This window comes from Salvelinus fontinalis, chromosome 38 (assembly GCF_029448725.1).
Source record: "Salvelinus fontinalis isolate EN_2023a chromosome 38, ASM2944872v1, whole genome shotgun sequence".
NCBI lineage: Eukaryota > Metazoa > Chordata > Actinopteri > Salmoniformes > Salmonidae > Salvelinus > Salvelinus fontinalis.
In genome coordinates, this window is record NC_074702.1 from 27,965,711 (window position 1) to 28,109,889 (window position 144,179).

Sequence of the window (144,179 nt, forward strand, 5' to 3'; positions counted from 1 at the left end):
CAATATGAGGTTGATTAATGCTATTGTTTTGCTGCTTGATAATTACAAACCACAACCATCCTGTTTATTTTCTCTTCACCAGCCAACAGAAGTGGTTTGTGTGTGAGTGTGCTGAAGTATTTTTTTGAGTGTGTTTAATGAGAGAGCGAGTGTATAGTACACATTAGTCTGATAAACTACATGGTGTTGTGTTGAATTGTAATCCTCTGAGTGCAATACTAGAAGGATCACAAACACAATGTACTTTTGCAGCCAATTTCTATTAAATGTTTTTTGCAGGCTAACTGTAGGCAAAAAACCTGTATTTCAGATGTAAACAAATTCACACTTACACAATAGCTTTTTGTCTGACAGATTTCAATTACCCCATTAAACAACGCAGCAAATTTTGATTCAGCCATCAAGTTACAGCAAATTGCATTCAAAATGAAATGGGAACACAGTTGGTCTACCTAGTTCAACGTCCTCATTCATAACAGATCTTCAATTTTTTTCTTACCAACTGAAAGCCCTTGGAAAATGTTCTGCAGTGTCATGATCTTTTTTGCCTTACACTCTTCCTCTCTCAAATAGGCATCTGCATTTCGTTAATACCCTTCAGTTCAGTTAGGAAAATGTGACCTATCAAATGCTGAAGAAGTCTTCAGGGGTTGCACCTCGGTCGCCTCAGGCAAGAAAGAGATAGGGAGAGCGATGTCTCACTTCAAGGAAGACAGTTTCCACTTAGTGCCATGGAGAGGCCTGGGGCAACTACTGTAAACAACTCCAGTCAGCTGAAACTAATGTCTCCTTGGTTACAGTTGCAGGTCGAGCTCCACTCCAGCAACGTCAACTACAGGACCACACAGTAGTGTCCATTGATCTATTCAGTTACCTTTACAGAGTGTGAAATGAAGAGGTGTCACTTTTACAACATTTTATAAGACCTAACATTATAAACTTCTTTGTGATGCGCTCTGTCTCTGAGGGAGTTGGTGTTATGGAAACAACATTTGAAGTGGCTTGTGAGAGGTGTTGTTTGTGAGAGGTGTCGTTTAAATTGGCAAACACTTCTAAATGTATGCCTACTTTGGCTCTGGAGTTGCTAGGGTGGTCTATTCTGGTGGTGCTGTCACAGTCCGTGCTCAGCCCAAAGCCATGCACAATACCCGCAAAGCTAAGCTAAATGCAATAGTCAACACTGAAGAATACTAATGAGCCTGGATGGAAAATAGACTTTGGATTATAAGAGGAAATGCAACATTTTACTGCAATATTAGTTGTTCTGGCACCACACAGCACTATCCGGCCAGGTCTCTGACCTCCTTCCTATAGGCTGTCTCGTCGTTGTCTGTGATCAGGCCTACCACTGTTGTGTCGTCTGCAAACTTAAGGATGGTGTTGGAGTCGTGCCTGGCCATGCAGTCGTGGGTGAACAGGGAGTACAGGAGGGGACTGAGCACGCACCCCTGTGGAGCTCCAGTGTTGAGGATCAGCGTGGCGGATGTGTTGCTACCTACCCTCACCACCTGGGGGCGGCCCGTCAGGAAGTCCAGGATCCAGTTGCAGAGGGAGGTGTTTAGTCCCAAGATCCTTAGCTTAGTGATGAGCTTTGAGGGCACTATGGTGTTGAATGCTGAGCTGTAATCAATGAATAGCATTCTCACATAAGTGTTCCTTTTGTCCAGGTGGGAAAGGCCAGTGTGGAGTGCAATAGAGATTGCAACATCTGTGGATCTGTTTGGGCGGTATGCAAATTGGAGTGGGTCTAGGGTTTCTGGGATAATGGTGTTGATGTGAGCCATTACCAGCCTTTTAAAGCACTTCAGGGCTACAGACGTGAGTTCTATGGGTTGGTAGTCATTTAGGCAGGTTGCCTTTGTGTTCTTGAGTACAGGGACTATGGTGGTCTGCTTGAAACGTGTTGGTATTACAGACTCAATCAGCATTTCACTGTAAGGTCTACACCTGTTGTATTCAGCGCATGTGACAAATAACATTTGATTTGATTGGATTTATCAGCCACTGTGAGGCCCAAGAGAGCCATTGGGGGCCTTAACAGAGAAAACCATAGACATACAAATATTGTTTATCCATCATTGGAGGAAACATGGCATGACTTCAGTGTTGAACTTGAAATATTCCAAAAGCCATTGTGTTCTTCCCACAGGTTTGACCACCGGCTAAAACCTAAACGGATCCACACCAGCGGATACTGGAGTGGTCTGGCCATCCTCCAGATGCTATTTCCAGTGCTGTGACTGACGCCAATGTTTAATTTCTGTGCATGCCCACCTCTAAATCCGATCCCATGACCTGGAAGAATGGGACCGGAGCGTGGCATAATCGGAACCAAACATCTTTTTAATTTAGCTGTTTCTCTGTCTCTCTTTCTCTTCTTGAAAATGAGATTCAGCCCTGGAGCATTCTAGAAGGGACTCACATTGTGGTTTCCGAAGAGCATTCCTCTCTGACCCTATGTCTCCTGGAGGGAGTGGCCATTTTGTTTTCTTCCAAAAGCCACACACTTTCGAGAGAGGAAAACCACTGAAGCAAGGTTTTGGATATCATAAAAGCTATTTCTCAATGCAGTAGGCATATATCAACCAGTGTATGTTTAATGCCAACGATTGTTAAACACAGCTGAATCTGATTTTTTGTTTTTGGAATATTTATTTCTCTGTGTTTTGGTTGTTTGTTTGTGAGCTTTGCTATTTTATTTGATCCTTTATTCTGTTTGTCTCCTGTTGTTAAGTGGTTTTAAGCGGTGTGACAGAACCCAGTGGTTAGCTGTATCGTCTTCATGAGACAAAGTTTCTTTACGGCTCTCTCCCCAGTTAACAACAAACGTTCCCACAACTTTAGAGAACGTTCCCTTAAGATTCTCATTAGGTCATTAACTAACATTTTCATAGGAATGTTCCTGTGATGTGCAGGGCATGTTTCCAAGAGACCATTCACTTAATGTCAAATAGAATTTACCCAGAGCGTGGTTACCATGTTCTCTGAATATAAGATATTAATGTTCTAGACACGTTTCATGGGAACATGGCAAAAACATTCATGTGTCCAGTTTTCCGTGAGTTAGGAGAATAGTCCATCAACGTCCCACCAAACATACACAGAACATGGTTGTCATGTTCTTAGAACATAAAATGTTCAAGACATGTTTCATTGGAACGTTGCAAGAACATTTATGTGTAAAAAATAACTTTACACATCATGTCTTGTTACTGTTGCCAAGCCAATAAAGGCCCTGATTGGTGAACGATTGATAGCTCTTTGTCTGTTGGCAACATTAGAAATACTCTCACACACAGTGATTTCAACTTACTTTACATATTTGACACACCTTGACTACATTGTGCATGTTCATTTATTCAGTCATTATTATTCAACATGTCTCCCCCTGGGATTTAAACTCACAACTTCTTAGTTCACGATACTCTGATATTCCTGCTATGCAACCATGTCCATGTCAGGTATTAGTTAATCTGACTATTGTCTCATCATTGATTTTATTGACCTTTTGCAACAATGTAAGGGCTATGTATAGTTGTCTAATGTTGGAAGTGACTCAACACTCTATGCAAGAGGTTTAATTGTCTTCTCAGGAATTCAGCCTCTCTCTGTGCTATTTCTGTTGTGATAACATCCTGTAGGTCTGATGTCTGATAGGAAGTTAACAGTAATGCTCTTGGTCAACAGCTCAGATCTAGAATCTAAACCTGGTCAAAAGGATATAAAAGGGTTGATTGTCTCTCTCTCTCTTTCACTTTCTTTCTCTCTCTCTCCCCCAAAAACAATGGCACAAGCCATGGATTATTTTTCTCTCTTTCCGTCTCTGATCATACATAAAATAATGCCTTGTAATGCGTGTTAATGCTTTGTAACCTAAGCTTTTGTCATGTTTTGTCATTTGATTATCATGTCTTGTCCCTGTGCTTCCCTTCCATTTGTCTCCCTCTGCTGGTCTTAGTAGGTTCTATCCCTCTCTCTTCCCCTCCCTCTCTTCCTCTCTCGCTCTCTCTCTATCGTTCCGTTCCTGCTCCCAGCTGTTCCTCATTCTCCTAACTACCTCATTTAATCTTTCACACCTGTCCCCTATTTTGCCCTCTGATTAGAGTTCCTATTTCTCCTTCTGTTTTCCGCTTCTGTCCTTGTCGGATCTTTGTTTGATGTTTGCTGTTCTGTGTCCTGGTTCCGCCCTGTCGTGGTTTTGCCTTCATCAGATGCTGCGTGTGAGCAGGTGTCATCTAAGATATATCCTGGAGTACCGTTTTGTTTAAGACTGGAATAAAGACTCTGTTTTTGTTAAGTCGCTTTTGGGTCCTCATTCACCAGCATAACAGAAAGATCCGACAAAACGGACCCAGCGACTACGGATTCTCGCAACACTGCCATCAAGACCCAGGGAGCAATGCTCGGCAGACACGAGCAGGAATTGTCTGCTGCTCGTCATGCCGTTGAGACCCTGGCCGCTCAGGTTTCCAACCTCTCAGGACAGTTTCAGAGTCTTCGTCTCGTGCCACCTGTTACTTCCTGGTCTTCCGAGTCTTCGGAACCTAGGGTTAATAACCCACCATGTTACTCTGGGCAACCCACTGAGTGCCGCTCCTTTCTCACCCAGTGTGAGATTGTGTTTTCTCTCCAGCCCAACACATACTCACGAGAGAGAGCTCGGATCGCCTACGTCATATCACTCCTTACTGGTCGGGCTCGGGAGTGGGGCACAGCTATCTGGGAGGCAAGGGCTGAGTGTACTAACGATTATCTGAGCTTTAAAGAGGAGATGATACGGGTTTTTGATCGTTCAGTTTTTGGGAAGGAGGCTTCCAGGGTCCTGGCTTCCCTATGTCAAGGTGATCGATCCATAACGGATTACTCTATAGAGTTTCGCACTCTTGCTGCATCCAGTGACTGGAACGAGCCGGCGTTGCTCGCTCGTTTTCTGGAGGGACTTCACGCTGAGGTTAAGGATGAGATTCTCTCCCGGGAGGTTCCTTCCAGCGTGGACTCTTTGATTGCACTCGCCATCCGCATAGAACGACGGGTAGATCTTCGTCACCGAGCTCGTGGAAGAGAGCTCGCGTTAACGGTGTTTCCCCTCTCCGCATCTCAACCATCTTCTCCCATCAGCTCAGAGACTGAGCCCATGCAGCTGGGAGGTATTCGCATCTCGACTAAGGAGAGGGAACGGAGAATCACCAACCGCCTTTGTTTCTATTGCGGTTCTGCTGGACATTTTGTCATGTCATGTCCAGTAAAAGCCAGAGCTCATCAGTAAGCGGAGGGCTACTGGTGAGCGCTACTACTCAGGTCTCTCCATCAAGATCCTGTACTACCTTGTCGGTCCATCTACGCTGGACCGGTTCGGCTGCTTCCTGCAGTGCCTTGATAGACTCTGGGGCTGAGGGTTGTTTTATGGACGAAGCATGGGCTCGGAAACATGACATTCCTCTCAGACAGTTAGGGAGGCCCACGCCCATGTTCGCCTTAGATGGTAGTTCTCTCCCCAGTATCAGATGTGAGACACTACCTTTAACCCTCACAGTATCTGGTAACCACAGTGAGACCATTTCCTTTTTGATTTTTCGTTCACCTTTTACACCTGTTGTTTTGGGTCATCCCTGGCTAGTATGTCATAATCCTTCTATTAATTGGTCTAGTAATTCTATCCTATCCTGGAACGTTTCTTGTCATGTGAAGTGTTTAATGTCTGCTATCCCTCCTGTTTCTTGTGTCCCCTCTACTCAGGAGGAACCTGGGGATTTGACAGGAGTGCCGGAGGAATATCATGATCTACGCACGGTCTTCAGTCGGTCCAGAGCCAACTCTCTTCCTCCTCACCGGTCGTATGATTGTTGTATTGATCTCCTTCCGGGGACCACTCCCCCTCGGGGTAGACTATACTCTCTGTCGGCTCCCGAACGTAAGGCTCTCGAGGATTATCTGTCTGTTTCTCTCGACGCCGGTACCGTGGTGCCTTCTTCCTCTCCCGCCGGAGCGGGGTTTTTCTTTGTTAAGAAGAAGGACGGTACTCTGCGCCCCTGCGTGGATTATCGAGGGCTGAATGACATAACGGTTAAGAATCGTTATCCGCTTCCCCTTATGTCGTCAGCCTTCGAGATGCTGCAGGGAGCCAGGTTCTTTACTAAGTTGGACCTTCGTAACGCTTACCATCTCGTACGCATCAGAGAGGGGGACGAGTGGAAAACGGCGTTTAACACTCCGTTAGGGCATTTTGAATACCGGGTTCTGCCGTTCGGTCTCTCTAATGCTCCAGCTGTCTTTCAGGCATTAGTTAATGATGTACTGAGAGACATGCTGAACATCTTTGTTTTCGTTTACCTTGACGATATCCTGATTTTTTCACCGTCACTCGAGATTCATGTTCAGCACGTTCGACGTGTACTCCAGCGCCTTTTAGAGAATTGTCTCTACGTGAAGGCTGAGAAGTGTGCCTTTCATGTCTCCTCTGTCACTTTTCTTGGTTCTGTTATTTCCGCTGAAGGCATTCAGATGGATCCCGCTAAGGTCCAGGCTGTCAGCGATTGGCCCGTTCCTAAGTCACGTGTCGAGTTGCAGCGTTTTCTCGGTTTCGCTAATTTCTATCGGCGTTTCATTCGTAATTTCGGTCAAGTGGCTGCTCCTCTCACAGCTCTGACTTCTGTCAAGACTTGCTTTAAGTGGTCCGGTTCCGCCCAGGGAGCTTTTGATCTCCTCAAGAAGCGTTTTACATCCGCTCCTATCCTTGTTACTCCTGACGTCACTAAACAATTTATTGTCGAGGTTGACGCTTCAGAGGTGGGCGTGGGAGCCATTCTGTCCCAGCGCTTCCAGTCTGACGATAAGGTTCATCCTTGCGCTTACTTTTCTCATCGCCTGTCGCCATCAGAACGCAACTATGATGTGGGTAACCGCGAACTGCTCGCTATCCGCTTAGCCATAGGCGAATGGCGACAGTGGTTGGAGGGGGCGACCGTTCCTTTTGTCGTTTGGACTGACCATAAGAACCTTGAGTACATCCGTTCTGCCAAACGACTTAATGCACGTCAAGCTCGTTGGGCGTTGTTTTTTGCTCGTTTCGAGTTCGTGATTTCCTATCGCCCGGGAAATAAGAACACCAAGCCTGATGCCTTATCCCGTCTCTTTAGTTCTTCTGTGGTTTCTACCGACCCCGAGGGGATTCTCCCTGAAGGGCGTGTTGTCGGGTTGACTGTCTGGGGAATTGAGAGACAGGTAAAGCAAGCGCTCACTCACACTGCGTCGCCGCGCGCTTGTCCTAGTAACCTTCTGTTTGTTCCTGTCTCTACTCGTCTGGCTGTTCTTCAGTGGGCTCATTCTGCCAAGTTAGCTGGCCACCCCGGTGTTCGGGGTACGCTTGCTTCTATTCGCCAGCGGTTTTGGTGGCCTACTCAGGAGCGGGACACGCGTCGTTTCGTGGCTGCTTGTTCGGACTGCGCGCAGACTAAGTCAGGTAACTCTCCTCCTGCCGGTCGTCTCAGACCGCTTCCCATTCCTTCTCGACCATGGTCTCACATCGCCTTAGACTTTATTACCGGTCTGCCTTCGTCTGCGGGGAAGACTGTGATTCTTACGGTTATCGATAGGTTCTCTAAGGCGGCACATTTCATTCCCCTCGCTAAGCTTCCTTCCGCTAAGGAGACGGCACAAATCATCATTGAGAATGTGTTCAGAATTCATGGCCTCCCGTTAGACGCCGTTTCAGACAGAGGTCCGCAATTCACGTCACAGTTTTGGAGGGAGTTCTGTCGTTTGATCGGTGCTTCCGTCAGTCTCTCTTCCGGGTTTCATCCCCAGTCTAACGGTCAAGCAGAAAGGGCCAATCAGTCGATTGGTCGCATTTTACGCAGCCTTTCGTTTCGAAACCCTGCGTCTTGGGCAGAACAGCTCCCCTGGGCTGAGTACGCTCACAACTCGCTTCCTTCGTCTGCTACCGGGCTATCTCCGTTTCAGAGTAGTCTTGGTTACCAGCCTCCTCTGTTCTCGTCCCAGCTCGCCGAGTCCAGCGTTCCCTCCGCTCAGGCTTTTGTCCAACGTTGTGAGCGCACTTGGAGGAGGGTCAGGTCTGCACTTTGCCGTTACAGGGCGCAGACTGTGAGAGCCGCCAATAAACGTAGGATTAAGAGTCCTAGGTATTGTCGCGGTCAGAGAGTGTGGCTTTCCACTCGTAACCTTCCCCTTACGACAGCTTCTCGCAAGTTGACTCCGCGGTTCATTGGTCCGTTCCGTGTCTCTCAGGTCGTCAATCCTGTCGCTGTGCGACTGCTTCTTCCGCGACATCTTCGTCGCGTCCACCCTGTCTTCCATGTCTCTTGTGTCAAGCCTTTTCTTCGCGCTCCCGTTCGTCTTCCCTCCCCCCCTCCCGTCCTTGTCGAGGGCGCACCTATTTACAAGGTACGGAAGATCATGGACATGCGTTCTCGGGGACGTGGTCACCAGTACTTAGTGGATTGGGAGGGTTACGGTCCTGAGGAGAGGAGTTGGGTTCCATCTCGGGACGTTCTGGACCGTTCGTTGATTGATGATTTCCTCCGTTGCCGCCAGGGTTCCTCCTCGAGTGCGCCAGGAGGCGCTCGGTGAGTGGGGGGGTACTGTCATGTTTTGTCATTTGATTATCATGTCTTGTCCCTGTGCTTCCCTTCCATTTGTCTCCCTCTGCTGGTCTTAGTAGGTTCTATCCCTCTCTCTTCCCCTCCCTCTCTTCCTCTCTCGCTCTCTCTCTATCGTTCCGTTCCTGCTCCCAGCTGTTCCTCATTCTCCTAACTACCTCATTTAATCTTTCACACCTGTCCCCTATTTTGCCCTCTGATTAGAGTTCCTATTTCTCCTTCTGTTTTCCGCTTCTGTCCTTGTCGGATCTTTGTTTGATGTTTGCTGTTCTGTGTCCTGGTTCCGCCCTGTCGTGGTTTTGCCTTCATCAGATGCTGCGTGTGAGCAGGTGTCATCTAAGATATATCCTGGAGTACCGTTTTGTTTAAGACTGGAATAAAGACTCTGTTTTTGTTAAGTCGCTTTTGGGTCCTCATTCACCAGCATAACAGCTTTATGTATTGTATGTGAATACATACATTTGATAATATTAATGAAATACACCTGCATTTAGAATTCCATTCTCAGACATTTCTTGACCTTCCAATTCCTGTAATACAACCATAGTCTCTTGCATATTGCTAAATTATCTTGATGGAGTCAGCTAAAGATGCTGGTGGCCTCAATGTGGTGGCCTGGGTGCAATACCTGCTAGGGGAGTCACCCTACTCACATTCATAGCAATATACACTGAGTGTACAAAACGTTAGGAACACTTTCATAATATTGAGTTTGCCCTCAGAACAGCCTCAATTTGTCGGGGAATGGACTGTGCAATGTGTCGAAAGCCTTCCACAGGGATGCTGGCCCATGTTGACTTCAGTACTTCCCACAGTTGTGTCAAGTTGGCTGGATCACCTTAAGGGTGGGGGACCATTCTTAATATGGGAAACTGTTAAGCGTGAAAACCCAGCAACCTTGCTGTTTTTGACACATTCAAACTGGTGCGCCTGGCACCTACTACCATACCCCGTTCAAAGGCACTTAAATATTTTGTCTTGCTCATTCGCCCTCTGAATGGCACACATACATTGACTATACCAACTATTAGGAACACCTTCCTAATACCAAGTTGCACACCCCCCCCCCCCTTTTGCCATCAGAACAACCTTAATTCATCGAGGCATAGACTCTACAAGGAGAGTTGAAAGTTGGGTGGTGGACTGTTCTTGATACACAGGGAAAACCGATGAGCATGAAAAACCCAGTCTTATAGTCTCAAGGCTTAAAATTCTTTAACCTGCCTCCTCCAATTCAACTACACTGATTGAAGTGGACGTAACAAGTGACATCAATAAGGGATCACACCTTTCACAGGTGTTCCTAATGTTTTGTACACTCAGAGCATGTGAATTATTGCCGTTTTTAATTACACTTGGAAATATTATTGATGCATCTCTGTTTGTTATCATAATGTGTATAGATTTCTCCTCTTTCATGCATTTGGCAACTAGCTTTGTGCCTTTGTGCACAACCTCCAGATTTGAGGTTTGATGTGGTGTTTCTGGACGAACAGATCAATGCTGCCTTTCCAGAGTTGGCATTTGACTAAAACGTTCTCTTTCTACTCGATTAACTCAAAATAATGGGACTATTTCCACAAGGAAAAGGTTAATCAGCCATATTTCTTACATTTTCGGATTTATGATAGCCTATTGGAAATGAGTTAGCCTACAGCATGAAATCCGTTAGCACAAGACAAGGGTGGCAGGTAGTCTAGCGGTTAAGAGCGTTGTGCTAGTAACTGCAACGTTGCTTGTTCAAGTCCACTAGGTGACAACATGTGCCAATGTTCCCTTGAGCAAGGCACTTAACCCTAGTCACTCTGGATAAGACTGCCTGCTAAATAACAAACATGGCATAGAAAAAATGATGTAACACACAGGTAGAGGATTTTGTTCCAGCAAAACAACAACTTATTACTGTAAGTAATTCCTCCGCACAGAATCTGGTTTGAGGAAAATGACACAGAGCCACTGATGTGGGCCCCCTCCGCTTATGAGGACAGCATGCTCCCGATCTCCATGGCGGGCGTGAATAAGACATTTAAGCTCGTTAACCCCCGCAAGGCTGCCGGCCCAGAAGCAAAGCAAGGTAACTGAACTAAATTACTAATCATAAAGTGCTTTGAGAGGCTATACCAATTCCCAGCTATACCATACCAACTCCATACCCTAGACAAGCTATTCCCAAACAGGGGTACGCGCAATTCCGTCGGAGGTACGCCAAATAAAAATGTGATTCACATTTTCAAACAGTCCATTTCGATTTTACAATGACGCTATACATGTGGGTGATGTTTTTTTCCTCACCTGAGTAGCCTCGTTTCACTGCCAAAAATAAAATGTAACCATCTAGTGTTCAGTGAAATAACAACATCCAACATTAACATCCAATCACATTAACCGTTACTCTCTTGCGGGAAACCTTCACTCTTGTGCAGACATTTATAAATAAAACATGCCAATTAGAAAAATAAGCGATGGGAGTTTTTGGAGCGAGAATTAAGACAACTTTCGAGTAGTAAGACATGTATAAAAGCAACAGATACCATTAATTAGAAGGGGCTAGAAGAGTCTTATACGGTGAGCTTAATTCTTCCTGCTGCCGCGGATATAACTGGGACAATGCTGGGGGAAAAGGCCCAAAAAACTATAGAGACAATGCCTTCATCAAACAACACTGTTTCACGACGCATCAGTAACATGGCAGGAGATGTTTTGAAACAATTACTGATTCGCATACAAGGAAGTGAATTCTATGCGTTACATCTGGATGAGTCAACAGACGTGGCGGGCCTGGCACAGCTCTTGGTATATGTCCGTTACGTTTACGGGGGGTCAATTAAAGAAGACATCCTCTTCTGCAAACCATTGGAAACCAGGACAACAGGAGAGGATATTTTTTAAGTACTTCACAGCTTTGTAACATCAAATGGACTTTGGTGGTCAAGATGTGTTGGTATCTGTACTGATGGTGCAAAAGCCATGACAGGGAGACATAGTGGAGAGGTAACGCGCATGTAAGCAGTTGCTCCCGGTAAACAGCAGCATCCACCAAGAGGCTCTTGCTGCCAAGGGAATGCCTGAGACCTTGAAAGACGGTTTGGACACTACAGTGAAATGGTTAACTTTGTTAAAGCAAGGCCCCTGAACTCACGTGTATTTTCTACATCACTGTATGCAATGATATGGGCAGCAACCATGTAACGCTTTTGCAAAATACAGAAGTGCGCTGGTTATCATGGGGCAAACTATTGCCAAGTTTTTTTAAATTGAGAGACGAGCGTAAAGTTTTCTTTACTGACCATAATTTTCACTTGTCTCACCGCTTGCATGATGACACGTTTCTCACACGACTGGCCTATCTGGGTGATGTTTTTTCTCGCCTGAATGAACTGAGTCTAGGATTACAGGGACTCTCCACAACTTTATTCAATGTGCCGGACAAAATTGAGGTTGTGATTAAGAAGTTGCAGCTCTTCTCTGTCTGCATTAACAAGGACATCACACAGGTCTTTCCATCATTGTATGATTTTTTTTGTGTGCAAATGAACTCAAGCTTACTGTCACGCCCTGACCATAGTTTGCTTTGTGTGTTTATATGTTTTGTTTGGTCAGGGTGTGATCTGAGTGGGCATTCTATGTTGTATTCCTAGTTTGTCTGTTTCTGTGTTTGGCCTGATATGGTTCTCAATCAGAGGCAGGTGTTAGTCATTGTCTCTGATTGGGAACCAAATTTAGGTAGCCTGTTTTGTCATTGTGGGTGTGGGTGATTGTCTATGTGTAGTGTTTGTGTCAGCACGATTGTTCATTAGCTTCACGGTTGTCACTTTGTTGTTTTGTAGTGTTCAGTTTTTCCATTAAAATGACGAACACTTACCATGCTGCGTATTGGTCCTCCGATCCTTCTCGCTTCTCCTCGTCAGACGAGGAGGAAGAAGACAGCCGTGACACTTACGGACAATGTCAAATGGGATATAGCGAAGCACCTGAGTGAGCTGGGTGCGCAATTACGCAGGTACTTTCCCGAAACGTATGACACAAACAACTGGATTCGTTATCCCTTTCATGGCCTGCCTCCAATCGACTTACCAATATCTGAACAAGAGAGCCTCATGGAAATTGCAAGAAGCGGTTCTGTGAAAATTTTATTTAATCAGAAGCCACTGCCAGATTTCTGGATTGGGCTGCGCTCAGAGTATCCTGCCTTGGAAAATTGTGTTGTTAAGACACTGATGCCCTTTGCAAACACTTACCGATGTGAGAGTGGATTCTCGGCCCTCACTAGCATGAAAACTAAATACAGGCACAGACTGTGTGTGGAAAATGATTTAAGACTGAGACTCTCTCCAATACAACTCAACATTGCAGAGTTATGTGCATCCTTTCAAACACACCCTCCTCATTAACCCGTGGTGAGTTATTCACAATTTTTGATGAACAAATAAGGTTTTATATGTAAGATGGTTAATTAAAGTAAAAGTATTATTCTATTATTATTTGTGCCCTGGTCCTATAAGAGCTCTTTGTCACTTCCCACGCGCCGGGTTGTGACAAAAATTCACACTCATTCTTATGTTTGAAAAATGTATTGTAAAAAAACAAAAGGACATTTGAGAGTGTGCTGACCCTGGTGCTAGAGGGGGTACGCAGCTGGAGGTTGAATGTTTGAAGGAGTACGGGACTATAAAACGTTTGGGAACCACTGCCCTAGACCAACTACAATTTGCATATAGCCCCAACAGATCCACAGACGACGCAATCGCCATTGCACTGCACACTGCCCTATCCCACCTGTGTAACCGATGTGAAATGGCTAGCTAGTTAGCGGTGGTGCGCGCTAATAGCGTTTCAATCGATGATGTCACTCGCTTTGAGACCTTGAAGTAGTGGTTCCCCTTGCTCTGTAAGGGCCGCGGCTTTTGTGGAGCGATGGGTAACGATGCTTCGTGGGTGACTGTTGTTGATGTGCAGAGGGTCCCTGGTTCGCGAGGGGGCGGACTAAAGTTAAAACTGTTACACCTGGACAAGAGGAATACCTATGTAAGAATGCTGTTCATCGTCTACAGCTCAGCCTTCAACACCATAGTGCTCTCCAAGCTCATCACTAAGCTCAGGGTCTGAACCCCTCCCTGTGCAACTGGGTCCTGTTATTCCTGACGGGCTGACCACAGGTGTTGAAGGTAGGCAACAACACCTCTGCCACTCTGATCCTCAACACGGGGGTGCTTCCTCAGCACCCTCCTGTACTCCCTGTTCAACCATGACTGTGTGGCCACGCACATCTCCAACAGACAGCCCACAGGGAGGACTTGAGTGCCTTGGCAGAGTGGTGCCAGGAAAATAACCTCTCCCTCAACGTCAACAAAACGAATGTATACAACCTCAGGAGGCTGAAGAAATTTGTCTTGGCACCTAAGACCCTAAGAACCTCACAAACTACAGATGCACCATGAGAGCATCCTGTTGGGCTGTATCACCGCCTGGTACGTCAATTGCACCATCCGCAAACCGAAAGACTGATAAACAGCTTCTATTCCCAGGGATTCAGACTGTTAAACAGCCACCACCAGATGGCCTCTGCCCAGTACCCTGCCAAGTTTAGTTTAGTTTAGTTTATTAGTACACATAAAACGTGCAAATACATGACAAAGTACAAAACAGTAATAGACAAGAACAACATAAGACATTTGTCACGTTCCTGACCTGGTTTCTGTTAGTTTTGTATGTGTTAGTTGGTCAGGACGTGAGTGTGGGTGGGCAGTCTATGTTTTCTGTTTCTATGTTGGTTTTGGGTGACCTGATATGGCTCTCAATTAGAGGCAGGTGTTTTTCATTTCCTCTGATTGAGAGTCATATTAAGGTAGGTGTGTTCACACTGTTTGTTTGTGGGTGATTTTCTTCCGTGTCTGTGTCTGTACACCACATGGGACTGTTTCGGTTTGTTTGTTCATCGTTCTTTTGTGTAGCCTATTTTCCTTGTTCGTGCGTTCATCAAGTTATATGTAAGTTTGTCGTCTAGGTCTGTCTTCATCGTTTATTATTTTGTAGGTTATCAAGTTTAGTTTGTTATAGTGTTTTCGTGTTTTTCCCCGTCTTGGTTAATAAATCATTATGTATTCAACACCCGTTGCGTTTTGGTCCTCCGATCCTTCTCTCCTCTCCTCGTCTGAGGAGGAGGATTACGACACCCGTTACAACATTACATTCAATTCAAAATAAAAAAAGAGTTCTATCTATATATATATAAGAACATAGTATTAGTATAAATAGTATAAATAGTATTTTTGTATATATATATATATATAAAAGATACAACAAAAATACTATTTACAGACTATTCATTTATACTTATAAATGTTCTTCAATACAGTACATGGTAGCAGCACAAAACATGTTACAAACATTATTGGGCACAGTCAACAGCACAAAGGTCAAGAAGGTGGAGACAACAATACATCACACAAAGCAGCCACAACTGTCAGTAAGAGTGTCCATGATTGAGTCTTTGAATGAAGAGATTGAGATAAAACTGTCCAGTTTGAGTGTTTGCAGCTTGTTCCAACCGCAAGCTGCCGCGAAATGAAAAGACGAGCGACCCAGGAATGTGTGTGCTTTGGGGACCTTTAACAGAATGTGACTGGCAGAACAGGTGTTGTATGTGGAGGATGAGGGCTGCAGTAGATATCTCAGATAGGGGGGAGTGAGGCCTAAGAGGGTTTTATAAATAAGCATCAACCAGTGGGTCTAAAATTCATGCTCGGCGCGTGTAGCGGAGTAAATCAGAATGTCATCGATGTACACCACTACACCCTGCCCATGCAGGTCCCTGAATCTTGTCTACAAAGGATTGGAAAACTGATGGAGCATTCATCAACCCGTACGGCATGACGAGGTACTCATAATGCCCTGAGGTCGTAATGAACGCCCTTTTCCACTCGTCTCCCCCCCGGATACGCACCAGGTTATACGCACTCCTGAGATCCAGTTTTGTGAAGAAGCGCGCCCGTGCATTGACTCAATCACCGTGGTGATAAGAGGTAAGAGGTAACTGTACCTCACCATGATTTGATAGAGACCTCTATAGTCAATGCACAGGCGTAAACCTCCATCCTTCTTCTTCACAAAAAAGAAACTCGAGGAGGCGGGTGAAGTAGAGGGCTGAATGTACCCCTGACGCAGGGATTCAGAAACATATGTATCCATAGCCACCGTCTCCGCTTGCGACAGGGGATACACATGACTCCTGGGAAGCGCAGCGTCTGCCAGGAGATTTATCGCACAATCCCCCCGTCGATGAGGTGGTAATTGAGTTGCCTTCTTCTTTTTACAGCCAAATCGGCATATTCTGGGGGGGGATGTGCACGAAGGAGACCTGGTCTGAACTTTCCACCGTGGTAGCACCAACGGCTACCCCTAAACACCTCCCTGAGCACTCTTGCGACCACCCCGTGAGAGCCCTCTGTTGCCAGGAAATAGTGGGGTTATGCAGAGCCAACCAGGGAAGGCCTAGTATCACAGGAAACGCAGGAGAGTCAATGAGGAAGAGACTGATTCTTTCCTCATGATCCCCCTGCATAACCATAGCCAAGGAGATTGTGGCATCCCTGATTAGCCCGGACCCTAATGGTCGACTATCTAGAGCGTGTACCGGGAAGGGTTTAACTATAGGAAAAATGGGGATCCCTAACCTAATGGTTAATGCTCTGTCGATAAAATTCCCAGCTGCGCCTGAATCGACGAGCACCTTATGCTGGGAATGTGGGGAAAACTCAGGGAAACAAACAGGCACAAACAGTTGATCAACAGAGGACTCTGGATGAGTGTGGTGCAAACTCACCTGGTGTGACGCCAGATTGCCCTGCCTGTTGCCTCGACTCCCAGAGGAACCAACACTGCAACGACCGGCAGTGTGTCCTCTGCGGCCACAGATGGTGCACGTGATGGCTCCTCCTCCAGTCTCCCTATGAGCAGCCCCTCCTAACTCCATGGGCACCGGAGCTGGGGTGCTGGAAGATGGAACCGACAGAGCCCCCTCTGGACACCGCGGGTGACCAGCAGGTTATCCAACCGGATGGACAAATCCACCAGTTTGTCAAAGGAAATGGTGGCATCCCTGCAAGCCAGCTCACGTCAGACGTCCTCTGTAGGCTGCTCCGGCCAAGGTCCGGAATTCCAGGGTGAAGTCCTGGGCGCTCCTCGTCCCCTGGCTCAAATGGAAGAGCCTTTCCTCCGCCGCTCTGCACTCGTTTGGATGGTTCGAGACGGCTCGGAAGCGACGGGTGAACTCCTCGAAGTGGTCCGACGCCGTGTCTCCTTCTCTCTACACGGTGTTTGCCCACTCCAGTGCTCTTCCTGTGAGGCAGGAGACGAGGGCAGCCACTCTCTCCCTTCCCGAGGGAGCTGGGTGCACAGTGGCCAGGTAGAGGTACAGTTGTAACAAGAATCCCTGGCACTGTGCTGTCGTTCCATCATACTCCCTGGGAAGGGAGACACGCATCCCACTGGAATTCTCCTGGACGCGCTCCTCGACTCCTCTAACCGGGGTACCTGCTCTTGCTGACTCCATTAGAGGTGTATAATTATGTTATGGTGTGTACTGGAGGGGAACTCAGGTGCAGGAGAGCAGAGTAATGTTGACAGGCGCACTTTTATTTTCGTTCCAAAAAACGAGAGCACTACATAAATCAAACCCGCTCAAAAACACAGAACATAACAAAAGTCAAGTGCGTAAATAAAACACCACATGACATGAAACAATTACACACAAATACATGATGGGAAACAGAGGGTTAAATTCAAGTAGATTGATTAGGGAAATGAAAGACAAGACAAATGGACATATGAAAAATGGAGCGGCGATGGCTAGAAAGCCGGTGACGTCGATCGCCGAATGCAGCCCAAACAAGGAGAAGGGTCGACTTCAGCGGAAGTTGTGACAGTTGTGGCTGCTTTGCGTGATGTATTGTTGTCTCTACCTTCTTGCCCTTTGTGCTGCCCAATAATGTTTTGTGTATGGTGTTTTGTGCTGCTACCATGGTGTGCTGCTACCATGTTGTGTTTCTACCATGTTGTTGTCATGTTGTGTTGCTGCAATGCTGTTTTTGTTTTAGGTCTCTTTTTATGTAGTGTTCTGTTGTCTCTCTTGTCATGATGAATGTTTTGTCCTATATTTTATTTTTGTTCTTTAAAAAGAACCTTCCTGCAGGAGGCCTTTTGCCTTTTGGTAGTCTGTCATTGTAAATAAGAATTTGTTCTTAAGTGACTTGCCTAGTTAAATAAAGGTAAAAAATAAATAAATTGGAGTCAACATGGGCCAGCATCCCTGTGGAACGCTTTCAACACCTTGTAGAGTCCATGCCCCAACGAATTGAGGCTTTTAATGTTTTGTGCAGTCAGTATATCTACTTCTGTACTAAAATATTGGATTATTATATGCTTGTTGACATTTACTGCATTGATTGATAGGAACTAGGAACATAAGCATTTCTCTTCACCTGCCATAACACCTACTAAACTGTGTACGCGACCAATACAATTTGATTTGAACACACCTGAACAATCTTGTCCAGGTTAAAATTGGCGTCGTTCCTTGGAGGATTGTGTACTTGTTCCTCACAAGTCCTATCACTCGCTCCGCATGTATTCTAACAGCAGCAAGACCCCTGGTGAATTCGACTTCTGCAGGAAACAGTTGTGACTTTAGATGGGCAGGTATCTTTAGATGGGCATTTACCAAACCCACTGACTCCCTCACAGTGAAGGCTTTTGTCTGCCAGCACAACATCTTCTGAAGACAGTTTGTCAATAAACCCAGAGTTCTCAGTTATTTGTTAGTCGCTGGTCCTTCCACTCCACCTCTGGAAACAAAAGAGATTACTCCCAGTGGGGTGATAGAGATGAGGTACTTTCCTGTACTGTGACGTTTGTAATTGGAGTAGTTCCTCGAGGTTTGGCGTTTTTCAACCTCTTCCTCCAAGCTCCCTGTGTACCCAAATCCATGGGCGTTGTTGTGACACCCGCCTCCACGTCGATCTCCTGTGACATCTGCCTCCTCCTCTGCCTCTAGTGGAGCCTTTACCCTTTTCGTTGTCCTCTTCAGCTCCTGTCTGGTTTCAAATGTGTTTAGGATGTAGTGACAGGTGTCTTTCTAATGGGATGTAAGGTGGGCGAAGACAGATGGCACGTAGTCTGGGCTCAGGGGACTATCACTTTTCCTTGTGAAAAGATTCAGAAGTTGGCATCAGCAAAATGTAATCTGCTTCCTGTTATTCTTATAGCAGTTAGTTCAGAGTAAGTTTAATAGTTGCAAGACTGCTGGTGCTAGCAAGCTAGCAGTGAAATCAAAAGTTCAACTCCAATTTCCACTCCTAAAATAGAGATAGATTAGCAGGTTATTTCATTAAAATGCAAATATATAGTAGATAAAAACATATGGATGGCCCTCATTTTGGCTGTAGCCAGTATGAAGCTTTTGTCGTCATTCCCTCAGGCTTTCCTCAGGTGTCAGTCGTCATGTAAAGATGGCTAGCTGGCTAATGTTAGGTAGGTAATCAGAAAGCAGTTGTGGCTAACTGATGACAGTAACAATGCTGAACAAGTTGAATTTAATGACGTTGATGATTTACAACAGAAAACAGAGCTAGGTAGCAAACTGTGACAAGACGTACCAGACATGAAATGTGCACTGCACAGCTGATAGTGCTTTGTGGGTGTCCATTCATCCATCCGTAAGGCAGCAAGCCACCATTGCTGATGGTCTAAATCGGTTGGGGTACGATGGAAGATAACCCTTTCCGTTACGGTGCAATTGTTACACTCGACAGCACGACATATTAGAGGCATGTTGGCTAATTCAGCGATTTAGGAAAATAGTGTGAATGCTAATGCTTCGCAACTGATTTTAATGGAATGATGCTAACGAGTTGGGCAACAGTATTGAGGCCACCACGGCACGCACCACTGTTTATGACGTCAGGTGCAAACCATTAATAGGGTTCCAGGTAGAACCATTTACAGAGGGTTCAAAAAAGGTTCCCCTATGGGGACAAACCAAAGAACCCTATATGGTTCTATTTAGCACCTTTTTTTCTAAGACTGCATATGTCAAAATGTGGTTGTCATATATTTGCTTGCTTCTTTAGACTGATCACATCTCCAAAGTGGGTCTGCTAGAGTAGCAGAGCAGCTAATGTCTTCACACACAGCAGAACATAGTTTGCTACCTAGCTATGTTTTCTGTTGTAAATCATCAACGTCATTAAATTCAACTTGTTCAGCATTGTTACTCTCATCAGTGAGCCACAATTGCTTTCTGATTACCTACCTAACATTAGCCAGCTAGCCATCTTTACATGACGACTGACACCTGAGGAAAGCCCGAGGGAATGACGACAAAAGCTTCATACTGGCTACAGCCAAAATGAGGGCCATCCATATGTTTTTATCTACAAATATTTGCATTTTAATGATATTTCTTATAAGGACTGAGTTTTTAGGTCCCTTTCAATGCCTTTGTAACGTTCAGTAACAGTGGTGCTTAATATGTGTTGTGTTTGATGCGTTTCACGGCAATTGAGCTGTTAGGTTATTCCTGTAGCTTTCCCTGAGATTGTGAGGCTCTGTCTATGTGCTGGTGTGGAGCTTGTCAGGCCATGACTAAGGACCTTGGGGCTAGGCCCTCAGCTCATAGAGACTGGCATAAATAAAGTACTGTATGTCAGCCAGTGATTGCTGCGATTAAGTTACGGCAAAGGAGATGGCCTTTCGAAAATATTCCGTCTAGTAAATGAGAGAGGGAAAAGACCAACAAATAAACAAGATTTATTGCATGCCCACCCTGCCGAATCAGTTTCACCGTTACAAGAAAAGAGCAGAATGTTTTCTGTTGAAAGAGAGAGAGAGAGAGAGAGAGAGAGAGAGAGAGAGAGAGAGAGAGAGAGAGAGAGAGAGAGAGAGAGAGAGAGAGAGAGAGAGAGAGAGAGAGAGAGAGAGAGAGAGAGAGAGATGGATTGGCTTCTGGGGGCACTTCTAAAGGGGAGAGGGGACCCGAAGAGAAAACAAATGACTTGGTGTGTGGGAGTAGATTCACAGACCAAATGATTATCAAACTAAGTTTAAATGAACTCCCCTTGAACCTCTTTCTGTGTGTGTTAGAAGTGCATTAGCAATGTGCTACATGATTCTCAAGCCTCCCAGACAAAAAAGCAAACTGGACTCTTGGGTGTCAGCAAAGGCCATATGACCGTTTTATGATGGAAACCGTAGGAGCGTTCACTGTCGCCCCCTCCCTCACCCACGATCTCCGGTTACCAGTGATACTCAGTAACGCTAACGGTAAGCGAGATCGTTAATAGCCTGCAATGTTGACAGACAGGCCTGGGAGATAGGGTGTCCGAGGTAGGGTAGGATTTGCGCGGGCACTCATTTTACCCACTTGTGCATGGGTGGTGGGGGGGTGGGGAATTAGGGTGCACCTTTGGTAAGGGTCTGTGTGGAGTGTTTGCGTGCGTGTGCATGTGTGCGTGCGCATGTGGAATGTGTAGGCAGATGGGGTTCCATCAGGGACGTGTTTGTGATGTTTCACCTCAAGCGAAGAGAAACCTGTTTACAGTGTCAGACCATAGAGCCTGCTTGTGTTCTTCTTTATTGAAATAACAGATCACATCCTTCCCACCATGGGATTGAGCCTATCGCTATGGAGCAAACGGTTCAGTTTGTTAACCCTCGTAGAATCAAGGTCTCAGCTGCCCCCCCGCCCAATTAAAATCTGCTCCTCTGGGCATCCCTCTGGCCTCGGGTCTCTGGCTCTTCCTAAGAGTTTGGGAAGGCAGCTGGTTTGTACTGTACCATGTTTTCAACATGCTTCCTTACCAACAAACACACACTCACGCACACATGTACACACAACCTGCCTAACTGGAGCACGGTGTCTTTTGTGTGGCTCCACCTGTATTGTTTACAACACGATCACCGTCCTCAGAGAAATCACCGTCCTCAGAGAAATCACCGTCCTCAGAGAAATCACCGTCCTCAGAGAAATCACCGTCCTCAGAGAAATCACCGTCCTCAGAGAAATCACCGTCCTCAGAGCTTCGCAAACGCACATTTGCATAACGCCGGCTCCATGCTGGTTGTGTGCGTTGTCCTCTTTTCTCTCTCCACACAAACTCTCCAGGACCAGCTCTAAACTGTTCAACAGGGACTTTAAGAAGCCGAAGCCTTATTGGTTGTGGAAGGAGGCTGTTGCAGAAGCATTCCGTCAATTACCGAAGTATGTCTAATCCCATTCCATTTAGTCTTATCTGCGTTTAATATGGATCAGCTGGGTTTTATATAAACCCCAGTGAACGCAATGAGGAAAATGTCTTTTATCAGCACATAGTAGATGGAAATGTCATGTGTCAGCTGCCACTTGTGCGATATCATGCTTCACATCTGTGCCACATTATCTGTTCCTTACATGGAAGAAGGCCCGGAACATGCCAAAGTGCTTCCTTGAATTTTGGGTCTGAAGATGAACATTCCAGTTGATCATGGGGTGACGCTACTCTGTCTGGTATCCTATGGTCGAGGATCTATCAAACTGGAGGAACTCCATTGCAAAGGCAATGAAAGGCAAGTTGGGCAACCTGACAGCAGGTTTTCATTTCACATCTCATTAATTACTTTGGGGAGAATCCACCACAAGAGGTGTCATGTGGCCTTGGACCCTTCTGAGTTCACTTTCTGAGCATGTATTGGTCATCGGTGGAGAGGTTTGAATGGCTTTGCCAGCTGCCGGTCCCTTTCCGTTGAGATGAGTTACGACTACAGCTACGGACAAAGCCATAAACAACATACATCTAATCATGTTAGGGCAGAATCCGCCTCCCGCTTGTTCCCCCCAACCCGCCCACAGGCCTTTCCACCCAGGGGGGGGTCATATAGGTCAAATATTTTGCCATTCAATTTTAGCTCAAGGCTTCCCTCTTAAGTCCCCCAGGTGGAAAATGGTTGTACCCCTCAATACCACCACTCCCCTCCTCCCCTGCTTGACGTAAAGACTCTGCTCTTTAGCAGTAACTCCAACTGACCCAGCTGCTGTGTGTGTGAGCCACACGCAGGGAGAGTTCCTATTTTATGAGTGCACCGCAGTGCATTATAACAGGGGAAGTCTATTTAGGTCTGGCCTCTTGGCAGTGACCTCTAAGTAGGGGCTTAAGAACCAAACTTAGATGAGGAAAGAGGCCTGGGCCAGGAGAGAGAGAAAGAGAATCTCCTCTGTTACTAAGCCTTCTCAAGACGTTGACTCTATGCACAAAAAGGCCTGATAACACTTTACCGAAACTTTCAAGTATATGTGCCATGTTACAGAGCTCTCTGATGCTGCCATCTAAAATATTGTTCTACATTCTGCAATAAAGAGCCATGATAGAGCCCATGTGAGGCCCCAGAGAAATTGGAGCAATGGGAGAAGTTAAGTCAAATTGGTCTCTAGAGTGTAAATATTTTGTTTGGATAATTCCACATTTTGTTGTGTTACAGGCTGAATTTAAAATGTAATAAATTGAGAGTTTTTTGTCACAGGCCTACACACAATACCCCATAATGTCAAAGTCGTATTATGTTTTCATTTTTTTCATTTTTTTTTTAACAAATTAATTACAAATTAAAAGCTGAAATGTCTTGAGTAAATAAGTATTCAACTCCTTTATTATGGCAAACCTAAATAAGTTTGTTAACAAGTCACATAATAAGTTGCATAGACAATAGTGTTTCACATGATTTTTGAATGACTTCCTCATCTCTGTACATCACACATACAAGTATCTTTAAGGTTCCTAAGTCAAGCAGTGAATTTCAAACACAGATTCAGCTACAAAGACCGGGGAGGTTTTTCAATGCCTCACAAAAAAGGGGATCTATTGGTAGATGGGTAAATAAAAAAGAAGCTGACATTGAATATCCCTTTCAGTATGGTGGAGTTCTTAACTACACTTTGGATGGTGTATCAATACAACCAGTCACTACAAAGATACAGTTTCCGGAGAGGAAGGAAAGTGATCAGAGATTTCACCACAAGGCAATGATGACGTTAAAACAGTTACAGAGTTTAATGGCTGTGATAGGAGACAACTGAGGATGGACCAACAACATTGTAGTTACTCCACAATATTAACCTAATTGACTTAAGGAAAAGAATGAAGCCTCTACATAATCAAAATATTCAACAACAGACATGCATCCTGTTTGTAACAAGGCTCTAAAGTAATACTGCAAAGAATGTGGCAAAGCAATTCACTTTTTGTCCTGATTACAAACTGTTATGTTTGGGACAAATACAATACACACATTACTGAGTACCACTCTCCATCTTTTCAAGCATAGTGGTGGCTGCATCATGTTACGGATATTGTTGTAATCGTTATGGACTGAATGTTCCGGAGTGGCCGAGTTACAGTCTTGACTAAAATCTACTTGAAGATGGTTTTCTAGCAATAATCAACAATGAATTTGACAGAGCTTGAAGATTTTTTAAAAGAATAATGGGCAAATGTTGCACAATTCAGGTGTGGAAAGCTCTTAAAAATGTACCCAGAAATACTCACAGCTGTAATCGCTGCCAAAGGTACATCTACACAAGTATTGACTCAGGGATGTGATTACTTTTGTAAATTTGATATGACATTTTCAATACATTTGCAAAATTGTCTAATAACATCTTTTCACTTTGTCATTATGGGGTATTGTGTGTAGATGGGTGAGAAAAAAAATGAATTTAATACACTTTGAATTCAGGCTGTAGCACAACAAAATGTGGAATAAGTCAAGGGGTATGAACACTTTCTGAAGGGACTGTAGCTCAGGTTCAACATGACAAAGTCTCTTTTCCAAGTCTGAAATCCAAACTGTGTGGGTCTAGTCTACAAAGGAAATGAAAAACTGTCTTATTATGCGTTGGCCGGTTCTCTTCAAAAACATTATTAGTTTTTCATTTTCTCCCAGGTGTTTCCAACGCAAATGGTATATTTTGGAAAACACATTAGCTTCCTTGTATGGACTTGTCCTTATTTTTCTAATGACGCTGTTTACTTAAAATGTATTAGCCCTATTCATCCCTGTCATAATACGACACAGAAACATCATTCATTTATATTTGTTCCACCAGAGTTCTAAAGACCAGAAATGCTTGGTATGTTGGTTAATTATTCTCATGAGGGAATAAATAGTGAAACCAGTGCTAATCCACAAACCTACTGATACTGTTTTCAACTGTATACACTGTCCTTGGCCCAGTTAAATACAGTAGTGTCCTTTGTTTCCTTTTCTGCTGACAGCTTCTATCACATTTGTCAAACCACTTGAGTTTTTTGTTGTTGTGTTACAGCCTGAATTTAAAATTGATTAATTTGAGTTTTTTGTCACAGGCCTACACACAATACCCTAAGATGTGAAAGTCGTATTATGTTTTTCCATTTATTTATTTTTTTACAAATTCATAAAAATTTAAAGCTGAAATGTCTTGAGTAAATAAGTATTCAACTCCTTTATTATGGCAAACCTAAATAAGTTTGTTAACAAGTCACATAATAAGTTGCATAGACAATAGTGTTTCACATGATTTTTGAATGACTTCCTCATCTCTGTACATCACACATACAATTATCTCTAAGGTTCCTAAGTCAAGCAGTGAATTTCAAACACAGATTCAGCTACAAAGACCGGGGAGGTTTTTCAATGCCTCACAAAAAAGCGGATCTATTGGTAGATGGGTAAATAAAAAAGAAGATGACATTGAATATCCCTTTCAGCATAGTGAAGTTCTTCATTACACTTTGGATGGTGAATCAATACAACCAGTCACTACAAAGATACCGTTTCCGGAGAGGAAGGAAAGTGATCAGAGATTTCACCACAAGGCAATGATGACGTTAAAACAGTTACAGAGTTCAATGACTGTAATAGGAGACAACTGAGGATGGACCAACAACATTGTAGTTACTCCACAATATTCACCTAATTGACTTAAGGAAAAGAATGAAGCCTCTACATAATCAAAATATTCAACAACAAAAATGCATCCTGTTTGTAACAAGGCTCTAAAGTAATACTGCAAAGAATGTGGCAAAGCAATTCACTTTTTGTCCTGATTACAAACTGTTACGTTTGGACAAATACAATACAACACATTACTGAGTACCACTCTCCATCTTTTCAAGCATAGTGGTGGCTGCATCATGTTATGGGTATTCTTGTAATCGTTTTGGACTGAATGTTCCGGAGTGGCCGAGTTACAGTTTTGACTAAAATCTACTTGAAGATGGTTTTCTAGCAATAATCAACAATGAATTTGACAGAGCTTGAAGATTTATTTAAAGAATAATGGGCAAATGTTGCACAGTTCAGGAGTGGAAAGCTCTTGAAAATGTACCCAGAAGAACTCACAGCTGTAATCGCTGCCAAAGGTACATCTACACAAGTATTGACTCAGGGATGTGAATACTTTTGTAAATTAAATATTACATTTTCAATACATTTGCAAAAATGTCTAAAAACATCTTTTCACTTTGTCATTATGGGGTATTGTGTGTATATGGGTGAGAAAAAAAATGAATTTAATACACTTTGAATTTAGGCTGTAGCACAACAAAATGTGGAATAAGTCAAGGAGTATGAATACTTTCTGAAGGCACTGTAGCTCAGGTTCAACATGACAAAGTCTCTTTTCCAAGTCTGAAATCCAAACTGTGTGGACCTAGTCTACAGAGGAAATGAAAAACTGTCCTATTATGCATTGGCCGGTTCTGTTCAAAAACAGTATTATTTAAATTTTGTATTATTTATTACAAAAAACACAAGGAAGGGGTAACATTAAAGTATTAGAACACGAAGGACAAACAGTACAGCATCAAGACACTCAAACATGTATCAGTCTTTCCGCAACAGAGCCATCCTTATGTGTGACGGTGCGTGTGCATGATAGTGATATAAAATATATGTCATAGTTTCCTTTTTCATGATCACAATCTTGTGAAACCCGAACCCTCCAAGACCCCTCCCACAGTTCCCCAATAGCTGTCCCTCAACCATTCCAGACCCCTCCCACAGTCCCCCCCCCCGAAGACAAAAAAAATTACAATTAATTCCATTCGCCACCCCCAAGAACCCCCCAATGCACCAACAACCAAGAGAATGAACTAAAGAGAAAAAAGGAAAAGACAGAAGAAAACAGCAAACATCAATGCAAAAAAATAAAATAATACATTTAAAACAAAGGACATCAAGGACAACTGAAATCATAACAGCAATGCCAACTGTATGTGTTTATGTGCATGTCTTGCAGTATTACATGTATGTGTGTGTTCTTGTATGTGTTTATTGGAATGAGAGTGTGTGTTTGTCCATGTGTACAAACACCTGCACGGCATCAGCCTCAGGCAAACCGGCATTAGTTGTAAAAACACTGCCACTTAGTGTCATTCAAATGTACTTTTATTATGTTTTATGTAGACTTTTTTTCCCCCTTTATCTTTTGACCATCATTCGCTCTCTCACACAGCAACTCCACTCCCACTTGTCTCCAATTCCACATACCAACCCTCAGCTTCCCTCAGCCCATCCCATCTATCTCTGCTGGCCACCCACTTCGTGTTTCTACGCAACACATACTGTATCTTTCAACTATGCTATGATGTTTAACGTACCATTTCAATCTATCTAATCGAATAGAATCTACAGATTGCGTGTTGAAGATAAATACTTTTACTAAGAGTATGAGTATATTAGTAATTGACTGACCCGGTCTCTCCAGATCTCAAATTTAGATCAATCCTATGCATTTTCAGCCATTCCTGAACCTGAGACCAGAAACAGGCTACCTGAGGGCAATACCAAAATAAATGGTCTATTGATTCTGTATCCTCACAACAAAATCTGCAGAGCTTCGAAGATTTTCTGCCCCAAATATTCAAAATTTTGTTGGTGGCAAGAATTCTATATAATCATTTTAGCTGAAAAGCACGAAGTCTTGAATCTTGCGTTGTTTTAAATATCAACTCATTGATGTACCATGGAATTGGTACATCAAAAATCTCTTCCCAACTATTTTGCAGTCTGTATGGCACAGCTGTCAACATCCTGGTCTTCAAATGAAACTGGTATACTTTCCTATTTATGCTACTTTTATTCCTCCGCCAGTTTTGATCCTTTATATTGGGCACACAGATAATGACCATATCATATAGCTGACAACGTCTTTACAGGAAAATAAACTCACAACAATATCATTATTTACAAGTTAATGGCGAGCTAATTTCAGAAAATAGCTTAAGCTTGTGAGTGAGACTAAATAAAAGCAGGGCTTTCTTCTTTTAGAACTTGGACACTAGTTGGCATAACGTTATATCCTAATTCGACTTTGGTGCAGGTCATGTTCTTCACATTACCATCTCTGGTAAACACTCCCTATATCAAATCAACGTTTATTTGTCACATGCACAGGATACAGAAGGTATCTAGCTAACAGTACACTTTAACTTGCAACGAAAACAACAATTAAAAAACTTATGTCTGAAAATGTAGCTAGTCTCTCTTACTCATATACATGGATGAACGCTTCTCTCTCTCTGTCACGGATGCCATTAGTTTGTTTTGAAGATGTCATCCAGTGTTTTATACAACAGCCTTCAGTGTTCTCTTTTCGACTCTCTCCGCATATTTGCAATCAAACGGCATCATTTTCTCCATCTACTTAGCTATCACACTCCCACTGATTTCAAAACTTGGTCCTCCAGAAAGTGGAGAGCAACACTTTTGCAGTTCTTCATGATATCGTAAAAAAAAGCCACGTTAGGATTACCTACACATACTGAGCAGCTCATGTTATAATGTTATAGACGGAAGTGCGCTACATGGCAGACCAATCCAAACTCATATCTCAGCATGTTCAGCCCATCCATTATCATGGCCCATGGTTCCTGACTTTTTCCATGGTGTTAAAAATAATGATTCTATTGCAACCTCTTTGCAATAAGGAGTTGAGACCAAAAGCTCAAGAGAAGTTCCAAGTGTTTAATACCAAGGATGTCGTCAGCTGAGTGCGTACATTTAGAACGTTCACAACACATCTTATACTCTTCCCTCCATTAGGTGTCACCTCCACAGCTATACATTTTATGACCCCAATGAGTTTGCCATATCTCCCCTGTGGAATGTCCATGGTCCTTTATTGTCCTGGGCCTGACCTTGCTGTCTGATCGTAGGCAATTTCCGCATCGGATTAGGTCAACCTTTCCAAATTAGCATGCACACAGTACAATTCTGATAACGCCATGAAGGACATAACTCTACCATTATAATTGACAATATCATTTAAGAACAATACACCCTTTTCAAATATCTTTCCCATAAATACGTGTTTCCAATGCAAATAGTTTATATTGTGGAGTAACTACAATGTTGTTGGTCCATCCTCAGTTGTCTCCTATCACAGTCATTAAACTCTGTAACTGTTTTAACGTCATCATTGGCCTTGTGGTGAAATCTCTGATCACTTTCCTTCCTCTCCGGAAACTGTATCTTTGTAGTGACTGGTCGTATTGATACACCATCCAAAATGTAGTTAAGAACTCCACCATACTGGGATATTCAATGTCAGCTTTTTTTTATTTTATCCATGCCATAACAAAATAGTTGAATACTTATTTACTCAAGACATTTCAGCTTTTCCTTTTTTTATGAATTTGTAAAAAAATAAATAAATGGAAAAACAATACGACTTTCACATCATAGGGTATTGTGTGTAGGCCAGTGACAAAAAACTCTCAATTTAATCCATTTTAAATTCAGGCTGTAACACAACAACAAAAAACTCAAGTGGTTTGACAAATGTGATAGAAGCTGTCAGCAGAAAAGGAAACAAAGGACACTACTGTATTTAACTGGGCCAAGGACAGTGTATACAGTTGAAAACAGTATCAGTAGGTTTGTGGATTAGCACTGGTTTCACTATTTATTCCCTCATGAGAATAATTAACCAACATACCAAGCATTTCTGGTCTTTAGAACTCTGGTGGAACAAATATAAATGAATGATGTTTCTGTGTCGTATTATGACAGGGATGAATAGGGTTAATACATTTTAAGTAAACAGCGTCATTAGAAAAATAAGGACAAGTCCATACAAGGAAGCTAATGTGTTTTCCAAAATATACCCTTCCGGTTACTGGTCCAATGCTCTAACCACTGTTGTTCTGCCCCTGAACAAGGCAGTTAACCCACTGTTCCCCGGTAGGCTGTCATTGTAAATGAGAATTTGTTCTTAATTGACTTGCCTAGTTACATAAAGAATAAATAAATAATGAATTACAAAAAAAAGTATCCTGTCTTGGAGCTGTAAGTTGTAGAAACACCTGAAAGATGATCAATGGAAACAGGAAGCACCTGAGCTCAATTTCGAGTCTCATAGCAAAGGGTTTGAATACTTATGTAAATAAGGTATTTCTGTTATTTGTTTTTAATATATTTGCAAACATTTCTAAGAACCTGTTTTCGCATATTTCAACCCTGCAGGCACGACACAAAACGCAGAAATAAAAATATAATTCATACCTTACCTTTGACGAGCTTCTGTTGTTGGCACTCCAATATGTCCCATAAACATCACAAATGGTCCTTTGGTTTGATTAATTCTGTCGATATATATCCAAAAGGTCAATTTATTTGGCGCGTTTGATCCAGAAAAACACCGGTTCCAACTTGCTCAAACGTGACTACAAAATATCTCAAAGGTTACCTGTAAACTTTGACAAAAAATGTCAAACTACTTTTGTAATACAACTTTAGGTATTTTTTAACGTTATTAATCGATAAAATTGAAGACGGGATGATCTGTGTTCAATACAGGATTAAAACCAACTATAGCTAGCTTCTATCTAACAGGACACTTCAAGTGACTCTCGTTCAAGATGGCCGTACTTCTTCATTACACAAAGGAATGACCTCAACCAATTTCTCAGGACTGTTGATATCCAGTGGAAGCGATAGGAACTGCAAACAGGTCCCTTAGAAATCTGATTTCCCAATGAAAACTCATTGAAAAGAGTGACCTAAAAAAATAAAAAAAATATGAATGGTTTGTCCTCGGGGTTTTGCCTGCTAAATAAATTCTGAGAGAGACATAGAGCCTGACTTGGTAAAGTGTGAGATGTCCAGACTGATTGTGGACTACGATAGGACTGGCCAAATGGTAGAGACATCGCATATCAATTTATTGGACTCATTATGAATACATATGACATCTAACTAATACTACCATCCTGAAATATAAAGATTGTTAAGACATCTGATGGCGGTCTGTGGCTTTAGGGATTTACAACTGCAATGGTGAAATGTACTTTCCTCCACACTGTCATTTATATTCTTGAAGTCGCTAATTCTAGCACAAAAAGAACCCATCCTTCAATGCATCGCAAACAACAACAGATTAGACAAGCATAATCAAATGCAGTTTGGGGGCTGAAGAGTAGTGACAGTCAACAGAGGGTAATGGACATTGAACTTTTGTTTCATTTATTTGTTTTCTCTTAATAATTTGTATGGAACATTGTGAAATCTATGTATTTCCCCACTCCTTCAAGTCGTTCTAACCTTGGTTAGAAAGGTTAAAGGCCTCTGTACTTAGATGAAAAAGTAGACCTTTATGGGTCCACAACTCAAATCCTTTAAATCCAATCTAAATTCACAGGCCTCTTCTTTGAAGATGACCTTTCTGGGATCCTTTGTAGCTGGGTAGTTGCAAGAGGCTCACATAAAAAAGGCCTGTAATTGAATAGCAGTGCTTTGTAGACCGAGGAACAGGTGCCATGGTTGTGTCAGCGTGGAGTAGGAAAGTGAGTAGAGGCTGGATTTGGGACTTGACGTGGGATTTGACGATAGCATGGCGTCTTGGCTCCAACCAACCCCGTCTCCCCACACCGCTGTTACCGGGCAGGAAACGTTGAAAGTGTGCACCAATACGTGCTCTATGTATCACTGCTCTGTGCATCACTTACATAGTCTGGGCTTTACAGAGATATTGATCTGAATCTTGAAAACGATGCTTAAATAAATTCAATGAGATCTAAATCTATAATGCCTTCATGTTATCACAATGATTCGTAGTTCAATAATCGAAACATGACCAGCTGTATTGCTAAACTGTAGATACCTCCACGCTGTGGTAACCATTAACAGATGGTCAAAAGGCTTTAAAACAATATCATGCAAAGTCACTGGCATGGAGACACAGGGAAAATAGTCAAGTTCAGAAGTGCTTCTGAGAAAACATGTCTGTTTCAGACTGCATTCCCATTTGTGATATTAGTGCTCACACAGCGATGTTGGGAAATCCCACAGCCTGCCAAACACGTCACTTTCTATTTAAAGTGTGTCCTTGATCCCTAGTAAGGTATTGGTTAATCATTGGTCTCAATCATTAGAGTTGAGATTTCTTTCTGCTTGAGATTCACATTAGGTGTTGGTTGAGTCTGTGCTTGTCGTCCATAAGCATCTCCTGCTTCAGCATCTTATGTTATTCTTTACTATGAAACTACACTGTCTGTGGACCCCTGCAGATGAGGGCAGTGTTCTGGAAGTTAGATTGGATATTGTAAAGACCTGTGTGTCTTGACCTGTCAGTTAGGGAGAAAACGGCTCCAACAGGTGGGCAGTATGTGCGGAGTGAGACCTCGTTTATCCAGGCACAGATGGAGAAAGTGGTGTCAGATGGGTCGCCCAAAAATAAACCTCCCTGCGGTCTGTACACTCGTGGGTTATACCAATTCTGTGGGTCACAGTCCAGGGCTAATAGGGTAGGTGGGGAAGTCCATGAGGGGTGTGACTCAGGGGGCAACTATTCAACTGTAAGTGTTGATGCAAAACCACTCTTTAGTTCACACACACACACACACACACACACACACACACACACACACACACACACACACACACACACACACACACACACACACACACACACACACACACACACACACACACACACACACACACACACACACACACACACACAGCAGATGAAGAGGGGAATGTGGCCTGTGTTAAGGATGGGCTATTCAGTCAAAGAGAACCCCAAATATCCTTGGAATTGATATATCACTGGATAACTATTAATTAATTCACAATAAAGACAAATCTTTCTCTATTTATGTCTTCAAGTGTGTTGAACTGCTCTGAACCATAGACTGTGCTCTGAACACATGCATATTCATTCTGTCAATTGGATAGTAGTAAATCATGTGGGATATTTGTTTAGATATGAGTGCACAAAACTCATGATGGTTAAACAGAAGTGTTAAACGACAGTTTAACACCTTAAAAACACCCCCCCAAAATAATATATTCTGACAGAGGTAAAGTGTATTCAATAAAAGTATTGCAGCTAAATTATTTCTGTGGATAAAGAGTACGATACTGAGGCCTTTTGGTGACCCCTTACAATGCGAACTTTTGAACCGTAAACACTGCAAAACAACCCGTGCTTGATGGAGAGACAACTCTCTTTGACACTTTAACCACTTTACGACCACTAACCCCTACTTTGCCTGCTCTCACATCTACTCATGAGGTGAACAATGTACTGTAGGCGTTTGCTTTTGGCTTCCTGCTTTAAATTAATCAAATAGGCTCTCAGATAGCACTATTTGTTTTGAGATTGATTTGTGCCACACATTTGGTTATAGAAATTTGTCTATACCAAAATAGGTTCATCATCGCTGTCCAAGTTTCTGGCAAAAGTGGCAGGCTGTTTCAAGGTTTAAACGTTCCAAGGCCTCTTCTTTTCTTCTATCTTACATGAGGATTTTTATCTTACATGATGATTTTGGGACCAGGGCCCATATTCACAAAGCATCTCAGAGTGCTGATGTACGATGAATTTTACCTTCAAAATCCTAATGAGTAACATTACATGGACAGGGGGATCTGAACCTAGATCTGCACTACTACTCTGAGAGGATTTATGAATACAGGCCCTACTCTTTAAATATTGATGATGACGAGCAACACATGCCAGTAACGCTACACTAAGCTTCACAAGGCGCTTAGTGTCATTTTGTCGTCAGATATGTTTTTCTCTTTCTCTCAATGGGGCTGTCCCACAATGAGTTTTCCAACAGGCAGAACAAGTATTACACAGTAGATAAAAGGACGTTATGACAAAAGCAAGAAGAGTATTTAGGTGATTTGCCAGCAGGCACGGTTATAGGCTGTGTTGTGTCTTGAGAACAAAGCTATTTCTATGAGTGGAAAAGTCTAACTTCCCTTTGCTAGTTACAGTGGTGTAAAGATTTGTATTTAATTTTATTAACCTTTATTTAACTAGGCAAGTCAGTTAAGAACAAATTATTATTTACAATGACGGCCTACCAAAAGGCCAAAGGCCTCCTAAATACAATATAAATATAGGACAAAACACACATCACAACAAGAGAGACAACACAACACTACATAGAGACCTAAGACAACAACATAGCAAGGCAGCAACACATGACAACACAGCATGGTAGCAACACAACATCACAACAACATGGTAGCACCACAACATGGTAGCAGCACAAAACATGGTACAACGCTATTGGGCACAGCAACAGCACAAAGGGCAAGAAGGTAGAGACAACAATACATCACACAAAGCAGCCACAACTGTCAGTAAGAGTGTCCATGATTGAGTCTTTGAATGAAGAGATTGAGATAAAACTGTCCAGTTTGAGTGTTTGCAGCTTGTTCCAACTGCAAGCTGCCGCGAACTGAAAAGAGGAGCGACCCAGGGATGTGTGTGCTTTGGGGACCTTTAACAGAATGTGACTGGCAGAACAGGTGTTGCATGTGGAGGATGAGGGCTGCAGTAGATATCTCAGATAGGGGGGAGTGAGGCCTAAGAGGGTTTTATAAATAAGCATCAACCAGTGGGTTTTTTGACGGGTATACAGAGATGACGAGTTTACAGAGGAGTATAGCATGCAGTGATGTGTCCTATAAGGAGCATTGGTGGAGAATCTGATGGCCGAATGGTTAAGAACATCTAGCCGCTCGAGAGCACCCTTACCTGCCGATCTATAAATTACGTCTCCGTAGTCTAGCATGGGTACGATGGTCATCTGGATCAGGGTTAGTTTGGCAGCTGGGGTGAAAGAGGAACGATTATGATAGAGGAAACCAAGTCTAGATTTAACTTTAGCCTGCAGCTTTGATATGTGCTTAGAGAAGGACAGTGCACCAACTAGCCATACTCCCAAGTACTTGTATGAGGTGACTACCTCAAGCTCTAAACCCTCATAGGTAGTAATAACACCTGTGGGTTCTTCTTACCAAACCACATGACCTTTGTTTTGGAGGTGTTCAGAACAAGGTTAAGGACAGAAAGCTTGTTGGACACTAAGAAAGCTTTTTGTAGAGCATTTAACACCAAATCCGGGGAGGGGATAGCTGAGTATAAGACTTTATCATCTGCATATAAATGGATGAGAGAGCTTCCTACTGCTTGAGCTATGTTGTTAATGTAAATTGAGAAGAGTATGGGGCCTAGGATCGATCCTTGGGGTACTCCCTTGGTGACAGGCAGTGGCTGAGACAGCAGATTTTCTGACTTTATACACTGCACTCTGAGAGAGGTGGTTAGCAAACCAGGCCAAAGACCCCTCAGAGACAACAAAACTCCATAGCAGGCCCACAAGTATGGAATGTTCCACTGTATCAAAAGCTTTGGCCAAGTCAATAAAAATAGCAGCACAATATTGCTTAGAATCAAGGGCAATGGTGACATCATTGAGGACATTTAAGGTTGCAGTGACACATCCATAACCTGAGCGGAAACCAGATTGCATACCCGAGAGAATACTATAGACATCAAGAAAGCCAGTCAGTTGATTATTGACAAGTTTTTCCAACACTTTTGATAAACAGGGCAAAATAGAAATTGACATCAGCTTGATCTCCCCCTTTAAATAAAGGACGAACTGTGGCTGCCTTCCAAGCAATGGGAACCTCCCAAGAAAGGAGAGACAGGTTAAAAAGGTTGTAGATAGGCTTGGCAATGATAGGGGGAAGCAAACTTAAAGAAGAAAGGGTCTAACCCATCTGACACAGATGGTTTTTTGGGGTCAAGTTTAAGGAGCTCCTTTAGTACCTCAGACTCAGTTACTGCCTGCAGGGAGAAACATTGTAACGGGGCGGTGGAAAAAGAGGGAGAAGCATCGGGGATAGTCGCATTAGAAGGAATGGGAGATGAGGAAATGTTGGACGGGCAAGGAGGCATGGCTGAGTCAAATAGGAATCCTGACTTAAAACTTCTTGCGACTATAGGGGGTGCTGTTTCAAATTAGCATAATTGTCTCTACAGATGAAACGGCTTCCTACTCAATTCTTGATCGTACAATATGCATATTATTGTTATTATTGGATAGAAAACACTATCTAGTTTCTATAGCCGTTTGAATTATGTCTCTGAGTGGAACAGAACTCTTTCTACAGCGAAATCCATGACAGGTTTTGCGAAGGTCTGAGAGCGAAGCTCTGATCTCAGTTCAGTTTAAAGGGGTGTGTATATCCTATGGAACGACACGAACTGCACCCGCCTTCCCCTGGATGTCAGTAACCAAGGAGAAGTGGAATGGGCTTCCTGCGTAGCTCTCAGAGGTTATAAAACACCAAGGAGTGAGGTACGCCATCTTTTCGACGTTGAACTTTACGCAGAGAGAGACCCCGGGATGTCATTTTCGAACGCTTAGTAATGAACTTTAGATATATCAGTCTGTAATTTAATTTGATATAGCTGTTAGAAACATCATAACGAAGCTATTTGAAACCGAGTTATATCAGATTATGCGAGTATATTGCTATTTTTCGGAATTTCCTCAGTATTGCGTAATGAGGATTTGGACACGTTAGCTAATGTTAGCAATTGTTAGCTATAGTTAGCTGCTATATCAGAAGTTGAATGCAACGTTTTACAACCAAGCAACGATTCTTTTGGACAAAAGTACCACTTGGCCAAGATTCCGATGGAAGCTCGTCGAAAAGTAAGAGCTATTTATGATGTTATTCCATTTTTATGTGGAAAAATGTAAACTCAATAACGGTAAATAGTGACGCCGTTATTGCGGCACTAGTCTGTCTGTAACGCACACTGTATGTCTAGTAACGTTAATTTTAAAAATCTAACTTAGCGGTTGCATTAATAACTAATGCATCTTTCATTTCATGGCCAACCTGTATTGTTTTTGTCAAGTTTATGAATAGTTTTCGATAAAAATAGTTGTATTATCATGATGCTGCCGGGCAGATTGCTTGAGTAGTTGGACAGTATTTCCATTGTGTAAGCACGATTTGTGCCGCTAAATATGCACATTTTCGATCAAACTGTATATGTATGTTGTAATGTGATGTTACAGGAGTGTCATCTGAAGAATTCTGAGAAGGTTAGTGAAAAAATTTATATATTTTGGCGATGTTTACGTTATCGCTCTCTTTGGCTAGAATCAATGCTGGTGTAACGTTTGCATATGTGGTATGCTAATATAACGATTTATTGTGTTTTCGCTGTAAGACACTTAGAAAATCTGAAATATTGTCTGTATTCACAGGATCTGTGTCTTTCGATTAGTGTATGCTGTGTATTTTTACGAAATGTTTGATGATTAGTAAGTAGGTAAACACGTTGCTCTATGTAGTTATTCTAGTCCATTTGTGACGGTGGGTGCAATTGTAACCTATGACATCTACCTGAAATATGCACATTTTTCTAACAAAACCTATCCTATACCATAAATATGTTATCAGACTGTCATCTGAGGAGGTTTTTTCTTGGTTAGTGGCTATCAATATCTTAGTTTAGCCGAATTGGTGATAGCTACTGGTGTTGAGAGAAAATGGTGGACAAGAAAAATGGTGATTTTTGCTAACGTGTATAGCTATTAGATTTACATATTGTGTCTTCCCTGTAAAACATTTAAAAAATCTGAAATTGTGGCTTTATTCACAGGATCTGTATCTTTCATTAGGTGTCTTGGACTTGTGATTTAATGATATTTAGATGCTACTATTTAATTGTGACGCTATGCTAGCGATGCTAATCAGTGTGGGGGGTGATGGGGGGGTGATCCCGGACCCGGGGTAGGTGCTCGGTAGAGGTTAATGAAGTGGTGATTAAAGAGCTCAGCCATGTGCTTCTTGTCAGTAACAACCACATCATCAACATTATTAAGGGACATGGGCAGCTGTGAGGAGTAGGGTTTATTCTCTAGGTATTTAACTATTTTCCAGAACTTCTTGGGCTTAGACCCAAAGAGAGAGAACTGCTCCTTAAAGTAACTAACTTTGGCCTTCCGGATAGCCTGAGTGCACTTATTTCTCATTTGCCTGAACAATAGCCACTCAGCCTGATTATGCGTGTGCCGAGCCTTTCGCCAAATGCAATTCTTGAGGTGGAGTAACTCTGCGAGATCATGGTCGAACCAGGGGCTGAACCTGTTGTTAATTCTCATTTTCTTTATTGGGGGCGTGTTTGTTAACAATATCACTGAAAATATTTTTTTTTAAAAGGTCCAAGCGTCTTCGACAGAGGGGATCCAGCTGATTCTATACCATTTTTAAAAAGTAACCCTTCCACAAGCTTCCCACTATGAGTTGGGTGAATTTTGGCCCATTTCTCTTGACAGAGCTGGTGCTGGTCAGAGCTTTATGATGGCCACTCAAATACCTTGACTTTGTTGTCCTGAAGCCATTTTGCCACAACTTTGGAAGCATGCTTGGGGTCATTGTCCATTTGGAAGACCCATTTGCGACCAAGCTTTCACTTCCTGACTGATGTCTTGAGATGTTGCTTCAATATATCCACATAATTTTCCTCTTCCCTCATGATGCCATCTATTTTGTGAAGTGCAACAGTCTCTCCTGCAGCAAAGCACCCCCACAACATGATGCTGCCACCCCCGTCCTTCACGGCTGGGATGGTGTTCTTCGGCTTGTAAGCCTCCCCCTTTTCCTTCCTAACATAACGATGGCCATTATTTCCAAACAGTTCCATTTTTGTTTCATCAGACCAGAGGACATTTCTCCAAAAAGTACAATCTTTGTCTCCATATGCTTTTTTATGGCAGTTTTGGAGCAGTGGCTTCTTCCTTGCTGAGCGGCCTGTCAGGTTATGTCGATATAGGACTCGTTTTACTGTGGATATAGATAATTTTGTATCTGTTTCCTCCAGCATCTTCACAAGGTCATTTGCTGTTGTTCTGGGATTGCTTTGCACTTTTCGCACCAAAGTACGTTCATCTCTAGGAGATAGAACTCATCTCCTTCCTGAGCGGTATGACGGCTTCGTGGTCCCATGGTGTTTATACTTGCGTACCATTGTTTGTACAGGTGAATGTGGTACCTTCAGGTGTTTGGAAATTGCTCCCAAGGATGTACCAGACTTGTGGAGGTTTAAAAAAAAATCTGAGGTCTTGGCTGATTTCTTTTGATTTTCCTTTGATGTCAAGCAAAGAGGCAGTGAGTTTGAAGGTAGGCCTTGAAATACATACACAGGTACACCTCCAATTGACTCAAATTATGTCAATTTGCCTATCAGAAGCTTCTAAAGCCATTACATAATTTTCTGGAATTTCTCAAGCTGTTTAAAGGCACAGTCAACTTAGTGTATGTAAACTTATGACCCACTGGAATTGTGATACAGTAAATTATAAGTGAAATAATCTGCCTGTAAACAATTGTTGGAAAAATTACTTCTGTCATGCACAAAGTAGATCTCTGAACCGACTTGCCAAAACTATAGTTTGTTAACAAGAAATTTGTGGAGTGGTTGAAAAATGTGTTTTAATGACTCCAAACTAAGTGCATGTAAACTTCCGACTTCAACTATAAATAACATTTCAAATATTTAGCAGGACAGGAAAATGGCCCAGTTCTCACACTTATCAAGAGTACATGTGTGACATGGTGAGGTTAGACCCAGGTTCAGAGAAGAGTCCAGACAAGGAATCAGCGGTTAAGGATAAACATAACACTTTACTGAGAAACGGTAACGGAAGGATCACAGTATCACTGGGAAAACAACAAATATGAAGTCTCGAAAACTCACTCAGTAGACAAACGCACACGGCACATAAATCAAGCTTCAGCAAAGGACAACCGAAAACACACTTCTTTTAACAGGGAAATAATAATAAGTAAATAGGACACACCTGAGTGTCGTTAATGTCTCTAGGACGGTCTCTGCCGCCCTCTGGTGACATGTGGAACTATGACAACATGTGTTCATCCCTACTGCCTCTGATCTGGCGGACTCAATAACACAAATACTTTGTTTGTAAATGATGTCTGAGTGTTGGAGTGTGCCCCTGGCTATCCGTCAATTTAAAAAACAAGAACACTGTGCCGTCTGGTTTGTTTAATATAGCATAAACTTTTGCTTTTGATACTTAAGTGTATTTGAGCAATTCAATGTAGTTTTTATACTTATCTTTAAAACCAAATATTGTTTTACTTTTACTCAAGTAGTATTTTACTGGGTGATTTTCACTTTTACTTGAGTCATTTTTTATTATTATTTACTTTTGCTCAGGTATGACAATTGGGTACTTATTCCACCACTAGCTAGTTACTATTGGGGTATTGTCTTCTAGTTGTGTCTACGCAAGGGGTACTTTAGGTTACTTGTGGGTCACTTGTAGGCTTACCACTGGAAAGCTGTAGGCCTACATGGCAAGGGAAAATGATCACTATGTACATTCTATCTGGTCTATGTCAAGATAAAAAGCAAAGTCAATATAAGTCAATATAAGTCAATAGTTGGGGTTGTGATTCTTGCAATTTGAATGGTCTCAATACCACTCAACAGAACTTTGCCTAAGGGTTTGTTTGTTCACTGTTTTTCCGAGACTACGTTAGTTTGATACATCCTAACATATGTGCCAATATTTGCATTGCAATTACACAGCTCAAGGCAATGTCACTGTAACCCCAGGACCTGAACTGCCAGTGCATCCAGTTGGTCCAAGCACTCAGGTCTGTTGATAAATAAATATGTCAAGCACCTATGGTAGATATTGAACAATTAGTGCAAGGTTCATGCCACCATCATCATTTCAGTCTCCATCACTCTGGTATATCTTAATCTAGACTAATGATCTTTCCTCCTGTCCAATTTATGCCAGGACAGAAATAACTTGCTGTAGTATAGCAACAAATTATGGAACATGTCTATAAGACCTCTCGCCTGCCTTATACTGTGTATGCAGCGTACATGACCAATGACATTTCTGCAGAAGCACTGTAGTGACTGCAAAAATGTAACAATTGTGGTGGACTTTGTTACAGTATAAGTAGGAAACATTTTGCTAGTGTAACTATACTGAACAAAAATACATGTAGCATATATATGTATATGTACATGTAGCAATTTCAAAGATTTTGCTGAGTTTTACAGTTCATGTAAGGAACTCAGTCAATTTAAATACTGTATATTCATTAGGCCCTAATCTATGGATTTCAAATGACTGGGAATACAGATATGCATCTTTTGGTCACATATATCTTTCAAAAAAGGTAGGGGCGTGGATCAGAAAACCAGTCAGTATCTGGTGTGACCACCATTTACCTCATGCAGCACAACACATCTCCTTCGCATAGAGTTGATCAGGCTGTTAATTGTGGCCTGTGGAATATTGTCCCATTCCTTTTCAATGGATGTGCGAAGTTGATGGATATTGGCGGGAACTGGAACATGCTGTCGTACACGTCGATCCAGAACATCCCAAACATGCTCAATGGGTGACATGTCTGGTGAGTATGCAGACCATGGAAGAACTGGAACATTTGTGTACTGATCCTTACGACATGGGACCGTGCATTATTATGCTGAAACATGAGGTGATGGCGGCGGATGAATGGCACAACAATGGGCCTCAGCATCTTGTCACGGTATCTCTGTGCATTCAAATTTCCCTCAATAAAATGCACTTGTGTTCATTGTCCATAGCTTATGCCTGCCCATACCATAACCCCACCAGCCACCATGGGGCACTCTGTTCACAACGTTGACATCGGCAAACCCCTCGCCCACACGACTCCATACACGTGGTCTGCGGTTGTGAGGCCGGTTGGACGTACTGCCAAATTCTCTAAAATAGCGTCTTATGGTAGAGAAATGAACATTCAATTATCTGGCAACAGCTCTGGTGGACATTCCTGCAGTCAGCATACCAATTGCACACTCCCTCAAAACTTGAGACATCTGTGGCATTGTGTCCCCAGCGAGAAGTGCACCTGTGTAATGCTCATGCTGTTTAATCAGCTTCTTGATATGCCACACCTGTCAAGTGGATGGATTATTTTGGCAACGGATAAATGCTCCCTAACAGGGATGTAAACAAATTTGTGCACAATATTTGAGTGAAAATAAGCTCTCTTTTTTTGCATACGGAACATTTCTGGAATATTTTATTTCAGCTCATGCAACATGGGACCAACACTTTACAAGTTGCATTTACATTTTTGTTCTGTGTACGTTTGACGGGGGGATACCAGGAAGGAAATTCGACCTGTGTGCGCACTGAGCACTAGTCACACCCCCTGCTGCGCTGCGAAGGAAGGCTCTACTGTAGCCAGTACTATAGCTGCATATTGTATGCGTTCTCGGAGGATTTCTCCACTTTGAATTCATTCCTCGTGAGCGCACAGTGCAGTGTCGCGTTACAACTGCTCTAGCTATTTAATGTGACATGAATCCGAAACGGACCTGATGAAAGGCTTGTTGAACGAGCTGATAAACGTCATTCCCGCACATTTTTCGGTCAATACGATGCTTGACACACAGTAGTCAAAGTTAGCTCAACTGGCCTGTTTATTCGGATTGCAACCTATCATCTAAAATTATTTCGTTGACAGTGTGACAGCAACGGATCCTCCGCCGACTGTCACCCTAGAAGCTATACGACCCGGACCCGCCAGAGGAGCGTGAAAAAAAACGGAAACATCAGAGGTAAGCTATAGCCTGTCTGTCCTTGCTCTAGTATGTCCTTGTATCCCAACCAGCTACTATATATGCTATAATGTATCACATGTGAGGTTATTCCCATGGCATGATACAGTGTAGTTACTATTATATAGACTAACGTTTCGGTAGCAATGTTATGTTTGCATTTCTCTAGGATTTCTTTGGCACCATATCTCAAGCGACAGAAAGTCGACAGCTCGATGTCACTTTAAATGCATTCCTTGTTGTCGATTGATTGATCAGCAACGCTCGAGCTTCAGTTCAGTCAGCCAGTGAGGTATCCAGCTTTCTTCATAAACGCATCAGTTACATAGTGCAAACCCCATTCATTGTCCCCCCCCCCCCCCCCATTATAATTTCAAAGGATTTATGAGCAAAAAATGGGACAAGGTTGATTGTGCCACCCTTTGCATAAATAATCATTACATCATATCATATATCCTGTTGCAGTGTGCTCTAGGATCCTGGCTTATTGTTCTCTTAGCGCAAATAATATCTGTTCAAATGTACACAGATAAGAAAGGCGTAACCACATGCCCACTGGTATCCTGGCACGGGTCCTTATAACAAAGAAGCTGTACTGTACTGTCACTTTTGTTTTTTTACTAAGAATAACTTTTCCATTTGCTGTTCATGGGGATCATTGTAAAGCAATGGGATTGACAGTAATCGGCCTTGTGGTCTTTCACAGTATGTATGCTCTGTTGTTGACTAGCCTACGGTTGATGTGTACATTTGAGGATCCTGACACTCCAGTGTCAGGGTGTTGTATTTACAGGGTGTTGTATTTACAGGGTGTTGTATTTACAGGGTGTTGTATTTACAGGGTGTTGTATCTACAGGGTGTTGTATCAACACTTGTCTCTTCACAGGATTCACAATTTACGTGACATTTCTTTTCAGACAGTCCACAATGTTCACAGGAGAAGTCGACAATTTGATATGGAGTTTTTGACACTGCCAACTCTGGGGTAACGCCACTTGTGTGTGAATGTAACGACTTTGGCCCCGGTAGGCTGAAAGTTGACCAAGTACACCGGATATCTACAGCTTTAGCCTACATTCGAATGAAAATGTCTGTCAATAGGCAAGACCTAACATATACATAATCTCACCACATTGCTGAAATAAGGAACGATAGCTTGCCATTTGCCATGCTGTTCACAACGGACCAAAATAGAGAGGACCTTTAGCTGTTGAGTTCCATCTTGATAGCAGCAAGTTAAGACGCATATCCTCACGATTTGAGGATGCCTCAGTCATTTTCTACTATGTATTTTCAGGACAACAGTTGTGTAAATCAAAAGCTCACATAGCTACATATGAACTTTTCACCTATTTACAGCAGTCCAAGAAATAAACATACTGATTATAGTGCTGACTGACTAGGTTTTGAAAGAAGTCTCAAGTAGCAACAAAGATTATATGTACCGCACATGGATCCTTCTCCGATGGTGGGAGTGGATGTGAACTCGCTGTGGCGGTTGCACCCAACAGAGGGACTGTCTCACGTAGACAGACACTGAGCTTTTAGTGAGAACACACTGCTATGGGGCGCTGTATTTTCTCACTCTGAGAAAATGAAGCACATTACTTTTCTCAGCCTTTCAGTTATCGAGTGAGGTTTTTTTTGTTTGGTTTTAGTGATTATTGTTGTATTGTCCAATTCAACGTTGGTTTGTCAGCTTTGGTCAGTGTTGAGTTTGCTGCAGAAAATCACAATGATGCAGTCATGGTTGAAAGAATTATTATCTGAGAGTGCCATTATTAATAGGTGCCATTATTAATAGGTGCCATTATTAATAGGCCTAAATCAGTGGGCTACAGTGGGCTTATTTGGTAATAAGACAACTTTAAGAAACATAATAATTATCCTATGATGTCCATGGAACTGTATGGAAGGAAGCTACGCAGTGTATCTGGACTCCAGCAGCAGAGTCCGCTTGGCAATCCCCAAACTGCCTCTATAAAGCCACGTCTTGAGGGAAAACTCTGACACCCTGACAATGATGCCCACATTTCTGGTCCATTTTGGTAACCAAAGACAACATCAGTGACAGTTGCTATGGCGAGTGTTATCTCAGTGGTCCATATAGATGCCAAATGTGATTCCAGCTGCTTCTGAGGCATCCAGGTCTTAAGGATAGTGTAGTTGATTGAGCGGAGTGTGTCTGTTTATACTCTTGCTGCTGTATCGAGTTGCCCAACCATTGTCCGCAACAACTTTTGCCCTTAAATGAACAGGTGACCGGGCTTGAGCAGCTGTCACTCTTTGCACCAGGGGCTCTTTGGGTGTGTTTGTGTGTCTGTCAGTAGAGGGTACATAATTAGTGTAGATGCTTGTCACAGCCTTTTGGATGTTTAAATCCTAGTGATTAGGCTGGGGAGCACACTCTGTCAGGAGGAGACAGGCAGCTGCCTCTGGTTATCAGTTGGAAGTGGGTCACTGTTCTCTGACTGAATGGACCCATGATTCATCACACTTTACAGACACTTATTACTTATTAAGTTACAACTAACTACAACTGGAATGGGCTACACATATCCTTGCCGTTTTACCAGTAGGATAAACCATTCACACACAATTCAGGGGAGCATCTATTTAAGTTTAAGATGATGATACATGATACAATAGTTACCTAGTGAATGCCCAGTTTGCCCAGTTTTGGCCCCTGCAATGCGCTACACGGTTTTACCAGTAAGATAAACCAGTCACACAAAATTAAGTGAAGGAAGTGATTATACTCTAGTAGTGGGTCTAGTGGATGAATGCAAAAGTCCCTCATCCTGTTTAGTTTCATTTGACAGGCATTTAAGAGCTTTCAGAAAGGGTTATTCTCAGCCATGTGAAACCAGTCCTGAGAAAAACAGATGTTTTTTTTTGTTTGCTTAATTAGTTTTAAACAGATTCTTGGTATTACAGTATATGCAGTTATACAGCTACACAGCTATAGTCTACAGCTATTAAATCAGCTGTGTATGACTAGGTGATAAAGGTCTTCTGCAGAGAGTACTTTGCAAAATGTCTAATTTCATAATATGCCATACCATCTGTTGACCAGGGTTTAGTTTCCCTTTATTTTTCCAAATGTGGATACGGGAGCACGCTCTGAATGCCAGTCATGAAATGTGCCCGGTAAGCGAAAAAGTATATTCCAGTGCCTTCAGGAAATTAGCCCTGGAAGCCAAAAATAACAAGCGCAGTCTGCAATGAAGAAAAGCGAGGGAAGGAGCACCATAGAGGAGTAGCAGGAGGAGGGATCACCAAAATAGTAGCAGGGATATACTCTGCGACTAGCATGTGCTGCTTGATGCCGGTGCACCGTTTTTGAAGTCCTCCCAATGTTTAGTCTGCAATTTCCTCCTCATGGCATCCCCCCTCAGATGCTTTTCAAAATGAAAAATAAATGTTTTGATCCCTGCCCACTTAGACCGAAGATCATATGCCATGGAGAGTGTCCATAGACTGAATAACCTCATCTGCTGGATCTTATGAATCATTCTCAGAATATAGCCAGAATCCCCTTAAGGAATCGTATTTACCCTCCACAGGGGTAAGGAACATGTTAGGCACTGATTGTGCTATTGAAGAATGGACATTCTCTAGCCACTGATTGGCAGATGCATTAGGCCCAATAATCAGATAATCTTCTCAACTCTCACGAGCCAATCCACTTGCTGGTCTGGCACCATATGACGTTATCCTTTCAATTAGTTTATTTCGAAGAGTGTTTTTCACACATAGTTGACATTCAAGGTGAGCCAGAGTGACCTCTTCTTATTGGCACCCCAGTTGTTCAGTCTGTGAATCTTATAAAGCTCTCCAGTAATATCTTGTAACTTTGTATAATCAAATCGAAGTGTATTGGTCGCGTACACATATTTGCAGATGATATCGCAGGTGCAGCTCCAACAGTGCAGTAATAATACCTAGCAATATGAAACTATACGCACATAATCCAAAAAGTAATTATTATTTATTTTTTTATATCAGAATGAGCAATGTCAGAGTTATTGGGTACGCCCATCTAGTACCGGGTTGGATCCCTCTTTGCCTCCAGAACAGACTGCATTCTTCAGGGTTCAGACCCAGGGCCCTGATCTTAGTGATGAGCTTGGAGGGAACCATAGTGTTGAAGGCTGAGCTGTAGTCTACAAACAGCATTCCTTACATAGGTATTTCTCTTGCCCAGGTGGGATAGGGCAGTGTGCAGTGTAATGGCGATTTCGTCAGCCGTGGATCTGTTGGGGCGGTATGCGACTTTGTAGTGGGTCTAGATTGTTGGGCAAGGTGGAGGTGATATGGTCTTTAACTAGCCTCTCAATGCACTTCATGATGACAGAAGTGAGTGTTACGGGGCGATAGTCATTTAGTTCAGTTACCTTTGCTTTCTTGGGTACAGGAACAATGGCGGACGTCTTGATGCAAGTGGGAACAACTGACTGAGATATGGAGAGATTGAATATGTCTGTGAACACTCCAGCCAGCTGGTCTGCACATGCTCTGAGTACGTAGCTTGGGATGCTACCTGGGCCGGCAGCCTTGCGAGGGTTAACACGCTTAAATGACAAAATCACGTTGGCCACGGAGAGCGAGAGCACACAGTTCTCATGAGTGGAGGGGGTCTGTGTCGGTGTCTCAATGTTGTTTTTCTCCAAGCGGGCTTAGAAGGTGTTTAGTTTATCCGGGAGTGAGACGTTGTGTTTGACGTGGCTAGATTTCCCTTTATAATCCGTGATTGTTTGGGTTCTTTTCCACATATGTCTTGTGTCTAAGCCATTGAATTGCAACTCCACTTTGTCCCTGTATTGTCGAATATACACTGCAGTTATGATGACCAAATAAAATTATCTTGGGAGGTAATGTGGTCTGCATTTGATGGGGAGGTATTCCAGATCAGGAGAACAAAAGGACTTGAGTTCATGTACAGTATGTTACCACAATCACACCATGAGTTGTTAATCATGAAACAAATCCCTTCGCCTTTCTTTTCCCCTGAGAGTTTTTTCTTCCTGTCTGTGCGATGGATGGAGAACCCCGCTGGCTGAATGGACGGGGACAATATATCCGGAGAGAGCCATGATTCCGTAAAAAAGAGTATGTTACAGTCCCCGATGTCTCTCTGGAAGGAGATCCTCGCCCTGAACTTGTTTACTTTATTGTTCAGGGACTGAACGTTAGCAAGTAATATACTCAGAAGCGGTGGATGGTATTCACGCCGCTTGAGTCTGACTAGGGCCCCACTTCTTCTTCCACTTCTCTGGACTTCTTCCTCTTCTCCGATGTCGGGATTTTGGTGCAGCCCCCAGGATGAATAGAGCTGCCTCGGAAAGTTCAAACAAAGGATCCAGGTCAGGGAAGCCAAATTTCTGCTGAAATTTATGGTTAGTGACCGCTGATCTAATGTCCAAAAGTTTATTTTTCAGCTGTAGGTAATAATACAACAAACGCTCTGAGCAAATAATGTAAGAGATAACACAACAACAACAAAAATTCTGCAAAGTTGTCTAGGAGCTAGAAACAGGGCGACCGTGTCTGTCAGCGCCATCTTGTCCTGTCCTGTATAATGATGATATCGTAACGCCCCTGACCTGTAAATGTTGCCTGTCATTTTCTATTGCATTCCATTTAGCGCTGAGACTGATTTGAAAGTTATAAACGTGTTACAAACATCAGTCATGTATGTTATTATTTCTTCATTGGTCCACCGTGTCCATAAAGCCTTCGCTGTCACTCCTCATACTCCTTCTCTCTTTTTCTTTTCCACCTTTGCACGTAAAGTGGTTCTAAAATCATCTACACGGGAACAAAAACAGGTTGTAATACTATTAAATATTGGAATGATTAATGAATTTTCTATTAACATAGAATGCTGTCCTAACAATGAGACTGATGGGTGTTTGGTAAGTAGTGAAACAACCCCTACACTTTCCTCTTTTATCTTTGCTGAAAGCTGCCATTAGTCTATTTTTGTACACCTGGCTATAAGGATTTCTCTCTTTTGTGAGAACAAGCATTCCCATCCACCATTCTTAGACTAGCACAATAATTAGGGACAATGTGACAGGCTAGTGGAATGTAAGGTGATTGTTCCATTTGTTACTGGATATATAAAGTGTGTATAGTGGCTCGAGCGTAGAATGCATCTATCCCATTAGAGTGAAGTCTATACTTAAGCAGACTTAGTGTAAGGTTCCTCATCTTTTCTTGGGACCAATACAAGTCAAAAGTTCAGTCCCATCACTGGAATGAAACTGATTCCTTAATGCAAATGACTGACTACATGAAACTGGTTTAAACTGACTACATGAAACTGGTTTGACTGATTATGTTACTTGCACCTGCAGTATCCTCACTGTTCTCCAACAGTTTTTTGGGGGCAGCAATAGTTAGTGTACGCTAGTACATTTTTGCACAGAAGCTTTTCTGAAGTATGGCATCTCTTGAATGCCTCATGTCTCTTGGAGGCATTGTTGTCATGGTTTTCTCGAGTCACAGCTCTTTATCTCAATCCCTCTGTTTCTGCAGTGACTGTAGATAATCATTCAGCGGCCTAGCCTTCTGGTTGTAGTTTTCCACCTGATACTTCGGTCACAGTGATGGACAGATTCGCCCACTTGTACTATTTGACAGTCGTTTTGCTCTACATCTTCAAATACGTATGTGAAGAATCCTTTATCTTGTTAAGTTGTATTCAATTGTGGGTATCTCCTATGTAGTAGGCCTCTTTGAAGAATGTCCGTTTTTGTACGCAATGGTTTCAGATGATAGAAATTAAATAATAGTCAATCATTGTTATTAATCCTATGACTAGCACTTTAGCTGATTTGAAATGTTCCTCGTTCTACTTATTCAATGTTGCCTATGTGGGCCGATGGAACCTGTCGGTGAAATGTTGAAATTGAATAGATGCTCATGATCACTCCCCTCTGTTTGTCTTACAGGCTGTCGTCTCAAAGAGGTTGCCTGCAGTGATGTCCAAGGCAACGAAGTCGGCGTCCAAGTCTCGGTCCCACTCTGGGTCCTGGTCCAGATCTCGCTCCAGAAGCAGCTCACGATCCAGATCTAGGAAACATCGCTACAGGTGGCTAACAACGTAACTTACTGTAACTTAGCTAACTTACTCAAAGTGAGTAACTCCAAGACCACCTCAAACTAGGACATTGTTATGAATTCGTATTATTTTGTCTATAAATTGTCTATGAACAGGTTAAGAGGGATGAACCAACATATTCCACCTTATAAGGACTTATGAAGTATTTTTTTTCTGTAAAAGGTCATTACATGGGTAGAGAGCCTGAAGAAGATTTTGAAACAGAAACAAGAGGGGGGGTAACAGTTTTCGGAGAAAGATTTTTTCCGTCTTTCTGTCTATATGGAAAACAATAGGAGTGACAATTCGAAATGAGATAGGAGTTGCCAGATATGCTACACATAGAATATAAGAAATGCTTTTGACCCAACAAAGGTTGTTGCTATGTAGATTAGTCAACGTTTTTAAATGCTCCTGATTGGTTGCTGATCTCCAAGTTATGTGTGGACTATACATGCTATGTTTGGGCCTCAATGAATGACATGTTTCATTTGTCATCACCAACATGTGAAGTTCATAGTAGCATGTCAAATGAAAGCTCAGTCATAAATGTGTTACAAAGTATCTATAACCATATATCATGCTTTATAGAGGGTCATAAATGTGGCATAACTATGTGACATAATCACCCATGTCAAATGTGACATAACCAACTATGTCGAATGTGATATAACCATGTGCTTTATAAAGGGTGACATGTTGGGTCGAAGGATTGGATTGCGCTTTAAAGTCAAGTAATGTTAGTCATATTACACCTAATCTCATTCGCAGACCCTTCCACCCAAATGTGTGGAAGTTCTGGAGGACCAACACATCAAACTTGGCTTTTATTAGTTATGGTTAGATTTAAAATCTAATTTTAAAGAAGATACATTGTGGAAGTGGGCCGGGTTCTGACGGATCACCACCTCAAGCTGAACCTCGGCAAGACGGAGCTGCTCTTCCTCCCGGGGAAGGACTGCCCGTTCCATGATCTCGCCATCACGGTTGACAACTCCATTGTGTCCTCCTCCCAGAGCGCTAAGAACCTTGGCGTGATCCTGGACAACACCCTGTCGTTCTCAACTAACATCAAGGCGGTGGCCCGTTCCTGTAGGTTCATGCTCTACAACATCCGCAGAGTACGACCCTGCCTCACACAGGAAGCGGCGCAGGTCCTAATCCAGGCACTTGTCATCTCCCGTCTGGATTACTGCAACTCGCTGTTGGCTGGGCTCCCTGCCTGTGCCATTAAACCCCTACAACTCATCCAGAACGCCGCAGCCCGTCTGGTGTTCAACCTTCCCAAGTTCTCTCACGTCACCCCGCTCCTCCGCTCTCTCCACTGGCTTCCAGTTGAAGCTCGCATCCGCTACAAGACCATGGTGCTTGCCTACGGAGCTGTGAGGGGAACGGCACCTCAGTACCTCCAGGCTCTTATCAGGCCCTACACCCAAACAAGGGCACTGCGTTCATCCACCTCTGGCCTGCTCGCCTCCCTACCACTGAGGAAGTACAGTTCCCGCTCAGCCCAGTCAAAACTGTTCGCTGCTCTGGCCCCCCAATGGTGGAACAAACTCCCTCACGACGCCAGGGCAGCGGAGTCAATCACCACCTTCCGGAGACACCTGAAACCCCACCTCTTTAAGGAATACCTAGGATAGGATAAAGTAATCCTTCTCACCCCCCCCCCCCCCCCCTTAAAAGATTTAGATGCTCTATTGTAAAGTGGCTGTTCCACTGGATGTCATAAGGTGAATGCACCAATTTGTAAGTCGCTCTGGATAAGAGCGTCTGCTAAATGACTTAAATGTAAATGTAAATGTTTTAGCCATAATCATGAATTTCTGACTGTGTTAACTAGTGACAATGACAAATACTTCATTCAGTAAGGTCACTCCTTTAACATTATATGGTTACTCCCACTAAGGATAACTTTGAATGGTTGATATCCCAGGCTTATATGTGCCATGTGTGCAGTAGCCTGGAGACAACTTTGCAACAAGAAACACTGACCTTGATGAAATAAATTGAAAGTGGCTTTCTTCTGCAACCAAGTTACATGTTCCTCAGTGCACAAACACACACACACAACCAAAACGAGCCATGCCGTGCGGTGTTGCGTCCATCAGGTCTTTGACACATTTCACCCACTCCCCCACTGAAAGATCACCCACAAAATGTTGGCACCATTGTAACAGGTTGTAATCAAGCCCTGGTCTCCAGCATGGGAACAGAAGAGGAATACCTGTTGCGGTGGACTTAGGTTGGACTACTCCAAATCATCTTGGCTCTGACACACACAAAAGCTTTGCAGGTCCATCAACTTATTTAAATACCTCACACACCCTACAGTAACCTGTGGATCACGAGAGAACCTTCATAAATCAGCAGAACGTTAATAACCTATTTACTGACACTCTATGTAGTGTCCTGTAGTACTTAGTTTGAAGTGAGACACCTTCAGTCATTCTCAACACATACATAAATACTCTATATCACATGGGTCTTTACTTAATTTAAAGTCAGAAACATTTTGAAATGTACAGCATATACATAAATGCCTTATATCATATGACGCTGTACTTACTATAAAGTCAGACACCTTTGGTCATTCCTAACACATACACTACCGGTCAAAAGTTTTCGAACACCTTACTCATTCAAGGGTTTTTCTTTATTTTTACTATTTTCTACATTGTAGAATAATAGTGAAGAGATCAAAAAAACTATGAAATAACACATATGGAATCATGTACTAACCAAAAAAGTGTTTAACAAATCAAAATACACTGCTCAAAAAAATAAAGGGAACACTTAAACAACACAATGTAACTCCAAGTCAATCACACTTCTGTGAAATCAAACTGTCCGCTTAGGAAGCAACACTGATTGTCAATAAATTTCACATGCTGTTGTGCAAATGGAATAGACAAAAGGTGGAAATTATAGGCAATTAGCAAGACACCCCCCAAAACAGGAGTGATTCTGCAGGTGGTGACCACAGACCACTTCTCAGTTCCTATGCTTCCTGGCTGATGTTTTGGTCACTTTTGAATGCTGGCGGTGCTCTCACTCTAGTGGTAGCATGAGACGGAGTCTACAACCCACACAAGTGGCTCAGGTAGTGCAGTTCATCCAGGATGGCACATCAATGCGAACTGTGGCAAAAAGGTTTGCTGTGTCTGTCAGCGTAGTGTCCAGAGCATGCAGGCGCTACCAGGAGACAGGCCAGTACATCAGGAGACGTGGAGGAGGCCGTAGGAGGGCAACAACCCAGCAGCAGGACCGGTACCTCCGCCTTAGTGCAAGGAGGTGCACTGCCAGAGCCCTGCAAAATGACCTCCAGCAGGCCACAAATGTGCATGTGTCTGCTCAAACGGTCAGAAACAGACTCCATGAGGGTGGTATGAGGGCCCGACGTCCACAGGTGGGGGTTGTGCTTACAGCCCAACACCGTGTAGGACGTTTGGCATTTGCCAGAGAACACCAAGATTGGCAAATTCGCCACTGGCGCCCTGTGCTCTTCACAGATGAAAGCAGGTTCACACTGAGCACATGAGCACATGTGACAGACGTGACAGAGTCTGGAGACGCCGTGGAGAACGTTCTGCTGCCTGCAACATCCTCCAGCATGACCGGTTTGGCGATGGGTCAGTCATGGTGTGGGGTGGCATTTCTTTGTGGGGCCGCACAGCCCTCCATGTGCTCGCCAGAGGTAGCCTGACTGCCATTAGGTACCGAGATGAGATCCTCAAACCCCTTGTGAGACCATATGCTGACACATGCACATTTGTGGCCTGCTGGAGGTCATTTTGCAGGGCTCTGGCAGTGCACCTCTTTGCACTAAGGTGGAGGTACCGGTCCTGCTGCTGGGTTGTTGCCCTCCTACGGCCTCCTCCACGTCTCCTGATGTACTGGCCTGTCTCCTGGTAGCGCCTGCATGCTCTGGACACTACGCTGACAGACACAGCAAACCTTTTTGCCACAGTTCGCATTGATGTGCCATCCTGGATGAACTGCACTACCTGAGCCACTTGTGTGGGTTGTAGACTCCGTCTCATGCTACCACTAGAGTGAGAGCACCGCCAGCATTCAAAAGTGACCAAAACATCAGCCAGGAAGCATAGGAACTGAGAAGTGGTCTGTGGTCACCACCTGCAGAATCACTCCTGTTTTGGGGGGTGTCTTGCTAATTGCCTATAATTTCCACCTTTTGTCTATTCCATTTGCACAACAGCATGTGAAATGTATTGACAATCAGTGTTGCTTCCTAAGTGGACAGTTTGATTTCACAGAAGTGTGATTGACTTGGAGTTACATTGTGTTGTTTAAGTGTTCCCTTTATTTTTTTGAGCAGTGTATATTTTATATTTGAGATTCTTCAAATAGCCTTGACGACAGCTTTGCACACACTTGGCATTCTCTCAACCAGCTTCAAGTGTAACGGCTTTCCTCCTCCTCTTCATCCGAAGAGGAGCAGGGATTTGACCAAAACGCAGCGAGGTATGATGACATGATTTTAATGAAACAAGACGAAAAAACACGAAACGAAAACACTTGAATAATTAACAAAATAACAAAACGGAGTAGACAGACCTGGACATGGAACTTACATAAATACACGAAGAACTCACGAACAGGAACAGACTACATAAACCGAGACAGTCCCGTGTGGCGCGACAAACACTGACACGGGAGACAACCACCCACAAACAAACAGTGTAAAAACACCTACCTTAATATGACTCTCAATCAGAGGAAATGAAAACCACCTGCCTCTAATTGAGAGCCATATCAGGTCACCCTTATACAAACATATAACATAGACTACCCACCCAAACTCACGCCCTGACCGTCAAACACATACAAAATAACAGAAAACCGGTCAGGAACGTGACATCAAGACTGTTGCAAAAGCATTCCTCATGAAACTGGTTGAGAGATTGCCAAGAGTGTGCAAAGCTGTCATCAAGGCAAAGAGTGGCTAAATTGAAGAATCTCAAATATATTTTGATTTATCTAACACTTTTTTGGTTACTACATAATGTTATTTCATTGTTTTAATGTCTTCACTATTGTTCTACAACGTAGAAAATAGTAAAAGATGAAGAAAAACCCTCGAATGAGTAGGTGTGTCCAAACGTTTGACTGGCACTGTATATACGGTGTCATTTCATCGGGTTCTGAATAATACGGAGTGTTGCTGGCCTTTTACTCCACCCATTCCGTTGGCGGTCACAATGCAAATCACTGTATATGGAATACATAATCATCACATGTGCGATTACTGCACTACAAAAAACTCTCCAACCAAACAACAGTGCAGGGAATGAGTGCTGAATTAAAGGGCAACTCCACTAAAAAATGTAAGTTTCTTCGATTTCTCACAGACCTCAAAACTCATCCCCTGATTTGGTTTGAGCATTGTTGTGGACACAGAAAATCAAATGTTGTTGTTTTTCTGTTAAAAACTAAGGGAAAACCTGAAGATATTGGGAAAATTTGAGAAAATGTAATTCGGTGAAAAAATCGAACTGATTTTAAAAGGCCACACCAATATTTTTTTTGCTGTGACTGACTGCATTTAGTTAAGAAGTTGGGCCATCCTAGAAATGTTTTAGAAAAATGTAATGTATCAAATTTTGCAGATGATTTTAATGAAAACGACAGTCATGCGTGAATATATTTTTATGTATGGCTGGCCCCGGGAATCGAAACCGCTATCCTGGCATTGCAGTACTCTACCAAGATGCTTGACAGGGTTATAAATGCTTTGTGAAGCCTCAATTTAATACGATATATAAGTCCTTTATTAAGCTGTGCTTATGCCACCTTTTATAAAGCACAGGTTTATGTCATATTTGACATAGTGGGTTATGTCACATTTGACATTGGTGGTTATGTCACACAGTTATGCCACATTTATGAACCCTTTATAAAGCATGACATATATTTATAGATCGGCAGGTAGCCTAGTGGTTAGAGCGTGGGCCAGTAACCCGAAAGGTTGCTGGATCGAATTCCCGAGCTGGCAAGGTAAAAATCTGTTGTTCTGAGCAAGGCAGTTAACCCACTGTTCCCCGGGCGATGACGACGTGGATGTCGATTATGGCAGCCCCCCACACCTCTCTGATTCAGAGAGACACATTTCAATTGAAGGCATTCAGTTGTACAAATGACTATGTACCCCCCTTTCCCTTAGATGATTTGTTACACATTTATGTAGTGTTTATGAAAGCTTTATGAATGTCAAGATGGAATAAGCAAAGGCTTTGATTTATTCTTATATAAAATCACAATAATGTTGAATTAAAGACCCCTGCCAAATAATATCAACACTTAACATTTTTTCTGCCTTCTGTAAGTTTAGGAAACATTGCCTTGTGCCTTGAAATTCTGTTACCAAAATCCCACATATCTTTAAGATATTTTCTAATTTCTGACCCTCATAAGGAGAGAGGATAATGAAAGTACACAGAAGTTACAAGTAAAGGTACACCTATCAATTAGTTATACTGTTTTTACTAATATACATTTTGTTTATGAATTATTAAGTGAATAAAAATCGGTAACAAAATTTCATAAAGATCTGTAACGGGATTTCTGCTATTTAATAGGCTAAAATGGGAAATCATAGTACTCACAAACCACAAGTGGGTCACCTGCTACTGTCCTCCCTTCCACTGGAATATGTTCGGCTAATAACGGTTTCCTTTCTATTTCTGTCGTCTGGTGGTCAAAGCAAGAGTGTGAAGAGTCGGACAATCCTCCCTCTCTCGCCTTCTCTACCTCCAATTAATGTCACCTCTCACGGCTCTTACTGACACCTACCCATGAGCCCCCTCTCTTTCCATTTAATGTAACCAGCAGCATCTTCATCCACTGAGCACAGACCGATACCGGACGTCCATGGACGTTGAAAATTAGTTGACATTTGGTCAGTCCGCCCTAGCCTTGATTTCAACGTCTACAAACGTCAGGACTAGCCTTCATTTGACCCAAACTGGACCAAATCTGAACCAATCATAGATATCTATGTTTCAACAATTTGGAAAGCACAGTACATTACAGTACAGTAGAGCACAGTGGAGTAAAGAACAGTAAAGTAAAGAAAAGCAGTGTATGTTCTGTACTCTAGAATAGAGTGGAGTAGAGTTCAGTACAGTACACAGTAGACCACACTAGAGTTGAGTACACTATAATGTATTGTACTGGACTGTACAGTTCTGAATACTTTACGGAACTGAATTCTACTCTACTGTACTGTACTGAGTTCTACTGTACTGAATTATATTCTAATTGAATATACTCTACAGTACTGAACTATTGTACTGCACTGAATCCTACTCTATTGTGCTGTGCTGTACTGTACTGTACTCTACTGAGCTCTACTGTGCTGTACTTTGATGTCCAAACTTGTGAAACATAGACGTCTATAATTGGTTCAGATTTGGTCCGGTCCGAACCAACCAAACAGGGTCTTGTTTGGTGGCTGAGCTCATTAAAATAATAGCCAGTGTGTAAAATAATAACCAAATATGCAAAGAAGGATATTGCATATTTCTACCTTTTGTGTACCTATTTAGAATACACCACCATGAAGAGAATGACATTCATATCCAGATCAGAGACCCATGATGCAATTCCTTTAACGCAATTCTGTTAATGAGTGTAAATCCACCTCGCTTACTGTAGTTCAATAACCAAAATAGATTTTTTTCAAAGTCGAGGTGTCATGTCATAGCTGACACCCCATTCTTTCTGCAGATGTCCGTGGCGTAATATTTGAGTGTGCTTGGAAGGGGTTGCAGTGGTGCTGAAGCATACATCTTTTGATTTCCTGCCTCAAAACCCATCCACTTCCTGTGTTTTATGGTGAGTTGGCGCTCATATTAACTGCAGAGCGACAACAGCTTTCTATTGGATACGGGCCTTACCCAGGGTCTGGTGCACTTTATACAAAGGACATTGATGTATGTGGGAAAGAGCTCTGGTGCTGTGATGGCACACTTGCCTCAGTGAGACTTGGTACTTGGCCATTTGTAATGAGCTCTCCCACTACTACACAGGCCTTTGACTTGCACCAGAAACATTTCAGAATTATTTGCATCACCCGCACCTCTCTGATTCAGAAGGGGTTGGGTTAAATGCGGAAGACACATTTCAGTTGAATGCATTCAGTACAACTGACTAGGTATCACCTTTCCCTTACTACGATATTGGCATTCCTTAGTAGGCTACATGTCCAACATCTACCTAGTGCTTTTACTATGTTGCTTTGTAGTCCTAAATGGAAATTCCTTGGCAGGGGTGTGGGTTATCTGTCAGTCGGCTGCAATGTTGTTAATTTGCAAGGGAAACTGTGGTTTGAGTGTGACGCCACCGGCCACTCTTGTTGCTGGCAGAATTGTTTTGTGTCTATTAAAATGGAGTGCATGGCAGCTCTTTTCCGGGGAGTGGCACTGCATGGCATGGCACTATTAAGCCATGGTCTTGAGTTCTGTTAGTTCAGAAAAGAGATGGCTTGAACATGAAAGTCAACACTGACCCTGGATTGGCCTATCACTGTTTACAGTGTGTGAAATGTAACCCTCTCGCAATACAAGACGGCACACACGCACAAACATGACTTATTTTAGATGTAAAGCATTCCATGAAATGTTCCTTCATCAAAAGTACTCCATGTAGACAGAAATCTTTAGCATTTCAAGTGAAATTGAAATCCAATGCAAAGATAGTCTACATTGTTTGGTTTGAAAATGCTGTAGATGCTGTATTATGTAATATTAGACCATTTCATTCATAAAACTGTGATTTTAGCTGTCCTAAATAGAGGTCGGACGATTATGATTTTTCAACGCCGATACCGATACCGATTATTGGAGGACCAAAAAAGCTGATACCGGTAAATCGGACGATTTTTTACATTTTATTTGTAATAATGACAATTACAACAATACTGAATGAACACGTATTTTAACTTAATATAATACATCAATAAAATACATTTAGCCTCAAATAAATAATGAAAAAAGTTCAATTTGGTTTAAATAATGCAAAAACAAAGTGTTGGAGAAGAAAGTAAAAGTGCAATATGTGCCATGTAAAAAAGCTAACGCTTAAGTTCCTTGCTCAGAACATGAGAACATATGAAAGCTGGTGGTTCCTTTTAACATGAGTCTTCAATATTCCCAGGTAAGAAGTTTTAGGTTGTAGTTATTATAGGAATTATAGGATTATTTCTCTCTATACCATTTGTATTTCATATACCTTTGACTATTGGATGTTCTTATAGGCACTTTAGTATTGCCAGTGTAACAGTATAGCTTCCGTCCCTCTCCTCGCCTCTATCTGGGCTCGAACCAGGAACACATCGACAACAGCCACCCTCGAAGCATCGTTACCCCCCGAGCTGACAAGGTAAAAATCTATCGTTCTGCCCCTGAACAAGGCAGTTAACCCACTGTTCCTAGGCCGTCATTGAAAATAAGAATGTGTTCTTAACTGACTTGCCTGGTTAAATAAAGGTGTAAAAAAAAAAAACGGCCAAATCGGTGTCCAAAAATACCGATTTACGATTGTTATGAAAACTTGAAATCGGCCCTAATTAATCGGCCATTCCGATTAATCGGTCGACCTCTAGTCCTAAATCCCTGTATATAGTTGCTGTCTGACTGAATTGCTCCTTTTAGCCTAGGTTTCTGGGCAGGCTGGCCAGCCAGGGTAATTGGCAAGCCTAGCCCCCTCCTTTTGCTTTGAAGGATTAGAGTAGACATTTTTCCCATATGGCCCATGTGACCGCCTCTTTCCACTAGTGCTCAGCATAAGAGATGCAGATTGTCTTGCTCTCAATGTGAGTGTGCAATGCTGCTCGGTGCACTACTTTCTCTGCTTACTCTTAATTCCAATGAAAAAACACACGGGGTGAGTAGTACAGCAGGGCTTTGTTATTTACTTCAAAGGTTTCCAGATGGGTCTTATTTAGAAGTACTAGATTGTTCTGTCAATGGTGGTTTTCTGTTTCGATTTTGTGTGCTTTTAGTCTAAGTGATGTCATATTAGGTATTTTTCTCTAATGCTGACTGTAGTTTGGATTTCTCATTGTTATTCGTGAAAGTTCTCCATCTTTGCAGTTTGAGATTTTAATGACTTTTAACTCATATGTTATTATCAAAGGATTCTGCTTATTTACCAGTCTATTTATTGTTGTATCGTGCGATAAGAAATTTCAGAGATGTATCCTCTTTAAAATGAGATTGTTTTCTTTACTGTAGCTAAGATGGACCATATCTGTCAACTAAATCTGAATACTTACAGAGGCGATAGATTGTTTTAGAAACTGGAGAAACTTGTCTAGTGGTACTGAAGGCTACCTCTGTTATGCTTTAGCGTCCATGGTGCTATGGAGCCACCATGTGGACTGGGTAGTCCTCACAGCCATGTCTCTAGATGAAACGAGAAGTCTGTTTTGCTCCATTGTGCACCCATGTATTTCCACTTCCCAGCAGTTCAATGTTAAGATGTGATTTGCTACCTCTGTTAATATATTTGTCCGATGCACATATATGCATCACAGTGTGCCATGTCATTACCTGTACATGGGATTATGATATACTTTACAAAAACACAACTGCTAAGTACATGAGTATCTGTCACTTTTTTTTGAATTTTTCCTGTAACCAGAAATCACTTGAATTTAAGCTGTAGATCCATGAGAAATGTGAACTTGAAAACAAAATGTGTTGGCCTAATTGTTTCAAAGGTTTCGGAAGGAGGACAGCGTCACTTTCATAAGCAACACAAACAAATGAATTGCTCATAATATAAGCTTGTTTATAGTCTTGAGAAAAACAGCATTGCACACCTTTTTCCTCAAAGCATTTTTTTTCTAATCAGATTTATACAATGGAAGGTGTAATCAGTCATCTTTTCTTTGTCTTCCCTCCCTTTCATCTCTCTCTCCATTCTCCCTTCTCTCTTTCTCCCACTTTCAAAGCTCTAGGTCCCGCACTCGCTCGCGCTCCAGATCTCATTCTCCATCCCACAATAACCGAGAGCGGAACTACCCAAGGGAGTACCAGAATAATAACCGTGAGTTCCGGGGCTACCACCGAGGCTTCCGGAGGCCCTACTACTTCAGAGGCCGAGGGCGGGGTTACTTCCCACGGGGGCGCTTCCAGAGGGGTGGGGGAGGCGGCTACAACAACAACTACCGCCCCAATAACTGGCAGAACTACAGGCAGCACCCCCAACAGCAGCAGCAACAACAGCAGCAGCAACACCCCCACAGCCCGAGACGGGGACGGTCCCGTACCCCTAAAAAGCGCTCGGGTAGCCCTCGTTCCCACAGCCACTCCAAGGTCTCGGACCGCTCTTCCTCGCCCCGATCCCGGCGCTCCCCCCACTCCTCTTCCTCACATTCCTCCTCTCCCACACGCAGGTCGGGCTCTGGGTCGGCCACGCAGAACTCTAAGGATGTCAAGGAGGAGCGCTCTGCCTCCAAGGAGGTCCAGAAGAAAGGAGGAGGAGGAGGAGATGGCGAGCCCGTGGAGATAACAGGGGGGTCTGCAGGGCCTGATGGGAGCGCTGGTGGGGACAAGCCCAAGGCTAACTGGCAGGGCGTGACGGATCACAGCAACAGCAACAGCCCCAAGGAGTCAAGTCCTCAGGTGCGCTCAGCTGTTATCATTGGTCAGGGCGCCCCAGCTTCGACCCAGTCTAGTCCCTCTCCTAAAAGCACTAATGCTAATGGCTCCAATTCCAATGGTGCCCCCTCATGGCAGATACAGACAGTGGGCAGTTCACCTTCCACCAAAAGCCCTTCTCAGAAAAGCCCCACACCTGTGTTCTCTGGCTTTGGCTTCTTCTCTAAAGACGACAACCTGGCAGGAGATAAAGCAGCTATCTCCTCAGTGTTCAAAAGGTAATACAAATATTTTTCTCCTTTTCTCTTTGCCACTTATGAAATATCTTTAGAAATTAAAGGTTAACACACACACACTACCATGTTTTTCATTTTTCACATTTTTCACATTCTAGCACATGATTATTGTCAACATTTTGGTCAAATACCCTTTTCAAGGCTAGGAAATATCTGTCATATTTTTTTAAACCTTTTATTTAGTGTGGATAGTGGATAGTTGTAACGTGCCAATTGTATGAGTCTAGGACTCTTTCTCTGAGAGTCTTTTATTTGTATTTAGAATTCATGGTTCTTTCCCAATGCGTCATGCACCACATAGAATCCACATAGAATAATTTGTCCCTGGTATTTTTCCTTGGACCTAAGCCCTTAGGGAAGTGGTGGTCGTCATAGCATGCTGAAACAGGAGTTTGTAAGTTGAGAAGGCTTTACGGACTCTTGGGAGTTTTGAGACGTGTGTGTTTTCTTGGCCAGTCAACGCTGCACTAACCATGACAAATCCCTCATGGCTTGGGCCTTTGAAGAGGGGAGATCTTTTGCTGACTGTCATATTCTATGTTTATAACTGTATTATCCATTACCCTAAGTCCTCCACAATCAATGGGATTTTTTTTTGACAAGCGTCCTTATTTCTTTCACATTTTTTTGTAATTAAGTTGCAGGGCACTCACCTGAACTGGTGTCCAAGATGCATTTTAACACAGTTGTTTCTCTTTCTCTCTTCGCCATTGTCTAGGTTCTTGGAAGAGCACAATCATAAGAAAAAGCAGTCTGGTTGGGAGAATGGCAGAGAGATGGAAACCAATGATGGGGATGTGGAGCGGGAGAAAGGGAATGGCATTAAGGCCTCTGGGGGCATCTTTGACAGAGAGCCCGACAAAGGGGAGAACGAGAAGTACAAGTACAGGGAAGACTATGACGATGAGGGAAATGTGTCGTTGAACAGCTTCTTGAAAGCCTCCCCTTTCTTTTCCTGCGATGGTGAGGAAGAGGACGAGGAGATGATACCCAAGTCCCGTCCCAAGGTGCTCCGCAAAGAGCGTGACCGGGAGGACGACGTGTCGCCCAAGCCCAAGGTCAAAGTCACCCTCTCGGCCAGGGAGCTATTTGAGGAGCGCTTCGGCAAGTGGGAGGACCTGGCCTACTCGCAGGCGTCTGCCAAAGATGATGATCTTGATGCCATGGCGGAGGAGATTTACCGCAGCCAGAAGCAGGAGAAGGCCACGGCCATAGCTGCGGCCTTGGCCAAGAGAGAGGCCATAGCGGGCATGCTCAGAGGCTTCTCCCCGGAGAACGTCAGCAAAGACAGGAGGATGGAGAAAGCTGCCTCCAGCCGGTCCCCCATACCCGCACCACGGAGGAACTCTGACCGGGAGATGTTCATGGTCAGGGGGGAGGACTCTCCCCCAAGGGCCTCTGAGAAAAGAGGAGCGGAGTTCAGCGTCAGAATGGATTCCCTCAGAGATGACGTGGCAAGGTAAGCAGAATGCACCATCATCATATAGATTCACATAGAGACTCTGATGCCTTATCGCCTTAGGTAGGTTTCGATCTCCATTAGCAGGAAGCCATGAATCATGAGACACACTCTTTGGCTCAGGCCTGGACCATGTTTTATAGCCTCTTTGAGTCATAGTTCTATGAAACCATGAGCTTTGTCAAAATGAATTAAGATGTGTGCTAAGACAATTGAGATAATGAAATGACCTCTCCCGATTAAATCTTTCAGGTGTTGTTTATAAAAGTCTCATGAGAAAGATCCCATTCTTTGTTCTCTGTTTATTTTTGCCAAAAAGGGCAAAGGTGAAACATCAAATGAAATGTTTTTGTTGTTGTTTTGTCTCTTCCCCAGCTCCTCTGGTGTTATGGTTGGTGAGCGAAGGTTATCACGGGATCTTGTGCATCCTACTAAAAAGGAGCAGGAGTTTCGCTCTATCTTCCAGCACATTCATGCCACACAGTTACAAAGGAGTCCCTCAGAGCTGTTTGCACAGCACATTGTCACCATTGTCCACTACATTAAAGGTGACTGACCTCTCACACCGCAACTGACCAGTCTTTCTGCTAGCTGTGCTTTTACACAGGTGCAAGTTAAGGTGCAATTGCGATATCAAAAGGTTTATATAGCCTATACAGTATATCAGTTGATAGTTCAAATTGAAAAGGGTTGCCAAGTGCTTGTGAATCTAGCCCTGCAGTGCAATCCTGTGTGGGAATGATTATGGAAAAATATTGCTGTACACCGAAAAAACATGGAGTCGTTTTTCAGGCACAAATGTTATGTAATTTCATTTGGTTTCGAGAAGTTTTCCAAAAACGGTTTTCATTGCTATGACACATTTGCATAGTTATTATACCTTTTATGACCCTCTGTGGCTAATAAAATCACATTTAAATATATATATAATCTTTGATGCAGTAGCTGAAAATATTGTTTTTATGGTCACACGCTAATACTGTATGTAACTTGTGAATTTAAAGTAATGGGAAAGTGCATTGGCACCGAACGTACGGTCATATCTTTTGTGTAACACAAGTTCTGGTTCCTGTTTGATTACAGCACAGCACTTTCCATCCACCGGAATTACTCTAAATGAGCGATTTGCCATGTACCAAAGAAGAGCTGCGCAAAAAGAAACGATGAAGCCAAGGAAGAGCCCAGAGATACACAGGTAGAGTCTCCTTCTGAGTGACTATCTCACCTTCAGTGTGCTGTTGCATCACCTCTAGTTTTATCAAAGCTTGCACAGGTATTTGTCTTACCTTTTTGTCATTCAGTGCAGGTCCAATGGTGGTCTTGTTTGCTATGTGATATCCTGGAGTTACATCTATACATCGCTCGTAGACTATTCATTTTAGTCCTCATCTGATCATCACTGAAAATAAGAGTAATTCATTGCAGTCATTTCAGTCCTCATCTTAACAGCACGGACCTAAAATGTTTTAGAGTAATCTCTTCCTCATGTTATGTTTGCAACCTGAGCTGTGGAAAAGTTAGACCTTGTGTATTTCTCTCTTGCAGGAGAATTGATGTTTCTCCCAGTGCTTTTAAGAAACACTCTCACCTGTTTGAGGGGATGAAAAGCTCCGGGGATGGCAGTTACAAGGTGACTGAACATTTTTGAAATATGAAGTATTTTGGAAAACTGACAAAACAACAGCAAGCGAGCGAGTGAGCCAGCCATCCCCCTTTAGACTGCGTTCTCCGTCTAAGCCTGTGCTTAAAAGAAAAGCAAATGCAAAACGAGGCACATTGAATTTGTTGTGTGTTATATACTCCCCCTCCACGTATGATGATTTGGTTATACTGTGGGTACAAGCCCCCATGAGACCATTGAGTCGAAAAACATGAGGGGTCAGAAATGGAAACGGCCAATTGCTCCTGTGTCCAAGCCATTCAAAGGACTCTAAACAAATGTCATAGTAAGTATTATTCTTCAACCAATAAGGGGAAATATAGTCAAAAGGAAAACCTGTTGTACTTATAGAGTGCTTATACAGTCTCTAGGCCTACTTATAACTTCGGTCGTTTGATGATATCGGACTGAGACCATTTTGCGGTATGGCTAAGTTGATCTCTCTTCAAAACGGAAACATTTTAGGGGAATGAAACAGCGTGAAAGTCAATGAACTCAACCTTCAGGAGTTTGTAACCTCATTATGTCCGGTTGTATCGCAGAGGTTCAACATTGTGTTGTGTAAACCTGGGAAAGTACACTGAACAAAAATATAAACGCAACATGCAACAATTTAGAAGATTTTACTGAGTTACAGTTCATATAAGGAAATCAGTCAATTGAAATAAATGTATTAGGCCCTAATCTATGAATTTCACATGACTGGGAATACAGATATGAATCTGTTGGTCACAGATACACTATACATCTCTGGGAATTGTTTTTTTTTTAAAGACCACTGCAAAAGTATCAGTTTCTCAGGTTTGACTATATATAGGTGTTTGGGTAAAATTAACATTTTTGTTTCATTCTATTAACTACTGACAACATTTCTCTCAAATTCCAAATAAAAATATTGTAATTTAGAGCATTCATTTGCAGAAAATGACAACTGGTCAAAATAACAAAAAAGATGCAGTGTTGTCAGACCTCGAACAATGCAAAGAAAATAAGTTAAAATTCATTTTTAAACAACACAATACTAAGGTTTTAACTTAGGAAGAGTTCAGAAAATCATCACCGATCCTCCATCAAATTTCACAGTAGGTGCAAGACACTGGCTTGTAGGCCTCTCAAGATTTGTCATGGCCAGCCCAATCTCCAGACCTGAACCCCATTGAAAACCTCTGGAATGTGGTTGACTTTATGCGAGTTGACATAAAAATGCAAGCAGTTCAGCTTTGTTTTATGGCTTGTGACCATCCATCTTCCTCTTGATCACTTTCCAGAGGTTTTCAATGGGGTTCAGGTCTGGAGATTGGGCCGGCCATGACAGGGTCCATCACAAAGACAAATCTGCCCGATTCCAGCCTTGCTGAAGCACCCCCAGATCATCACCGATCCTCCACCAAATTTCACAGTGGGTGTGAGACCTGGAGAGGCCTACAAGCCACAGTGTCTCGCACCCACAATGAAATTTGGTGGAAAATTGGTGATGATCTGCGGGTGCTTCAGCAAGGCTGGAATCGGGCAGATTTGTCTTTGTGAAGGACGCATGAATCAAGCCACGTACAAGGTTGTCCTGGAAGAAAACTTGCTTCCTTCTGCTCTGACAATGTTCCCCAACTCTGAGGATTGGTTTTTCCAGCAGGACAATGTTCCATGCCACACAGCCAGGTCAATCAAGGTGTGGATGGAGGACCGCCAGATCAAGACCCTGTCATGGCCAGCCCAATCTCCAGACCTGAACCCCATTGAAAACCTCTGGAATGTAATCAAGAGGAAGATGGAAGGTCACAAGCCATCAAACAAAGCCGAGCTGCTTGAATTTTTGCGCCAGGAGTGGCATAAAGTCACCCAACATCAATGTGAAAGACTGGCGGAGAGCATGCCAAGACGCATGAAAGTTGTGATTCAAAATCTGAGATATTCCACCAAATATATATTTCTGAACTCTTACTAAGTTAAAACATTAGTATTGTGTTGTTTAAAAATGAATATGAACTTATTTTCTTTGCATTACTCGAGGTCTGACAACACGGTGCTCTATATACAATAGTATGTGGACACCCCTTCAAATTAGTTGATTCTGCTATTTCAGCCACACCAGTTGCTGACAGGCGTATAAAATAGAGCACACAGCCATGCAATCAACATAGACAAACATTGGCAATATAATGGCATTACTGAAGAGCTCAGTGACTTTCAACATGGCACTGTCATTGGATGCCACCTTTCAAAAAAGTCTGTTTGTCAAATTTCTGCCCTGCTAGAGCTGCCCCGGTCAACTGTAAGCACTGTTATTGTGAAATGGAAACATCTATTAGCAACAACGGCTCAGCTGCGAAGTGGTAGGCCACACAATCTCACAGAACGGGACCGCCGAGTGCTGAAGCATGTAGCCCGTAAAAATTGTCTGTCCTAGGTTGCAACACTCACTCCCGAGTTCCAAACTGCCTCTGTAAGCAAGGTCAGCACAATAACTGTTTGTCAGGAGCTTCATGAAATGGGTTTCCAGGGAAGACATTTTCAGCTTCCAGGAATTGTGTACAGATGCTTGCGACAGGAGGCTGTGCATTAATATGGTAAAAATGAGGTGATGGTGGCGGATGAATTGTACGACAATGGGCCTCAGGATCTCGTCAAGGTATCTCTATGCATTCAAATTGCCATCAATAAAATGCAGTTGTGTTCTTTGTCCATAGCTTATGCCTGCCCATACCATAACCCCACCGTCACCATGGGGCACTCTGTTCACAACGTTGCATTCAGCAAACCACTCGTCCACATGACGCCATACATGCCTTCTGCCATCTGCCCGGTACAGTTAAAACCAGGATTCTTCTGTAAAGTGCCAGTGTCCATCGAAGGTGAGCATTTGCCCACCGAAGACAGTTACGACGCCGAACTGCAGTCAGGTCAAGTACCTGGTGAGAACAACGAGCACGCAGATGAGCATCCCTGAGATGTTTTCTGACCGTTTGTACAGAAATTCTTTGGTTGTGCAAACCAACAGTTTCATCAGCTGTCCAGGTGGCTGGTCTCAGACGATCCCGCAGGTGAAGAAGCCGGATGTGGACGTCCTGGGCTGGCGTTGTTACACGTGGTCTGCGGTTGTGAGGCCGGTTGGATGTACCGCCAAATTCTCTAAAACGACGTTGTGGCTTATGGTAGAGAAATGAACATTCAACTCTCTGGCAATAGCCTGCCAATTGCACGCTCCTTCAAAACTTGAGACATCTGTGGCATTGTGTTGCGTGACATATTAGAATGTCCTTTTATTGTCCCCAGCACAAGCACAAGTGTAATGATCATGCTGTTTAATCAGCTTCTTGATATGCCACACCTGTCAGATGGAGGGAGTATCTCAGCAATGGAGAAATGCTCACTAACATGGATGTAAACAAATGCGTGCATAATATTTGAGTGAAATACGTTTTTTGTGCGTATGCAATATTTCGGGGATATTTTATTTCAGCTCATGAAACATGGGACACACACTTTAAATGCTGCGTTTATATTTTTGTTCAGTGTAGTTCCAGAATGGTCTGTTTTCACTTATGCCGGTCAACTGTAACACAGCAGCCGTTAAACGGGCAGTTCCCAGAATTAGTTGGTTATTTATGGTCTTGTAACAGTTCTCCCGGCCCCTCGCATGCAGTGTGCAAACAAGACTGACTGCAGACTGACATCACTTCTCCACGCTAACCCAAAGCATGTCCACACCCTTGTGTTCTTTTTCTTTTTACCTGCACAGGACGAAGACAAAAAAATGAAGGGTGACTCAATGGACCTTCGTGTGGATATTGAGCGCCGTAAAAAATATTCCACCCGGGAGACTGATTATAAACAGGATGGGGGGAGAGATTCAGGAGACTCCCCAGAGGCTAGCAGGGAGAGGTCTGCTGAGAAATCCTCCAAGCACCACAAGAAGTCCAAGTATGTTCAACCAACTCTATAACAGTGGTTCTCAAACTTCTCCTCGGGGCCCCCAGCCGTTCCACGTATTTGATTTATTGCATAGCTAGCACACCTGATTCAACTTGTCAACTAATCATCAGGCCTTTGACTAGGTGAATCAGGTGAGCTAGTTCAGAGCTACAACAAAATTGTGAAAGGTCTGAGGGTCCCTGAGGAGAGTTTTTAGAACCACTGCTCTATCACAAGTATCACAATTACTTTACTTTACTACATTCTATTTACTACATTTACTTTACAAGTCCTGTTCATATCTAAAACTAGCCAGAGTCTTACCAGACAAGCAATGGAGCCAAACTATAACTATAAACTGACTTTTAAAAGGGGTTTTGGTCCCTCAACCTTCACCTCTTCCTCCAGGAAAAACAAGAAGAAGCAATCTCGCTCTCGATCCTCCTCTTCCTCTTCATCTGCCGAATCTCACAGGGGAGGAGACTATCCCCACGAGGAGCCTGAGCCCAAAGACGAAGGCTTTAACAAGGCCAGGCTGGGGCCTCGGGGGGACTATGGCGGCCCCATGGAGAGGGGACGAGGACGCGGAGGCTTTGTAAGTCTGCTCATGGACGTGCACTCATATTCATTTAGGAAAGTAAAGGGTCTAATAAAGAATAGAATCATCAAGAGAACAAGACAAAGTACAACCACAACTAACCTGAAACAAAACATTTAAAATAGAAAAATATGTCATGATGGAACGTTTGTTTTCTTCTTTGACTTTGCACTTGGAAAGATTTTTACCGGAAATCAAACTCAAGGATAGTTATTTTAATTTGCGCAATAATTATTGTCTTCTTGTTTTTATGATTTGGGTTCTTTGTGTCTGACTCATATTGCAGCAATTTAGAATAAGAGGAAGGGGCTGGAACAGGGAAAATTACCAGGGAAACAATTCCAACAGTAATACCGCTAACATGGGCATACCAGTTCACCCCAAGAATGAGGACTGGGACCCAGAGTACACCCCCAAGAGCCGAAAATACTACTTGGTAGGTTTGTACACATGCCATTATAAATTATATCTTTGTTTCCTCTTGCCTATATATAACATTCCATCCTCAAATGAATTCATTCCTCAAGTCTAATCGGTGAATTCACCAAATTCACAACTCCTTTGAACTTGCTAACAATGGTATTACCTTCAAGCTCACTTCAAGATATTAACTCTTTCTCTCTTTTCCTGTCTTTCCATTTCTCCTTCAGCATGATGACAGGGAGGGCGAGAGGAAGTGGGTGGACAACCGAGGACGTGGAGGAAGGGGGAACTTCCTGCGTGGCAGCAGGGGCCGTTTCATTATCCGGAAGGCCAGCGTTGGCTTACCCAACAACCACACCAACAACAACAGCAGCCCCAAGTGGACACATGACAAGTTTCAGGTCAACGGGGAGAAGGAGGAGGGCGAGCCCCAGGAGGAGGACACAGAGCAGGACCACAAAGACCAGGAGAAGTCTGAAGACATGGAAAACGCTGAGCAGTGAGGGAGCTCAGGGAGAGAGAAACATTGTACCAGCACAGTGGAAATGTTCTACTGTCTCAAGTCATCTAGGTCGTGTTGAAATGGATGAAAATGGACTGAAACGGAAGGAAAGGACTACCTAGTCTTGTCCAATAACAAACACCGTCCAATAAGAAACTACCTGGACTTGCCCAATTAGAAAAGACCCTGCTCACAGCCTATATCCATCACAATGGTTGGACATGGGAGAGCGTTGCCCATGCACAAATAATCACATTAGGAATCAATCAGGACTCACTTTGACACAATATCTTTACTTAACATTATGTTATACTTTTGTCAGGGTATAGCTAACTTGTGTTTTATCTGCTTATAGTAGAAACACTGTTAGACAGTGAACTGCTGTGTTGGAATAGGAAATCTACGTAACCAACCTCTGTGCTTGATAGGTTAGCGCTATGAACAGTGCATTGTGGGGTGTTATGCCTCTTAGTTACAGGGCTGATGCAACATTGCATAACACTTTTTAAAAAATGTTTAGATCTTGACGCAAGAAAGTCACATTTTTACAGAGCATGACAGGAGGATCTTTTTGTGCCTTAGACTTAATAAAATATGTCGGACACATATTTATCTAATTAAATTACATTTGAGGACAAACAGATGAATACTATGCTCGAAGATAAACATTTTATTTATTTATTACACAGTAGTGATAAATCGTACACTATTACACAGTAGAAATCTTTTTAGACCAGTTTAGCCATCAACTGCAGAAAAAACAGTATACTGTTGACTTTAGCAAGTTTTAGGATTAAACAATGTAACCTACGGATTCAAATACGTAACCTGCGGATTCTAATACGTAACATTCAACTACATAACATGCAACTTTGTAGCATGTTGTTGGATTCTACCAGGCTTAAGTACAGCTAGAGGCAATCAAATCCCTGTTTTACATGACAACTGGGCAAGTGTCTAATGGTATATATGCTTTAGACCGTATGGTTTATAGTGGGCTTGCTAGTCCAGCATCTTGCAAGTGACCCCTCTGACAATGGGACCAAATTGGGTCAAAGGTTATATTCTACAGACCTGCACTGTGGAGTGAAACAAGATGCTCACAGTCCCCCAGAAGAGCAAACAGCAGTGGTGGAAAAAGTACCCAATCTTCATACCCAATCGTCATCCCTTAAAAGAAAATGACTAAAAGTTGAAAGTCACCCAGTAAAATTCTACTTGAGTAAAAGTCAAAGTATTTGATTTGAAATATACTTAAGTAGCAAAAGTTAATACAAAATATATATACTTAAGTATCAAAAGTAAAAGGATACATTTTTAAATTCCTTATATTAATCAAACCAGACAGCACCCTTTTTTTGTTTTTTAAATGTATGGATAGCCAGGGGCACACTCCAACACTCAGACATAATTAACAAACAAAGCATGTGTTCTATGAGTCCGCCAGATCAGAGGCAGTAGGGTTGACCAGGGGCGTTCTCTTGATAAGTGCGTGAATTTTTCTGTCCGGCTAAGCATTCAAAATGTAAAGAGTACTTTTGGGTTTCAGGGAAAATGTGTGGAGTAAAAAGTACATTATTTTCTTTAGGAATGTAGTGAAGTCAAAATTATAAAGTGTAAAGTAAAGTATAGATACTCAAAAAAAACCTACTTAGGTAGTACTTTAAAGTATTTAAATACTTTACACCACTGGGAAACAGAGACTGTAAAATAAAATGGCATACCCTATCTGCAAAGTCACAATGGGCTACCTGGGCGTTTGTTATCTTGTCTAGTTTGTTTAGAATCCTGTATTGGATTGTTATATCTCGTACATTTCAAAACTGTTAACCTGGTTTTGGGTTGGGTGTGTGTACTACTTATTAATGGCTCACCATTGGAAGTCTGTGCCTCAGAAATAAGTTAATTTAACTTTTGATTAGGCGATACAATTTATAATTATTTGTAGCAATTAATGCTTCCTTTGTATATGAAGAAAAAATGGTGATTGATTATATCACGGCATTGATTAGATCATGGCACACTCACTGCTTTCATGTGATAGGTTTTCTCATTGAATGGGGACTTTCCCCCGTGTGTAACGTCTATGTTAAATTTTGATTGCTGAGTTGTATGTGTGGGGTGCAACACAGTAAACTTTGGTTGAATTTAATATAAAATAACTTCTAAGGTATTTGAATTTGATCCAAAATGATTTGTGCTGTTCAATAAAATATAGTTTGTATAAAAAAAAATTATAGAACAAGTAGACTGTTGCACTATTTGGATTTGTATGTCTTGCTGTGGGAGGCACTACTCTTTATTGTACATGATAAATGTTGTGGTTGACACTTTCATGTTCAATTTTATGTGGTTGGGGCAATAACTTTTTTAAATGGTTCCTGTAGCCAATGTTTTTCAGATGTAAATTAAAAAGAACTTTGGTTAATTTAACATCTGTTAAATTTACTTCTGTGCTGCTTATTTTACGTATCTTTATTCAATAAGGAGTTGAAAATCTAACATTTACATTATTGACACCTGTCTATACTGTACTGGAAAGGTGAGGTTGTAAGAGCCAGAGCATAGGCCACACAGTACATGCACTAGACACGGAAGAGCAGAGATTTATAAGTCGTTATACTGACCGTCAGTACTGTATTCTGTGTATAGGGAAGAGAAGTGGTGAATGCTTTAATTTACAGATGTAGGATCTTAATTTGATCACTCTTTTGTTGTTGAGAATTTTACTGCATTGCAGGAAATGCAGATAAGCTTCATCCTTATTTCAAGATGGCGTAGCAGTCGGTGTGTGTTTTGTGTTGTCCTGTCTTGTCCCGTGTATATAGTCGTCTTCCTTGTTTTTTCCGTATATATTTGGTATATATTTTAATCACTCTTTCCATCTAAGGACTAAATATACTTTCCTGCAACCCGCCTCACCCAATGTGGTATGGATCTGCTAAGTTTATACTTTAGAACCGGAACCCCCAGCAGCAGCTAGCCAGTTAACTAGCTACTAGCTAGTAGGCAGTTAGCCACTGCTAGCGGTCTTCAAATGACCACCCCTCATCACTGTCAAATGCTCGCTAAAACACTTCAGTGAGCAGGCCTTTCTAATCGACCTGGCCTGGGTATCCTGGAAGGATATTGACCTCATCCCGTCAGTAGAGGATGACTGGTTGCTCTTTAAAAGTGCTTTCCTCACCATCTTAAATAAGCATGCCACGTTAAAAAAATGTAGAACTAAGAACAGATATAGCCCTTGGTTCACCCCAGACTTGACTTCCCTTGACCAGCACAAAAACATCCTGTGGCATTCTGCATTAGCATCGAATAGCCCCCGCAACTTTTCAGCGAAGTCAGGAACCAATATACACAGTCAGTTAGGACGCTAAGGCTACCTTTTTCAAACAGAAATTTGCTTCCTGTAGCACTAATTCCAAAAAGTTTTGGAACACTGTAAGAGCCCCTCCAGGAAACACTGTCACCACCGATAAATCTACGATAATCGATCATTTCAATAAGCATTTTTCTACGGCTGGCCATGCTTTCCACCTGGCTACCACAACCCCGGGAAACAGCTCTGCACCCCCCGCAGAAACTTGCCCAAGTCCCCCCTGCTTCTCCTTCACCCAAATCCAGACAGCTGATGTTCTGAAAGCGCTGCAAAATCTGGATCCCTACAAAGCAGCTGGGCTAGACAATCTGGACTCTCTCTTTCCAAAATGTTCCACCAAAATTGTTGCAATCCCTATTACTAGCCTGTTCAACCTCTCTTTCGTGTCGTCTGAGATCCCCAAAGATTGGAAAGCTGCCGCAGTCATCCTCCTCTTCAAAGGTGGAGACACTCTAGACCTAAACTGTTATAGATCTATATCCATCCTGACCTGCCTTTCTAAAATCTTCGAAAGACAAGTTAACAAACAGACCACCGACCATTTCGAATCCTGGTCATGGGTGCACCTCAGCCACGCTCAATGTCCTAAATGATATCATAACCGTCATCGATAAAAGGCAGTACTGTGCAGCCGTCTTCATCGACCTGGCCAAGGCTTTTGACTCTGTCAATCACCGCATTCTTATCGGCAGACTCAATAGCCTTGGTTTCTCAAATGACTGCCTCGCCTGGTTCACCAACTACTTCTCAGATAGAGTTCAATGTGTCAAATTGGAGGGCCTGTTGTACGGACCTCTGGCTGTCTCTATGGGGGTGCCACAGGGTTCAATTGGAGGGCCGACTCTTTTCTCTGTATATATCAATGATGTCACTCTTGCTGCTGGTGATTCTCTGATCCACCTCTACGCCACCTCTAGAATATGTGGACAACTACAAATACCTAGGTGTTTGGTTAAACTGCAAATTGGATGTAGTCTATCACAGTGTCATCTGTTTTGTCACCAAAGCCCCATATACTACCCACCACTGCGACCTGTATGCTCTCGTTGGCTGGCCCTCGCTGGCTGGCCCTCGCTACATATTCGTCGCCAAACCCACTGGCTCCAGGTCATCTATAAGTCTTTGCTAGGTAAAGGCCCGCCTTATCTCATTTCACTGGTCACCATAGCAACACCTATCCGTAGCACACGCTCCAGCAGGTATATTTCACTGGTCATCCCCAAAGCCAACACCCCCTTTGGCTGCCTTTACTTCCAGTTCTCTGCCGCCAACGAATGGAACAAATTGCAAAAATCACTGAAGCTGGAGACTTATATCTCAATCAATCAATCAATTTTATTTTATATAGCCCTTCGTACATCAGCTAATATCTCGAAGTGCTGTACAGAAACCCAGCCTACAACCCCAAACAGCTAGTAATGCAGGTGTAGAAGCACGGTGGCTAGGAAAAACTCCCTAGAAAGGCCAAAACCTAGGAAGAAACCTAGAGAGGAACCAGGCTATGAGGGGTGGCCAGTCCTCTTCTGGCTGTGCCGGGTGGAGATTATAACAGAACTATGCCAAGATGTTCAAAAATGTTCATAAGTGACAAGCATGGTCAAATAATAATCATGAATAATTTTCAGTTGGCTTTTCATAGCTGATCATTAAGAGTTGAAAAACAACAGGTCTGGGACAGGTGGCGGTTCCATAACCGCAGGCAGAACAGCTGAAACTGGAATAGCAGCAAGGCCAGGCGGACTGGGGACAGCAAGGAGTCACCACGGGCGGCAGTCCCGACGCATGGTCCTAGGGCCCAGGTCCTCCGAGAGAAAGAAAGAGAGAAGGAGAAAATTAGAGAGAGCCAAGATTTTTTCAAAATGTTCATAAATGACAAGCATGGTCAAATAATAATCAGGAATAAATCTCAGTTGGCTTTTCATAGCCGATCATTAAGAGTTGAAAACAGCAGGTCTGGGACAGGTAGGGGTTCCATAACCGCAGGCAGAAGAGTTGAAACTGGAATAGCAGCAAGGCCAGGCGGACTGGGGGCAGCAAGGAGTCACCACGGCCGGTAGTCCCGACGTATGGTCCTATCTCCCTCTCTAACTTTAAGCATCAGCTGTCAGAGAAGCTTACCAATCACTGTACCTGTACACAGCCCATCTGTAAATAGCACACCCAACTACCTCATCCCCATATTATTATTTATTTATTTATATATATTTTTGCTCTTTTGCACCGCTATATCACTACTTGGACATCATCATCTGCACATCTATCACTCCAGTGTTAATGCTATATTGTAGTTATTTCAGCTCTATGGCCTATTTATTATCCTTACCTCCCTAATCTTACTACATTGGCACACACTGTACAGAGATTTTTCTATTGTGTTATTGACTGTACGTTTGTTTATCCCATGTGAAACTGTGTTGTTGTTTTTGTCGCACTGCTTTACTTTATCTTGGCCAGGTCGCAGTTGTAAATGAGAACTTGTTCTCAACTTGCTTACCTGGTTAAATAAAGGTGAAATATATATATTTTTTACATAAATGCACTGAAACCCCACTCTCAAACACGGTTGGCACTCCAGTTTCCTTTTCACGTCATTTAACACCTGATTTTCATGACATGGCACAAGTGAGGCAGTGGACCTTTCCCCTTTTGCTCTCTATTGCTCCTCTATTATTCCTCAGGTGGCTGTTGTCATCACAGATTCCCATCACACCAACTCATTGAATGCTCTTCTCCTTGAAGTTTGCAGTTGTGTAAAAATATATTATTTTAGCCTTTAGTGTGTGTACTTTACTGTATTTACGGTTGGGCTATCACTCTTCAACAGTAAAAGTTCAAAATCGCTGTTAGGACGTCTTTAACAGTATTGCACGTTCATGTACAGTCGTGGCCAAACTTTTTGAGGATGACACAAATATTAATTTTCACAAAGTCTGCTGCCTCAGTTTGTATGATGGCAATTTGCATATACTCCAGATTGTTATGAGGAGTGATCAGATGATTTGCAATTAATTGCAAAGTCCCTCTTTGCCATGCAAATTAACTGAATCCCCAAAAAACATTTCCACTGCATTTCAGCCCTGCCACAAAAGGACCAATTGACATCATGTCAGTGATTCTCTCGTTAACACAGGTGTGAGTGTTGATGAGGACAAGGCTGGAGATCACTCTGTCATGCTGATTGAGTCGAATAACAGACTGGAAGCTTCAAAAGGAGGCTGGTGCTTGGAATCATTGTTCTTCCTCTGTCAACCATGGTTACCTGCAAGGAAACACGTGCCGTCATCATTGCTTTGCACAAAAAGGGCTTCACAGGCAAGGATATTGCTGCCAGTAAGATTGCACCTAAAATCAACCATTTATCAGATCATCAAGAACTCCAAGGAGAGCGGTTCAATTGTTGTGAAGAAGGCTTCAGGGCGCCCAAGAAAGTCCAGCAAGCGCCAGGACCATCTCCAAAAGTTGATTCAGCTGCGGGAATGGCAGCAGGCAGGTGTGAGTGCATCTGCATGCACAGTGAGGCGAAGACTTTTGGAGGATGGCCTAGTGTCAAGAAGGGCAGCAAAGAAGCCACTTCTCTCCAGGAAAAACGTTACGGACAGACTGATATTCCGCAAAAGGTACAGGGATTGGACTACTGAGGACTGGGGTAAAGTCATTTTCTCTGACGAATCACCTTTCCGATTGTTCGGGTCATCCGGAAAAAAGCTTGTCCGGAGAAGACAAGGTGAGCGCTACCATCAGTCCTTTGTCATGCCAACAGTAAAGCATCCTGAGACCATTCATGTGTGGGGTTGCTTCTCAGCCAAGGGAGTGGGCTCACTCACAATTTTTTCTAAGAACACAGCCATGAATAAAGAATGGTACCAACACATCCTCTGAGAGCATCTTCTCCCAACCATCCAGGAACAGTTTGGTGATGAACAATGCCTTTTCCCGCATAATTGAGCACCTTGCCATAAGGCAAAAGTGATAATGAAGTGGCTCAGGGAACAAAACATCGATATGTTGGGTCCATGGCCAGGAAACTCCCCAGACCTTAATCCCATTGAGATCTTATGATCAATCCTCAAGAGGCGGGTGGACAAACAAAACCACACAAATTCTGACAAACTCCAAGCATTGATTATGCAAAAACGGGCTGCCATCAGTCAGGATGTGGCCCAGAAGTTAATTGACAGCATGCCAGGGCGGATTGCAGAGGTCTTGAAAAAGAAGGGTCAACACTGCAAATATTGACTCTATGCATCAACTTCATGTAATTGTCAATAAAAGCCTTTGACACTTATGAAATGCTTGTAATTATACTTCAGTATTCCATAGTAACATCTGACAAAAATATCTAAAGACACTGAAGCAGCAAACTTTGTGAAAATTAATATTTGTGTCATTCTCAAAACTTTTGGCCACGACTGTAGCCTACTTTAGACCCGCTAATAGCCTGGCCACCATTCATTCAACATTATGTACTAAACATTTAAATCATGTTATTGTAGGATGATATGATGATAATATAGGTCAAATGAAGAACCTACATCTGTAAACATGAGGCAGATAATATTTAACGGGAAACCATTCAATGACGTTAAACACTATTAGCAATAGAGAATTGTCACATATTGCTACCTGGAGTCTTCAAGACATTTTCAATACCTTGAGAGCGTAATGTTATTGATTTATTCTTTGCTGCAGCAATGTCCTTTTCATGCACGCCATTACAGATTTGTTCAGGTTTAGTCAAGCATACTCGTTATCTGCAATCTTCAATGTAATCTAGTCTATGACTGAATGACAGCTATTCTATGACAGCTATTCTACCCTACGGGGCACACACACACACACACACACACACACACACACACACACACACACACACACACACACACACACACACACACACACACACACACACACAATTATGTCACACTGATGTATTGTGACTGTCTTGTTTTTTCCCCATACAATGTGTGACAGTTACTTGTACAGCTGACAATATGTGGTCATGTTCTTTTTCACCCTTGCCTATCGTCTCTCTCCTTCAATCAGAAACCTGTCCCACCTGTTCTCTCTCTCTCCTTCTCTTACTCTCTCGCTTGCTCTCTTTGACCCGTGCTCCTCTTGGCTGGTGGCTTGTCATGACTAGCCCGAAGTAGATGTTAATGATTGACTAGAGGGAAGGAGGGCCCTGGCTAGCCATATATAGCTTTGCTTCTTGGGCAATTCACTCACTTTCTTTCAGTTCTCCTCCTGTAGCATATGAGGTGTCTGTCTGTCCTCTGAAGAGGAATTACCTAAAAGTCTAGAAGAGAGAGTAAAGCTTTCCTAAGAAGTCATGGGTAAGTGGGTTGTAACTGTGTTGTCCATTTAGTGGTGTTTACAAGGGTTTGGGGAATGTTTACAATGTCTGTCAATTAGTTACATTCAGGGCAATTGATAAGAACTCTAGCTTCGAAAATGTGTGGTCATTTTGTAATCCCAAATAATATTTGCGATTGGAGGTGATTTTAGTATACCAGATATGTAGGCCTGTTCATGTTTGTAGATTATACACCCTCTTTGTCAGAAAACAGAAAACAGAGATAATGATCTTGCTTCTTTAATATCCATAAAACAAAGAGGTAGTACACCTCTGGGTGTCCACTATACTTTTGTATTTAGTTTTGCAGGGTTTCTTCATAGCTAACATTGACATAAATGCCTAAAGCCAGGTGAACAGGTTAGCACTAGTACTAGCAGTGGGTAAGGTACATTTTTCATTATTTTCTTACTTGCAGGTTGGTTGTAGGCAATGGGTGTGTGTGGTACTGACATTTTGTTTTGTATAGTCCTTGCCTAAAAACTACTTGAACAGAAACTTTTTCACTATGCCAGGACAAATTCCAAACTGTAATGTTTGGTATCCATTTTGCTGCCTCAGTACTGTACCTTGCTTTACATACGTGTTGTTCAAGCACAAATATGCTACAGGAGACTCGTTTGGTTTACACGGGCCTTGGTGTTTATTCAGAAAAAGTCAAGCTGAAATCTTTTAACAACATACCAATAGCTTTTTTTTGCCTATGATTTACTGCACGTTTCAAACACAATGATCTTGATGTTACCCTTCTCACACTATGCAGCCAAGCTGAGTCAAACAAGCTGGTTATTTACCCACCATAGTTGCCCAAAACATGCTAGAGAGAACAATGTGTAAGACCATATCCATGCCCGCACTGTACGGTTTGGATCAGCACAATAGTGTGAAAAGTGTCCACGTTATCTCTCTTCCCCTCCCCATGTTTTTGAGTTACTAGACTATGGTGTTAACCTTCTAGATGTTGGGCCACGTTACTTGTTAAATGACTCTGCAGTTCCTCAAGCAATATTGTTAGGTCTGTTTGAAAAGAGAATGAAACTTGCGACACCATATTCTCTTCCCCCTCCTCCTCCATTTGCGTGTCTCAGAGGTGCTGGTGCTGATCGACTTTGAGGGCATGATGGGAGATGAGATGACGGTGCAGGTGGGAGACGTGGTGACGAGCGTCACCAAGCCCAGCGAGGAGGGCTGGCTGGAGGGGGATCTGAGGGGCAAGAGGGGCATCTTCCCCGCTAACTTCGTCAAGGTACGGTATGTCCATCAAGAGTTTGCCTTCAGTCCCAGGATTAGGATTAATACCATCTCACTTCAGTCAACGAAGTCAAATTCAATTATATTCTGTCAAGGAACTGAAATTCCATTATTTCAGTTTACTTCCTTCCTTGACTGATTTGAAATCAATTTGACCCCGACTCTAATCCGCCTATTGTTCGTGCCTTTCATGTGCAATCCATTGTCTAATACTTGACTCATTAGCTTTTTCCTTGTATGTGTTTGTATATTTTATTTCCCACACAGGAGGTGCCAGTGTATTTGATAGGTGACAGCAAGAGGGAACCAAGAAGCCTACGGAAATGTATGTCACTCTCCAATGTCTTTGCACCTCCACTACCATAACACTCTGCTTATTGTGTTTCCCATAACGTGATCTATAGCAAAACTATGTCCAGATATGTTTCCCAGTCTGTCAAACATGAACCCTGTATTGTACTGAAATATGGAAGTGTTTTGGTTCGTGCTCATCAAGATACACACACGTTGTCAGCAAGACAGGCTAGAACAAGTAATTAAAGGCCTTGTGTAGATATACAGCCTCGCCTGCTAGCACCAAGCTTAATTATAATGTACAGAGAAGGAACCGATAAAAACCACAGTCTACTGTTACAGCACAATCCCTTTGAGGGATTCAATTAGTTACAACACAAAGAAGCTTCGATTCTTCTAATCATGCTCTGAGTCTGGAGTCTATAAGTTATCATATTGAGACTTCTGTATTTGTTTACTTCTGAATTTCTCTACTGAATTTCTATTCATCATTAGTTTTAACTATCATTTTACAATAATAAGAGCAGTCTTGACTAATTATGTGCTGGTACAATGCTTTGCTCATGCAGCAAGGATGATTAAACAAACAAGGAAGTGTGAGGTGGCCTTTGCCTACAGTCCCTTGAATGAGGATGAGCTGGAGCTGGTTGTCGGGGAGACCATTGAGATCCTCAGAGAGGTAAAGTGCTGCTTTTATCATTACTGACACTAGATTATCAATAGATGGGAAAACACTTGCAAACATACTAGAGAAGGAATCTCAAACAAATATCCCACAAGACAATTTAACGAGGCCCTAGACCCAAATTAGTTTGAGACCCCTGCTATAGAGTATCAGTGTAAATGAGTTGGTTCTTGGAGAGAACATTAGCTGCTTATGTTTTTACTTCATAATTGGAGTGTCATATCATATTTACTTTCTTTGTATCATCTCTCTAATGGCAAATGCATGAGTATGAGGGAGCAACCACAAATCATTTATCTTGTTTGCCTAGCTAGATATGATACTAAAATATCACCCCTCCAAAAGATCAGAAAACCAAAATTGTCACACAGACATTTCAGCAATGCATATTCGTTGTGATATTTTCCCAAGATTATGCTGAGAAATCACATTTCTCGCACTTATTCCAACTTCACTTTGAGGTGTGTACAGATGTAGGATCTTAATTTGAGCCAGTTTGCTACAGCAGGAAAATAATCCTGCAACAGTAACAGGAAATTATAGATGTTATGTGGATCACAGGAGGTGGGTGGCACCTTAATTGGGGAGCACGGGCTCGTGGTAATGGTTTCACCGTTCCAGACATTATTATGAGCCGTCCTCCCCTCATATAGCCTCCACTGGTGTGGATTATAATTAATGGACATTTCATAGGGGAATTTACAAACTTCAGAAACCATTTTAAACCTCAAATACACTCAGAGTTTTTAATTTCCTGGAAACAGGAAAGTTCTCCTGCAACAGGATGATCAAATGAAGAGCCTACATCTGTAGACATTATGCTGACCAAACCTGTTTTGAGAATTCCAATGCATGTGGATGATTGATGAAATATGCTCTGCTACACTGTACTATTCTTACATTTCTGTTTCTCTTTCTTTTTACTTCTCTCTCTTTTACCTCTCTCTTTTAACACCTGACAGATTGAAGATGGGTGGTGGATGGGAATGAAAAGTGGTAAAGTGGGAGCGTTTCCATCAAACTTCACTAAAGAGATATTTGTCTCTCCAAAAGGTGGGTTGGGCACATTTTTCACATGGCCTTTTTTTGTTCTGAGAGTGGACTTGAATCAATGTATCCTTATAGAACTTCCTTCTCAATCATTTTCAGATGTTAAGCATAACGAGAGCAAAACCAGACCCAAACTCTCAGATACAATGTTCAGTAAAGAGGTATGGAATGCTGGATAAATCAAAATACAATACATATGGGACTTATTCTCTCCTGAAAAACTAGTTGTGAGATGCCATAATACATTTGTCTTTTTGTTATGACAAAGCTACCTCAGAGGACGAGTGTGAGGAACAAAACAAAAAATGGTAAGTTTCTATAGTTCTAATTCCTACTTTATGTAGCTCGTATAAATGAGTGGACTGCATTTTGAAATACATTTTAAATTGTAAAATAAAAGGCCCATCCTTGTACCCATCATCAAATTCATCCTCCTTGTGGGAGAGACTTTTTGATACATTGAATGAAACTGCAAAGCAATGTCTCGGCTGAATATATGTTCTGATGTTCAACAACAGTGAGACCTCTGCTTGTGACAAGTGTTCTATTTTTGGACCAAACTACCACTTAGGCAGGTGTCCACAAAGAACAGACAGCCACATCATTGGCATGTGACAGTCAGTAATTCCCGCAGTTTACCCAATAGGCTATGTGGGTGTGGGCCCACAGAAACTCTGACAGTAACCCTGGCTTGGTGTCACAGTTGTATGTGGTAAGAGATGAATGATTCAAATAGGTTCCTGTCAATGCTTCACAGTTCATATCCTTCTCAGAAAAATAAATGGATGTATGGACTTATATTCTTCCTTGTCGATTGGTTAGTCATGATCAGTGGTGTAAAGTACTTCAGTAAAAATACTTTAAAATACTACTTAAGTAGTTTTTTTGGGTATCTGTACTTTACTATTTATATTTTGGACAACTTTTACTTTTACTTCACTGCATTCCTAAAGAAAATAATGTACTTTTTACTCCATACATTTTCCCTGACACCCAAAAGTACTCGTTACATGTTGAGTGCTCAGTAGGACAGGAAAATGGTCCAATTCACACACTTATCAAGAGAACAAGTGGTCATCCCTACTGCCTCTGATCTGGCGAACTCACTAAACACAAATGCTTTGTTTGTAAATGTCTGTTGGAGTGTACCCTGGCTATCCGTACATTTTAAAAACAAGACAAATTACTTATACTTTTACTTTTGATACTAAAGTATATTTAGAACCAAATACTTTTAGACTTTTACTCAAGCAGTATTTTACATGGTGACTTTCACATTTACTTGAGTAACTTTCTTTTTAGGTATCCATACTTTTACAACATAATTTTAAAACCAAACTATTCCAGCCATGCATTGCTTAGGTTCTCTTTATAACACTCCCTTCTCTCTTTTATGTCTACTCAGTGAAAGAATGTTGTCAAGTCATGTTCGACTACGCAGCCTTGACCGAGGACGAGTTGAATCTTAAGAAGGGAGACATTGTTACAATCATCACCAAGGTTTGGGTCTTTGTACTAATGTTGTCGTCCGTGTTCCCCCAATACAATATACTGTACCTTCATGACTTTATGCCTTTTGGGGCCAAAATCAAGAATATAATGCTCCAATTTTGGACTAGAATAAACCTGGTTATACAATTTCATCAATATTTTATCTCCTCTTCAACCAGACAAACCTGTTATGTGACTTGTGAGCAATTCCGTGAAAATATGTGCCACAATACACTAGATGACAAAGCATGCACAATTACATAAGTAGGGAAACAATCCAAAAGTCTGATGGTATAAATTATATTCCAAATTACAGTGGTGTAAAGTAAGTACATTAAGTAAAAATACTTTGAAGTACTACTTAAGTAGTTTCTTGGGGTATCTGTACTTTACTTGACTATTTATATTTTTAACAACTATTACTTTTACTCCACTACATTCCTAAAGAAAATATGTACTTTTTACTCCCATACATTTTCATTGACACCCAAAAGTACTTGTTACATTTCAAATGCTCAGGTAGGACAACAATGTCGTCCAATTTACGCATGTACAGTATCAATATAACGTGTTGTCATACCTACTGCCTCTGATCTGGCGGACTCACAAAAAGAAAAATACTTTGCTTGTTAATTATGTCTGACTGTTGGAGTGTGCCATTAGTGGTCTATAAAAAAAACTATTGTATATATATATACAGTACCAGTCAAAAGTTTGGACACACATACTCATTCAAGGGTTTTTCTTTATTTTTTCTATTTTCTACATTGTAGAATAGTGGTGAAGACATCAAAACTATGAAATAACACATATAGAATAATGTAGTAGCCAAAAAAGTGTTAGACAAATCAAAATATATTTTATATTTGAGATTCTTCAAAGTAGCCACCGTTCGCCTTGATGACAGCTTTACACACTCTTGGCATTCTCTCAACCAGCTTCACGAGGTAGTCACCTGGAATGAATTTCAATTAACCGGTGTGCCTTTTTAAAAGTTAATTTGTGGAATACCTTTCCTTCTTAATGCGTTTCAGCCAATCAGTTGTGTTGTGACAAGGTAGGGTTGGTATCCAGAAGATAGCCTACATATTATGGCAAGAACAGCTCAAATAAGCAAGGAGAAACGACAGTCCATCATTACACTTTTTTGGTTACTATATGAGTCCATACGTGTTATTTCATAGTTTTGATGTCGTCACTATTATTCTACATTGTAGAAAATAATAAAAATAAAGAAAAACCCTTGAATGAGTAGGTGTGTCCAAACCTTTGACTGGCACTGTTTATATAAAAGAGAGAATCGTGCCGTCTGGTTTGCTTAAAATAAGGAATTTGATGTCTAGCATTTACTTTAACTTTTACTCAAATATGACAATTGAATACTTTTTCCACCACTGTACTTAAGTATATTCAAAACCAAATACTTTTAGCCTTTTACTCAAGTAGTATTTTACTGGGTGACCTTTACTTTTACTTGAGTCATTTTCTATTAAGGTATCTTTACTTTTACTCAAGTATGATATTTGAGTACTTTTTTCCACCACTGCTAAATTAGGAAAAGGGTGGTTTATGATAACTTTGAAGATCAAATAAGAGTGTCCACTGTGAGCAATGACCATGCTTCCCCTGACCCTCTGTTAACCTCTCAGATGTTCAGATGACTTGTCCTCGTGTACATTGTCGTTTTATCAACTACGTGTAGTTCTTTGAGTTGCTCTTTACACAATCTCTTCTTCTGAAGGAATCAGAGGACGAGGGCTGGTGGGAGGGAGAGCTGAACGGACGCAGAGGTTTTTTCCCCGACAACTTCGTCATGGTGATACCGACGATAGACGGTCTCCAAGTGAGTTAGAGCAGGGAATGAGGGAAACGTTCCCAGGAATAGTCTCGCTGTAGCCCTGTGAATGGGAATTTCCCCCACACATTCCAGGGAGGTTTAGCCATTACATTACACTGACCTAAGCAGCTATGACACCAACCAGCAATAAACATGAGCTTTTTATTAGACAGCAACAGGTCAATAAAAACAAAGCCCTTTATCTACAGTTGGCTAACATAAAAATACATTCTCAGTCAAGTTTTTCTTATTTTCTATATAACCTTTGTTTAACTAATCAAATCAAATTTTATTTGTCAAATACACATGGTTAGCAGATGTTAATGCGAGTGTAGCGAAATGCTAACTAGGCAAGTCAGTTAAGAACAAATTCGTATTTACAATGACAGCCTAAGAACAATGGGTTAACTGCCTTGTTCAGGGGCAGAATAACAGATTTTGACCTTGTCAGCTCAGGGATCACGATCTAGCAACCTTTCAGTTACTGGCCCAATGCTCTAACCACTAGGCTACCTGCCGACCTTTACATAACTAACTTATAAAGGTTTCTGACTCAAAGACCTCTTCAACATCCACAGTTTAGGAGTCAATGGCTTTAAATTTCCGTCTGTGGAAAGAGTGTGTTAGTTTATTTTGAATTGTATTCATTTTATATATTTAAAAAAAATGTAAAAAACAGTAAAAGACAATACGAATGGCCGCTCGCATCAATGGGTGCTCTAATCAGTGGGTGTGTGTTGCTGCAAATAGGCAGCAAAGAGAGACTGATCCAACCTGTTGTGTTTTCCATTGCTTTTCCTCCAGTCTGGGAGCACCAGCCAACCACCTGCGCGCCGTGGCACGGAAAGACGCTCAGGTAAAGACAGCAACTTCCTGTTTTAACAGCGAGACCAGTGCAACGGCATATACTGTTACACCAGTTAGTCCATGACACCAATATGACAGTACAGAATGTCTTGTGATTTAGATGCTGATGATGGAGCTTGTGAGGTGTAACATAATAACTGGTGCAACAAAATATACTGTGACACCCATAGAGATCCTATTAAATGACTATTCTAGTTAGTATTAGTGTGTTAGTATTTTAATTCCTAATTCTATGGTGACACCAATCTGTGACACACCAATATGAACACCAATATGACAACATAGATTGTCTTGTGATTTAGAGATGCTAATGGGAGCTGAATTAGAGAATTCTCACACAAGGAAATGGCTACGGTTGCTACTGTGTACATCTGCGGTGGTGCTTGTTCAGTCTGGCACGGTGTTCATGTTTTAGGGTGTGTGAGGTTGTTGTTTTAGCAGCTGAATATGAGATTTTGTGTGGTCCAAATGGCTTCCTGAATATTTCAAGATCACGGTCTTTGCATTTTACAGATACTGTTCTTGTAGATGGAAAACTGACATTAACATAGGCATGTCACAAAGAAATGTAATACTCAGGTTGAGGGAGTATGGCGACCCTAAGGGTCAAATTAGCTTCTAAAATTGAGTGACAACGGCACATCCACTCTGTCTGTCTGTCTGTCTGTCTGTCTGTCTGTCTGTCAGCTGTCTATAACCGAAATACAATGAGGTTTTTATTAGCAAACCAGGCCACAGACACACTCACATTTCCTCAGTCCAGGCTACATAGGCAAATCTTATGTAAGTGAACCCCCCCCCCCCCCCACCAAAGACCAATTTAACGCAGGAAAGCCCCAGAATACTGAGTGATTTCGGCGTCAAATTCACACAACCACAGCTATATTAACGGATGTCACTGGTAACAGGTTAGATACTTCAACAATCTAAAATGTGGTTTGTATGATGTAAATGGAAGCTCCCGATCGTCCCTATTTCGGATGCTAGTTTTTTTTATTGCCTCTCAATTGTCTATAGCTATGCATCATTCAGTGAAGTTGGGTAGCATAAATGATTGTTCATTGTTGAAGTTTCAAAGCTGTTTCAATTTGACCTCTCTTGACCTGCTATCTATGTGGTATATCTCGAAGACGCAGTTCCCTTTGGAGTTTTTAATGACTGTATGTTGTTCAATAAAGGAATAGACCCACTGGGCACACCACGTCATTTCAATGTGGATAATACGTTGTCAATGCCGTTCAAAATCCTGAACCGATTTATTACAGCAATTGTGAAGCTCTCCACAGACCTGCGACAACCTATGCATGCTATCTTGAACATATGATTAGATTAGAAGAAATGTATAGTTACAATAACCTCACAGCGGCCATGGATGTGTTAATCATTTTAAGGATGAATGCTACATTAGTTTGTAAGATAGACTTTTACTTTATGACAAAGGTCATATTGCATTGTGCTGGGTTGATATATAAAAGAGAGAATCGTGCCGTCTGGTTTGCTTAAAATATGTAATTTGATGTCTAGCATTTACTTTTGTTTTTACTTTTACTCAAATATGACAATTTAATACTTTTTCCACCACTGTACTTAAGTTATATTCAAAACCAGATACTTTTAGACTTTTACTCAAGTAGTATTTTACTGGAGTCATTTTCTATTAAGGTATTTTTACTTCCACTCATGTATGACAATTAAGTACGTTTTCCACCACTGCATTGTAGAATAATAGTGGAGACATCAAAACTATGAAATAACACATATGGAATCATGTAGTAACCCAAAAAGTGTTACAAAACAACTGATTGGCTCAAACGCAGTAAGAAGGAAAGAAATTCCCGAAATGATATTAACAAGGCACACCTGTTAATTGAAAAGCATTCCAAGTGACTACCTCATTAAGCTAGTCATGCCAAGAGTGTGCAAAGCTGTCATCAAGGCAAAGGGTGGCTACTTTGAAGAATCTCAAATCTAAAATATATTTTTGGGATACTACATGATTGCATGTGTGTTATTTCATAGTTTTGATGTCTTCAGTATTATTATACAATGTAGAAAATAGTCCAAATAAAGAAAAACCCTTGAATGAGAAGGAGTGTCCAAACTTTTGACTGGTACTGTAAGCAGAGCTTTGTTAAAACCCTGGAGACCAAGGTATAAATAAGTTATCCAGTAGGAGGTGCTGCCTAGCCTAATGATCTGACATTGTTTAAAAGTTACAAATTGAACTTATTTTATGTTGAGATTTGGTGATGACATAATCCTGTGGTTGTAATTTCACCCTCAGAACAACAGTTTACGTGGATTACTTTTTTCAAATCCAATGTCGTTTCCATGTAGATTCCGTCTCACAATACGCTGACAAATGACATTGAAACAACATTGCTTCAACCAGTTTGTTCCCAGTGGGGAGGGATAGACAGCATGTGACACATGTTTTGCCTTAAACAGTAAAGAGGATGTGAGAGTCCAATATTGAGACTGTCAGTGCCACACATAGCAGGATGCGGTTCACAGGAAGGTTTTCTCTGAGGGCACCAGATCTTGTTTCAAACACACACTTCTGCTGAAGGTGCAACTTGTGTTTAAGACGCTACCTGTTAGTTAGCTGTTTGGCTGGATGTTTCTTCCCAGCGTTAAATATATAAAGCCTTTCTAATTTAATACGAAGGGTACACAACATTAAGATGCAATATTTCAATCCCATCGTTTCTTTTTAATGATAAAATCAGTGCACAAATACTCAAAGAAAGCTTGTTATTGCCACATGACCCGCTTGACTGACATTTTGAGGCACTCGCTCTCGCTGAACATTCACAAACGTTCATATCTTGCTGTTTGAGTTTCAATATTAAGAGGCCTAACAGTCATTTGGAGATAATATCATCCCAACTCAAAACAATCTCAGCCAGAGTCAAGCCTCTGCACTTTGAGTCCCTGCACCCCACCCCATCGCTCCCACTACTCCATTGGCGTCTAGTGTCACTGGGGGGTTGCAGCTATGTCACAGGAAGTCCTACACCATGATGGAGAGGGGGATGTAATACAGTACGTCACATGACCTGGCTGAGATGCCTTGGAGGAAGCCAGAGGGTGGGGGACCGTAGAGAGCTCTGTCTGTCACAGTAGCTTTCCACAAGCGGCCCAAGCAGCAACTCTGCAACAACTCTAGTGCTTCACATTGGTGGAAGGGCTTGGTCAGGGAGTTTTACATGTGCTTTGAACTGAGAAGGTAGGCTCTGTTCTCATTGATTTGCTATTGGTACTCTTAGTCTGTGGAATTCATCATCACCAGTCACTTTTGGTGGTTTATTGTCTTACATGTCAGCATGACACTCGGTATGTTCTTCCTCTGTATCTTGAGAGCTGTGCTAAAAGCTAGAACGCAGATTCATGTTGTTATTGACTGTTTTGTGGTCAGTTCCCTTCACTGCACTCTCGTTGATCATTTCTTGTTTTTATTAAACACTACAATTGCTCGGTTAACTCTTAATGGTAATTGAGAGGCAGAATATTGTGCTTTGTCAAAATACACTCCCATAAGTCTATTATACATGCTGTAGCTGTTCACACTTGAGGGATCTCCCTTGTGATAAATAAGTTATTTCCACCCCCAAGCCAAGGCCTTCTCAAGGGAGACTCTTGGGAACAGTAACTACAGTATTTTGGATTCTGTAGGATTCTATTGGACACAGCTGTGACCTAGCCTGCTCCTATGACATGCAGCATCTCGGCTTCCCATGCCACTATACTGGTTGGAATTTCTTCAAACTCAAATGGAAGAAAATGAACAACGTTTCTGCCCTACATGAATATGAATTTGCATTTGAATGAAATTATGCTAAATTCATTTTTGCAGAGAATGATTAACCCCGGAGGTCTGGGTCTTGATGCTGTTGTACACTCACCGTTCTCATAGCAAAGAGAACAACACACCAGTAGCGAGATAGATAGCTGTGGCCGTGTATAATATGGTGTGTATTTTGTGCTCTAATGTTCTTCTAGTCAAGGCAGAGGGTTCAGCGATGGAGAAGAGCAGCCCCACAAAAGCAAAAGGTAAGACACAGCATGTTGATCCTGTTCAATTAAAGTACAGTTTTACTCTATCTGCAGTCTCATTTAACCAGAAGTTGTATTACATTATACTTCAAAAAACAGAGGAGATGACGCTTCACAATTGCAACAAGGTGTGTGTTGTTAATAAGTTCTTACGAGTACAGTTTGCTTACTAGCAGCAATGCTTAAATGTGCACATGTGCATACAGATGAGAAACCAGAGACTAAAGACCTGAGGAGCAACCCCCCAACCAAAGTCAAGCTCCCTGCTCCAAGTAGACCTGCACTACCACCTCCAGTGAAGCACAAGCCTCAGAAGTTCGGTTGTAGCAAGTGAGTGACTCTAGAATATCAATTTTTTTCTCTCAGTCAACACCAACCATTTAGGTAGAGTACGGCGGTATAGTAGTGCCAACATAAATGCAATCTTAATCCAATGTTGACACTAATGTCACTCCATAATATCAAGTACGAACGTTAATAGTGAGACTTGTAAAATAAGGATTTCTTTATGAAGCATCGCTTTCAGACTTTGTTACTGATCAGAATGGACAAATAGGGCACTCGTATGGACGCCTTAGTAGTTATATATTTGCAAAAGCCAATAATAAAAAAGCAAAAGGTCTCTGTCAAGACAGGAACTGCTTGTTCTCTTTAAACTGGCAAGGAAGGAGAGTGTGGAGGAGAGTTTTGGTCGGTGCCTAGGTTACTATAGCACACAGTCTCCATGTTTTAACGCCGAATGCCAGGATTCCCAAACCGTGAGCGGTGCACTGGAAACTCTGGGATGAGTCAGTGTGGGCCTAAACAGACGAGAGCAGCCCATTTCCTTCTTCCTGAACAAACACGCATGTACTCACACACAAACACACACGACTGGGAAAACAAAAAGGCCGTCTTTACCGAGGGGAAATTGACAAATAAAAAGACTTTCGGATTGTTCTTTCTAAATAAACTGTCACATGTTGTAGGCAATGCAATGACAGTGTGGCCTTGGCTAAAAGCATATTGCTTATTTGTACAATTAATTTGAGATTATACATGCAAAGGTCAAACAAGTTTGTATATTTTATTAAAAGCTATGGCGTCTTTTTTGTTGTTGTTCTAGTGAGGTTGTGGACGATGAAAGGGGAAGTCTTAATGCTTGGCTAAACATAAACTCACTGAGGTTTCAATATGCAGTGCATCAGCACCTGCCTCTAAGACCCTGCAAGAGGAAACAGGATACCACTTTTTCCACACTGAACCACAGCAATTTTCATCAACTGATAATCTCAACCGTAGAAAATGAAGCACCTCTTTCAGTTTTCTCTCTCGACATCAGAGCAATTTGGGTCAAGTTAACCTGATGAATCAACCAGTGTAGGCCTGAAAGAATGAATGTTTCATTTCTCTGAAATGATTTTCTCCCATTAGAGACAATGGCGATCTCCCTCCACTTTCCCCAAAATGTACAGAGGAGAGCAACTCGGACCAGTTTGACGGAGTGGAGGTGTCCCCTGAGAAACTGAGTCACCCCACAGCCAACAGAGCCAAACCCCCACAGAGACGACCCCCATCAGCCCTCGTCACCGGTCCACAGGTACGGCAACAATATACCATACTGTATTATTATCAATATTATTATGGTACAGAATGCACCTCTGTACAGTGTACATATTATGACATATTAGAAACAGAAGTGTTTCGCTAAACCCACAATGATATTTACTAAATATGTGTATGCGACCAATAAAATTGTATTTGACTTGATTTAGGACAGATCACATATTAGGACAGAGTCACACATCCATGGAAGTTGTCAGAGTCACTTTGAGTTAGTGTCGTTTTCATATGTGTGTCCTAACATGGACACCACACACAGTTATGTTTCCTTCTGAAACCACAGGGAGACAATGTGACTTAATCACATGACACATGACACATCACATGACAGTAGACCCACAGCCCCTAGGTTATCATAGCGAGGATGCAAATCCCCGATTTGTCTCGTGTCATGACGCCACCAGTCTATATCTGCCCAAACGTGCACGTTGTACTCCACAACACCCTCTGAAACCACAGGGGGGCAGTGTGGCCCAACACTCATCATGCCACTCATCATGACATCAGTGACATGAAACGACAACCCCAGGTTGACATAGAGATGATGATACATTCTCTGGTTAGTCTGATGTCATTTTCTAATGTCACGCCACAAGTACATATCTGCCTAGAGGAATCACTGTCATCACAGTCATAGGAGCATATCACTGGAGAATAGTGGCCCTTGTTAGATTTCATTGCTCCAGAGTATCCCTGAAGACTGTTTGTTCGTATGACGTGGCCCATCTGGCCCACTAAGTCTTAACTCACCCGCCCAGAGAGAGAGAGAGAGATGGCCTGTTCATAAGTGGCTTGACAAGTTGCATGCCATAAAGGGTTAGTGAGGCCATGATGTGAGGATGACTCTTCAAAAGGAATCGTCATTAAGGTCATGGTTGTTGTTCTAACCCTAGGCTCTGAGTGGCAGGGACCAGACGGATGCAGAAAAATCGCCTAAACTGCTGAAGGTTTGCAAAATTGACTTTGATTCCATATACATGAATACTCTATCATCATGTTAGGCCTTGTTGGCAAGTACGTAGAACACAAAATTAACATAACGTCAATGTATCTCTCTCAAAGTATCAATTAGCCACAAAGTAACAACTGACTTTAAATAAAATTACTGAGATTGATTAGATTTCATTCAAAAGTGTTTGAATCCTGGACCTGTCAATCCTTGACAAAACATTGAGATACCAATGCCTAAACATTGCAGGTTGCAGAAAGTCATTCACCACCATCCAAGCCTGAACATCCTCCCAAGAATCCGGTAGGCTCTGGTAATCCGGTAATCTCCAGGCTAGCGCTACCCAAGACTATAGTGGAGGCCAGAGCAGCCCAGGAGGAGAAGCCTTGTCTGGACAGCCTACAAGCTGAGGTCAGGGAGCTGAAGATTGCTCTGGAGCTGCTGCAAAACAGACACGAGTAAGTAGTATTACCCATTTATTCAGACTTCCAGATAACCAGGGGAAAAACTTGAGGAATCAGGTACATTAACCCATTTGTTCAGTTGTTCCACCAAGCTATTTTCAACTATTTTCAACTATGATAAAAGGTAGAATCTACCGCACACTTAAAAACAATTAGGGAAGGTGCTGGAGGCAAAATGTAAAACTGGAAAGACAGGAAAAAGTCCCTGCACACTTCCAGTCAGATTCACCTAGCCTGGTTAAACCAGACTGAATGCTGGGCTCACCATTGTTGAAACACTTCAGTATGGGTTAACCAGGCTACATCTCTCCTGCCAAAAATGTAAACCATTCCTTCATTTTCTGACTTTTCTTTGACCTCTTAGTGCATCTATTGATATATATATATATATATATATATATATATATATATATATATATATATATATTTGTTATTTTCTTCTAGACAAGACATACAGGAACTGAAAGAGGAACTGAGAGACGAGAGAAACAAACGTGTGGCTCTGCAGGTATGTGGAATATTTACAGTGAGCTCCAAAATAATTGGGAGAGTGACACATTTTTTGTTGTTTTGGCTCTGTACTCCAGCATTTTAAATTTTAAATGATACCATGACTATGAGATTAAAGTGCAACCTGTCAAATGTCGCACAAATATTGCACAAATAGTATACCCCCAAAACATGCTAACCTCCCCTGTTATTGTAATAGTGAGAGGTTAGCATGTCTTGTTTTGAGCATGCAGTGGAACATACAATGTTTGGAGCATAACACAAGCTTTTGATTTAACTGAATATTAACACATGTTTCCCCTGTGCAGGAGGAAGTACATGGTCTTAGGACTAAACATTCATCCTAACTGACACCATGATCGGGCAGTACATCTACATAAGGCTCTGCTATGTCATTCCCTTGAAAACAAACTTGAAAGGAAATTAAAATCTTCCTGACGTTGGAGTGCAAGAGGGGATGAAAACGATGCATGTCTGCTTCCTCTGCAGGCATACCAGCTGCGGCCACATTAAGGCCTGGAATCAATCCGTATCCCTGAAGTATCGTGGAAGTTCTCCTTTATAGCTTGATAAAAAATTTGAAAGCAATGTTCCTGCATTTGTGTTTACGGTAAACACTCCATCGGAAATTACCTTTAAAAGGATACTTTGGGATTTTGGAAAGTCTACTTCCCCGGATTCAGATGAACCCTTGGATACCATTTTCATGTCTCTGCGTGCAGTTAGAAGGAATTTGCTAACTAGCGTAAGCGCAATTTCTAACTAGCGTTGGTGCAATGACCTGAAGTATCTACTAGCATGCTAGTAGACACCATAGACTTCCAGCCATTGTCCTAACTCTAGTTAGCATTGGCTCGCAAAACTACCTCTAACCTTGAGTTTATCTGACTCTGGGGAAATACACAAAGGTCTTCATTGTCAAAATCCCGAAGTATAACTTCACATTTTAACTTCCGCGATACTTTCGCGATAACGATTGAATCCAGCCCTAGATTGTGGTCAGCCATTTTGTTTGAGGGCATTCTGGACTTGATTGGCAAGAGACCAAGTGAATTGACCAAAATGCTTTGTATACATCGACCAAAATACCTTGTAGCCGGGATTTAACTTAAGGTGGGTTATAGCGTAGTGCACAATACAACTGACAATGTGTCTTTTAAGGGACTTTTACCCAACGTTTAAATGGTAAATGCTGCACACGTTGGACCTAAATCACTTTTAAAAGTATGTTATAGTGTGGCGTGCTTTAACACGTTGCATTGAATCCCGGCCTTTGGGTAGAAAATGTGTTTTATTTTATATTGATGATATTGTATATTCATTGAAAGAACAACATCACCCAACAATACAGAGGACTGGTTTTATACATCGAATGTGGGCCATGTTTCTCAGTGCTTATTTTTCTCTAAAAGCATATATCTTATTTTTTGGGGTATGTTTGGGAATATTTTGAAGCATAGTGTTTGGGGAACATGAGTCAACTGAACAAACTACTTGTATCTTTTGTGCAAACTGCCATTGTATATAAGAGTAACTATTTTATGTATTTTTTAAAATATGAAATAATACTCCAGTGATTTAGCAATATTTTGCAACTATTCTGCAATGCTGCATGTGTCCATTGGGAGGCACTTTTGTTCTACTGTTGTTAATTCAGTGCTGCATTGTAGTTGACTTTCAGTCCACAAAAACAAAACTATATTAGTTAATTCTGTATAAATGTACCCTTTTCTCATTTTTGGATATGTTTTTTAGATTAGGTGCTAAAGTGAATCTAATTAAAACCTTGAAAATACAAACACACTGAAATGAAGTGATCCGCAGTGAAGCATGTCAGTATTATACTTTTGCAGCTGGATAAAAGTGCGCCAGTCACACCAGAACATTAACTTATAGCATACTGAAACTGAAAACAAGTTGACTTGTCACAAGTAACAAAAAAATAGAGGATGAAGGAAGAAAAACAAGGAGATATTTACTATCGGATATTTGATGAGATTTGATGATCAGTATTTGTTGTTTAGAGCTTTGGCTTCTCTTGAGTGAGCCCAATAGATCTGTTCCCCCCATCTCAGCATTGGCGACATGCTTCTGGCATGGTCCGGGAAGTCTGTGAGCTGGAAAGCACATCTGGAGAGCATCTGGAACACATTACAGAGAGTGGGCTTCTGAAACTGCCATGGGAACAAACTATTTTTAAAAATGGCATTGAATACACGTGATGGAGTGCATATTCCCTCTCCGGCTAAAACTGCTAGTGTAACGTGAAATAAACTAAAGTAAATAAATAGGGTTTGTTGGTACGGCAGTATTTTCATAATTTATTTCACATTAGGCCTATTGAAAGTGACCCTTCATCCGTATGAAACTGCAAAGACAACTGAAAACTGTACTTCATAAAACATATTTGATAGGTCAGTAATCATAACTGTTACAGCACAGGCATTTCCATTAAACACATCCATTGTGCAACTTCATGAAACTCCATAATCATCCAAAGAGAGAATAGACAGCCTTTTCATTAGTCCAGAGCAATCTTTTTTAGAGGGAAACAGTTACTGTAAAAGAGGAGCGATTTGAGAGAAGAGAAATGGTATCGGCGCGAGGCACGGAGCCAGAAATAAGACATGGAGGAGGGTCAAAGGTAAACTAAAATTAGCCTTAATAAAAAAGGGTCTGATACAGACAGAAAGAGAACAGTTTTCCTCGCTTCTGTGAGCATGCACATTTGTGGCCTGCTGGAGGTCATTTTGCAGGGCTCTGGCAGTGCACCTCCTTGCACAAAGGCGGAGGTAGCGGTCCTGCTGCTGGGTTGTTGCCCTCCTACGGCCTCCTCCACGTCTTCTGATGTACTGGCCTGTCTCCTGGTAGCGCCTCCATGCTCTGGACACTACGCTGACAGACACAGCAAACCTTTTTGCCACAGCTCGCATTGACGTGCCATCCTAGATGAACTGCACTACCTGAGCCACTTGTGTGGGTTGTAGACTCCGTCTCATGCTACCACTAGAGTGAGAGCACCGTCAGCATTCAAACGTGACCAAAACATCAGCCAGGAAGCATAGGAACTGAGAAGTGGTCTGTGGTCACCACCTGCAGAATCATTCCTTTTTTGGGGGTGTCTTGCTAATTGCCTATAATTTCCACCTTTTGTCTATTCCATTTGCACAACAACATGTGAAATTTATTGTCAATCAGTGTTGCTTCCTAAGTGGACAGTTTGATTTCACAGAAGTGTGATTGACTTGGAGTTACATTGTGTTGTTTAAGTGTTCCCTTTATTTTTTTGAGCAGTGTATATATGGAAACAGGATGCACCTGAGCTCAATTACGATTATCATAGCGAAGGGTCTGAATACTTATGTAATTAAGTTATTTCAGTTTATTTTTAATTTTATATATTTGCTAAATAAATCAAAAAACTTGTTTTTGCTTCGTCATTATGGGGTATTGTGTGTAGATTGCTGAGGGTTCTTTAGAATAAGGCTGTAACATAACAAAATGTGGAAAAAGTCAAGGGCTCTATATATATGTGGGATTGGAAATAATGCAGACAATTATATTGATGGAAGCTACAAAATTTCCATCCTATCTTCCTTGAAGTAATCACAGATCTGACTTGGCTGCGTTGGTGAAACTAATAGGGTGGTAACCTTGCTTCCACCTATCCAATCACTTATAGATCTGTGCTTGCATCCAGAAAATGAGGAAGGAAGGATGCATTCCAAAATGATTCAAACAGGGCCATGTTTTGTTTTTCCAAGGAAACGATAGAACTCCAGAGATGTATGGTTTGTGACATTTCGATTTGATTCTCAATTGCAAATGTGCCTATTATGCTAGTCTATAGAACCATTGTGGTTCGGTGAACAATATGAAGGGGTTAACCAGTTACATTGGGGAGGAATAGAGCTTGTGTACTGCTGTCGCGGTAATTCTTTTTGAAGTGGTGTTTTTCCCAAATCAGTCACTAAACCACAAATTACAGTTTACCCTTTGTAGATGTTCAGATTCTTTCAGTGGGCGAGTCTGAAACTTTTCCCACTCAGTGTTGTGGTTCTCTGTGTGGTCCATCCTAATTGGAGTTTCCTCATCTTAACATTTTGGAACTCATCTTTGTCTCATTCATAGATTTTTTTTTTTTTCATGTGTTTTTCCTTCACAGTTGTATAATCGGTATTAGTCAAACCCAGCAAACAGTTAACGTTGCTACAATGTTAGAGACATTAATGGAGAAAACGTTATTGCTATGTCCTGGGAACATCCCTGGGAACCTCTGTCAAACGTTGCCATTTTAACATTCTCAAAACATCCCTGCTAATGTTCTGGTTATAAGAAGGGAACCAGAAATTGTCCGCTGGGAAGATTTGCTGTGAAGATCCTCTACTCTCAATTACTACTACTGAGATTGATAACATGTCCGATGGAAAACAAAAGCAATTTACTCACATTTAGTCACACTATAACTTATACAGCTTAAAGACGCTTTCATAAGCACTACGTAGATGCTTCACAAATCATTTACAAACAAATGTCACCATATAAAGTTGATGATCTTATTGGTACTTTGAGAATTGTGGCATGACCCTTTTGCCACCCCTTATATGGTATGACATTCGTTTATACATTATTTGTGAAGCATTTAAGGCCTTATTAAATGAAAACAAATACTTCAGTGTCTTCGATGATCGAGGTTGGACCCGTGAAAGTTGTACTGACAGCATTCATATATTTCCAGATGAATTGCCATACTATTTCATCGAATTGAATGTTCTCTAATGTGCTGACATACGTCATTGAATTGTAGTTACAGTAAACGCTAGTCAACATCATTGAACAAAAAATGTCTAGAAACCTTGCAAATTCAGTAACGAAGTCTGACACCCGAAAGGCCATTACCACTACAACCATAAAACAATGCAATGCCCATTTGTTCTAACCGTTATGCGACTATTAAATAGTCCGTTCCTGCAGTCAAATGACCTAGTGGCCTCATGGGTGGAATGTTATACGTTTATAATTTCATAATTAATAAGCATGAATTGTTTTTAAACGCCTGAAAAGCCAGTGTTTCTATGTTAACAGTTTTGTTATATTTCAGTCTTCTGTGATGTATATAAAGTGTAATATTGCGACGCAAACTCAACGTTGAATATATTTCACCGCCATATCTGACATGGTACACATGTCTTCTTTTGTTTTAAGCCCATAACCATGTGTGCGAGGTGTATACTGTTTGTTTCAAAGTAGATTTGTTCAAGACTACCCAGAAACACTCTGTGTGACCCTGATTTAGCCCACTGCAGTAGAAGGTTGAGGCTTCTGAGACGTACGAGCTGGCTATAGCAATCATAGTCCAAGCCTTCATTTATACAGATCCGCTGTATACTGCAATTGACAATTAAAGGCAATGTTCCCACGGTTGTGGAGAGCTCAATTGGTCAGCTCAGTTGGAAATTACCTTAACATTTTAATGCAGATTTTCTGCGATACTTCTGCGATACTTCTGCGATACAGATTGAATCCAGCCCTTAATATGATATCTGAGTGAGAGTGACTAACAAAAACAAGGTGGGCCCTCTGGAGGTCAGGGCACCTGGGTACGTGCCCTTCGTACCCGGTCGGTAATTTGACCATGATTACTTCAAGTCTAGATAGCTGGCTAGACTAACTATAGTAATTTACCAATCGAAAAGGTTTTAACTGATATGGGCTAATTAAGTGACTGTCAGTGAGTGACATATAACAAGAGGAAAACTGATGATGCACAACAAAGTTTTGAAATTTCACCTTGTGTGTTCTACCATAACTCTCAACAACAAGTTGAGACCCCAATTATTATTAATTCTAATTCAGAAAAAGAATCCAGAGGTCCAGACCTCCATGTCGTCATATGTAGCTAGGACCTTGGCCACAAGGTTTTAGCCCTGACCTCAACAGAGAAAACCTCGCCAAGGCAAACCTGCTACCCTGTCTGCTTTTCCAGCACATTGTGTACTCCGAGGAGGTTTAAGACATGTTACAGAAGTTCTTGGCTGGTTTCCTCTACAAGCAATGCCTTCCTCCTCGCAACGTTGGCCTGGCCTATCTATACATTGGTGTCCAGCACAGTCAGACTCTAGTACTAGAGTTTGGCCAAAAAGTCAAATGGATATAAAACATACCTACTGATCACACACTGGTTGAATCTATGTTGTGTCAAGATTCAAGTTTTAATGTCACGTGCACGAAATGCCTTTATTGTGAGCTGTAAACCCAGCAATGTAGTTATCAATATAAATGACTGCATTGGTTCAACGTTATTTCATTGAAATTACGTTGAACCAATGTGGAATAGATGTTGAATTGATGTCTGTGCCCAGTTGGTACACTGATGATGATATTTTGTTGGAGGGACAGATCTTTATTTGGTTAAACACCTGTACAGCTAAAGCCCAAGAGAAACAAACTGGATAATGATCATACCAAAGACACATACGCAGATTGTGTTATTCATCAACGTTCAACATGATTCTGTTGGCAATCAGACATCCTTTTGTCCTGTGTTTTATTTCAAACAATAAAATAAGACTTTATTTAGTTTAGATAGAATACTGGGTTTTGCCAAAACATTTAACAAACACGTTTTCAAGATATTGTATTATAAAAATCATATCTATTTAACATTTCAAGGCACACATGGTAGCAATTGATTAAGATTAACAATTAACAATGAGTGACTTTAAAATCCATTGTAATTAAATGGCTCAACGGAGGTCTTTCAGTTGTTAAATTTCACCCCTAGACAATCTTTATGTTAAAGTATATTCAAAATACACAGGGACCTTTTAAGGAAGAGCGTTGTTTGTCTAAAAGACATTATGTGTAACAGAAACAACCACAAGGCCTTTTGAGTTTAACACTTTAATTATTTAATTTCCCCAAGTGTAATTGGTTCTGAAAACAGCCTAAAACTGTGTCTTTAAATTGAGCAAACTGAGCAGTCCAAATCCAAAATGATTTGACATCAGATGAAAAATGGTCCCACCGAATCTATTTCTATTTCCTCACAGAAGGTTCCAAGACCACTCTAAAGCATTGAAGATCATTTCCTAATTTAATGACAAACAGTTCACGGAGCTGTCCCGCTGTAAACTCACCAATGTGTTGAGGGAAACATGGCCCCATAGCAAACAAAAGGAAGTGACCTCTCATTACAAAATACTTGGTCCCTACTCCCTACAGTATCTCTGGCAATTTGTCAATAGCTGTATTAGTCCTTCCTTACTCCCTTTGTGCTTTTCTAAGGGCAATACTTTATTCAGGCATCTCTCTATACTGTAGACTCCAATTGTTTTAAATGTTCCCTTTCACATGCCTAGATCACAAAGCAGCAGAACTGGTCTCAAAGGTGCCTTGTGGTGTAACTCCATTATGGCAGTGATAGTAGGTGACAAATGTTGATGGGGGAAAAACATTCACACAGCACACCACTATCACATAGTGTTAGAGTCAAGACTTAAACTTCAGGGGCCTGTTCAGAGGGATGTCACTTCACAGAACGTTCAGATAGAAACGTATCGTGTAGAACAGATATGATTGTCTTTCAGGTACAATAGGGAATTGTGTAAGCTCTATTCATTCTATTTCTATCTGCAACGTTCAGAACATTTCACATCACTGAATAGACACCAGATCGAAGTAGCGCGCCATTTGTGACCTGCCTGTATGCAACAGCATGAGTAACACCCCTCATGGGAATCGTAAGGTCTCTGGTCTCCCAACCAGAGGTCTGATTCTAAGTCTGTCTTTGGCAGGTGTGGACCACAGTGTACCCCCTGATTCCATAGCACCATAGTTCTATATAGTATGTCCATTCAGTGGTCCCGTAGCACTGGGCATTAGTAGTAGTGCACCCGACCTATAGTGCCTGTTCCTGAACCCAGGATATCAGGCTGCCCATTCCTCCAGATCTCCCGTATGATTCGCTCTCTCTCCTCCAATCGCTGCGCCCGCTCCAGCTCCTCGGCCGACGTGAACACGTTAACGCTCAGTGTCCCGTCCGATTGGCTGTGGTTGTGGTGGTTGCCAATGGGAATCTCTGTGGTGGGCAGGGGGGCGGGTGCTTCGACGTCACCCTCCTCTTCCTCATCCACGCTATCTTCATCACATTCGTCCTCACTGAAGTCCTTTAAGTGTTTCTTCTCGGGCGTGGAGGCCGGGATGTTGGTGCGGGGCTTGCAGGAGATCCGGATGACCAGGAGGCAGAGGGTGAGGACCAGGCCGAAACAAACCCCGATCACAAAGTACAGCCCAAAGCTCTCCGGGTTCTCTACAGGACAGAAAAAGATAATTGGTAAATTCACCTAGGATAACAAAACACCACATTATGTCAAAAAGTAATTGTGCTAGTAGCCTAAATCAAGATTGTTATGACTGGCACATTGCCGATTTTGTTTCATTGATTCATTTTGTGGTACTTTAAAAGCAATGTGACAACTGTGGTTGTTAAAGTGATTGATTGATTGACTGACCTTTGATGTGTGCGTAGGCAGCTATGCTGTTGCTCAGGAGGTCCATCTCTTTCCTCTTTGCATCCATGCTGACGATATGTCCAGTAGCCCTGCCTTACACCTAATACAAATAAACACAACACACTGCATCAGAATTCCTTGCGATCTCAACTACTATGCCAATCATGCAATGCCAAGTACTGTCTGCATTAATGTATGCATGAATTAAGTTATTCCCACCATGTATCACAGGAACTTCCACACACCCTCAAACAAACTGACACAATGAGGTTTGGCCAAAAGACACATGCTACCCTCATGCACCCCATAGCTACCCTCATGCTACCCACATGCACCCCACAGCTACCCTCATACTACCCTCATGCACCCCACAGCTACCCTCATGCTAACCTCATGCTCCCCACAGCTACCCTCATGCACCCCACAGCTACCCTCATGTTACCCTCATGCACCCCACAGCTACCCTCATGTTACCCTCATGCACCCCACAGCTACCCTCATGTTACCCTCATGCACCCCACAGCTACCCTCATGTTACCCTCATGCACCCCACAGCTACCCTCATGCTACCCACATGCACCCCACAGCTACCCTCATACTACCCTCATGCACCCCACAGCTACCCTCATGCTAACCTCATGCTCCCCACAGCTACCCTCATGCACCCCACAGCTACCCTCATGTTACCCTCATGCACCCCACAGCTACCCTCATGTTACCCTCATGCACCCCACAGCTACCCTCATGTTACCCTCATGCACCCCACAGCTACCCTCATGTTACCCTCATGCACCCCACAGCTACCCTCATGTTACCCTCATGCAGCGCACAGCTACCCTCATGCTACCCTTATGCTCCCACAGCTACCCTCGTGCTACCCTCATGCACCCCACGGCTACTCTCATGCTACCCTCATGCTCCCCACAGCTACCCTCATGCTACCCTCATGCACCCCACAGCTACCCTCATGCACCCCACTGAAACACTTCTGCTACCACAAACCCCCATAATTCCCCGCCCCTTTACAATGTAGATAAAGTGTTTTACGAACGCCTCTAGTGCCACACCTGATGTTTTCTTGTTTGCTGTTGCGCCAAACACACTGACCACAGCATTTTTCCATACTAACATTCAAGTGACATTTTCTTAAAATTGGACTTACAAGTTGATCAACTTTCAAAGCAGAATTACTTTCACATTGTTCCTCAACTGTAGTGTATGATATACCATTTCCTAGCTCTGAGTCTACTTTTATCCAATGTAAAAAAAAAAACACAATTTCAAATTTTGCTACATAAGACCGAATCGAGCACGTCGGTCACACATGTCTTTGGGTGGGTGAGGACAAGGCCTACTGGTCCAGCTGTGGCAAACAAAAGCTCCACTGTTTCATCCTCAAATACCAACAGCGCAAACTGGGATCATGACGCATTTGGAACATGGTCCTGCCTGTGAGCTGGGACAGACCTCTACAGTGAGGGGCCAGGGGTCAACTCTCTTCTCAGAAGCCAATGAACAGCACTTCCTCCAACGAGCCTCCCGGATCAATAGAGGCACGGCCCAAGGACCTCTGAGTTGTTCTTACAGTAACCTGGGTTGTTCACCCTTTACATTTCCCTGACTGACACAAATGGGTGAAGACCTGGAAGACCTGTGTTGTTGCTATTGTGTAAATATCTATTTGAGTCACACTTTTACTATCCCTGACTGAAACAGAGTCACTGGGTTTTCCTTTCTTGATCTTGTTCTGAAGGCAGCTCTGCCTGGAGAGCAGAACCAAATGTGAATGATTAAGCTTAGGCAAGTCATTTGATTGGTTTAACTTTTGTCCACTGGGCTTATCCCCGGTGACGCTTTCTGGTCGTCTGAATCTTTTCCTCAGCGTTTCCTGTCGCTCTGTTTGGCTCCATTGTGTTCCTGCAGGCCCTCGCTGGCCCGGTCATTGCTCCCTCGCCTCAGGCTTCCCAGGAAGTCTCAAATTTCCCTCACAGAGAACCTTGCGGCACCACGCCTCGCCACGCAACAAAAGTACAACGCCTGGTCCTTCTTCTTTTCTTATGTGGTCAATTACGTAGGCTAGGCTATAACAGCGAGCCCCTATGCTACCCCTGCCCTTTTGAGAGAGCAAGAGAGAAAGAGAGAGAGAGTGAGAACCTGTTTCCAATCGAAGTGAGAGGCTGGATGGATTCTCCCATATGGAACACTCTATGCAAAGGGTCATGTGGCTCCTACTGGGTCTCTCCTGCATTTCCTGTGCAACCCCCTCTCTTCACCCTCAACCCTTGTCATAGCCCTTTCCTGCTGACTCTTTCCTGCCCTTTTCTCGTCCGCTCCACTATTGTCCCCCCCCCCCCCCCCCCCGCCGACCCACCTTGATGACATCATCACATGGCACATGCAAGGCACAAGGCACAGGAAAACCAAGACGTGATAGATAGCGACACAGGGGCCCAGCCAATACGAGTATCCCTGAACCTTTTAATGTGTTAGCACGTTAGCATTAGCTAACCGATCCCTTTCATTCTACACGTGGTCTGTGTCATGGCTCCCAGAGGAACAAACATATTGTTCGAGTATGAAAAGATGGCTGACTCTAGCACAGGCACATACAGTACTAACCCGTGGAATTGCTCACAACAAGCTAAGTCGTAGCACATGGCCTACAGATCATTGACATAAAAAAGGCACAGTCCATCTGTTTTTGTTCTGTGTCACCTCAAATTTTTGGGGTGATCTCTTCAGTCTATGGATTCTACGCTAATGTGAATCTCGAGGATATTATGCTGTTGTTATCGTGCTCGTTTGTTGATACAAAAAATGCAACAGAAACACGGGTCAACCATATGTATTGCAGCTGTTCATAGCACACGCCTGACTCTTTTTAAAAAAGCACAATACTCTTTCTGTTGCTCTAAGATGTAAAGATAGGCAATAAGAAGTACAGACAGGTGTACACTTTTGTATTGTATCATTAACCTTACCATAAAATGAAGCTTTAGAGGTAAGTCTTCAGTCCCAGCTCATGGTGGAAGTGGAGAGGTTTGCTGAATAATTGAGCCTCTCTCTCTCTTTCTCTCTCTCTCTTTGGATCTATGCCTGTGCCCTTCGCTCCTCAGGCCGAACAGTTCATTTGGCCGCCCTGAGACAAGAGCAAACACACAGACACTCACACAGCCGTCAGCCTACATCAGATCCAAACTCACTGAGGCGTTTGCAATGCAAACAATGACTGGCCTTTTGCTGTTGCCGAGGGATACACAGTCCGCCAGCAGACAAAACACAGGCTTAGCTTTCAGTAGTACAAACGTTCATATTTGGATACGCAAACGCCTACATATACAGTGCATACTGTATAAATACAGTTTACATACGCATATGTCCAAAAGGCATGTACAACCATGATGAAAAGGCATGTAAGATAATATATTAGAAATAGTAAACACCGAAACACTGTACATGTATGGAGACTACACAACAATAAATTATGTGCAGGGAGACAGAGAGCTTTTGGGGCGGATTTGTCCATGGTGTTTGTAATCAAACATGACAAAGAGTGAATTCTCTCTAGGTTTTTGTGTGTACCCCTAAGCACTGATATGTTTGAAGTCAACGCTGCTTACAAGGGATAAATAAAAGTACATAAAATATCTCTGATACAGCTACAGTCTGATGCTTTCCTGGAACAGTTTAACATAGAAACGTAAAGTCTCATCCCATCTCTGACACATCAAACCACTGTGATATCCTCAGAGCACTTTGTCTCCAAGAAGTAGAACTCCTAGTCTGTATACCCGACAGCCACAGTATATCTCACAGAGTATGAGCAGCTCTATACATTTCAGGTGGGGAGAGAGGACCATGAAAAACGCTGCGCCGTGAATTTTTCGCAAACCCTTTTTTGTGTTGAGAGGAAAAAGCCCAGTGCCAGCTTGAGTTGGTTTAGCAGGGCCTCTTTGCTTTCCAGTGCAGATTTTGATCTTGCTGACTCTTGCCAGACCCTATGTACACTAATGCTGGGCCCGGGAGAGTGTTCGCGGCTAGCAAGGACACAGGGAGCAGTCGCCATGGCAGCATCACTTTATTATAATTTTTTTTTGGCAGCATCTCTTCAGTCCAGGCCACCGAGTCATATGGTCAGCCTTTTGTTTTGGACCACAAAAGCAGGATCCATCCTGTATGTGCTGTATGTATAGCCAACTACAGTCGTCGTAATTGCCAAGCAAAAAACAGATCTCGGACCAGGTCACCTAGGCCTAATCCTTGCTTAGCTATTTGAAACGATTCTTTGTCTAGGCCACAGGTGTCAAACTCATTCCACGGGGGGCCTAGTGTCTGCGGGTTTTCGCTCCTCCCTTATACTTGATTGATGAATTAACATCACTAATTAGTTAGAAACTCCCCACACCTGGTTGTCTAGGGCTTTATTGAACGGAAAAAACAAAAACCTGCAGACACTAGGCCCTCCGTGGAATGAGTTTGACACCCCTGGTCTAGGCAAAGCAGCCAGTATCCACATAGGATACTGTCTAAAGCGCTTTCCAATGCAATATTATGCTTTGGTCTCAAGGGTAATAAAGTGTAAGGTCCCAGCGACTTCACCAGTTTTCCAAGGTCTTGGCTAATGATTGGACTGCTAACTGGGCCTAACTGCTCTTTTCTCAGAGTGGAATGCACCAGAACGAAATTCGTCAGAACCCAGGCATCTGAGAACGGTGGTTAAAGACAACCGGAGACTCATTTGAAGCCAATCTAAACAATAATTAACCTGGGCCTGTTGTTTTGTTGTGTTTTTGTTTTACCGGGAGGAAGAAATGATGAACAGACGTGCTCTCGACCTCCCTCAACGCACATTCCCATGACTCAACTGTCAGTCATGCTCTCCAAGTTAATTAATTTTCTAATCAACAGCAGATGTTGCTATGTCCTTTGACTGCTGGAGAGAAAAACACTGTTTACATATGTTTCAGTATTTCTGCAGTTTTAGGGACCTTGAATGTGTGCTGAAAATGTTCTAGCATATTACTCCCTTCAAGAGCCTCCAAAGAAGTTAAAATGCCGACTGGATCATTATGCCACTACAAAAAAAGTTGTCACAATCAGGTTCTCAAAGGGTTCTTAGTGGTTGTAGAATTCTAAATGAAACGAAACTGGGTTCTCCTACACCGACATGCCGAAGACCCTTTATGGTACTAGAACCTTTTTTTGGAAATAAATGGAGGCAAACTCCAAGCTAATGTTGTGTGAGAAGGCTTCCACTTTCATGGTATCACTCATAGATTACATCAGCTCGCATGTGACCAGATAATGCCTGTCATTCATTCCTAACTGACCTCATAACCTCAGGTCAAACAATTTGAACACACAATCCACTTCCTTAGTCCTTAGTCACATGGTGGGCATCATCAGTCAACCAATGAGTTCACATTGAAGCCAATCAGTTTGTACTTAAGAGTGTAAGAACAGTGTATCTTGACACCACGTCAAGATACAAAAACAATGAAAAGTTCATCCAAGTCTCAAATAACTGTAAGGCCTAAGCACAAATAGTGCTGAGACTGACGCCAAGGTAAACAACATGTGCTATTGTGAGGCCTGGGAAGAGTTCATTCTCTATTTCTGACTAACAGTTGTTTACTTTGGTTGGGAGGAAAGAGGAACCAAATGAAGGAAAACCCTGTCCGTTACGTTGTGTGATATTTTTGGTCTTATCAACTTGGAGAGGAGCCCAATAGCTTTTCCTTTCCTACCGAGTTTCCTCCCATACATCTGGTTGTACTGTCAGTCCGGAACCCAGTCCAGACAAACACCCTCATCTCCCACTCCTTACATTTGACAAACAACAAAACGGCAGCCCCGCCACCTGGTTTGTTATAAACTTGGGTCAAGGAAATGTAAACAATTTGAATTCATAGATGGAGGTATGGATACAATGTCTGACTGTCAATGAAGTCAACATAATAGTTTTAAAGTGGGCCTTTAAAGTGAAGGATAGCATTGTCTGATTGTCTGAGCTTTGTCTGATTGTCTGAGCTAATCACACTGTTATTGTCTTGTGGGGAGAAGCTGATTATGCCGTCTCACTAGATAAAGATACTTCCTAAACTATTGACTAGCCACATAGTGACAGGGACCAACCTCAGAAGCAAGAGTTTTCATGACCAAACAGGCCCTTTTGTACACTATAAACCATTCATAAAGTATCTAACCATAGTACTCCTCTGTCAAGTCTGAGAAATCACATTAACAGCCCCTGAGTAGGAATTTATCCAGGGAGTGTAGCCAAAATTGAATTACAATGAAAATACATTAGAAAAAACTGATCCCACAAGGCAGCGAGTACGCCTGTTTCCTCACCATAATGACACACTTTGAACCACAGAGCGAAAGGGATATTTTCGATACCTAGAATTGATGTGCAACCACAATAGTTCCCTGGCACAATGGATGGTCTTTCTGTGGTTTGCCTGGCATAGGTCTTCAGTGAGTTGAAAAAGCCCAGATATGAATTTAATCACATTTTGTTGTTTTTATGCACGTATATAGCCTAGCTCTGGCATGGGAGATCAGAGACGTACTGTAACTGGTGTCACTTTGAGTTTGAGTGTAAAATGAGGACAATTTTATAGCATTCATCAACTTTGCCCCTGACAAAGTTAATTAAAAAGTTCCGTGTTTCTTAGATTTTTGTTTCAGCTACTGAGAGAGAAAATATGTCTGGGATTAATTATCCAAGGGATCAAATGGACCACCGAGGAGTAATTTATTCATTGTTTTGAGCACATGGAGGCAGTTCTAAGCTCAATATATTCCACTTGACTTTTGCAACTTGAATAAATACTATATGCTGCAATTGAGCGGCCTGTAGAGCTAGTGCTTTGATTTACTTCGTTTCCAATTTTCTCAGAAAGCCATGATGTGAGATTCTGTAAGTAGCAGAAAAGTAGGTTAATGGCTGTTCCCTAGAATGCTCATAAACTGTTGTATCACAAAAGTATCTACTGGATTTTTTTCTTCCATACCTTTCCTATTTTAACAGCTTTCTGTAAAATAGTTTACCATGTGGCCTCAATCACGCCAGTGTATGGTCTCCCAGGCATTCTCTATACCTAAACCTAGCCAACCAAGATCACCTGACCACCAACCAAGGCAGGACAGCATCCAAGTCCAGAAAAGCCTGATGGAACTTTTTACTAGATGGGATACAGCTTTTGTCATATTTTATTTTTCGTGAGAGGTTAGGAGAACTTACACAGAGGGTTAGGAGAAGAGGTTAGGAAAAGAGTTAAGGTTAGCTAAAATGCACACCAAAAAATCGACTTTTTACATTCATTTGACAGAAGCTGTATCCCTTCTAGCCCTGACACTCTCCCTGAGACAGACAGGCAGAGGTGCATGCGGTAACGTTCCAACTAATAAAAATGGACACTTTTCCTCAGAGCAAGGGCTCTGTTCGTGCCGGTGCCTGCAAAAGCATTCAGAGGGTAGGCATCTGGTGAAGGCATTTTCTGTCCAGCGCGGCTGGTCTTTCTTGACAGCCATGAATGGTTGTAACGGCATTTTGGAGAAAAGAGAGTGTCTTCCTTTTTTGTTTTCTCTTGACATGGGATCTTGGGGATCAAGCTGTGCTAAGTGTTGGTTCTGTTTTCCATTGCACCGTGCCCTGGCCATGGGCTTGTACTGTGGGGGGGAATTATTTCAGTTCGAGCTCCGTCAGACATGTGTTTGCCATCAGGCTCAGTGACACTGAGCACAAGGTAGAGCTGACCCCAAAGATGGCTGCCAGCTGAGAGTATGGGGAGCTCCACAGAGCTGAAACTCAAACTTAGAAAATCTGCTTTTTCGTTTCTCCTCTGAACAGCGAGCAGGATTGCCACCCAGTGAAGGTGGTTTCCAAACAGTAGCCTTGGATTAACTTTCTGGGGGCTTTAAGTGAGACATTTTAAACTGCCCACTTGGCACAAACTTGGAGAATCAACCTTTTTTTGTTGTATTTTTTTCACCAAACTTTTAACCAAAATGTACTTACATGGCTCAAAGATTGTTTTGATTTCATTTTCAATTCACACTCATTGACAACGCAATGAAATATAATTCAAAACTAGACGTTGTACCGACATTTGTGCACAGTGGGTGGACATATTTGAGTTACACATCATTCTCCATTACACACTTTTGCCACTTACTGCCTTGCTGACAGTCAGCCAGTTTTGATAAGTTGTTGAACTTGACTTTAGACTCAATTAACAACAGCTTTTTAACACTGTAGCTTTCAAGGTCCAGAACTTTCTTCTCGGTCAAGGCATTACTAAACATTCTGATCTCATTCACATGGCAGGTACTCAATAAGGAGGTTGTTTTGGTTTCTTTATGTCATACTTCTCCACGTGAGGCCATGATTTCATTTAAATGGAGAGTGCCAACTTCAACTCCACTCCAACTTGGTTCAGCAGAGAAGCCTCTATGCTTTGCAGGGCGTATGTAACTGCAACCCGTGACAATTCGAAGCAGGTATTTTAGTGACATAAGAAATGATCTAGAGAGCAATCTCTTTACCCCGTGAGGATTGGGCTGGTGGAGGTATGGGGGGTAATGGAGGTACAGGCCCATGGTGGTGGGGGTTAATAGTGGCCAGATGTGGGGTTGAGGGGTTTGATGGTAGACAGAGACAAAATGCTGCTCTCATATGGAAATCCAGAAGAGGAAACACATGCTCTTTTTTCATATCGACTTTATCATACGTGTTCCATCTCTATCCAGTACTGGACATACAGAGCCCAGGACATTGATGCTCAGAATTTGAACTTAATGAGTTTGTGTGTGTGTGCACAGGAATGTGTGTGTGTGTGTGTGTGTGTGTGAGACAGAGCGTGAGAGTGTCTGTCTGTGCATACCACCATATGTGTGTTCATTTTTGCCCCCTCGCATGCACCCCAGGTGATCCCCAGCCTCAAGCTCCACAAACAGAGTTGTGATCTCTGATCGATCTGGGCCAGCATGCAACATCCGACCACAACCACACACTGTATTCATTACACAGGACTTGTGATTACCCTACGACACAAAACGTGTTAACCCTTTCCATGGGTGGCGGGGCAGAGTTAACTGTCCTGTCCACAAACATGTAGACATAAATAAACCTAGTCTTCTGGGAAAGTGATCCGTGGTGTCATTTTTAGTCTGTATGGTATGAATTCTTTAGTTCGTCAGGGTACAGTTTTGTCAGAGCTGGACAAACAACTTGTTTGGTGTAGACCATGAATATTTGATAACGGACCTTAAACTATGATTCAATTATAAGATTAAGCTTCTGAGTCCAGTGTCTCTTATTGAATGTGTAAATAACTAGAGATACTTTACAAACGTCACTGTACCTGTTTCTGTGTGCTCAACCCTGTCATCTTGTTTTTTTATTCCTTCTTCACCATATGGTTTCTCTCTTCCCCCAGATTCCCATGTAAAGTTTAAACAAATTCAACCTTAAACCCAGGGCTTATTTATGTTCTTGGAGATTCACATGTGTGTACAGAGAAAGAGAGAGAGAGAGAGAGAGAGAGAGAGAGAGAGAGAGCGAGAGAGAAAGGCTTAGGCAAACCCTAGTGGATTTAGCACGTCAAACATCCCCCTAAGTCTAAGGAGACCAGGGAGAAGCCGTGACTAGAAAGAATTGAGCCTTTATGAGACAGCAGTGGTTTTAGTAGGAGTCTTGCTAAACACAGCTTCAGAGATAAATCCCTCATCAACTTATTATTTGTCAATGGCGAATCTGAATCGAATACAGTCTTGTTGGCTTTACATCTGATTAGATGAGGCAGTTCATAGCTTCTGCGTCTCCTTCAAAACCTGTTTATAACGTGTAATGGCTAGTGGTCTACAAAATATAATCTACTGTATGCCCCACTTCATTTAGATAGCATGTCTCAAACTCTCTCTCATGTTACACAACAAAACAATCATTATACCAACACAAATGGGAGAGTAATGTTTCACTCACCCTAAGAAATTGTCAGATGTGAGTTACTCTAACAGTGTCTGCTAGGAGAGAATAGCAAGACCCAAGGCAATGGCTTAAATAGCGATACCAAGGCATCATTACAGGATGGTAGTGGTAATAAAGCAAATACACCACTCATCTTGATCCTGGACTATGTATGTCCGTGAAAGCACTCTGAAACACTGTTGTCTCCTGTGCAACAGAGGGCCAGGAAAATGGTTTAGAGTTTAGACAAGCGTTTCAAGTCAAATATTGACTTGTGACTCCTTAGAGGCCACAGATAAGGCAAAAACCCCAGTAATAAAACATGGGGCAGAGAGATTGAGGAGAACAAGAGGATGGAGGGGAACACAGCTGGGAGAGGTCAGATACAAGTCAACTGTCCCAAAACACGCCTGAGGGTTATAGGCATTCACACTTATCCCCTGTTATCTGTCACTTTATCAGATTGACACAGGGAGGCACAGCAAACAGCCTGCCCACTTAGATATGCTAATTAGAGGGGACCTCTGAGAATGGCTATCGCCTACTGATAAGAGGACCACAGTACTCCAGTGGAGACGGTGTGTGTATGTGTGTGAGACAAAACCATTATCCCCTCTCCCACACAGACACGTATGCACACACACAGGACCCCTATATGTTGACGAAACGGAGGGCTGCACATTAGTGAAGCGTGACGCTCTAACCTCGGCTCCCCCTGATCGTATTACGCCGTTGATGCGTCCCTCGCCAAAATACAGGATGTTTTGTATTTATTGTGGTCGAAAGTGCAGTCATTTATCACCGCAAGGTTAGCCACTGTGCAGCTAGCTGCATCGGCCCTGCTCTCTGGCACCGATCCATCGGATACGTGTTGTAACCACACACACTTCATACTGTAGCTCTTGTTGAGACGCTCAAAAGGTGAGCATTGCTTCTCTTGAGGACACTCCAACAAGAACAGTGTAACCCCCTATGAATGAGCTTGAATCACGTAAAGATATGAATATAGCTACTGAAGGAAGGAAACAAGGTACAACACACAGCGCTGGAAACCTATAGCTGTGTGTTCTACTGAGTGTTCTGACCGAAAGGGAACCTCAGTCGTCATCAGAGTTTTAAAGTGTTTTTAAAGTGTTCGCAAGCTCGTGCAACCGCAAGAGTACTGCTTTGCAGAGTTCTGAAGGAACATAAACTGCAAAACATGAAACAGCAGGCACTCATTGAAACCCCGCTGTACCTAGACACGCACCACACGTCGCACCCCCATAAAAATCTATCCGTTTAAGATAGCGATATCAGCATCTGCCTATGTTGCACTTCCACATCTGCGGTGAAAGGTGAAAGAGATAGAGCTGTGTTTGTCATACCATGAGACATCACAAAAATCAGTCTTCCCAAACTATTATGACCCCTTTATGGAACGATGAGACTTTCACAAACCCTATGGTTTTCTCCTTTTTGCTCTACGACCCCAATAAGCGTCTTGGGACTTGTCTGAAGTCGGTACAGCCAATTTGCCAACTTTTGTCTGTAGAGTCCTAACAGTTTGGGCTACACACTAATATGATACCAGTTGAAAAAAAAATATGGAAGTATTTATATATATATATAAAGACTGTTTTGTGCCAAAAATAAGGGGTTAAATACATGTAAAAAACAATTTACAAATGTTTCCTGATCTTTCTTATATCTCTCAGATATAGGAGTGTCATGCCTGCTCCCGCTCTTCCTCCCCCTTCCCCAGCCAGCTTGCCCAGCGCCTATGTCTCGGCCGGTTCGCCCAGGTGGGACGCCGGGAGGCACCCCTAGGGGGGGTACTGTCATGCCTGCTCCCGCTCGTCATCCCTCTGGCGCTCGAGGACGCCAGACTCCCCAACATTACGCACTCAAGTCACCTTCAGTAGGCACACCTGCCTTTCCCCGTTACGTTCATCAGCGCTCATTGGACTCACGTGGACTCAATTACTTGTGTAATTTTCTTCCCTATATCTGTCTGTTCCCTAGCTCGGTTCCCTGCTTCAGGATTGTTTGTCATATGTCCTTGTTTTCCCGTGTGCTGACGCTGTTCCTGTCGTGTTCTATGTCCGTTCCTGAATAAATGTTTGACTCCCCGTACCTACATCTCCTGTACGGCATCGGTCCTCACAAGGAGAGACATTTCAGAACAAACTTCCTTTTGATATTTTTGGGGGGGCTATCTGTTGTTCCATGTAGTGAATCTGCTATTTACTGCGTTTGTATGGGCTAATTGCAGGATGGCCCAATATCATTTTTCATATATATATATTTTTTTTACATATTTTTGGTGGATACTTCAAGAGGTCTTAAAATTATAAATCAAATAGCCAAATGATCCTTGTTAGGAACTTCTTTAAAATAAATCCATATAGCTTACTAGAACCCCCTCCCCCGGCTTAGGGAGGGCTTAGACCCTTATGGGTTTTAAGGGAAACACAAAAAGTTACAGCCTCTACATTGTAAATACAGTGATATAAATACCTTGTTGAGGTTCATATGTTATTATACATACACAGACTGGGGTTGTCACACTTACCAAGTAAGTAGTGCTGTCAAGGTGTCCACTTAGGAAAGTTAATTCATGTCAAGATAAGGTAAGGCTCAATGCTAGCCTCAGTCAAAACAGTCCACTTCTCGCCTGCAGGTTGGGAAAATCAACACAACAAGCAATCCTGACTTTGTCAATCTTGCCGATTCCCTGTGTGTGACTACTGCTGTTCTCCAGTGCTGGAACTTGTAGAGAAGCCTATAGGGAAGAGGTGGTAACTTCCTGTGAATAACAGACTTTCCCTCTCCCTCACAGTCTCCACTCTCTCTGCCAGCAGCAGGAATAGCTGTCATACAATCCCTTTAGGAGAGAGAAAAAAAAAGGAGGAACGAGGAACTGCCAAAAATGAGCAGGGTTTGGGAAAGAGGGAGGGAGGAAGGAAAGAGGGAGGGAGTATTTGGAGGGGAGTTATTCCCCCTCGTCCCCTCTGTTAAGATGATGAGCAGGAAAAGCACAACCCCTCGACAAATTGATTTTCCACACCGAGCACAGAACGACAGCAAACACAAACAAAAACAAAACACGAGGCGCAACAATGAAGAATTGTTGTTTACCTTTGGAGCCATTAAAAATAACTGTATATAGGAAACCAAACTGTGCTGTATTGCAGCTTAAGCCTTTTAGATGTAAAGATGAATGGGAAAGTGGAACATTTGGGGGGTAGGACTAAACATGTAATCTGAATAGTACGACAACCCCCTCACTGAAAGCTAATTGCTAACAGTTGTGAGCCACACTCAGAAACGTATGGCTATCAATATGATTTTAAAATCCATTATATAAAGGACAAGGACGATTGAAGAGGTTTGACTGTATAACAGGAGATACCTATCTCGTAACTATCCTTGCTGAATAACAAAATAACACAAAACCACACAGCCATGTACGTATCCATACTCTTTTGAACACTTTGAAAAAAGAACCTACTTTTCAGGCTTAGCACTTGGCCATGACAGCATGACATGGACATAAGTCCTACATTACAGACAGCACACATTGGTCTTGTTTTGTAACCCAGAATTACTAGCAGGGAGGAAACCCCCAACCAACTTAAGAGAGTGAGCAGTAAATACACTGGGCCACCAAGCAAAGTCTTGAGCAGATTTAATTAAAGCCAGTGGGTGGGCATGGAGATACAGTATTTCCCATTAACATGGACCGGGCCTCCATGGGAATCAAGGGAGTGGAAGACTTCTCTACAAAGTGCTGTGAAATCAATATTGAAAAGCTGCATTAAAAAGTGCTTCATCAAGTTTCCTTATTTCTCAATGGGGTTAATGTCGGCGCAAAGCTGTTATTTTGATACACCCTGTTGCTGAGGTGGAAAGAGAAAGAAACGTGGTATTGGGATACATCCCAAATAACACCCTATTCCCAATGTAGTGCACTATGGGCCCTGGTCAAAAGTAGTGCACTATAAGGGGATTAGGGTGCCATTTGGAATGCAATCTTGGTTTCCACATATTTTACTCATTAACCCACGCTCACTAGAGAGCAGAACTTAACAACCCATGATGGGACACAAGCTCTTTGGATGCTCTGGAGGTGGATTCAGTTCAATTGGACTTCATCGTGGTGGAGATGGGTAACAACTGCACATGTGCGCTCTCTCCCTGCCACGTAGAAACTGCACGTTATGCCCTTATTCACAGATGCACGTTTTTTAGGCGGAGAAGTGGAGACAGCGTTACACATTAGTTATACAAAGTAAACCACAACCTACAAATACTGTATGTCTGGTGACAAAATATTCGCTTACTGGAGAGGCACCGATGATGTTGTTGAATCGTATTTATATGAGCCTGAGTGTTCGGATGAAGAATTGAGGCAAGTTGAGCTTCAGATGGTCGCTGCCGCTCTAGCCACCAAAGCTGCAGCAGTAGCTGGACCAAAGCCCCAACCCATCCCCAGGATCAACACAGACTGGTGGTGCAGTTGTGGCAATTGTGCTCCAATGGCACGAATGAGGAATGTTTCCACTGCAGAGAATTTGAACACGTGATGACAATTCCTACAGAAATAGAGGAACGCAATGATGACGAGGAGAGGTAAGGTTGCTTTTGCGACCACAGGGATTTTGCTGCCCACCTAAACTCTGGTGTCTTGGAAACAATTGTCCGTATTCCAAAAATGAATTGGTGACGCAACCCTGTTCCAGCTGGGCAAAACGGACAGTTATTTCATGAATAAGTAGCTAAACCTTACTTCATTGAATGATTGCGTATCATAAAACTCTATGAGCGGAACCATTAGAGGGTTTATCATTTAAAATTAGCCCAAAACACAATATAGCCTCGGTTTATTTATCACAATGGTTTTAGGATACTCTATTCTGGAATGTAAGGTGACACAATGTCTATTGTCTCTCACCCCCCGTCAGAAATACACAGGGCACATATGGTAACCTGTAGAGCACCTTTGCATTTTGGCACTGCGCCAGATCCAGTCCATGGAAATACAGTAGCAATGATTGTATCTTTTAGTATCCTTCGGTTTTCTTTCTCCATACTTTCAGATGACATATCTCAATCATATGCGTTGTCGCTGAAGTGCACACGCATCGATGCAAGGTTGGCTGCAGCGGTATTTACATATTGTATCGGAAAACAGTGAAATTTGGTACCTTCTTCCCTCGATTTCCTGTATAAAGTGCAGCCAGGGACCGAACACCAGCTTGCTCTTGCTGCCATCTCTGTTTCCACTTTGTGTAAGTGACTTTACCTGCGATATGCGTCCTACCTGACAGGTGGCGAATCGCATCTCTGCATGTCTGGCAGACATATCAGTGTGGATGACGGATCACCACCTCAAGCTGAACCTCGGCAAGACGGAGCTGCTCTTCCTCCCGGGGAAGGACTGCCCGTTCCATGATCTCGCCATCACGGTTGACAACTCCATTGTGTCCTCCTCCCAGAGCGCTAAGAACCTTGGCGTGATCCTGGACAACACCCTGTCATTCTCAACTAACATCAAGGCGGTGGCCCGTTCCTGTAGGTTCATGCTCTACAACATCCGCAGAGTACGACCCTGCCTCACACAGGAAGCGGCGCAGGTCCTAATCCAGGCACTTGTCATCTCCCGTCTGGATTACTGCAACTCGCTGTTGGCTGGGCTCCCTGCCTGTGCCATTAAACCCCTACAACTCATCCAGAACGCCGCAGCCCGTCTGGTGTTCAACCTTCCCAAGTTCTCTCACGTCACCCCGCTCCTCCGCTCTCTCCACTGGCTTCCAGTTGAAGCTCGCATCCGCTACAAGACCATGGTGCTTGCCTACGGAGCTGTGAGGGGAACGGCACCTCAGTACCTTCAGGCTCTGATCAGGCCCTACACCCAAACAAGGGCACTGCGTTCATCCACCTCTGGCCTGCTCGCCTCCCTACCACTGAGGAAGTACAGTTCCCGCTCAGCCCAGTCAAAACTGTTCGCTGCTCTGGCACCCCAATGGTGGAACAAACTCCCTCACGACGCCAGGACAGCGGAGTCAATCACCACCTTCCGGAGACACCTGAAACCCCACCTCTTCAAGAAATACCTAGGATAGGATAAAGCAATCCTTCTGCCCCCCCCCCCCCCTTAAAAGATTTAGATGCACTATTGCAAAGTGGCTGTTCCACTGGATGTCATAAGGTGAATGCACCAATTTGTAAGTCGCTCTGGATAAGAGCGTCTGCTAAATGACTTAAATGTAAATGTAAATGTATATGCCTAACTCCATCAACTCCCATCCCAAAAACTTAAATCAATCAATCAATTGGTGGCAAAAAAAATAAAAAATAGAACGCTTTAAAAAAAAAAAAAAATGAATTTGTCCACAGTTCGTGGATATCAGAATCATGAATTCCCTGGCAATGGATCAGAGCAAGGGTACTGGGTACTGCAGGTTTCCATTAGCAACTAAATCATCCTCATAACTTCTTCTGTGTGCTATTTTAAAATAATCGGTTCAAGGACATACATTATTGGTACCATGATTGCCTTCGATTTTATACATTTTTTCCCATGAAGATTGACCAAGAAGATGAAAAAGGATTAATTCAGTTTAATAGAGGGGGGGGGGGCGTCTTGTTTTCTGCTAATGCCTGCAATACTGCGGTTGGCCTTGGACTACTGGGGCTTCAACGAGAGGGGGCGGTCGTTCTCCCTTGCTGTTGCCCCTAGTGGCTGGTTTTGAAGGAATTTCCCGACGTCCTCAAGACATGGACAGAGGTCCAATTTATAATTCACTCTTTTGCTTAGCCGCCTAGCCCCCTAGGGTTGCAATTCGTAACATATCATGTGAATTGTTTTTCGTAACATATCATATTAATTGTTATTCGTAACATATCATTTGAAATGGATGGACATGCACAAATTAATACATACCATACGAAATGTAACATATCATAAAATAGAGGGAGACAGGCGTTTACTATGTTACGTCTACCCCTGAGTCCAGGTTGACTATAAATGTTAAGCAGGTTTTGGAAGAACAAAGACTATGAAAGTATAGCCTCTAGCTCAGATGAATCCTCATAGAACAGTGTTTGAGAGAAGGGAATAAGGGTGCGCCCACGCGATCCAAAAGATTTCCTTTAAACTCCTTTGTTGATGCTTTTTATTGTGTGGGTGGATGTGTGAATGGTACTGGGGAACACTGGTGATGAAGGTCTGGGCTGCTTTACAGACACATTCACACAAAGACAGAAAATGCCTGGCAAACACTGGTGCCAACCTGATACATACATAAATAATATAGGCTACATATGCTTAGGAAAATGACCCTTATCCCACATGTAAGCACTTGTTACACTTTAACTGTGAACAGAACAGGGCATTAAGATTGACATGGTTAGCTGTTATGCTAGCTAGTAGTTAGCTTCAAGATGAGGAGCATAGACTGTAATAAACAACGCCACGGTTTTTCAACACAGCCACTAACCTGATAATTGACTATGATAATTTCATCAGTCAAGCTTCAATGGCCATTGAAAAGCCCAGACAAAAGTGAGCCAGTTAAATCCATGGGATAAACACACCTCACACCACTGTAATAGTCATCTGTAGAAGTGCAGTACGCTGGAAATTAATATCAGGGGACAGCTCCCAAAGGGATTTAGCATACTTTGTTTTAAATCAGAAACGGATTAAATATTTTCAAACTCCAAACACATGTTGCTCAGCCTCGGCTCGAGCTGTGATTGCTTACCTCGACTGACACTGAAATTAAAGAAATCTTAAAAAGTGAGCAAGATGGAAGGAATGGAGGGAGGAGAAAGGAAAAAGCATGTTCCTTTTCCAATTTACATGTCAGACATGCCAAGTTGAAGATAGCATGCCAAGACACAACAAAATGCCTTGGCACCTCGCAACCATTCATTAGCTAAAGACGGCTCCCTTGACAAATCTACCGGATTATTGGTCCAGTTTTCCCTGCAGGTAGAGCCCACACCTACACCCTCCACCCGGTACATAAAAACACGTCTTTGTCTTTTGGCCCCTCATAAAACCAACTGGAGGCATTAGCCAGGAGACACTTTATGACACACATGGGATTCCACGGCAGTGGCTCCACGTTCTGTACGTTTTGGGATCAGGGGGCTCCACTTCCCCCTACATCAACTACTCCTATGCACACACACGCATGCATGCCGGCTAACACGCACACAAACAAACACACGCAGAACCCACAAAGAACATGCGCACATGTACACACACACACACACACACACACAGAATCCACTCTCTACCTCTCCACTCCCTGCTGAGCCATTGCTTACCTTGTGATTCTAGAGAAGTGGTGACAGCCAGCTCCGTACTCCTTTCCCCTGCCTCTACTCCTAAGTGAGAAGCCTCACAGAATCCTGAATTCCTCTATTACAGCCAGTTTTAACCCCTTGTTAACTGACCATATCGTGGAATATCAGGGACACTATGGTATTACCCAGCCATTGGGGTTTTACAGCCCAATATGTTTCCGGGGAGGGACTGCAGCTATGGTGAAATGGGCGTGAACTGTGAAGGTTCTGGCACACCCATGCAGCTTGGAAGGAAGGAGAAAAAGCTACAGTAAGCCTCAGGACTGAATAAATGGTCTATTAGGCGGGAAAGGCTGGGTAGGCTGGTACAGGAAATGGCTCAGGGAAGACTGGGGAGGGAGGCCCCTGCACGGCAGTGGGCAGTGGTCCCGTCATGCAGCCCCAGGGCCGAGGGCTGAATATAAGACCCCTGTGTTCCCCTCTTCTCAGAGGGGGTGACAGAGTTTGAACTGGTGCAGGCTCAGAACTGAGGGAGAGAGGGTGGAGGGGAAGGTATGTGTTCCCCTCGGTAGAGAGGGTGGAGGGGAAGGAGAGGGGGTGGTGTGGGATTATATAAATAGTTCCACACCCTGGTAGCCAGGCATCTTGACTTCCATCTACCTCTTCCCATCTCTCCCATCCCTCCCTCCCTCTCTCCCTCCCATATCTCTCCTTGACAGCCCTGTGCCAAGCCCCCAGGGCTGTAGGCCCCTGCAAGGTTGCAGCAGACACGTTGGAAGCACTCCTCACATTCCTGTGCTTCAGCTTGTCCAGATGATACGCTAACATCATACTAGTTGGTATTAACTGTTTCATTCAACAGACTGGATTGTTGGCAGGACACGTAGTCTTTGTGGGGTGAAATGGTCCCTAAAGCAGCCATAATGCATAGGAATGCGTATGTTCTATTTATTTTCTACAGAATGAACTCAAGAGACTGGAAACAACTCAGTCATCACACATCACTTTTTTTGTGGAGGGACTAAACTCATGACAATTTGAAACATATACTTGGATATTGTCCAAATGTTGTTTTCCAAAGACCTAGATTTGCATACTAAAATAGTTCACCGTGCGTGTGTGTGTTGTGCGTTGTGAGGAAATAGTGTGACGGGACTACTTCCCCAGTCAGCCTTGAGGCAGTGGGTGCAGACTGGCACCTTTGGACCCCTGTATGTGCCATTATCAATATTTAATGGGGACCAGCATCAAACACTCACAAGGCCAAAACACTCATTATTACGCCTGCAGAATGTAATTCCAGGGAGGGATCCTATGTCATGTTCATTAGGCACCAAACGGAATAAAACGGATTGAAACAGTGAAGGATTCACAGTAAAAGCGCAAGAGTTAAAACCACTCTGGTTTTGTTGTTAAAATTACATTAAATGCCATTCCACACTTGTCCATGCTGTTTTTAAATAACTTCCTTGTCATTTTATACTTTTCTGTGATGTTTTGAATGAACTCACTGAACTGGTGTCAAAATAACCCTTTTGAAAGTGTTGAAAATAAACTTGGTGTCATTGTTAATAAAGTAAATGGGGATAAGATGAATGTTGTATGCTGAATGACTGTGATGTTACTAGCTATGCCTGTCATGGGCCGTTCAGTAACACGGTTGTTGATTAAAACCATTCTAGAACCCACCTCCTGAAAGGAGTTCAACAACCAGTTACTGAGATACTGTAGGTCGGGACACGAACAGGGTTAGAAAGTTCAGAACCAAGTTTGAACACTTAACATTGTTATAAAATGGCGGTTGACAGTAAAAGTATAGTATACATGTTGGCATTCAGCCTTCCAAGTCTTTCATGCACTGGAATTTTGGAGTAGCTGAACCATTCATTTTCACTGAAGGTATAACTTTGACCCCTTATAGCATTTGTGCTAAAGAGAGGGAGGGATATGAAACACTTCTGTGCAGCACTGTGCAACTTGAACATTCAGTTTTACTTGAGCTTGTCTAAACTTTAGTTACACAGATTTTCTGTTGTCAACCATTTTCTGGAAAACCCAGAGTTAACCACATGTTACCTTATATCTGAACCTACCAGCCAGTGCTATATTAGCTCATAACTGTTTGGGCCAAAAATCGAAAGGAGATGCTGATGTTGACATAACATGTGGTCCTTTGCATAGCTGTGGGAAGAGTGCATCGCTGTGAGTTAGGGGTGCTAGACAGGAGGACACTTTTTTTAAACAATATTTAGTAAAGCATTGCATGCATCTGTAATCACATTCTATTTGAGCACACACATTTTTAGGATTTCCATGCATGGGGATTTTCATGGATTTTTTTAGCAGGGTAAGGGAAAAATGGGCCTTTTATAAACACAATTCATGCATTCTATGTAATTTACATGATAGAAGACATTCTTTCTTAATACCACACATATGTGTCACGATCGTGTTGACATGAATGAGAGGACTAAGGCGCAACATGATATGAATACATCTTCTTTATTTACAACGACGAAGATGAACACGAAACACTTATTCAAACTAACAAAACAACAAACGATCGTGAAACTTCAAACGCAAGTGCACACACAAACTACTTACGTCGACATATACATATACAATGACCCACCAACAGCTGAAGCCTATGGCAGCCTTAAATATGGTTCCCAATTAGAGACAACAGAAACCAGCTGTCTCTAATTGAGAACCCATTCCGGCCACCATAGACTTTCCTAGAAAACTACACACCCATAGACACAGCTAGATACATACACTCAACACAAAACCATACACTACAACCAACACCCCCTCTACCATATAATACCCCCAAACACACACATACCCCATGTCACACCCTGACCTAACTAAAATAATAAAGAAAACAAATAATACTAAGGCCAGGGCGTGACATAACCCCCCCCCTTAAGGTGCGAATTCCGGGCGCACCAGCACATAGTCTAGGGGAGGGTCTGGGTGGGCGTCCTTCCACGGCGGCGGCTCCGGCACTGGTCGTGGTCCCCACCCCACCTTAGTCCCTACCCGCTTACGTAGCCTCCCCCAAATGACCACCCTCCACATTAACCCCACTGGATTAAGGGGCAGCACCGGACCAAGGGGCAGCACCGGACTAAGGGGCAGCACCGGACTAAGGGGCAGCACCGGACTAAGGGGCAGCACCAGGATAAGGGGCAGCACCAGGATAAGGGGCAGCACCAGGATAAGGGGCAGCACCAGGATAAGGGGCAGCACCAGGATAAGGGGCAGCACCAGGATAAGGGGCAGCACCAGGATAATGGGCAGATCCTGGCTGGATGACGGCTCATGGCTGGCTGACGGATCTGGCTGCTCATGGCTAGCTGACGGATCCGGACGCTCATGGCTGGCTGACGGATCTGGACGCTCATGTCTGCCTGACAGATCTGGACGCTCATGGCTGGCTGACGGCTCTGGCAGATCCTGTCTGGTTGGCGGCTCTGGCAGATCCTGTCTGGTTGGCGGCTCTGGCAGATCCTGTCTGGTTGGCGGCTCTGGCAGATCCTGTCTGGTTGGCGGCTCTGGCAGATCCTGTCTGGTTGGCGGCTCTGGCAGATCCTGTCTGGTTGGCGGCTCTGGCAGATCCTGTCTGGTTGGCGGCTCTGGCAGATCCTGTCTGGTTGGCGGCTCTGGCAGATCCTGTCTGGTTGGCGGCTCTGGCAGATCCTGTCTGGTTGGCGGCTCTGGCAGATCCTGACTGACGAATGGCTCTAGCGGCTCCTGACTGACTATCGGCTCTGACGGCTCGGGACAGACGGGCGGCTCTAATGGCTCTGGGGAGACGGATGGCTCAGATGACGCTGGGGAGACGGATGGCTCAGACGGCGCTGGGGAGACGGATGGTTCAGACGGCGCTGGGGAGACGGATGGCTCAGACGGCGCTGGGGAGACGGATGGCTCAGACGGCGCTGGGGAGACGGATGGCTCAGATGGCGCTGCGGAGACGGATGGCTCAGACTGCTCCTGTCTGGCGGAAGGCTCTGGCTGCTCCTGTCTGGCGGAAGGCTCTGTAGGCTCATGGCAGACGGGCAGCTTTGCAGGCTCATGGCAGACAGGCAGTTCATGCGCCGTTGGGCAGACGGCAGACTCTGGCCGGCTGAGACGCACTGTAGGCTTGGTGCGTGGTGCCGGAACTGGAGGCACCTGACTGGGGACACGCACTTCAAGCCTAGTGCGGGGAGCAGGAACAGGGCATACTGGACCCTGGGGACGCACATTAGGCCTAGTGCGTGGGGCCGGAACTGGTGGTACCGGACTGGGGACACGCATCTCAGGGCTAGTGCGGGGAGCAGCAACAGGATGCACAGGACTCTGGAGACGCACAGGAGGCTTAGTGCGTGGTGCCGGAATTGGTGGTACCGGGCTGGAGACACGCACCATAGGACGAGTGCGTGGAGGAGGAACAGGGCTCTGGAGACACACTGGAAGCCTGTTACGTGGTGTAGGCACTGGTGGAACTGAACTGGGGCGGGGAGGTGGCGCCGGAAATACCGGACCGTGCAGGCGTATTGGCTCCCTTGAGCATTGAGCCTGACCAACCTTACCTAGTTGAATGCTCCCCATTGCCCGACCAGTGCGGGGAGGTGGAATAACCCGCACCGGGCTATGTAGGCGAACCGGGGACACCATGCGTAAGGCTGGTACCATGTAAACCGGCCCGAGGAGACGCACTGGTGGCCAGATATGTAGGGCCGGCTTCATGACATCCGGCTCAATACTCAATCTAGCCCTGCCAGTGCGGGAGGTGGAATAACCCGCACCGGGCTATGCACACGTACAGGAGACACCGTGCGCTCTACTGCGTAACACGGTGTCTGCCCGTACTCTCGCTCTCCACGGTAATTACAGGGAGTAGGCGCAGGTTTCCTACCTGACTTCGCCACTCTCCCTTTAAGCTACCCCCCAAGAAATTTTTGGGGTTTTTCCACAGGCTTCCTACCGCTTCGTCGTGCTGCCTCCATTCGCCGGTATCCCTCCTCGCTCTGCGCCAGAGAATCCCAGGCGGGCTCCGGCACTCTCCCTGGGTTGATCGCCCACCTGTCGATCTCCTCCCACGTAGTGTAGCCCAGATCCTTTTCCTGCCTCCGAGCTAGCTCCTCATATCGCCGCCTCTCTGCTTTCGCTGCCTCCAGCTCAGCTTTGGGGCGGTTATATTCTCCTGGTACCTCCCGGTCTAAATTTTAATGTCCATGAATCCTTGCATTGCTCCTGTTGCTGCTGGTCATGTTGCTTGGTCGTAGATTGGTGGGTCATTCTGTCACGATCGTGTTGACATGAATGAGAGGACCAAGGCGCAACATGATATGAATACATCTTATTTATTTACAACGGCGAAGATGAACACGAAACACTTATTCAAACTAACAAAACAACAAACGATCGTGAAACTTCAAACGCAAGTGCACACACAAACTACTTACGTCGACATATACATATACATATATAATGACCCACCAACAGCTAAAGCCTATGGCAGCCTTAAATATGGTTCCCAATTAGAGACAACAGAAACCAGCTGTCTCTAATTGAGAACCCATTCCGGCCACCATAGACTTTCCTAGAAAACTACACACCCATAGACACAGCTAGATACATACACTCAACACAAAACCATACACTACAACCAACACCCCCTCTACCATATAATACCCCCAAACACACACATACCCCATGTCACACCCTGACCTAACTAAAATAATAAAGAAAACAAATAATACTAAGGCCAGGGCGTGACACATATGGCCGAATGCAAGCTACTACGCAATTCACTATTCAGGTAGGATGCAGTTTTGGAACTGAATTCTTTTTTCTTAGTATTTATAATAATTTGCTTTATCATTATTATTATTATTGTATATCATTGTTATTATTGTAGGCCTATTTGCATCAAAACATGTTTTGTTTCATTCTGTTGCGACATTGTCTTTGGCTAAATTATGTTTGAATCTGTCTTTTGAATTTTGTGTTCTGTATTTAGTTTAGGATAGGTTTTTAAGTAGGCCTGTCGTAAAATAAATATCATTAGTCTATTGTTGTCATGTGTTGGGTACGGTAGGCACTAGCCTTTATTGGTAATTGCTGCAATATATTGTAGCCTGTTCAAAACCAGTTCGCAAGTGTTTTATTTTATTATGTTGAACCATTTTCTTTGGCCAAATGAAGTTCCAGCTGTAATATTCTGGTTGCTTAGATATAATATCCTGCTCGTATTTTCCTTATAAACAATGGCTTGATATACTTTAGATATTACCTTAATAAAGTTGACAAACTTTTGTGAAGGTTTAGTGGGTGTGGTCATTAGCCTATTATACAGCATGCCTATGATATGAACGCAGTGCACACTGGCACTCCAACTGACTCTGACAGTTAAACTTGAGGAAGAATGTTTTAGGCCTACCAGAGTTACTCCCATAATCTAACAATATAATTCCCGTCTTTACATAAAGAAGAAGATTTGGAATGAAAATGAACGAATTAGCCTCCTTCTGTATGCCTATATCTGTATAGCAGCCGCAGTAGCATATCTGATAAAGATAAATGTCCTATCATTTGACTGGTCATACTTATCGTCCATGGGTAATTTGCATCATTTAGTGTAATTAAATTGTGTATATTCCTTATGAATCGTATTAATCACATGCGCACAGCATACAGATCCAGAGCCTTTGAATGGACAATCTGTCAGACAGCGATTTTATAAGCCCAATCATTGCACAACAATTCCAAATGCAATCATGTGTTACATTTTTTGGGATAGCCACGATTAAAAAGAGTGAATATTTTTTAGGCCTACTTCTGGTAGGCCTAAATGGTAGCCTAATTGAAGCACGCTTCCCATTCACCATTCAAATGCATAGGCGGGAAGGCAGACTGCATCAGTGTGTTGCACACTACTTTGCAACGAGCTGGAGGCAGCATGCATTTTGAAAACATATGTGAATCCTGAATGTTTTTTCTACCTATGAGGTATGTTTTACCTTGCTTCAAAGTAGCCTTGGCAAAGTATCCGTGGAGGCAAATATTTTCTACAGACTTCCATATGCTATTGAAACCAGTAGCCTATTTCTCTCTTGTTCTATTGGTTTTCAACTTTCTTTCATTGTTCGGTAGCCAAAATCACAATCCTATTAGTCACATTAGCAACCCATAGTTGTTGCATCTTTAGATTTCTAAAGGATATTTCCATCTGTCACTTTGAGTATGGTGTTCATCTAATTGTATTATGAAACCAACATTCGTGCCTAGCCTCCGGCCTTGTGCACATTGCTACGCTTATGATGTGAAGAAAAAACAGTTTATCAACATTTTAAGCTAAACTTTCGGATCTGTTGCATCAGACTCATTGCTTTTTTTATGTAGCCTAGGCCCACTGGTTGTATGAATCTACCGTCCCACAATTGTCCCAGAGTCTGTTTGGAATAGGATGTTTCTTTCTCAACAAGCTGAATAGAATAGGTCAACTGTTCTACTATGGGAAATAGTATATTGACATAGGCAAGTGATTCTGCTGTTCGTAACTAGTCTTGTTGGCCGAGGAAAAGTAAATGTGGTCTAACATTTTCAAAGTGCACATCGAAATTCAGTAAGAAGGACGCACTTCATTGCGTCCTCACTTGCATGTTCTGTTAAGGTGAATGACCATAATCTAAATGTGATTTCTGTCATTCTGAGAACCACGTCCTAATCGGGTTAAGCACTCAATGGATGGTCCAGTAAATTTCTCAAATGTCTGGTAAATGAAAATGCTGCCTGTTCCTGGTCCGGCGCCATATATATATACACAATATACTGTATATATATACAGTGCATTCGGAAAGTATTCAGACCCCTTCACTTTTTCCACATTTTGTTACGTTACAGCCTTATTCTAAAATGTATTAAATAAAAACAATTCCTCAGCAATCTACACACTATACCCAATAATAACAAATAACCTTATTTACATAAGTATTCTGACCCTTTGCTATGAGACAAAATTTTTAGCTCAGGTCCATCCTGTTTCTATTGATCATCCTTGAGATGTTTCTACAACATGATTTGGAAAGGCACACACCTGTCTATATAAGGTCCCACAGTTGACAGTGCATGTCATAGCAAAACCAAAGCCATGTGGTTGATGGAATTGTCCGTAGAGCTCCGAGACATGATTGTGTTGAGCCAAAGGTCTGGGGAAGGGTACCAAAAAAAATCTGCAGCATTGAAGGTCCTCAAGAAAATGAAAGTACTGAGTAAATGCCCAGCTAGCACAGTGGATCTGGGCCGATTCCGGCTGAGAGTCGGGGCACTGGGCTGAGAGTCAGACTCGGCCGACGTCATGTCTGGGGCGGTTGTATTTCGGGGGACACATGGCTCTCGACCTTTGCATCTTTCGAGGCCGTAAGGGAGTTGCAGCAATGGGACAAGACATTTGGATATGACGAAAAGGTAATGAAAAATAAACAAATTATACAAAAAATGTGTGGATGGGTATAATTTGTATGTATAAAATGTATAATAGTAATATTTTTAATTACTAAATCGTGTAATTTTGTATACATTCATTTTAATTTGCATCGGGCTGCTTCTGGGGAGATTCTGGTAAGATGCCGGCAAAGTCGACTGAATTACGGTGGACGGAAACGGCCCAATGTACTTGGACCAATTTTGGGCAGTCATTCATTTTGATTCCGTGCTGAGTCCGACACCCGATTCCGGGCCGATTCAATCAGTTCCAGCCCCCCAGAACAGTCCCGCTTCTCGGCCGATTCCTCATTGCTTAGCTGGGTGATCGGAATACCTATGTAAATGTCATATTTCTGGTTTTTGTTTTAAATCAAAACTAAATTTTCTAAAAAACATTTTTTCTTTTTCATTATGGGGTATTGTGTGTAGATTGATGAGGACATGTTTGTTAATCAGTTTTAGAATAAAGCTGTAATGTAACAAAAATGTCCAATAATACTTGTATACCAAATGTATTTTTTGAGGTTAACACTAAAAATGGCAAGCGTGGCGGTTTGGGTTTGATAAATCACCAGGCCTGCAAGCTGGAGCCGGTTAACTGTCCTACCGTCCCTCCCCCTACCCCACACTGGCGACTTCATAATGACAGAGTCCATCTGTAGTTGCCCCACCTAAAACATTCTGCTACTTTGGCCTCAGTCTGACCTCTTCCTCCCCAAACCATCTCCCTGAACTCTCCTACTTGCCTCTTCTTCGACCCTCAAAAGTCTTGACAGATGCGTTCTTTCCCCTTTAAAAAAAGAGAGACTACGATGAATCTCTCAAAGGCATACTGTGTTCAACTCACAAGGGGAACAGAGAGAAAGAGGCAGAGATGGAGACAGAGAGAGAGAAAGACAGGGAGAGAGTTGGAGAGAGAGTGGGAGAGACGAGGGAGAGGGAGAGACGAGGCCTCACATGCCTGTGTTGACCTGTGTTTTGAACTCTGGCGCCTTGACCATTTAACTCACTTAATTTCACAAGACAGGGACATGACAGATCATTAGCCTGGGAATATAGAATCAAAATAGTTACTATCTCAAACTGTTCAGACTTTACAGATGTTTTCATGAGAAGACCTGTTTCCGGGATGTCTCCTCGTCTCCCAAACTCTGCTGTATGGCAGCTGTTTTCCACCGCAGAACCAAATGGCCAACAATGGCGGATGGAGTTGATTGAGACCCAACCCATGCAAAAACCTGAAGTCTCTAGCTTATATTATATTAAATATTATACGAATGTCATTTTTGTGCGGATGCGGATATAAATTCCATATGTTGACTTTTTCTATATTCTACTATCTAAATAATATTAGCGACATTTTGCTGTCATAAAATTAAATCTAAAATGGTATTAAATAAAATAAATCCTATAGATCTACACAACCTTCTCCACATTTTCAAAGTGAAAGAAAGTAGAAAATTATCCAAATTAAGAAAATATTATAAAACTGAAATATCATAATTAGATAAGTCACCACTCTGCTGAGTTAATACTTAGTGGAAGTACCTTTGGCAGCCATTACAGATGTGTTATTATTTTCATTATGATTCTACCAACTTTGCAACTCTTAGGGCAAACTCATTAACCTAGTCTCCGATTTTTTAAAGCAGTTTTAAGTCAAGACTGAGACTAGACCACTCAGGAACACTCAACACAACTTGGAAAGCAATTTTGATGTGTCTTTTGCATAAAAATGTGTGTAATTGAAAAATAAAACCATACAACAGGGTTAGGTTTTCAGAATACTTTTTACCTGGGCTTTGCTTCTTTCATATTTGTTTTGATCCTAACAAACTCCCCAGTCTCTGCCGGTGACAAGCATGCCCATAACATGATGCTGCCACCACAATACTTAAAAATATAAAGGGATCAACAAGATTGCATTCACTCAATATTACTGGCTTGTATGACAAAGTGAAAAGATAGAAGTTTGTGTTAAATAATCTATTATGTGTTAAATCATCCATTCCGTTTGCAACGAGGCTGTTAAGTAATACTGCAAATAAAAAACCCACGGGGTTGGGTCAAATCCAATACAACACAGAGTGAAAATCTCTCTATTTTATGGGTTATTATGGGTATGCTTGTCATTGGGGCGGCAGGTGGTTAGAGTGTTGGGCTAGTAACTGAAAAGTTGCTAGATCGAATCCCCGAGCTGACAAGGTAAAAATATGTCGTTCTGCCCCTGAACAAGGCAGTTAACCCACTGTTCCTAGGCCGTCGATGTAAATAAGAATGTGTCCTTAACTGACTTGCCTAGTTAAATAAAGGTTAAATACAAATTGACAGGGACTGGGGAGTTGTTAAGATCAAAAGAAATATGAAAGGAGCAAAGCCCAGGTAAAAAGTTAGAGGAAAACACGCCTCAGTCTTCTGAAAACCAACCCTAGAATGGAGTTTTATTTTTCAGCGAGACAATTACAGACATTTTACTGCCAAAGTCACACCAGAATGGCTTTCCAAGTGGTGTTGAGTAGGTTTGAATATTGGTTTAAATATAGCTGTGATGCTGCCCATCAATGATTCCCAAACAAATTGAATGAGCGTGAGAAATGCCAAACGTTAGGAACACCTTCCTAATATTGAGTTGAACACCCTCAATTCGTCGTGGCATGGACTCAACATGGTGTCGAAAGCGTTCCACAGGGATGCTGGCCCATGTTGACGCCAATGCTTACCACAGTTGTGTCAAGTTGGCTGGATGACCTTTGGGTTGTGGACCATTCTTGATACACACGGGAAACTGTTGAGCATGAAAAACCCAGCAGTGTTGCAGTTCTTGACACAAACCGGTGCGCCTGGTACCTACTACCATAGCACATTAAATGGCACTTCAATCTTTAGTCTTTCCCATTCACCCTCTGAATGGTACACATACAAAATCCATGTCTCCATTATCTCAAGGCTTAAAAATCCTTCTTTAACCCATCTCCTCCCCTTCATCAACACTGATTGAAGTGGATTTAACAAGTGACATCAATAAGGGATTGTAGTTTTCACCTGGATTCAACTGGTCAGTATGTGTCATGGAAAGAACATGTAACAACGTGTGTGTAGGTGGCAGGGATGTCAGGCGCAGGAGAATCGAACTTGGTATAAATGGAGTATTTAATAAACTTAACAAAACTCCAAAACCAAAATACAACATAAATAAAAGTGGGTACAACAACCTGTCGCGCACCAATACATAATAGACAAATATACAAACAAACAATCTCCGACAAGGACATGAGGGGAAACAGAGGGTTAAATACACAACATGTAATTGATGGGATTGGAACCAGGTGTGAAGGAAGACAAGACAAAACCAATGGAAAATGAAAAATGGATCAGAGATGGCTAGATGATCGTTGACGTCGACCGCCGAACACCGCCCGAACAAGGAGAGGGACCGACTTCGGCGGAAAGGTGTTCTGTCACGTTTTGTATTCTCAGTGTATGTTGCCCTAAGAATTTTGAAAAGGTTCTATACTTTCTTTCACTTGGAAAATGTGGAGTAGGTTGTCTAGGAAAAAATTGTGGAAGTAGTGGATACAGCTCCGGGCGAAGTTATCCCCCAAGCCCCCTCCTCTTAGTTGATGTCCTATACAGTATATGAGTCACCAAGTCTGAGTCCCTCTACTCTACTGCCTCCACTCAGACAGGAATCCCAGGAACGGCATGCGGGTGCCTTGTGGCACTCCGGGCTGCAATTTGGTTTACACGTAAACAAGCGTTCCTGCCAACAGGAAACCAAGTCAAAGCATGTTTTGAATTCCCAGTTATTCCCAGCTATTCCTGGTCTATGGCAAAGAAAGAAAAAGGAGGATGTTAAAAAAGAATTACCACAAAAAAATTGTGTTTTTCTTAACACTATACCCTGTTAAAGGCTATAGTGGGATTATGATTTAAGATCATGAGGCAATTATACATGATAATCAATGGGTATCATTCATTCAATTGTTTAAAAAACATGTCTGTAAATATCAGAGTAAGCCTTTAAGGCTGTGAAACCTTGTGCAATCTGTTAGTTTCGTTCACCTGGGGGCAAACGTCCTTGTTTGTCAAAGGAGGATTTCCCTGCTGATAGAGCTCATTTAGAACAGGGTGTCTTTTGGTCAAGGAGTTCTCACTACGAAACACTAATGGTTTATGAGGGCTAATGGCTTGTTTATGAGTAAAAAGCTAAAGGCCTCAGGAAGAGAACCCCTCGTGTAGCAAGGCCAATAAAAAAAGCTTGGCCAATCAAAGAGACACTTTAACTAGTGCAAATGGCCCAATATTGTTACATTTGTGTCTTGGGCCTGAAGGATTGAAAAAAGGCCTTGTGATATGAGACTAATAGTCAAACAGATTTCTCTTGACTTGGGATAACACTCACACACACAAACACGTGTACACAGGCACAGGAACAGGCACGCACGCGCACGTGTGCACACACACACACACAAACATGTGCACACAGGCACAGGCAAAAGGACACAAGCACGCGCACACACACACACACACACACAGGGATAATGCAAGAAGTTCATTAACCAGCAGTCTACTGTAGCAGAGGGGCCTTCATGCTTTACAAACATCTAACCACCTAGTTATTTTGTCACCCCTCCCATTTCCCCCTGCCAATACCTCACCCCAACCAATGAGCACTCCCTTGGGACCAAATCTGCCAATCGGGTGCCAGATAAATCCACATGGTCCCCTCACTAATGTGTCCACGCTCCAATGATATATTGTACTTCCTGGAGCCCCAGCAAGTTTCAAGTCCTTACAAACATCATCCTCCCTATAAAAACACATAACTGCCTCACCCAGTCCTGTAGACATTGTACACAGACAGAGAACTAGACTTACAGACTCACAGCCCGTGGAACTCTGTGACTCTGTGAACTATCCCACAGATGTGAGCTATAATTACAAGCTCTTAATTCTTTCTGTTGTGAGCTTCTCGTGTCTGTTACGGGAAAGTGCCGGGTAGACGTGTTTGCACATTTGGGACATTTCTATTGGTTCCTTTGCAATAGGCAATTTTAATCAAGCACAGGTAAAGTATTTGAAATTATCTCAAATAGTTTTCGAACCCAGGTCTGGATGGATGCGTGCCTCACCACAGCCGAGGAAACCAACAAACACAGCCTTCCACATACTGACATGGAAACTAACTGGCAGCAACAATATAATTCCGACAACAAACAATCTGTTTCCAGTCATCCGCTTCCCACAATTTAATATCTGAACTTGTGCATAGTGTATACAGTATGAATATTGAAATACCACAGAGAAAAATGTGGGCACATTCTAGCATTTATAACATAAATGAATGTAGACTCTACAGCATGTGGGTGCCTGTGTGTGGTTGGGGCATTTGTGTGTATGTGTATGTGTGTGTGTGTGTGTGTGTGTGTGTGTGTGTGTGTGTGTGTGTGTGTGTGTGTGTGTGTGTGTGTGTGTGTGTGTGTGTGTGTATGTGTGTGTGTGTGTGTGTGTGTGTGTGTGTGTGTGTATTATGATGACGTAGGACAGATCCATTAGCACCAATGCTCTCCCTTTCATTAAGATGGCCTACAGGAGCATGCTAGAGCAGAGGGGTATAATCAGTATAATGACAGGGTGACACACATACTGATGATAGGCAATGGAGACCAGAGCCAGGTTAACAGGCCAGGCCCACTGCACATTTACTGCAGGTTAGCACCAGGTTCAATGCACATTCTTCCCCCAGCGCAGGACCCAACAAGCTCAGGCTGGGAGAGGGGAGAGAGAGGACATGCCAATCCTGAATTTCCTTCACTATGTGTTCTGTCTGTCTCTATCACACACACACACTGTAGTCGACAATAGTTGTATTCCAAACATCTACATGCTAGACAGACAATATGCACATTTTTCTGTGTGGTATTTCAATATTCATACTGTCTACTCTATAAACAACATTTTGAGATATTTAACCTAAACTGTCTCCATCTCCAATTCCCAAATGATTTGCAACACTCATACATTTTGGTCTTCTGAATCACTCAGATTTCCTACTAGTGTTTCTTTCAACTTCAGATGGCTGCTGGCTAACTCAATCCCCATGCAATCCCTCATCACTGTGGCCCTCCCCTTCCTCCCTTTCCCTGTGCCGGTAACTGTTGACTCACAGTTAATTCAAATAAACAGACTGAGTTAGTGGCATCCTCCTGGGCTGGAGTCATTTCTGCATGGTGTCTGCTCAGCCATTGGCCTCTACCAGTTCAAGGACCCAGGAGTGCTGCTCAAAAGACACCCGCACTAATGATAACAGGAAGGACTGCTTTTCATCACAGTCCATCCACAAGGCAAAGATTGATACTCCACATTAATCAGTGGGGTTTAGACATATGGTTAGTGCAAAAGGAATCTAGCCTCTTAGAAATGGGGGAAGAGACTGCATATTCCAATGAGCAACATACTGTAATTCAAATGTTTTTAAGGCAAAAGTGCTGCAAACAAAGACTTTGGGTTTTAGTTACACATGGCTGTAGTAAGGATATGCAAATGTCGTATTTTGCTCTGTCACCATAATAGTAGTTTATAGATAAAACACGGTCTAAAATCATGTGGACTAATTGTCTCCATTTACATGGAGGTTAGATCAGCTTTAATATTGCTGATAGATTGTAGGTTTTATCAATTTAATTGTTTGCATCATTTCTGAAGACATCAAAACTATGAAATAATACATGTGAAATTATGTAGCAACCAAAAAAGTGTTAATGTGTGAAAGTTACATATTTCAAAAACATATTTTTGAATTTCCCGCGCTGCCTTTTCAGCGGAATGTTGTCGAGGGGTTCCGCTAGCGGAACGCGTGTCCTAGACAGGTTAACCTGTTAGTGAGTAGGGGGCGCTATTTTCACTTTGGGAAAAAATCGTGCCCAAATTAAACGGCCTCGTACTCTGTTCTAGATCATACAATATGCATAGTATTATTACTATTGGATAGAAAACACTCTGAAGTTTCTAAAACTGTTTGAATTATATCTGTGAGTAAAACAGAACTCATTCGGCAGAAAACTTCCAAACAGGAAGTGAAAATTCTGAAAATAGGTCTCTGTGTCAGGGCCTGCCTATTCAACTGGCTTATATTTATGGATCTGTATGCACTTCATACGCCTTCTACTAGATGTCAACAGGCAGTAGAATGTTGAATGGGGTGTCTAGCTTGATGTGAGACCGAATGAGAGCTTTTGGAGTGACAGGTCCGCTCTATTGGCAGTATTCAACTGTGCACCAGGGAACCCCACATTGTCTTCTGAAATGCGTTAGGTATACACGACGAAATGCTCCGGCTCGGATTTTATTGGATACATATGAGAAAAACATCATAAAGTTGGATTTTCAACCGAGTTTGACCAGTTTATTCGACGTTTATTGGGACTTTGAATTTTTCGTTCCATGCGCTAAGAGTTCTTGGACATGTGCCCTCCACATGGCTAGCCAAAGTTGCTAATTTGACAGAAGAAATGGACATTCTAAAACAAAACATCGATTTATTCTGGAACTAGGACTCCTTGCACTAGATTCTGATGGAAGATCAAAGGTAAGAGAATATTTATGATGTTATTTCGTATTTTTGTGGTTTATGTTGGCTCCAACAAGGCGGAGAATTGTCGGGCGCTGTCTCACAATATTGCATGCTGTACATTGTACTAAAGTTATTTTTTTAAATCTAACACAGCGGTTGCATTAAGAACCAGTGTATCTTTCATTTGCTGTGCTGTGCAACATGTATTTTTTAGTAAAGTTTATGATGAGTTTTTTGGTTAGATTACGTGACTGTCCAAAATTTCTCCGGACAATTTGGTACATTATGGCTACGTATTCACAATGTAAAACCACGATTTGTACCTCTAAATATGCACATTTTCGAACAAAACATAAATGTATTGTATAATATGATGTTATAAGACTGTCATCTGAGGAAGTTGTTCAACGGTTAGTGATTAATTTTATCTCTATTTGTGGGTTTTGTGAAAGCTATGTTGGTGGTGAATAAATTACATTGTGTGTTTGGCTATTGTGGTGAGCTAATATAAATATATATTGTGTTTTCGCTGTAAAACATTTAAAAAAAAATCAGACATGTTGGCTGGATTCACAAGATGTTTATCTTTCATTTGCTGTATTGGACTTGTTAATGTGTGGAAGTTAAATATTTAAAAAATATATTTTTGAATTTTGCGCGCTGCGAAGGAATGTTGTGCGGAATGTTGTGGGTGTTCCGCTAGAGGAACCCCGGGGCGAGAAAGGTTAATAGTGAGAAATGTGCGGTGCAGTGTAAGCCAGTCTGTAACATAAAACTGCCTTTCTGTTTCCAACAACTGCGAGCACTTTTTTGGGATAGGGGGCAGCATTTTTCACTTTGGATGAATAGCGTGCCCAAATTGAACTGCCTCCTACTCTGTCCCAGATGATAACATATGCACATTATTATTGGATAGAAAACACTCTGAAGTTTCTAAAACTGTTTGAATAATGTCTGTGAGTATAACAGCACTCATATGGCAAGCAAACTTCCAAACAGGAAGTGGAAATTCTGAGGCTGGTTGATTTTCAACTCATCGCCTATTCAAATCCCAAGAAGATATGGATTTGTTTGCACTTCCTACGCCTTCCACTAGATGTCAACAGTCTGTAGAACGTTGAATGAAGTTTATGCTGTGTTGTGGGGCCGGATGAGAGGGGAATGAGTCAGTGGTCTGGCAGAATGCCAGTTCCTGGTCACGCGAGTTCCACATGATATCGCCTTGCGTTCCATTACTTCTAATTACAAAGGAATTCTCCGGTTGGAACGTTATTGGATATATATGATAACATCCTGAAGATTGATTCTCTACTTAGTTTGACCAGTTTATTCGACATGTAATATAACTTTTTGAAGTTTTCGTCCGACATTATGCGGGACTTGCACGAGCGTTTGGATATGTGTACTAAACGCGCTAGCAAAAGTAGCTACTTGGACATAAATAATTGACATTATCGAACAAAACAACAATTTATCGTGGAACTAGGATTCCTGGGAGTGCATTCTGATGAAGATCAAAGGTAAGGGAATATTTATGATGTAATTTCGTATTTCTGTTGACTCCATGGCGGAGAAATGTTTTTTATATCTGAGCGCCGTCTCAGATTATTGCATGGTGTGCTTTTTCCAAGTTTTTTTTCAAATCTGACACAGTTGTTGCATTAAGAACAAGTGTATCTTTAACTCTATGTAAAACATGTATCTTTCATCAAAGTGTATGATGAGTATTTCTGTTATTAGATGTGGCTCTCTGCAATTTCTTCTGATATTTTGGAGGCATTTCTGAACATGGTGCCAATGTAAACTAAGATTTTTGGATATAAATATGCACATTATTGAACAAAACATACATGTATTGTGTAACATGATGTCCTATCAGTATCATCTGATGAAGATCATCAAATCTCTATTTCTGCTTTTTGTGACTCCTATCTTTAGCTGGGAAAATGGCTGTGTGTTTTTTGGACTTGGCAGTGATCTAACGTAATCATATGTTGTGTTTTCGCTGTAAAGCATTTTTCAAATCGGACACGATGGGTAGATTAACAAGATGTTTATCTTTCATTTGCTGCATTGGACTTGTTAATGTGTGAAAGTTACATATTTCAAAAAAATATTTTTGAATTTCCCGCACTGCCTTGTCAGCGGAATGTTGTAGGGGGGGGGTTCCGCTAGCGGAACGTGTGTCCTAGAAAGGTTAATAGTGAGAAATGTGCGGTGCAATGTAAGCCAGTCTGTAACATAAAAACTGCCCTTCTGTTTCCAACAACTGCGAGCAGTTGAGAAAATTTTGTCAGTAGGGTCATAATGTGGCACATCAATATCCTGTACGTCCCATGCATAGTATCAATCACATGTTGAGACCGTGTCTGACAACATCATGAGATGACATGTCTCCTGAGGCTGTACAACAGTGAGGCCTTTTCCTTTACAAGGAATATTAATTCCCAATTTACAGAGAAGATCTCTTCCCGCCAACGTACAGGACAACATGCAGATATTTTTTGATGGGTTATGCATGTGTTATCAATTTTAACAGGTAGGGGCATCGTGAGCGGCTCTTTCATAGTCACTCCTGAGGCTTCTATAGTGGTAACTGATTCATTTGACATGGGAGGATTGGACATAGATTTTGAATTCATGACAGACATTGCAGTGCCAGTATCTGCTAGAAATTCAATTGACTCACCATTGACGAAGAGACAAAACTCCACATGGGGGTTTGAAAAAAAGGGTGTCAATTGTCACTACCTTGTGTGAGTCCATACAGTGGCTTGCGAAAGTATTCACCTCCCTTGGCATTTTTCCTATTTTGTTGCCTTACAACCTGGAATTAAAATGAATTATTTGAGGGTTTGTATCATATGATTCTCACAACATGCCTACCACTTTGAAGATGCAAAATATTTTTCATTCTGAAACAAATGTGGTGGTTAATTTCTTTACTGTCAAATAAGGAGAGACAAACATCACACAAGTCAGCGTTATACTTAAACTAAATCTTTAATAATAAGAGCTTTGCAATAGCAATAACTTTCAACGATTCACCATTTCTAATGATCCGTTGAGTGATAAAACAAAAGTACAAAGGTCTTTTATAGCTAAGATACACCCCTTTTAACCTACATGACGAACAACAGATACATAGAATGTTCACAAGGTTAAGACTCCAAACTGGAACCATCTCTTCCTGGTATGGTATAGAGCAGAAACATTAACTCATGTTCTCTGGAATGCTCTTTAGGTTTTATCGTAAATCTCCTCTGTCAGTGTTCTCCTTGAGGCCCATCCTCAGTAGAACACACAATAGTTAACAGAATACTCTATTCTGTCGAATAAAACAACCATTATAATGCAATACAAGCATTATAACATAATCTTGCAACTTCCCTGACACAAACAAGAAATTAGAAAAAAAAAAATGAAAACTTGAGCGTGCATAACTATTCAGCAATTACAGCTGCAAGTCTCTTGGGGTGTCCCTATAAGCTTGGCACATCTAGCCACTGGGATTTTTGCCCATTCTTCAAGGCAAAACTGCTCCAGCTCCTTCAAGTTGGATGGGTTACGCTGGTGTTGAAGTCATCTTTAAAAGTCATACCACAGATTCTCAATTGGATTAAGGTCTGGGCTTTGACTACGCAATTCGAAGACATGTTTCCCCTTTAACCACTCGAGTGTTGTTTAGCAGTATGCTTAGGGTCATTGTCCTGCTGGAAGGTGAACCTCCGTCCATGTCTCAAATCTCTTGATGCCTGAAACAGGTTTCCCTCAAGAATTTCCCTGTATTTAGCACCATCCATCATTCCTTCAATTCTGACCAGTTTCCCCAGTCCCTGCCGATGAGAAACATACCCACATCATGATGCAACCACCACGCTTCACTGTGCGGATGGTGTTCTCGGGATGATGAGAGGTGTTGAGTTTAAGTCAGACATATCTTTTACCTTGATTGCCAAAAAGCTCAATTTTAGTCTCATCTAACCTGAGTACCTTCTTCCATATGTTTGGGGAGTCTCCCACATGCCTTTTGGTGAACACCAAACGTGTTTGCTTATTTTCTATTTTTAAGCAATGGCTTTTTTTCTGGCAACTCTTCCGTAAAGCCCGTATCTGTGGAGTGTATGGCTTAAAGTGGTCCTATGGACAGATACTGTCAAGTTGTGACCTCTTTTTTGTGCAATTCCCCACTTGAAAAGGACAGTCCCTCCACATGAAGATTTTAACTGGATTTCACTCAATAAACAGCCATGGAATCAGTTGTTTGTCTTTTATTTACCATTCTTTGGTTGGCAGTAAACAGGTGAAAAACCTCAAAAAAGAGATGACAAATACAAGTTATTATTTGAGTTGACAGCCTAATTAAAGACACAAAATTATCCACATTCACCTCAGATAAACACATTTCTGACATTATAAAATACAAGGTTTCCACTTTTAAGCAAATGTTTCCCAATAGAAACCCACCATTTTTAATCAAATGAGCAGAATCAGTATATTTTTATCTAAATTTGCATTTTAGCCAAATACATTCAAAATATTTTTAGTAGTAAAAAAATGACATTTATTTTCTAAATCAGTAGTTAAGCAGACAAATCTTACATTTTTTAGCCAAAGATTCTTTAGACTATACATTTGTTACTGAATTAAGAACTTGGTTTACTAAGATTTCTACAACGTTTAAATTACTTTTAACCATTTCAAACAAGTTCTGTCAACAATGAATTTGGCTCTTCTTACTTTTCCTTTATACCCCACAAACAACATTTGAAGTTATAAATACCACTGCAAAAGTCCTATCAAAGTTAAGAGTTAAAAGTCTGTGTTTTCCAGAGTATCATTAGCAGTGCACTGCTTAAGTCAGTCTAGCCAAACATGGCCAATATGGCGCTTACCGGCTGTCTTTCACAGTTTTGTGGAGGGCTTGGACTTGCACAGTCACCTTGATCACAAAGATGAAGTTTCCTTGGTCTTGTGGTGTTATAAATGCTTCTTTCACTGCGGTCTAAAGACAACAGCAGAGCCAGGTGCTGGCACGCCCAGATTGCCTGGAAGATTTGTTCCACCTGGTTCACCACTGATTGAAGGAGGAGGAATTTCACCACTGAGGAGCTCCCAGGCAGTTTGTCAGCACAGATACTCCAATCTCCGGTGTGGAGCTTTGCAGCTCCTTCAGAGGTTATCTGTGGTCTCTTTGTGTCACGCCCTGAGGCGTGTGTTGGGGTGGGCATTCTATGTTTTGTGTTCTATGTTTTTTATTTCTGTGTGTTTGGCCGGGTGTGGTTCTCAATCAGAGGCAGCTGTCTATCGTTGTCTCTGATTGAGAACCGTACTTAGGTAGCTTTTTCCCACCTGTGTTTTGTGGGTAGTTGTTTTCTGTCTTTGTGTCTGTACCAGACAGAACTGTTTCGTGTTGTTTGATTTTTGTTTATCTCTTTGTTATAGTGTTCACTTTTCTAATAAAGGCATGAACACTTACCACGCTGCGTTTTGGTCTCCTCCCTTAGACGATCGTTACACTTTGTTGCCTCTCTGATTAATGCCCTCCTTGCCTGGTCCGTGAGTTTTGGTTGACGGCCCTCTCTTGGCAGGTTTGTTGTGGTGCCATATTCTTTCCATTTTTTAATAATGAATTTAATGGTGCTCCATGGGATGTTCAAAGTTTTGGATATTGTTTTGTAATCCAACCATGATCTGTACTTCTCCACAACTTTGTCCCTGACCTGTTTGGAGAGCTCCTTGGTCTTCATGGTGCCGCTTGCTTGGTGGTGCTTAGGGCCTTTCAGAACAGGTGAATGTATACTGAGATCATGTGACAGATCATGTGACACTTAGATTGCACACACGTGGACTTTTTAACTAATTATGTGACTTCTGAAGGTAATTGGTTGCACAAGATCTTATTTAGGGGCTTCATATCAAAGGGGGTGAATACATATGCCCACACAACTTTTCTGTTTTGAATTCTTTTTTTTTTTAAACAAATTATTTTATTCAATTTATTTCACAAATTTGGACTATTTTGTGTATGTCCATTACATGAAATCCAGGTTGTAATGCAACAAAATAGGAAAAAAGCCAAGGTATGTGAATACTTTTGCAAGGCACTGTATGTGGGTTGTAAAGGGTTGTTTTCGGTGGAGGTCCGGTTTTCCAACCTCCCCCCGATGCCCCCTGTTTGGTAGGTTTGTTTCAACATGTTCTGGTGAAATGTCCCTTTTTTCCGCAGTTGTAACAAGCAAAGTTCCTGTCCTTTTGTTGCTGTTGTCTAGCCCACCCATCAGCACTGGCTTCCCTCCTCCTTATCCTCTACCCCTTCCTCTTCCCGTCTGTCCATCATTTTGAGGTCTTCCCTGAGCCTGCCGCTGCTGGCCCTGTCCTTGAAAAAAAGCCAGTTGTGCAGCTTGTAACTTCGCTCCTTTTTCTATTCTGTCTTGTCTTCTTGAGACAGTTGCTGCCTCTCAGCATGTTTACAGTGTTCAATATCCTCTTGTAGACTGGTAGTTTCCCAGCCAATGCACGTTGTTTTAACCTGTTTACCAAGGGCTGGCAAATGTCCATTCATTAGGGCAGCTTTAAAGAGGCTGTTGTAGTCATCATTGCGGTGGCCATCAGTCATTGGTTTGAGCCCACTATGCTTACGGTAGCAGGTCTCCAGCCTATGTCTGTATTCTTGCAATGACTCTTTAGCTTTCTGCGTGCAACTATAGATAGCTGCCCAATCATTCATGGGTGGGTAATGTTCTCTTATGCGATCACACAGCGTAGCCAGTTGGGTCTGATAGGCTCCACCCTCTTCCCATTTGTAGTTTTCATCAAAGCCTCCCTCCGTGTCCGCCCATCGCAGCATCATCATGATACGGCAAATGTGCACGATCTCAGCTGCTAAATGGCTTGTACAGCCTGGCCATCTTAAGTAGCTGTACGGTAAAATCACCAGCGTCCTTTGTAGGATCTGGAAGTTCTTTAGCAATGTCCTTAATTTTGTCCCGTCTCCAAGTCTTCTGGATGTCGACAAGCGAGTGCCATTCGTCATCGCCCTCCACACCATCTACAGGTTGTGGTTGTGGATTAGGGAACGTTACCAGTGGTGCCTGGAGAAAGGTTGTGTTTGGGTCCCCTTTTTTACCTGTTCTGGTCGTGACTGTTGCGGGTGAGGGACTTAGCTGTGTGGTAGGGGTCGACGTTGATGGTGGACTAAGTTCCTAGAGTACATCAACACCAGAGACGGGACTCAATGTGGGCGGTGCACTGGATTTCCACTGCTCATGGGCCACCTCCGAGGGGTCTGCTGGTAGAGCCGTGGTGGGGGAGACGGCTGAGCGACCTGCTGTCAGACAACCAGGGCTGGTGCT

At 42.5% G+C, this 144,179-nt stretch overlaps 3 protein-coding genes across 8 annotated transcripts; 2 read left to right on the forward strand and 1 right to left on the reverse strand.

Moving 5' to 3' along the window:
* Positions 1-42,207: 42,207 nt before the first annotated feature.
* Positions 42,208-72,628, forward strand: LOC129838083 (thyroid hormone receptor-associated protein 3-like). Of its 5 annotated transcripts, none has more exons than XM_055904791.1 (11): positions 42,208-42,612; positions 49,573-49,712; positions 60,700-61,626; positions 62,363-63,103; positions 63,479-63,651; positions 64,187-64,298; positions 64,649-64,733; positions 68,500-68,681; positions 69,045-69,267; positions 69,557-69,710; positions 69,921-70,008. In XM_055904791.1, the coding sequence occupies exons 2-11, from the start codon at positions 49,603-49,605 to the stop codon at positions 69,923-69,925; spliced, it is 2,712 nt and encodes a 903-aa protein (XP_055760766.1). In that variant the 5' UTR covers positions 42,208-42,612; positions 49,573-49,602; the 3' UTR covers positions 69,926-70,008. The 5 variants fall into 5 exon arrangements, with proteins under 5 accessions (XP_055760766.1, XP_055760762.1, XP_055760763.1 ...); XM_055904787.1 differs by having other exon boundaries at positions 42,209-42,612; positions 69,557-69,706; positions 69,921-72,628; XM_055904788.1 differs by having other exon boundaries at positions 42,209-42,612; positions 60,706-61,626; positions 69,557-69,706; positions 69,921-72,628.
* A 6,159-nt stretch (positions 72,629-78,787) lies between these two features.
* LOC129837402 (CD2-associated protein-like) lies at positions 78,788-97,426 on the forward strand. Its single transcript, XM_055903542.1, has 17 exons — positions 78,788-78,907; positions 80,016-80,173; positions 80,446-80,503; positions 81,042-81,151; positions 82,120-82,210; positions 82,307-82,368; positions 82,476-82,515; positions 83,613-83,707; positions 85,440-85,541; positions 86,340-86,391; positions 90,405-90,455; positions 90,665-90,788; positions 91,872-92,037; positions 92,954-93,007; positions 93,259-93,467; positions 93,918-93,981; positions 94,292-97,426. Exons 1-17 carry the CDS (start codon positions 78,904-78,906, stop codon positions 94,328-94,330), a joined length of 1,479 nt encoding a protein of 492 aa, XP_055759517.1. The 5' UTR covers positions 78,788-78,903; the 3' UTR covers positions 94,331-97,426.
* Positions 97,427-100,513: 3,087 nt separating this feature from the next.
* On the reverse strand, positions 100,514-115,314 carry LOC129837328 (protein eva-1 homolog B-like). Of its 2 annotated transcripts, XM_055903402.1 has the most exons (4): positions 115,027-115,313; positions 105,478-105,635; positions 102,497-102,596; positions 100,514-102,294 (listed from the first exon to the last, which is right to left on the reverse strand). In XM_055903402.1, exons 3-4 carry the CDS (start codon positions 102,561-102,563, stop codon positions 101,864-101,866), a joined length of 498 nt encoding a protein of 165 aa, XP_055759377.1. In that variant the 5' UTR covers positions 102,564-102,596; positions 105,478-105,635; positions 115,027-115,313; the 3' UTR covers positions 100,514-101,863. The 2 variants fall into 2 exon arrangements, with proteins under 2 accessions (XP_055759377.1, XP_055759378.1); XM_055903403.1 differs by lacking the exon at positions 105,478-105,635 and having other exon boundaries at positions 115,027-115,314.
* Positions 115,315-144,179: the final 28,865 nt, after the last annotated feature.

Coding starts and splice junctions, on each gene's coding strand:
- LOC129837402 (XM_055903542.1), top strand. Junction 80,174..80,445: donor TCCCCGCTAACTTCGTCAAG/GTACGGTATGTC, acceptor TTTCCCACACAG/GAGGTGCCAGTGTATTTGAT. Junction 93,982..94,291: donor ACAAACGTGTGGCTCTGCAG/GTATGTGGAATA, acceptor TCCCCTGTGCAG/GAGGAAGTACATGGTCTTAG.
- LOC129837328 (XM_055903403.1), bottom strand. CDS start 102,563: ATGGATGCAAAGAGGAAAGAGATGGACCTCCTGAGCAACAGCATAGCT. Junction 102,295..102,496: donor TGCCTACGCACACATCAAAG/GTCAGTCAATCA, acceptor TCTGTCCTGTAG/AGAACCCGGAGAGCTTTGGG.
- LOC129838083 (XM_055904787.1), top strand. CDS start 49,603: ATGTCCAAGGCAACGAAGTCGGCGTCCAAGTCTCGGTCCCACTCTGGG. Junction 61,627..62,362: donor ATCTCCTCAGTGTTCAAAAG/GTAATACAAATA, acceptor GCCATTGTCTAG/GTTCTTGGAAGAGCACAATC. Junction 64,734..68,499: donor CCGGGGATGGCAGTTACAAG/GTGACTGAACAT, acceptor TTACCTGCACAG/GACGAAGACAAAAAAATGAA.